Genomic DNA, 144,179 nt, shown 5'->3' with positions numbered 1-144,179 from the left:
AATCTAAGGAATTAAATTAGACCTCATTGATTACTTACAAAGCATGCCTGTTAGGCTTCAGGATTGAGCAAGCTTGTGCTGTTTGAAGTGGGAGTGTGGAAACATACACCCAGGAAATTTCCCTTTGGTTGTCAGCACAAGTTATTACCTGGGAAGCTGGTTGAGAAAAGGTGCAGTGAGGCGTGCCTGGTGATGATTCCTTTCTTTTCATTCATAAGAACCCGACTCTGCTCTCCCCACCTCAGGGCAGGAGGTGACTGAGGAGTCTGTACAGGGCCAGCACACCCAGGCAGGAAGTCCGTGACGTAGCTCCACAGACTGCAGCTGAGAGGGGAACCACTAGTTCAGTAGAATCAAGCCCGAAAGAGAAGTGGGCAGAATGAGAGGAGCAGGGCAGGGCGCTGAATCAGTGTCATAGGATGTTTAGGGCCAACTCTTCAGACTGGAGTCCCACTCAACCTACAGGAACACCAAAGGTTAAGGAGAACATGCTGGGTTCTGGGTTCCTTTCTTCATTAAAAAAAAAAAAAAAAAAAAAAAAAAAAAAAGTCCTTCTCAGGCTTTACATGACAAAGAACTCAAAAAAGGGAAGGGGTAGACTCAGTATCTGGAAAGCCTCCTTTAATTAGGCACAAGTCAGTGTTCCACTGGCCTATTTTGCACAATTTCAAGAATCATTATTCCAAGTCCTCAAAGTGCTGGAACCACCCTGACGTCAAACCCCTGGGGTCTACTGCCAGCCCCTCAGTCTCTCTAGGAACAAGCCTCAATCTCCTTATTCAGGTATTAAGGAGGCAGGACCTCATGGGACATCTGAAGAACCTGGCAGTTGAGGGGATAGAGGTAGGTAATCGAAAGTTTGAGATAGGATGGAGCTCTGAAGCATGAATGGAGGAGTCTGGCCATGCTCTGAGCCCGAGGCTCCCACCTCACCCTGGTTCTTCCAGCAAGTAGCTGCAGCTCCTCTAGAATGTGCTTAGTGAAGGAAGCAGATATTTGGTTTCACTTTTTGAAATAATAACAACTTAGAGAAACTGGTGGAGATAAGATCCCTCCGGGGCTTCTGCTTAGATGATGCAATTGGGGCTGAGACAGAGCAGCTATGATGCAAATAGCTTGGGCCAGCCCATGAGGAATCTCTGGTGGGTGGAACCCTCTTTCGTTTAGGAAAGAAAAAAGTGGCATTCTTGTCCAGGGGAGGAGTAAGCACTCAGACTTTTGCTTTCCTGAATCCACCCACTGAATGGAGATACAGCTGCAGGGGATGAACCCACGCTTGCCATCACTCTGCTCCTCTGACTTTAAGGAGTAGATTTTTTTCCCCCACTCTATGGAAGATTTTTTTTTTTTTCTCCACCACCTTAAGCAAAGGATAGAATCACTTGTTCTCAGGGAAGAAAATGGATCCTCCGGATCTGTGCCATCACCTTTATTTCACATGCCTGATTTGTGACCCACCTGGAAAGTAGGGATACTGCATCTCACAAGGGGCTCACAGTTACAGAAAGTTGACAGCCCAGACTAACCAAATGCCAACCCTTGAACTGCTTGTGCAGGAACTGAAGAACAGACTTCCTCAGGGGTTTACTCTGTCCTTCTGTGTCAAAACAGAACTGCTGACTTTGGCGAAAAGGACACGCACTTCACAAGATCATTTCCAGTAGTGATGACAGAGTTATGATGGACCATGGGGCCTCATACTTTCATTTACTTACTTTATAATCACATCCTGCCTTCTCTTCCCTCTTAGAAAAAAAAATCTGTGGTCACCTATTAATTACAAAAGCTAATAAAATGAACCATCCATGTTTACCTCCAAATGATCACAGTAGAAACAAGATAAGACAGGTACAGAGACATGTCTGATTGGTAAAAATGCCAAAAGGAAAGTCAATATTATTTCCGTGAATTGCACATTCAGGCTGCCAAAAGAAAGCAGTCAAAGAAAATAGCCAAATAGCCAAAGAAAGAAGGAAGGAAGGTGTATGTTCAAGCCACTCAAGATGGTTGCTTTCTTGCTCTCTGTACATCCCCCACAACTAGTCCTGCTTCACTTACATCCTACTCACGTGACTGACCTTCCTGTTGATACATGCTTACCTCAGACCCCAGCTGATAATTGTTCTTATCAAAGGGGCGAGTGAGGGGCCTGGTCCTCTGCTAGTTTCCCTGGTAACTGATGAGCCAACCTGACTTCAATTCCACTATAACTGGCACTCTGCCCTTCTTCTCAGGAGAGAAGCCTGCCGCCATGTCCTGTTGGTCACTGTGGGAGGTAGCTCCAAGACTTTGCTTCAAACACATAAGTTCCCCCATCCATGAAACCGTTGGTGTCTCTGTTGCTGACTCTAGATTTTCTATAGTCTTCAAGCTTGGCAGGTACTGGCTTTGTAGGCCTGAGGAGTGTAGCCCAACAGAAGGAAAGAGAGAAGAGAGGAACCAGCACTTACTGGATACCTAGTAATGCTGTCATTGTGCTGGGGACTTTTCCTATTTTATTTCCTCCAGTTCTTAGAACACCCCTAGGAGTGGTACTCTTTCCTCTCTTTTATAAATGAGGACAAAGGTTAAATACATCAGCCCAGAACTGCAGGGCTAGAAGGTAGGCTTAGGACACCACCTTTTCTTCCCATGCTCAATGAGGGTCCAGGAAGACAGAGTGGCCCAGTGCTTAAGACTGTGTCCTAAAGAACCAGGCAGCTGGGTTCAAGTCCTGGTACAATCAAGTACACCTGTGTGCCTTCTGGCACATTCTTTAACCACTTCCTGCCCTATCTCTGAAATGGGGATCAAGAAGATTGCATGAGCAAGTACGCTAGTATCTGGAATATAGGGAACACTCAAAAACTATTAACAGTTATTATACAGAAACTGGTAGGAGTAGGTGTTTTGTTTTTATTTTTTATTCCTAAGAAATCTTACTAAGATTTATGCCTTAGTCTGTTCAGACTCCTATAACAGAAAACCATAAACTGGGTGGCTTATAAATGACAGACATTTATATCTCACAGTTCTGGAGGCTGGGGAGTTCAGTCTGTTCAGACTCCTATAACAGAAAACCATAAACTGGGTGGCTTATAAATGACAGACATTTATATCTCACAGTTCTGGAGGCTGGGGAGTTCAAGATTGAGATGCTGGCAGATTCTGTGTTTGGTATGGATTTCCGGTTCACAGACAGCTGTCTACTCTGTGTCCTCACATAGTAGAAGGGGCGAGGGAAATCTTGTGTTTGCTAAATCGCTTCAGTCACGTCAGACTCTTTGTGATCCCATGGACTATAGCCCGCCAGGCTCCTCTGTCCTTGGGATTTTCCAGGCAAGAATGCTGGAGTGGGTTGGCCTACCCTTCTCCAAGGGATCCTCCTGACCCAGGAATCGAACCCATGTCTCTTATGTCTTCTGCACTGGCAGGCAGGTTCTTTATCACTAGCATCACCTGGGAAGCCCAAGGGAACTCTTGGGGAGTGGGGGGGGCTCTCTTTTATTAGTGCACCAATTCCATTCATGTGGGCTCCACCCTCATGACCTAATCACCTCCCAAAGGCCCCACCTCCTAATACCATCACATCCAAACTTAGAATTTCAGCACATGAATTTTGAGGGGACACAAATCAGTATATAGCAATATCTCTTTAAACATGAGATTGAAACAGTGTCTGTCTTACATTCCTCCATTAGTATCTCTACATGAGATGCATACTCTATCATTTCTTACTGCTAAGTATTATTGATAATACTCTCTATAGAGAGAATAGAAGGGCAATTCAATCTTTTTCTAGCATGGCAGATCAAAAAAATTTTTTGGCTTCTCTTTTGTCTAGATACTTTTTAATTATAGACTTTACTTTTTAGAGCAGTCTTAGGTTCACAGCACACTTGGAAGGAGATTTCTATATATTCCTATATTCTCTCTATCCCCACATATGCATCATGTTGACCATTATTAACAACCCTCACCAGAGTGATACATTTGTTATAATTGATGAACTTACACTGAAATATCATAATCACCTCAAAATCATAGTATACATAAGAGCTTGCTCTTGGTTTTGTATATTTTATGACTCCTTTGTTGTAATAACTGAAGTATACAGAGTAGTTTCAGGACTTCCCTGGAGATCCAGTGATTAAGACTTTATGCTTCTACTACATGGGGCATAGTTCAATCCCTGGCTGGGGAGCCAAGATTCTGCATGCCATGTGACATGGCCAAAAAAAAAAAAGAAATACAGACACAAAGTAGCTTCATTGTCCTAAAATCCTTTGTTCCCCACTAACCCCTGGAAACCACTGACCTGTTTGTTATGTCTATGAAGTGAAGTGAAATGAAGTGAAAGTCTCTTAGTCGTGTCCGACTCTTTGTAATCCCGTGGACTATATGGTCCATGGAATTCTCTAGGCCAGAATACTGGAGTGGGTAGCCTTTCCCTTCTCCAGGGGATCTTCTCAACCCAGGGATCAAACCCAGGTCTCCCACATTGCAGGTAGATTCTTTACCAGATGAGCTACAAGGGAAGCCCAACCTTTTGTATACTATGATTTCGGGGTGATTATCTCTTTAGTTTTGATTTTTCCAAAATGTTGAGATCATACATTATATAACTTTTTAAGATTGTGTATCTCACTCAGTAATGTGCACTTAAGTTTCTTCCATATCTTTTCATGGCTTGATACCTCATTTCTTTTAGTACTGAATAATATTCCATTGTCTGAATGTACTACAGTTTATTTATTCATCATCTTCCTGAAAGATATCTTGGTTACTTCCACATTTTGGCAATCATGAACAAAGCTGTTATAGGCATGCATGTGTAGGTTTTTGTATGGATATAACTTTTCAGTTTCAGCAAGAAAATACCAAGAAGCACAATTGCCTTGCACAGCAAGGAGATCCAACCAGTCCATTCTAAAGGAAATCAGTCCTGAATATTCATTGGAATGACTGATGCTGAAGCTGAAACTCCAATACTTTGACCACTTGATGTAAAGAACTGACTCATTTGAAAAGATCCTGATGCTGGGAAAGATTGAAGGTGGGAGGAGAAGGGGACGGCAAAGGATGAGATGGCTGGATGGCATCACCGACTCAATGGACATGAGTCTGAGTAAACTCTGGGAGTTGGTGATGGACGGGGAGGCCTGGCAAGCTGCAGTCACAGAGTTGGACATGACTGAGTGACTGAACTAAACTGAACTGACGGCAAGAGTATGTTTAATTTTGTAAGAAACTGCCAAATTGTATGTTAGAGTGGCTGTACCATTTTGTATTTCCAGCCACAGTAAATGAGAGTTCCTGTTTCTTCACATCCTCACCAACATTTGATGTCAGTTTTTCTGAATTTTGGTCATTTCTCATAGGTGTGTCATACTCATTTAAAAAAATTTGTGTTTTCCTGATGTAATTTGAAACATTTTTCCATGTACCTATTTGCCATTTGTATATATTATTTGGTGAGGTATCTGTTAAATGGCTTATTTTTTAATTGGGTTTGTTTTCTTATTATTAAATTTTGAGTTCTTCATATATTTCAGATAATAGTCCTTTGTCAGACATAACCTTTTGCAAATATTTTTTTTCCCAGTCTGTGATCTGTCTTTTCATTATCTTGACAGTATTTTTCACAAAGCAGAAAATTCTGGTTTTAATGAAGTCCAGTTTTTCAGTTCTTTCCTGGATCATGCCTTTGGTGTGGTACCTAAAAAGTCATCACCAAATCTGAGGTCATCTCTCCTGTGTTTTCTGTTATCTTCTAGGAGTTTAACAGTTGTTCCTTTAACATTTAGATCCGTGGTCCATTTTTAGTTAATTTTTGTGAAGAGTGTAATGTCTGTGTTTAGATTATTTTATTTTTGGGGGGTTGGAGGCATGTGGACGTCCAGTTGTTTTAGTACCATTTGTTGAAGGCACCATCTTTGTTCCATTGTACTACCTTTGCCTTTGTCAGAGGTCAGATGACTATATTATGTGGGTCTATTTCTGGGCTCTCTATTATGTACCATTGATCTATTCTTATCCCAATACAAAATTTGCTTTTTATTAATAGAAGCCAGAAAAATTTCTTTCATCTTCACTGTTTGCTATTAAATGCCACAGCTATAACCTCTTGTCCCAAGATAAAGAACTACCTGAGATTTAGATGGACATGTCTTCTCAATAGCTGATGGCTGTTGCCTCAGCAGATAGTCTGAATTGGTCAAGCTTTTCGGCTTCCAGTTTCCTGTCCCACTAGATGAATTTTCAGGGTATGAGAAGGTCATGAAGCCTGAATAATAGTGGCTCACCAAGCAACATTTCATTCAGATGCTGCTCCTTGGGGTCAATGATATAGTCCAGAAGCCTGACACAGGCCGCAGAGGGCAGGTTGTTCCGGGAGCCAGGTGCATGTGTAATAGTACTGGCAGGTCAGGGGTCACATGCTAGCCTTTCCTTGGCTGCACCCTTTCCTGGTGAGGAGCTGGCAGGGCCAAGTGGATATGTCTACCTAGAGCCTGTGGACTATACCTGCTTCCAGGCTTACTTGCCTGGACTTTTCCCTGGACTAGTCCTCCAGTGAGTGAACCATGCTGGTGGTGTGCCCTTTTTAGGCCTCTGAGTGATGAGGGCAACAGGTTTCATCAAGGATGAGAACAGGTAGGGAGTGTTGGGGGGTGTGGACATATCTCAGATGTGTAATTCAAGGTGTCAATACACATGTGTGTGAGATCCCTCAACGTGTAGGAAGGAGCCTAGGGGTGGAAGAGCAAGGGTAATGGTGCAGGACAGGGGGAGGCGCTGGGCACCATCATTTTCCATACCAAATTTGAAGAGGCCAAGAATTCTGAATTTGTACCTGGCCTTCCAGATAATTATGAAGGCATATTTGTCAGAGTGATAGGATAGGACATATTTAACAGTTAAATTGTTCATTGATTTTAAGTTTCACATAACTAGATGTGTAGTGTGAGGATCGCCATTTTTACTCTTTCCCATGACCCCACAAATCTGGGAGATGGACCTGTGATGAGTGATAGATATGGGGCCACAATTCAGAGTTCTGAGTTTCTGTGTTAAAGTTCTTTTCAACTCTCACAGAGTTTGACTCATCCTTACTAAAAACAACCGTTTCTCCTAGATGTGCTCTTGTTTTATCCTGCTCTGGTCATGTGTAAAATCCGAGGCTGAATCAGAGAAAGTATTCTCACCCTAAATTTAATTAAAACATAGTTTGCCTTGGGCACTCATTCTCCCCTGACACTTCTCTTCCCAGGCACATTAAGTATCTTGTGCTGTGGCTCATCCTCTTCCTCCCTCTTTCTCTCTATAAAATTCACCCAAGGGATAACTGAAGCCTAGGCCCAAGGGCTAGGCACAGAATCATATTTGTAGTGGGTACAGAGAGAGCTGGGTAGGCAGGTTGAAATCCTCACACGTGTTCATGGCTCTTCACATCGTGGAACAGAACCAGAGGTGGAATGGGGAAGCTGACTGTGGGCTGAGGGTCCAGGGATCAGCTTTGTCATACTGCCACATTCAAGAGTGAAAATGAGCAGAGTCTGAAAATCTGAATTTTGAACTGGTTTTCCAAACTATTCTAATCCTCATAAGATGATAAAACATATTTAATGTAAAAGCCTCTACTTTGACTGAACTTTCAAGTATGTAGAATGTGGTTCGTGAGTCTCAACTTATTTTTTCACATCTGGACTTGAGACTATTAGGAGTAGACATCTGCTTAGAAAGATTTTCTCCTCATAGGCTATCCTTCTATTTTTTCTGAATAAAGGCCTAGTGATTTCCATCACTGTCTGAGGTGAATAGAGGCTTTTAAACCTGACCACTGGCTGACCTTTACTTTCTTGTTGGTTTAAGGCCAGGGGGTCTTATATAGATTTTTGTATTGGGCCTCAGCTTGTATCTGACCTCCCATGTTTTCTTATGTTCTTCCTGAAGTTTTCCCCTCTCCTGGGTGTGCTGAGAATTAAAAGAGAAGGATAAAGCCCTCTGCACTCCACCCTCTCTTTTTTCTATTCCATCATCAAAACACACATGCATACACATGCACAGAGCCACACAAGATTCCTGTAAAAACTGGAACTCGTATTCTTATCACTGAGAGTGTCTGGAGCTTCCTTCCTCCTCTTACTGCTCTAGGGTGTTTTCCACTCAAAACCATTGACTTGGGAAAAAAAAAGAGAGAGAGAGAAAAGGGAAGGGTTTTTGTCAGAACATGAGAAACAAAATTCTAAAAATAGCTCATATGCTTATATTCTCCTGCAGACATGATGCAAGTGTTATTAAGCTGAGGAACTGTTGACACCAGTGGTATGATTGTGGGTCCTTTGACCTTATTCTTTCCCCATCACTATTTCCTGAAATCTTGGTTTTGGGCAGTAACTCTTAAATGCAAGCTTGTAAACAATCACCCACAGATGCTTACAAGAAAATCTTAGCGCCATGGGCTCCTTTAAACTTATGTTTAAATATATTTGTAAGTAAAAATATATTTTAAGTGTATTAAATATGTGTATATTTAAATAGATTAATACATATGATATAAATTTTTATAGAGATATATACCAAGTAGAGGGCTTCCCTGGTGGTTCAGATGGTAAAGAATCTGCCTGCCATGCAGGAGACTTGGGTTGATTTCCTGGGTCAGGATGATCCCCCGGAGAAGAGAATGTCTACCCACTCCAGTATTCTTGCTTTGGAATTCCACAGACAGAGGAGCAAAGAGTCAGAAACATATCAGTTGGGGGCTTATTTGCTATAAGTTATTTTATTTATTTTTTTTTGCTATAAATTTTCCTGGTGTGGTGAAGGGGATTTAAGGAGATAGAGATGGAATAAGTGCAATCAGGAGAAAATTTAAAATTTAGGGGTCGGCTGGATGATGTTGATAAAATTGGATACAACTCAATTTGGGCTTCCCTGGTGGCTCAGATGATAAAGAATCTGCCTGCAATGTGGGAGACCTGGGTTCAATCTCTGGTCAAGAAGATCCTCTGGAGAAGGGAATGGCTATCTACTTCAGTATTCTTGCCTGGAGAATTCCATGGACAGAGGAGCGTGGACGACTACAGTCCACGGGGTCACAAAGAGTCAGAGACGACTGAGCAGCTAACACTTTTACACTTTCAGTAGGTTTTAGGAGGCTCAAGACATCAAGATAATTCATTGGTCCATTCATTTATTCAACTAATACTTCTATCTTTCTCCTCTAACAAAAAGGATTAAAGCAGCTGAATTGTATTTATTGTGTTTACTGGCAAGTGTTGTATATACTATTCTGGGAAACATAAGATTGTGTCACAACTGTTCAGATGTTCAAAGCTCTTAGGGAAGGAGAACTTGTGCCTGAGAAAGCTAAAACAATATAAGGCTTTATCAGAGATACCAGCCCTGAGTTTTACCTCATTTCCCCAACCCATATGTTATGATATGACCAGAATTTGCTTTCTAAAATGAAAATCTCATCACATAAATCTGCTTTAAACTATTTGTTGGTTCTTTGTTACTTATTGGAGAAAGTTGAAGTGCCTTAGCATTGTACAAAGTGTCCATGAATTTGTTCCAAACTAACTTTCTGGACTCATCTCCAGTCACATTGTTCCTTCCTGGGATGGTGTGGGAGCTTCCTGGGAGTCATGACTAGGTCTTAACTCATCTTTGACCTCCCAGTGTCATGGTGGAGGCTTTGGGAGTACTTTATTTTTAATTCATAGAGCCTTCCCATACATCAGTCTCTTCTCTAAACTATATTATTGTGGTACTTAACACATACAGAAAAGTTCATAAAACAAATGAAAACCCATGTAATTTACCACTTAATTAAAAAACTAGAACTTGCTGGCTCAACAGAAGTCCTTTTCATGCCCTTTCCTAATCATGATCCATTTTTTCTCCCCAAAGATAACCACTCACCCCACCTATTCACCTGTTCTCAGCTCAAGCCATAATCTCCACATCCCACCTCACTTCTGGGATATTCCCCTGACCTCATACAGACCTCTGAGAACTTCCTTTGTCTCTGATCTTCAAAGCACCTATTTTCTTAGCATTCATTTGGCATTTAGTCATCTCAGCTCATTTCAGTCACTTAGTCGTGTACAAATCTTTGCGACCCCAAGGACTAAAGCACTCCAGGCTTCCCTGTTCATCACCAACTCCCGGAGCCTACTCAAACTCATGTCCATCAAGTAGGTGATGCCACCCAACCACCTCATCCTCTATTGTCCCCTTCTCCTCCTGCCTTCAATCTTTCCCAGCATCACGGCCTTTTCCAATGAGTCAGTTCTTCCCATCAGGTGGGCATAGTATCTGAGCCACAGGGAAGCCCTCTAGTCACCTAAAGCATCTCAAATAAACTATTATGTATTTTGTAAAGTTACATTTATGGTGTTCTTCTTTTATTGTTTATACCATTTTGCTTTTACTGTAGATATCATTATCTGTTCAGGTACTTTTTGATGTCTATACTCTCTATTGCTATTGTCTATGTTCTAAATTTATAGTTAAGATCACATTATAGATGCTTAATGAATATTTATTGACAGATATCAAAGCCTGTAAGAGAGATTTACTCAACCTGATAAACAGCCAAAGAGAGGAAGAAAGCATGATATTGTTTTGATGTAGTGTACATAAGTCTTCAAGAGTTTCACACTGAAAATCATAATTTCTCTATGCCTTATTATTAATTTCCTCAAACCAGAGCAAGTGTTAGGAAATCCAGTATGCTTCTGATATAATTTTCATACAGATTAAGGTTTTGAGTAAAGAAGACATTTAGGATCAAGCAGTACCTGTCCTCTTTAGCATTTTACTTGAGAGGAAACATCACTAGAATAAGAGCCAGGCTATCGGTTGAACTCCTGACATGGATATTCCAGGAAGATTCCACATTGTCAGGAAAACTAGAAGAGATGACACTGAAAATTCTTTCCTACTTTATGATAAATGAAACCATTGGACAAAACATTACCAACTGGTAATGAAAACCATTACCAGTCTGAGTGCAGTGATTAATAGTCTGTGGTTTTACTTAGAAATTAAGTTGGTGCTAAAAGCTCAGGTCTAGTGTTTCCAAAACAAACCATTCAATATCACGGTAATCCAAGCCTATGCCCCAACCAGTAACGCTGAAGAAGCTGAAGTTGAATGGTTCTGTGAAGACCTACAAGACCTTTTAGAACTAACACCCAAAAAAGATGTCCTTTTCATTATAGGGGACTGGAATGCAAAAGTAGGAAGTCAAGCAACACCTGGAGTAACAGGCAAATTTGGCCTTGGAGTACGGAATGAAGCAGGGCAAAGGCTAATAGAGTTTTGCCAAGAGAACGCACTGGTCATAGCGAACACCCTCTTCCAACAACACAGGAGAAGACTCTACACATGTATATCACCAGATGGTCAACACCGAAATCAGATTGATTATATTCTTTGCAGCCAAAGATGGAGAAGCTCTATACAGTCAGCAAAAACAAGACAAGGAGCTGACTGTGGCTCAGATCATGAACTCCTTATTGCCAAATTCAGACTTAAACGGAAGAAAGTAGGGAAAACCACCAGACCATACAGGTATGACCTAAATCAAATCCCTTATGACTATACAGTGGAAGTGAGAAATAGATTTAAGAGACTAGATCTGATAGGCAGAGTGCCTGATGAACTATGGACAGAGATTCATGACATTGTACAGGAGACAGGGATCAAGACCATCCCCATGGAAAAGAAATGGAAAAAAGGCAAAGTGGTTGTCTGAGGAGGCCTTACAAATAGCTGTGAAAAGAAGAGAAGTGAAAAGCAAAGGAGAAAAGGAAACATATTCCCATTTGAATGCAGAGTTCCAAAGAATAGCAAGGAGAGATAAGAAAGCTTTCCTCAGTGATCAGTGCAAAGGAATAGAGGAAAACAATAGAATGGGGAAGGCTAGAGATCTCTTCAAGAAAATTAGAGATACCAAGGGAACATTTCATGCAAAGGTGGGTTCGATAAAGGACAGAAATGGTATGGACCTAACAGAAGCAGAAGATATTAAGAAAAGGTGGCAAGAATACACAGAAGAACTGTACAAAAAAGATCTTCATGACCCAGATAATCACGATGGTGTGATCACTCACCTAGAGTCAGACATCCTGGAATGTGAAGTCCAGTGGGCCTTAGAAAGCATCACTATAAACACAGCTAGTGGAGGTGATGGAATTCCAGTTGAGCTATTTCAAATCCTGAAAGATGATGCTATGAAAGTGCTGCACTCAAAATGCCAGCAAATTTGGGAAGCTCAGCAGTGGCCACAGGACTGGAAAAGGTCAGTTTTCATTCTAATCCCCAAAAAAGGCAATGCCAAAGAATGCTCAAACTACTGCACAATTGCAATTATCTCACACACTAGTAAAGTAATGCTCAAAATTCTCCAAGTCGGGCTTCAGCAATACATGAACCTTGAACTTCCAGATGTTCAAGCTGGTTTTAGAAAAGGCAGAGGAACCAGAGATCAAATTGCCAACATCCACTGGATCATCAAAAAAGCAAGGGAGTTCCATAAAAATTTTTGGACTATTTCTGCTTTACTGACTATGCCAAAGCCTTTGATTGTATGGATCACTATAAGTTGTGGAAAATTCCTCAAGAGATGGGAATACCAGACCACCTGACCTGCCTCTTGAGAAACCTGTATGCAGGTCAGGAAGCAACAGTTAGAACTGGACATGCAACAACAGACTGGTTCCAAATAGGAAACGGAATACATCAAGGCTGTATATTGTCACCCTGCTTATTTAACATATGCAGAGTACATCATGAGAAACGCTGGGCTAGATGAAACACAAGCTGGTATCCAGATTGCCGGGAGAAATATCAATAACCTCAGATATGCAGATGACACCACCCTTATGGCAGAAAGTGAAGAGGGACTAAAAAGCCTCTTGATGAAAGTAAAAGAGGATAGTGAAAAAGTTGGCTTAAAGCTCAACATTCAGAAAACTAAGATCATGGCATCTGGTCCCATCACTCCATGGAAAATAGATGGGGAAACAGTGGAAACAGTGAGAGACTTTATTTTTCTGGGCTCCAAAATCACTGCAGATGGTGATTGCAGCATGAAATTAAAAGACGCTTACTCCTTGGAAGGAAAGTTATGACCAACCTAGATAGCATATTAAAAGGTAGAGACATTGCTTTGCCAACAAAGGTCTGTCTAGTCAAGGCTATGGTTTTTCCAGTGGTCAAGTGGAAGTTGGACTGTGAAGAAAGCTGAGCGCTGAAGAATTGATGCTTTTGACGTGTGGTGTTGGAGAAGACTCTTGAGAGTCCCTTGGACTGCAAGGAGATCCAACCAGTCCATCCTAAAGGAGATCAGTCCGGGGTGTTCATTGGAAGGACTGATGCTGCAGCTGAAGCTCCAATACTTTGGCCACCTCATGCGAAGAATTGACTCATTTGAAAAGACCCTGATGCTGGGAGGGATTGGGTGCAGGAGCTGAAGGGGACAAAAAGAGAATGAGATGGCTGGATGGCATCACTGACTCGATGGACATGAGTTTGAGTAATGTCCAGGAGTTGGTGATGGACCAGGAGGCCTGGTGTGCTGCGATTCATGGAGTTGCAAAGAGTTGGACATGACTGAGTGACTGAACTGACTGAACTGAGAACATGGGGTTGTAATTCAGGTATCTCCCACATTCCACTCAGTAAATATAGTTAACACACTTAGTCAACCTATGTCCATCTTTTCTACTTTTAGATGGAATAATAAATGTTAAACATATGAACTTGCATTATCTTTCGTTGCTTTGCACATACTGTCAGTGACCATCCACCTCCTACCCCTGCCATGTCACCCATAATTATCTTACAGGATTTGACTCATTCTTTGAAATGCAAATAAAACATATTTTTATATAGGAAATCTACCTTGCTTTCTCATGAAAATTAGAGAGATCAAGGTAGACTTCATATAGAAATCTAAGGGCTTTGTTTATTCTGCTCAACAACAGTTTTTTTCCCTTAAAATACTCAACACATTGTATTTCACTGTATTTATCTGCCACACAGAATTATAAGCACCTCAACTTTAAGGGTTGGGTTTTATTTAGTCCTAGACCTATCGTAGGTGTTCAATAATTTGAATAAAATATACAGAGTAGCAAAATTTGAGACAGAAAATCAAAAGTAATAAACACTCAGTGCCAGAGTTAATACCTTCTGTTTTCCAGTGACTAGATTAGATTCTGAGAAAAGGCAAATAAAAACACAGAACAGGCTTTCAGGAGTTCATATTCCAGTAGGGAAAGGAGAAACTTAAGTGAACACATGCAGTATAGTTGGTAGGAAGGAGATGGAGATGGGTAGGATGCTGTGGGAGCCCAGAAAACTGCTGTGTGACTTGGGAGGGAGAGTAGGAGACAGATGTTCAAGCTGATTTATTCAGGACAGGTGGTCAGTCATATGGAGAAGGGGAAGAGGTAGAAGGCATTCAAGGTAGAGGAACCTAAGCATTGGAGTTCTCCATCTTAATGATCATATGACCATACATGGAGTTTCCTAGTGGTGAGAACAAACACAGAAATTTGCTTCTGTTAAGTTGACCACAGCCCTAGCACTTCTATTGGGTGTACCAGAGAGGAAAAGAGAAAGAAGAAGAGAACAGGAGGAAATAGCTGAGTTGTGTTCAACTATAAGGGAGAGTCTCATACTTCTGTGTGACTGAGAAAAAGTAAAAAGATGCAGTTGGATCACAAGTGAACTTGTACTAGTACTTAGATGTATAAAGAAACTTAGCTTCTTTATTTTCTAATACATGACTGATCTTTACAGTCTCCTCACATCCCATCAGAAGGGGAAGGCAAACACTTTCAGCTTCCTATTTCTTGCATCATAGGCTATACTAGTTTGAACAGTGTATTTATCTTTTGGATAAATACTTTTCAAATTTCCTCTCCTCATCTCTACTCCTGCCTCCCTTCCTTCCCCACTGCCCCCCTGCCAAGGGCAACCTCAGGCTCTACACAGAGGACAAATTACTAGAAATCATATAGAATTCTGTAGAATCTTACTGGTCTCTTCTGGGTCCTGTCATGGGGCAGTCACTCAATCTTTCTGGTATAACTTGTTATGTTTGACCTTTTGGAGGATATGCAAGCATCTGTGACTAGAATCCGCAGTATAGGGCATTTATATGATATTTTGGGTGTGGCAATCACTTCATTCAAACCCTGGGTCTTAGCCAATATGCTGCTTCAATTAGTACCTCAAAATCAGGTCACGTGTTTGAGTACCATGTACAGGTAAAGGAAAGATTCTTTAAGACAATCTTTCTGGCCACTCTTCACCAGAATCTTCAGACATTTGCATCTGGATCTTTCCACTGGGCCCTTTCCTTGGGGTTTATCTAAAGTGGGAGAAATGAAGAAATGAAAGATCTCTCCATAGTACTTAGTCAGCTCACTTTTCTTTCCCATCATTTACCAGGACAGAAGGGGCAATTGATCTACTTCTCCTTCCTGGCACAGATTTCCCTTATATAATATTCTCCTTCTTTCTTAATAGAAGAAGAGGAGTATTTCCATATATGGGAGAAACTATAATTTGAAAAGAAACTCTAAACTCTGAATTGGCCAGGTCTGTCTCTTGATAAAGCACAAGGAGACACTATTTTAACACTCTCACATTTAATTCTAAATACAAAGACCTTGAATAGCCAAAGCAATCTTGAGAAAGAAGAATGGAACTGGAGGAATCAATCTGCCTGACTTCAGGCTCTATTACAAAGCCCCAGTCATCAAGACAGTATAGTCCTGGCACAAAGACAGAAATATAGATCAATGGAACAGAATTGAAGGCCCAGAGATAAATCCACATACTTATGGACACCTTATCGTTGACAAAGGAGGCAAGGATATACAATGGAAAAAAGACAACCTCTTTAACAAGTGGTGCTGGGAAAACTGGTCAACCACTTGTAAAAGAATGAAATTAGAACACCTTCTAACACCATACACAAAAATAAACTCAAAATGGATTAAAGATCTAAATGTAAGACCAGAAACTATAAAACTCCTAGAGGAGAACATAGGCAAAACACTCTTCGACATAAATCACAGCAGGATCCTCTATGACCCACCTCCCAGAATATTGGAAATAAAAGCAAAAATAAACAAATGGGACCTAATTAAACTTAAAAGCTTTTGCACAACAAAGGAAACTATAAGCAAGGTGAAAAGACAGCCCTCAGATTGGGAGAAAATAATAGCAAATGAGGAAACAGACAAAGGATTAATCTCAAAAATATACAAGCAGCTCCTGCAGCTCAATTCCAGAAAAATAAATGACCCAATCAAAAAATGGGCCAAAGAACTAAACAGACATTTCTCCAAAGAAGACATACAGATGGCTAACAAACACATGAAAAGATGCTCAACATCACTCATTATCAGAGAAATGCAAATCAAAACCACAATGAGGTACCATTACACACCAGTCAGGATGGCTGCTATCCAAAAGTTTACAAGCAATAAATGCTGGAGAGGGTGTGGAAAAAAGGGAACCCTCTTACACTGTTGGTGGGAATGCAAACTAGTATAGCCATTATGGAAAACAGTGTGGAGATTCCTTAAAAAACTGGAAATAGAACTGCCATATGACCCAGAAATCCCACTGCTGGGCATACACACCGAGGAAACTAGATCTGAAAGAGACACGTGCACCCCAATGTTCATCGCAGCACTGTTTATAATTGCCAGGAAGGACATGGAAACAACCTAGATGCCCATCAGCAGACAAATGGATAAGGAAGTTATGGTACATATACACAATGGAATATTACTCAGCCATTAAAAAGAATTCATTTGAGTCAGTTCTAATGAGATGGATGAAACTGGAACCCATCATACAGAGTGAAGTAAGCCAGAAAGATAAAGACCAATATAGTATACTAACACATATATATGGAATTTAAAAAGATGGTAACAATAACCCAATATGCAAAACAGAAGAAGAGACATAGATGTACAGAACAGACTTTGGGACTCTGTGAGAGAAGGCGAGGGTGGGATGTTCTAAGAGAATAGCATTGAAACAAGTATACTATCAAGGGTGAAACAGATCACCAGCCCAGGTTGGATGCATGAGACAAGTGCTCAGGGCTAGTGCACTGGGAAGACCCAGAGGGATGGGATGGGGAGGGAGGTGGGAGCGGGGATCGGGATGGGGAACACATGTAAATCCATGGCTGATTCATGTCGATGTATGGCAAAAAGCACTACAATATTGTAAAGTAATTAGCCTCCAACTAATAAAAATAAATGAAAAAAAAAATACAAAGGCACAACCAGGATAAAAAAATAACAAAATAGAAAAACGTTCTGGAATGGCCGAATGAGATAGTTGGTAAAACTCTCTACTCACTAAAACAGAAAATACTGGCAAAACAAGTAAAATCATTTCATAACTTTAGAAATTAACCAAAACCACAAAACAAACTGAAAATTGTCCATATGAGAGAAACTAAACTTCTGTAAGGAAGCAGTAGTTATGTTATTTTAACATGAGCTATTCCTATTCCCCTTTCCTCTCCAATCAGGTAGAGGGATAGTCATGAAAAGCCAGCAGTCTTGCAACCAATGGAGAGGAATGACCATTTCTGGAACTTGATTAAAAGACCCATTTATATAGTACCATCAATATTTTGTCTGTATTCAAAGCTACCTGGAAAATTTTCATTCCCAGGGTGTTGGGCTGTTTTATGTCAGAGCCGGCTCAGCAACAAATAAAAGCTCTATCCCTAGGATGTTACCTGAAGTAATAGTAATTTGCTGGCAACATCATAGCTGTTGGTCTAAGGCTATGATTTCAGTTGAGACAAGAAAATAGTATGACTAAAAATATATTTTTTTTTGACCAAAATTCTTACAGGAAGTCCTGGAGCTAGGTAACCAGAACTAAAGAATTCAAAAAGCTCCATACTTCTGAGAATCTAGAAGACAATGTGTGTGTAGGACTTGGCCTGGGAAAGGAGAAGGATCCAGCTATTCCAGTCCACATTTGTCTTACATTCTGCACAAGCAGGAAGTGAAATCTAAGACTGCTTCATAAACTGTCTGAATTTTGAAGGTGTTCCTTCACACATAGATCCCTTTGGCCAAGGGTGAAAGACATTTGACAAAGTATTTAAGAAAATATCTGATAGATCATAGGTTGGCCACTGCTGCTGCTACTAAATCGCTTCAGTCATGTCTGACTCTGTGCGATCCCATGGACGGCAGCCCACCACGCTCTGCCGCCCCTGGGATTCTCCAGACAAGAACACTGGAGTGGGTTGCCATTTCCTTCTCCAATGCATGGAAGTGAAAAGTGAAAGTGAAGTCGCTCAGTCATGTTCTCTCTTCGCAACCCCATGGCCTGCAGCCTACCAGGCTCCTCCATTCATGGGATTTTCCAGGCAAGAGTACTGGAGTGAGTTGCCATTGCCTTCTCCGAGGTTGGCCACTAAACAACGCTAACTCAAGGGTGATTCCTAGGAATCCAGATTTAAAATAAAAACAAAAATTTACAAGCCTAGGAGAGAATTCATTGGCCACATATTTCAGAATACTAGCAACAATAAGAAACATTGGGGAGGGTGATCTGATACCATAGTTGTTATATTATTCAATATACTATCTAAACTTTCCAGTTTCAAATTTTATGAGACATGCAAAGAACAATAAAATATGGCACATATACAGGAAAAGAAAGGAAGCCAAGGAAAATGTCCCTGAAGGGGAAGTGTTGGTGGACTTAGCCAACGACTTTAAATCAACCATTATAAATATGTTAAAATAACAAAGTAATTAAAAGAAAGCATGACAATGATATCTTACCAATTAGAGAATATCAATAAAGAGAGAGCTAAAAAAAAAAAAAAAAAATCCAACAACTCAGGAGACATTCTGGAGTTAAGATGTATAATCCCCAAAATAAGAAATGTTTACTAGAGGTGCTAAAAAAAATAAATTTGAGCTTAGTGAAGAAAGAATAAGTCAACTTGAAGATAGGTGAGGTGAAATTATCCAGTCCTAGGAACAACAACAAAAAGAATGAAGAAGAAATAAACAGCACGTCAGAGAGACTGTATTCACAGGGATACAATCAAGTACATGAACATATGCAAAATGACTATCTCAGAAGGTGAGATGAGATAAAGGGACCAAAAGAATATTTGAAGAAGTAATGACCCCAAACTTTCCAAATTTGATGAAAATCATCAGTCTACACATCTTAGAAGCTCAATGAACTGTAAGATAAACTTTAAATAATCTATCCAGAGACACATCATAATGAAACTTTAGAAAGACAAAGACAAAGAGAATCTTGAAAGAAGCAAGAGAAGTGATTCATAACATACAAGGAATCCTCATTAGAAACCAAGGAGACCAGAAGATGAGGTGAGATGATATATCCAAAACTGAAGAAATAGAATTGAATTTTCAAAGAAGAATTCATTGTCAATATCACTGTCAATGAAGAATTCTATATCTAGCAAAACTATTCTTCAAAAATGAAGGAGAAATAAAGATAATCCCATGTAAACAAACTCTGAGACAATTTGTAACTAGCAGAGTTATTTAATAAAAAATGCTAAAGGAAGCCCTTCAGGCTGAAATAAAAGAAAACTAGATTGTAACTCAAACCCACACAAAGAAATTAAGAGCACTGGAAAAGGTAAGTACATAGCTAAATATAAAAGATGATATAAACATATTTTTTGTTTTTATACTTTTTTCTTTTATATTATTTAAAAGACAACCACATAAGGAAATAAGTATAAAACTACTTTATTTGGAATGTGTAAATATATCACTTCTTGGTCTTTTGGCTAAGATCAAGTGTGGAATGTGTAAATATATAATTTGCATAAAAGAAAGAATAAAGAAAGGGAAATAAATAAGCATAAAGAAAGGGAAAAGGAGCAGAGGTATTTTGGAGCAAAATACCATTGAAATAAAGTTAGTATTAGCTTGAACTAGGTTGTCTTAAATTAGTTTATGTGCTGCCAAAGCAAGCACAGATTGTTTTAAATTAGAATGCTAATTTTAATCCCTATGACACCCACTATTAAAATAACTTAAAAATACAATCACAGAAAGAATAGGAGACTCAAACTGATATAGTAGAAGGTATGTATTTAACACAAAAGAAGGCACTTACAGAGGAAAAGAGGAACAGAAAGACATAAGACATATAAAAAATAGGTAGCAAAATGGCAGACATAAATACTACCTTATCAGTAATTACAATAAGTAGATTAAACACTTCAATCAAAAGGCATAGGTTGACAGAATATTTAAGAAAATGTAATTCATTTATGTATGGTCTACCAGAAATATATTTTAGATTCAAATCAAATAGGTTTGAAAGTTAAAAAATGGAAAACAATATACAAAGCAAAGAAAAACTAGAAGAGCTGGGATGGCTATGTAATATCAGACAAATAAGATTTTAAGACAAAACTTGTTGCTGAAAAAAAGGACATTTTAAAGTAAAATCATCAATCCATCAAGAAGACATCACAAAGAGTAAAACACTTAGGAGTAGATGTAACAAAAGGAGTACAGGAATAAATGTAACAAGAAGTAGAAGACTTGTACATCAAAAACTACAAAACATTGTTGAAAAAACTGTAAAAATTTAGGTAAATGGAAAGACATCTTATGTTTATATATTGGAAGAATTAATAGTGTTACAATGGCAATATAACAATGGGGGCCATCAATATTTGTATTGATCCACAGATTCATTAAAATCCCCATCAAAATCCCATATTCCTCATTGCAGAAATTGGCAAGGTGATGTGAACATTTTATGGAAATAAAAGGGATAGGATATTGCCTAAAAAATCTTGGAAAAAAAGAACAAAACTGGCAAACTCATACTTCCCTACTTCAAAACTTACTTCAAAGTTACAGTAATCGAGATAATATGGTACTGGCATAAGAATAGAAATATTGATTTATTATAATTGAGAGTCCAGATATTAATTCTTATGTTCAGTGATTTTTTTCTTTAAGAAGGGTGCCAAAATAATTCAATGGGAAAATATAATCTTTTCAACAAATGGTTCTGGGACACCTGAATATTCACATGGAACAGTGTAAAGCTTGATCTCTGCCTCACATTGTTATCAAAAATGAACTCAGAGTGTATCATAGACTTAAATATGAGCTAAAACTATAAAGCTTGTGGAAGAAAACTTAGGAGTAATTCTGTGACCTTGTGTTAGACAGCGTTTTCTTAGATATGACAACAATAACCATAAATAACAGAAGAAAAAGAATAAATGAGATTTCATTAAAATTAAAAACATTTACTTCAAAAGACATGATTGAGAGAATGAGGACAACCCACAGACTGAAAGAAAATATAAATTATATCTCTGCTAAAGGATTTGTATCCAGAATATATTTTTAATAAAGCTTACAACTCAATAATAAAAAGATAAATAAACTCCCTAATGAAAAGAGAAGCCAATTATAAAAGAGCACAGGATTTGGATAGACATTTCTTCACTAAAAAGATACTAATAGCCAACAAAAATATGAAAAGATGCTTGACATCAGTAGTCATTAGGTAAATGTCAATCAAAACTATAATCACTTCATACCCACTGCTGCTGCTGCTAAGTCGCTTCAGTCGTGTCCAACTCTGTGCGACCCCATAGACGGCAGCCCACCAGGCTCCCCCGTCCCTGGGATTCTCCAGGCAAGAGCACTGGAGTGGGTTGCCATTTCCTTCTCTAGTGCATGAAAGTGAAAAGTGCAAGTGAAGTCGCTCAGTCGTGTCTGACTCTTAGCGACCCCATGTCCTGCAGCCCACCAGGCTCCTCTGTCCATGGGATTTTCCAGGCAAGAGTACTGGAGTGGGGTGCCATTGCCTTCTCCGTCATACCCACTAAGATAGTGAAATTAAAAAAGACAAGTAATAGAAAATGCTTTGCCAACAGGAATGTAAAATGGTATACCTACTTATGAAAACAATTTTTCTCACATTATTAATCAGTTACAATACAGCCCAGCCATTTTATCCTTAGATATATACCCAAGAGAAATGAAAAAGGAAGACATGTGTCCTCACAAAAATGCATTCACAATGCTTATAATAGCCAAAAAGTGGAAACAACTCAAATGTTCTTCAACTGATGAATGGATAAACAAATGTGGTATATCCATAGTGTAATATATTTAGCCAGAAAAAGAAATGAAGTATTGATATATACTATAAGGTGGAAGAATCTTGAATAAGCATTAAGTAAAAGAGCTAATCACAAAAGACCATATACCGTATGATACCATTTATGTGAAGTCTTCCTATAAAAAACTAGAATCCAGTTCAAGAGGTAAAGTATTTATTTGGGATCAAAGAATTGCAATTTGAGGTACATAGATTTAGATGAAAACCCAAATGGTATTCTGATTACAAGATAGGGGATCAGAGTTTTTATGGGGAAAAGAGAGGAAGGTAAGGTTTTTTAAGGTTGCAAATTTTATTTTTTATTTTATTTAGTTAAAAAAAAATTATGGTGTTTTTAAAAAGTGAACTGGTGCAAGATGAGGTAATTAATCAAGTGAAGTCTTAATTGGTAAAAGATGCTGCTGCTGCTGCTGCTAAGTCGCTTCAGTTGTGTCCGACTCTGTGCGACCCCATAGATGATTTGTACTTTATTGATTGTTCAGGTGAAAGGCACTAGGTAAAAGTTCATTTTTATTAGTCCTTTCAAGGATATTCTTGTTCTTGCTGATTCTTGGAATATTGGAGCTCTGGCCTAGTTCAGAATTTCAGAAAACAGGATATACAATGCAGGTCTTCTGGAATGGCTCCTCCAGCTTTATTTTAAATAGTTCTGATTATATTGTGTGGTTTAGTCACCAAGTCATGTCCGACTCTTGTGACCCTGTGAACTACAGCCCAACAGGCTCCTTTGTGCATGGGATTTTTCAGGCAAGAATAGTGGAATGCTTTACCCTTTCCATCTCCAAAAGTGAAAGTTGCTCTGTCATGTCTGACTCTTTGTGACCTGAATTCTCCAGGCCAGGCTATTAGAGTGAGTAGACTTTCCTTTCTCCAGGGGATCTTCCCAACCCAGGGGACGAACACAGGTCTCCCATATTGCAGGCAGATTCTTCACCAGCTGAGCCACAAGGGAAGCCCATTGTATATATTGTGTATATTGTGTAGTAAGATGAAGATGGTGTGAAATGAGATTTTGGTGGTGGTTGCACAATTCTGTACTATACAAAAGACCACAGAGCTGCGTACTTTAAATGAGTGGATTTTATGGTATGTGAATTACATATCAATAAAGTTATTAAAAAAGAGAAAGACAGGTGTGTCGCAAAAATGTGACTGGTTGTAGGGGGGGAAGTCATGAAATCCCAAACTCATCATCTCAGACAGCATTGCTCTGTTAACCAGGTGTTTCTGAAAAATCACTAATAGAATAGGTAAGTTCCTTTGCTAATATCTACTTAGAAGCCCAATTTTTTTCTATTTCAGTGTAAAATTTTAATTTTAAACTATTAAACTAAATCATAAGGCCTTCAGGTGACATTTTGAATGTCAAAATATCCTTACACTTGTCATTTTATTTGACCAGAAAGACATATATTATTAATGGTTCAAGAAATTTTTAATTTCTTCTGCATCAAGATATTTTATAAGAATTATAACAAAGAGGCACAAATAACTGATTTAGAATGACTTTCAATAGTGTTTTCCTAATGTGGCATCTGGTCCTATCACTTCATGGCAAATAGATGGGGAAACAGTGAAAACAGTGTCAGACTTTATTTTTTGGGCTCCAAAATCACTGCAGATGGTGACTGCAGCCATGAAATTAAAAGATGCTTACTCCTTGGAAGGAAAGTTATGACCAACCTAGATAGCATATTAAAAAGCAGAGACACTACTTTGCCAACAAAGGTCCACCTACTTAAGGCTATGGTTTTTCCAGGGGTTATGAATAGATGTGAGAGTTGGATTATAAAGAAAGCTGAGCGTAGAAGAATTGATGCTTTTGAACTGTGATGTTGGAGAAGACTCTTGAGAGTCCCTTGGACTGCAAGGAGATCCAACCAGTCCATCCTAAAGGAGATTAGTCCTGGGTGTTCATTGGAAGGACTGGTGCTGAAGCTGAAACTCCAATACTTTGGCCACCTGATACGAAGAGTTGACTCATGTGAAGAGACCCTGATGCTGGTAAAGATTGAAGGCAGGAGGAGAAGGGGACGGCAGAGGATGAGATGGTTGGATGGCATCACTGACTCAATGGACATGGGTTTCGGTGGACTCCGGGAGTTGGTGATGGACAGGAAGGCCTGGCGTGCTGCGGTTCATGGGGTCACAAAGAGTTGGACACGACTGAGCAACTGAACTGAACTGAATGTGTGTCAAGAACATCAGCTTTGCTAAGTGTTTGGCAAGAGGAGGGGAAGGGTAGGGGGCCATGGGAAAGGCAGAGATCAACAACCAAAAATGTTTGGGCATCTATGTACAACATTCTTTTCTTGGAAATTGAATGGGCATGGAGCATTACAGCCTCTGGAAAGTTATTCACACTCAAAAAATATTTCTTCAGTGTCTCCTAAGTATCAGCCACTGTTCAGGCACTGGGGACACAACAAAGAACAAAGACACAATTCTTCATCTGATGGGGTTTCATTTGATTGTTGTACAGAAAATTCTATTTTAATTTAGTATTTTAAGGATTTCTCAACTGATTTTACCACAGAATAGACTTTTCAAGGAATATCCACCAACATTTTGCAGAATAAATTTTGCTAAATACAGGTCTACATTTATATATATATTTTATAATATATATAATATATATATTATATATATTATATATTATATATATAATATATAATATATATATTTTACCTTTTAAAAGAAATGCTATAACATAGTCAAGGGGAAAAGCAGCATATGCAGACATCCAGAATTATACATGAACTCTGGTTTTAGTCCTTGGTGTTATCAAAAGGCAATGGGAATTGAAACCTTATACCCTTAAGGAGTATGATGGGATGGCTTCATTAAAAATGAGGCTTGGAAAGAAAGCAAAGGAGATGAGCAATTACAATATTCGTAAACATATTTTAGGTGACTCAATTTCCAGATCTTTTCAATTAGGAACAAGTTGAGACAATCAAATGCAATTAATTAGGGTTCTAGCAGCAGCAGCAGAGAGGAGCCAGGGACATGTGTATGAAATTAAGATCTCATCTGAGAAATCTGAGTGTAAGGAATTGTAAATTTCCCCTTTTAACTACTGGGAAATTAGAAAAGAATTATAAATCCCTTCTTAAGAAATGTACAAGTGACAGTAAACTACTAGAAATTTAAGTACAGCAGTAGGTTGGGCTGGATAAAGTTAAGGCTGGAACAAATTTGAAGATAAAAGGTATTATCCTCAAAGACAATACTAAAGGTAATGTCTTTCCTATTGTGTGTGCGTGTTAGTTGCTTCATCACATCCAACCCTCTGCAACCCTGTGGACTGTGTGGAGTGGGTTGCCCTGCCCTCCTCCAGGGGATCTTCCTGACTCAGAGATCAAACCCAGATCTCCTACATTGCAGGCAGTTTCTTTACCATCTCAGTGACCAGGGAAGCCCAACTTTTCTATTGGTTCTTATTAAAAAAATCTTCTTTACGCTTAACATTCTTTTCTATAAAAATTTCAGTTTCATGTAAATGGAATCAAACAATATGTATATAGTGTTTTGTGTCTTTATTTCACTTAGCATAATATTTTCAAGGTTCATCTGTATTTTAGCATATATTGGAATTTCATCCCCTTGGAAGCCTGGATAATATTCCATTGTGCATATATACACCATATTTTGTTTATCCATGCGTCTGCTGATGGACATTTGAACCGTTTCCATTTTCTGGTCATCGTGCATAAAGCTGCCATGAAAATTGGCATACAAGTATCTGTTTGAATACCTGCTTTCAATTCTTTGGGGTATATATTTAGAAGTAGAATTGTTGGATAATATGGTCATACTATGGTTAACTTTTTGAGGAACTGTCAAATTGTGTTCCCACACCACCTGCACCGTTTTACTTTCTCACCAGGAAGGCACAAGGCTTACAATTCTTCCACGTCCTTGCTGTATGATCAGGCTGCTCAAGATGGCTGTACCCCTGCCTGACCAGTGCCTGCTTCATTTACAGGCTATTCCCCTGACTGACCTTCCTACATACTTGCCCCAGACCCTAGCTAATGATTGGTTTAACTTTAGCTGCCATGGTAGTTTATTAAAGGGGCGGTGAGAGGCATGCCCCTTTGCTGGTTTCCCTGGTAACCAATGACCCAACCAGATGTCAATTCCCCTTATAAACAGCACACCGCCCCCACCCCCTCCTTTCAGTAGAAGCCTGTTTCTGTGTCCCGCCTGTCTGCTGCAGGATCTTGCTCCAGGCATGTGAGTTTCTCCATTCATGAAACTGCTAATGTCTCTGTCACTGACTCTGGGTTCTTTCTTCGGTCGCAGGATAGGCAAGTACAGGGTTTGGAGGCTTGTGGGGTGCAACCCAACAATTGGCAGAGCCGGCAAGGAGATGGAGAAAACTCCTGTGAGTGCTGAGATGTTGGTTGGGTAATGGAAAGTTTTGGGGGCTATTCACTAACATTTGGGGCCGAAACTTGTGTGGGAAATCTGTCTACCGGCGTGTGGGGTCCTGTGGTGCCTGTCCTTGATGAATGGGGGCCTCCAAGGGAGTACGGAGGACTCATAGATAACCCTTAAGGCCGTTGCAGAAACATTGGCTGGCTTTTTGGTTGAGGGGGAAAAAGTGGCCCCAGCTGTGGTCTGGCTATTACTTTTTATATTAAGAAAGGTCACAGAGGCCGAGCTAACAGCTGAGGTAAAGATTAACTAAATGCTGGTTCTTGGTCTTTTGAAAGTGAGGTAAGTGAATGTGAGTGAGTGATATGTTCTATTGTCTATTGCTGTTTTTTGTTTAAACTGTAAAAAATCTCTGAAAATGTCCAAGATGGGACTCTTTTTCGACATTCTAAAACTGGTTTTTGTATGTGTCTTTAGAGGAAATTAGCTGTCTAGATGGAATTGGTATTTCTCTTCTTGAGACTTTGAGATGTAAATAATCTACTTTGGGCTCTCAGAAATTTAATCCCTGAGAGTGAAGAAAAGAAGAAAAAAGTCCTTTTAAAACTCTGTAAGAATAATTGTATTTTTGGGTGTGTATGTCTAAAATAGTCTCTCCAGATTTTGGCAACTTGAAACCAAACTAAGTTAAATAAAGAGAATTGACTATTTGGGTCATTTCGAATAGGATAAAACATTGGAACATTAATTTGTAGTGTAGGTTTATCTACCTTTACTTTCTTGGGAAACTAAAGCATAAGTTTTCCAAATAGTAAATGCTGGTATGACAAACAGTGTACACTTACTTGCTTCTTGGTTTTTGCCAGATTAAGATTTTTAAGGGTTAAGATTATAATCAGTCATAATTATAATTATTATAACCACATTTCTTTATTGATTACATTGTAATCAGATGTGTAACTATGTCTTTTAAAGTCTTTTGTCATATATAGACAGTTATGGTTGTACTCTTGATGCTGTTGCAAACATGCTTCACTTTTTTTGTTCTCTTTTTTAATGTACATAATTACAGAATTCAGCATGAAATTTATGCATGGAGTTTTCCATTTTTAATATTTGGTTAAACAAAATACATCATTTTTAAAAAAAAACAAAAAACAAAAAAACAAAACCCAGCACAAGGCCAACAAAATGGAATAAAAGCAGGAAAAACAAAAAGCCTAAGGTTGCCCCTTACTGGGCCTCAGGGTCAGGCCTGCCCCCTTGACTGAAGGAAGTGGGGCTTTTTGCCCTGGGACATCAGCCTTGGTCCCTGATCCTAAGCATCAGAATTGGATGTGAGCAAAGAAATCAGTCCTGACATGTTTAAGCGTAAAAGTGCCTCACCTTTAAGAAGATTCACAGGAAGGACCTTTTTTTGTTTTTTAATTTGGTTGCACCAGATCTTAATTGTGGTCTGTGGGATCTAGTTCTCTGACTAGGGATTGAGCCCAGGTTTCCTGCATTGGGAGCTGGAATTTTAGCCACTAGACCACCAGGGAAGCTCCAGGAAGGACCTGTTGACAAGGACAAGTCTCTGATAAATTTCAGATCATACTGCTGAACTGAATAAGAAATTAAAGAATTTAAGTGAGAGTTCTTGACTTTACACAACAAAGAATTCAAAAGCAAGCTAGAGAAAGGTGTAGGTGAGTTTATTTAGAGAGTTACACACTGCATAGGCAGAATGTGGACTATCTCAGAAAGTGAGAGCCTCCTCAGGGCCTGGAGTCCTAGGTTTCTATGGATTAAGTAATTTCATAGGCTAACAGGTGGAAGAAAGATTCCTGCTGTTTTGGGCAAAGGTGGGGATTTCTCAGGAATTGAATCACTGTCCACATTTGGGCTTTTGATAGTCCACCTCAGAACTGTTATGTGTAAGCAGGAGTGATTTTTACTATTACAGTGAAGGTACAGTGAGCTAATGATCAATGACCAGACTATTCACCAAGCCACTTTGGTTTCAGGAAGTCTTTACTGCATTCCAGCTGCTACGCCCCTTCTCCATTATCTAGTGTTTGTGTCCTAACCCTTTCTCTCTTGCCTCATTCCCCCCTGGATATTTCTCTCCTATCCCTTTGGGAAGCAGAAGGACAGTGTTTGTCTTCTGTGGCTGCCTCGGGGCTGGGAGTGGTGTTGACCCTGCGTATCAGGAAGTAAAAATCTTTGGATGCCTGCTGTAGGGGCCCGAGAGGCAGGGTGCTCTGGGCTGGAATCCTTACATAGCCACTGTTTTGATGTGAAACTGTTGTAGCCTAGGAGACATGAACTTTACCGAGAGGTTAAAGAGGCAGGGTAAAAGAGGAGGAGTTGAAGTATGGCCATTACTGGGCCTAGGAAGAGCGGTAACTGGGTAAGGCTAGGGAGGATGCTTTTAATGGTGGACCAGACAGCACCAGCATTTGACCCTGGTGGCAACGCTGTACCCATGATGCTTGTTCATAAATCTTTATGAGGTCCATCTCTAGCTGACCTGAATTATTGATGTTGGTACAGCAGATTTTATTTACGCCCACACAGGCAGCACCCTGCTCAGCCAGCAAGTAGCCCAAGGCCAATCTATTGTCCATAACCACATTGGCTTAACCATTCACTTAAAGGGAGTTTAAAGAAGCTGAAAGTCTGTTTAGGGCATTTCCACTGATCAGGACTAGGTCCTCTAAAGTGTTGGCTAGATTTTCTAGGATTACCTCATGGTAGGCAAAGTCTCCCGATGGAGTGGCCAATCCCTTTGCCAGTACTATTCCTGCCCTCATATTAATCTGATGGCCCACCTCGGATGGGATTGAGTTTATCCTGTATGGCTATTTCAATTTAGCTCAAGCTGACAATATGGGGGACCAATTTGTGGGTCTGTTTTTTGTTTTTGTTAGTTTAAATGTTTTATTATCAAAGTAACGCATTTTAATTGTTAAAAAATTGGCAAGTAATTTGTAGGCTTCTTCATCAAACAAGACCCAAAGTCAAAAAGGGCTTCCCGTAGGTCATTTCAAATGGGCTTAGTTTTAAAATTCCCTTTGGCACCATCCTGTTCCACAGAAGGGCTACAGGGAGGAGGGAGACGACACAGATTTCTTAAGTCTCTTGGCACAGCTTAACAGTTTGCATTGGTTTTTTTTTTTTTTTTTAACCTTGCCTGAGGCCTCCAGGAAGAGTAGAGGTGGTAATTAATACCTAGAGCTGGGGAAACCTGTTGGGTCACCTTGGCAGTGAAAGAAGTTCCGTTATCACTCTGTAAGCTTTTGGGAAACCAGAATCTCAGAATTATCTCTTTAAGCAGAAATTTGGATACTGCTATTGCCTTTGCAGTTCTAGAAGGGAAAGCTTCTATCCACCTTGTAAAGGGGTCTATGAGTACCAATAAGTATTCCATCCTCTATGTGGAGGCATTTAGGTCTATTTGCTAATCTTCCCCTGGATAGGTTCTGCAATATTGTATGGGCTGAGTTAGGGGTGGAGGTATGTGGTGGCTTCCTGGGTACAAAGATCACAAGCCTCCGTAACATTTTTAACAGTTTGGGAGAGTCCCTTACCCAGGAACACCTGAGTGACAAAAATGATTAGGGAGGCCTGCCTTAAATGGGAGGAATCTTGGAAGTGCTTAGTTATTTTCCACTGCTTGGCCTCAGGAATGAGAAACTTGTTTTCTTTTGTCAGCTACCCTAAATAGTCTCTTTTCACTCTCCAGCATTTAGCCCATTTGATTTTTGTAGGTGTATAAGATGGCACAATAAAGGACAGAAATGGTATGGACCTAACAGAAGCAGAAGATATTAAGAAGAGGTGGCAAGAATACACAGAAGAACTGTACAAAAAAGATCTTCACAACCCAGATAATCACAGTGACATGATCATTCACCTAGAGCCAGACATCCTGGAATGCAAAGTCAAGTGGGCCTTAGGAAGCATCACTACAAACAAAGCTAGTAGAGGTGATGGAATTCCAGTTGAGCTATTTCAAATCCTAAAAGATGATGCTGTGAAAGTGCTGCACTCAATATGCCAGCAAATTTGGAAAACTCAGCTGTGGCCACAGGACTGGAAAAGGTCAGTTTTTATCCCAATCCCAAAAAAAGGCAATGCCAAAGAATGCTCAAACTACTGCACAATTGCCCTCGTCTCACATGCTTAAAGTAATGCTCAAAATTCTCCAAGCCAGGCTTCAACAATTTGTGAACTTTGAACTTCCAGATGTTCAAGCTGGATTTAGAAAAGACAGAGGAACCAGAGATCAAATTGCCAACATCCATTGGATCATCAAAAAAGCAAGAGAGTTCCAGAAAAACATCTATTTCTGCTTTATTGACTATGCCAAAGCCTTTGACTATGTGGATCACAATAAACTGTGGAAAATTCTTCAAGAGATGGGAATACAAGACCACCTGACCAGCCTCCTGAGAAATCTGTATGCAGATCAGGAAGCAATAATTAGAACTGGACATGGAACAACAGACTGATTCCAAATCAGGAAAGGAGTACATCAAGGCTGTGTGTTGTCACCCTGCTTATTTAACTTATATGCAGAGTACATCATAAGAAATGCTGGACTGGGAAAAGTACAAGCTGGAGTCAAGATTGCCAGGAGAAATATCAATAACCACAGATATGCAGATGACAACACACTTATGGCAGAAAGCAAAGAAGAACTAAAGAGTCTCTTGATGAAAGTGAATGAGGAGAGTGGAAAAATTGGCTTAAAGCTCAACATTCAGAAAACTAAGATCATGGCATCCGATCCCATCACTTCATGGCAAATAGATGGGGAAACAATGGAAACAGTGAGAGATTTTATTTTTCTGGGCTCCAAAATCACTGCAGATGGTGACTGCAGCCATGAAATTCAAAGGCACTTGCTCCTTGGAAGAAAAGCTATGACCAACCTAGACAGCATATTAAAAAGCAGAGACATTACCTTGCCAACAAAGGTCCGTCTAGTCAAGGCTATGATTTTTCCAGTAGTCTGTATGAATGTGAGAGTTGGGCTATAAAGAAAGCTGAGCACAGAAGAATTGATGCTTTTGAAGTGTGGTGTTGGAAGAAGACTCTTGAGAGTCCCTTGGACTGCAAGGAGATCCAACCAGTCCATCCTAAAGGAGATCAGTCCTGAATATTCATTGGAAATTATTGATCCTGAAGCTGAAACTCCAATATTTGGCCACCTGATGCAAAGAACTGACTCATTTGAACAGACCCTGATGCTAGGAAAGATTGAAGGCAGGAGGAGAAAGGGGATGATAGAGGGTGAGATGGTTGAATGGTATCACCTACTCAATGGACATGAGTTTCAGTAAACTTTGGGAGTTGGTGATGGACAGGGAGGCCTGGCATGCTGTAGTCTATGGGGTCGCAAAGAGTTGGACATGACTGAGTGACTGAACTGACTGACTGAAGATGGCACCATTGGGCAGGGTGGGGTGTCGGGTAGGAGAGCTCTGGCTGGGATAGGGTTGGCTATTCTTGGACTGAAATCTAAGTACCCCTGCAGCCAGGACATTTCCCCTTATAAGGGATGTACTGAGCCTTTGGCCTCTGTAAGGAATGACTTCAACCTCCTTTGGAAGCTGGACTGTTTCTAGAAGTTCTAGAACTTCTGTCTAGTGTTTCATAAGGGCACCTTTGGCTGTTAATAGTCCCTTTTCTTTCTTAACTGGAGTGCTGTGGTCAAGGCAACTGACTTGGCCTCTTGGGTGGAAGTGTGAGAGGGCAGAACTCCAGGCTCAGCTGACTTGGCATAACCAGCCTTTTTTGCCCCTTCATGTATAAATCTGCTTCCATGGGTAAACCATTCTGCATCAGGATTGGTCAGTGGCTCATCCTTGAGGTCAGGCCTACTGGAATAATCTTGTTCAATAGTCTCCATATAGGAGTAAAGAAGGGACCCTTGGGATGGGTGGTCCGGCATTAGAGTAGCTGGGTTCAGACTATGCAAACCTTGAGTTACACCTGGGGTGTCATATAAGAGAGACTGGTACTTAAGCAATCATCCAGCCATCAGCCATTTCTGTCCGTTTGCTTCTAGGATTCCTTATTCCTGGTGAGGAGTTAGGACTTCCAGTGATTGTCCTACCTCTTCTACTAGCAGAGCAGTGGCAGCCACTACCCTAAGACACCCTGGTTATCCAATGACTAACTGATGAAGTTGTTCTGAGAAATAAGCTATCAGTCTAGAGAGATAACTGAATTTTTGGGTGAGGACACCCAAGGCTACCTCTTGTCTCTCAGCTATTTACAGGGTAAAAGGTTTTTTCTAAGTTTGGGAGATCTAATGCAAGGGCAGTCCCTAATTTTTGTTTTACAGGCTAGGAATGCCCATTGGCAATTTTCATCCCAGTTGAGGGGTTTGCGGTCCATCGTTTTAGGGCCTCATGGGCTTTGCTGTGAGCCAGAATCTAGGTATCCAGATCCTACAAGATCTTGCCACCCCCAGAAATGTCCTCAGTTGCCTTTTATTTGGGGGTGGGGTTGAAGGCTATGATGACTTCCTTTTGGTTCTAGGCTAGAGACCTCATTCCAGGGGTGAACCCACATCCCAGATATATAACCTATTGGGTGGAAATCTGGGCCTTGTGAGGAAAGACTCAAATACTCATTCCCCTAGGAAGTCAAGGACCTGAATGGTGTGTTTGTTTATTTTGTTGAAGTACAGTTGATTTACAATGTTGTATTAGTTTCATGTGTACAAAACAAAGTGATTCAGATACATCTCCCTATGCATATATATTCTTTCCCAGATTCTTTTCCCTTATAGGTTATTATAAACTAGTGTGCTATCCAGTAGGCCCTTGTTTATTTTATGTATGGTGGTATGTATATGTTGATCCCATCCTCTAGTTTATCCCTCCTCCACCTTCCCCTTTGTCAAACATAAGTTTGTTTTGTGTGGCTGTGGATATATTTCTGTTTTGTAAATAAGTACACTTGTATCATTTTTTTTTTAAGATTCCACTTATAGGGGATATCATATGATATTTGTCTTTCTCTGACTTCATTTAGTATGAGATCTCTAGGTGCATCCATGTTGCTACAAATGGCATTATTTCATTATTTAAAAAAAATTAATTGGGTGTGCTGGGTCTTCCTTGCTTTGTGTGGGCTTTTTCTAGTTTCAGAGAGCTTGGACTATTCTTCGTTATGGTATATGGGCTTCTTATTGCTGTGACCTCTCTTGTTGCCGAGCACAGGTTCTAGGCATGTGAGCTTCGGTAGTTGTGGTGCTCAGGCTTTGTGGCTCCAAGGCACGTGGAATCTTTCCAGTCCAGGGACTGAACCCATGTCCCCTGCGCTGTCAGGTGGATTCTTATCTACTGCCCCACCAGGGAGGTCCATTTCATTCTTTTTCAAAGCTAATATTCAGTTGTGTATCGATTCCACGTCTTCTTTATCCATCCATCTGTCATTGGACATTTAGGTTGTTTCCATGTCTTGGATCTTACAAATAGTACTGCTACGAACATTGGGGTGCACATATCTTTTTTAGTTAAAGTATTCTGTGGACATAGACTTAGGAATGGGATTGCAGGATCATATAGTAACTCTTTTAGTTTCTTTTAAGGAACCTCCATACTGTTCTTCATAGTGGATGTACCAATTTACAATCCCACTATCAGTGTAGGAGGGTTTCTTTTTTTCCACACCCTCTCTAGCACTTATTTGTTGACTTTTTGATGATTGCCGTTCTGACTGGTGTAAGGTGGTACCTCATTGTAGTTTTGGTTTGCATTTCTGTCTTAATTAGTGATTCTGAGCACCTTTTCATGGTTTTTTTTGGGCCATCGGTTATGTCTTCTTTGGAGAAATATCTACTTAGATCTCTTTGGAGAAATGTCTACTTAGATCTATTTTTTAAATTGAATTTTTTTTTTTTTTTAATATTGAGCTATATGCCTATTTGTATATTTTGGATATTAATCGCTTGTGGGTCACATTGTTTGAAAATATTTTCTTCCACTCTGTAGGTTGTCTTTTCATTTTGTTTATGGTTTCCTTTGCTATGCAAAAGCTTTTAAGTTTAATTAGGTCTCATTTTAAAATTTATCTTATCTCTATTACTCTAGGAGATGGATCCAAAAAGATACTGCTGTGATTTTGTCAAACTGTGTTCTGCCTATTTTATCTTCTAGGAGTTTTATAGTATCTGATCTTACATTTAGGTCTTTAACTTATTTTGAGTTTGTTTTTGTGTATGGTGTTAGAGGAGATTCTAATTTCATTCTTTATTATCCAGTTTTCCCAGTACCATTTAATGTAGACTGTCTATTCCCTACTGTATATTCTTGCTTTCTTTGTCATAGATTAATTGAATGTAGGTATGTGGATTTATTTCTGGACTTTCTATCCTGTTTCATGCCATATTTTCTGATTACTGTAGCTTTGTAGTGTGGTCTGAAGTCAGGGAGCCTGATTCCTACAGCTTTGTTTTTCTTAAGATTGATTTGGCTATTTGAAGTTTTTGTAGTTCCATACAAATTAAATTTTTTTTCTAGTTCTGTGAAAAATGCCATTAGTAATTTGATAGATATTGTGTTGAATGTGTAGGTTGCACTGGGTAGTATAATCATTTTGACAATATTTATTCTTCCAATCCACAAATAGAGTATATCTTACCATCTGTTTGTGTAATCTTTGATTTCTTTCATCAGTGTCTTCTAGTTTTCTGAGTACAGGTCTTTTGGCTCCTCAGGAAGGTTTATTCTTAGGTATTTGTTCTTTTTGATGCAATGGTAATGGGATTGTTTCCTTTATTTCTCTTTCTGATTTTTCATGGTGAGTGTATAGAAATGCAAGAGATTTCTATACATTAATTTTGTATCCTGAAACTTTACCAAGTTCATCAATGAGCTCCATTAACTTTCTGGTAGCATATTTAGGATTCTATATGTATAGTGTCATGTCATCTGGAAACATGATACTTCTTTTTCAGTTTGGATTCCTTTTATTTCTTCTATGGTTGCTGGGGCTAGGACTTCCAAAACTGTTGAATAAATGTGGTGAGAGTGGACATTCTTGTCTTGTTTTCTGATCTTAGGAAAAATGCTTCCAGCTTTTCACTGTTGAGTATGATATTAGCTGTGGGTTTGTCATATATATTGCCTTTATTGTGTTGAGGTATATTCTGTCGATCCTCACTTTTTGTAGAGTTTTTATCATAAATAAATGCTGAATTTTTCAAAAGCTTTTTCTGCCTCTATTGAGTTGATCATATGGTTTTTAGTCAATTTGTTAATGTGGTGTATCACACTGATTGATTTGCAGATACTGAAAAATCCTTGCACCCCTAGAGTAAATCCCACTTGATCCTTTCAATGAATTGTTGGATTCGGTTTGCTAGTATTTTGTTGAGGATTTTTGTGTCTATCAGTTCAGTTCAGTCACTCAGTCGTGTCCGACTCTTTGTGACCCCATGAACTGCAGCACGCCAGGCCTCCCTGTCTATCACCAACTCCCAGAGTCCACCCAAACCCATGTTCATTGAGTCGGTGATACTGTCCAACTATCTCATCCTCTGTTGTCCCCTTCTCCTCCCACCTTCAATCTTTCCCAGCATCAGAGTCTTTTCAAATGAGTCAACTCTTCACATCAGGTGGCCAAAGTATTGGAGTTTCAGCTTCAGCATCAGTCCTTCCAATGAACACCCAGGACTGATCTCCTTTAGGATGGACTGGTTTGGATCTCCTTGCAGTCCAAGGGACTCTCAAGAGTCTTCTCCAACACCACAGTTCAAAAGCATCAATTCTTTGGCACTCAGCTGTCTTTATAGTTCAACTCTCACATCCATACATGGAAAACCCATGGCCTTGACTAGATGAACCTTTGTTGACAAAGTAATGTATCTGCTTTTTAATATGCTATCTAGGTTGGTCATAACTTTCCTTCCAAGGAGTAAGTGTCTTTTAATTTCATGGCTGCAATCACCATCTGCAGTGATTTTGGAGCCCAAAAATATAAAGTCAGTCACGTTTCCACTGTTTCCCCATCTATTTGCCATGAAGTGATGGAACCAGATGCCATGATCTTAGTTTTCTGAATGTTGAACTTTTCCACTTTTCCAGCTTTTCCACTTTTCCAGCTTTTCCACTCTCCTCTTTCACTTTTCATCAAGAGGGTCTTTAGTTCTTCACTTTCTGCCATAAGGGTGGTGTCATCTGCATATCTGAAGTTATTGATGTTTATCCTGGCAATCTTGATTCCAGCTTGTGCTTCCTCCAGCCCAGCATTTCTCATGATGTACTCTGCATATAAGTTAAATAAGCAAGGTGACAATGTACACTCTTGATGTACTCCTTTTCCGATTTGGAACCAGTCTGTTGTTCCATGTCCAGTTCTAACTGTTGCTTCCTGACCTATGTACAGGTTTCTCAAGAGTTCATCAGTAATATTGCCTGTGATTTTCTTTTTTTGTGGTATCTTTGGTTGTGGTATCAGGGGATGGTGGTTTGGAAGTGTTCCCTTCTCTGCAATTTTTTGGGAAGAATTTCAGAGGATAGGTGTTAACTCTTCTCTAAAGGTTTGATAGACTTTGTGTATGAAGTCATCTAGTCCTGGACTTTTTGTTTGGAGTTTTTAAATCACAGATTCTATTTCATTTCAGCACTTGTAATTGGCTTGGTCACATTTTCTTTTTCTTCCTGGTTCAGTCTTGGGAGTTTGTACCTTTCTAAGAATTTATCCATTTTATCTGGATGGTCCATTTTATTAGCACATAGTTGCTTGTAGCAGTCTCTTATGGTGGTTCTTGTGGTGTTGGTTGTAATGTCTTCTTTTTATTTCTAAACTTATAGATCTGGGCCCTCTCTTTTTATTTTTCCTTGATGAGTCTATGGAAAGGTTTATCAATATTGTTTATCTCTTCAAAAATTTAGCTCTAAGTTTCATTGATCTTTTCTATTTTCTTCTTAGTCTGTATTTCAATTATTTCTGCTCTAATTTTTATAATTTCTTTCCTTCTACTAACTTTGGGTTTTGTTTTTTTTTCTAGAATTGCTGTAGGTATAAAGTTTAGGTTTTTCATTTAAGATTTTTCTTGTTTCTTGAGGTAAGACTGTATTTCTATAAAATTCCTTCTTAGAACTGCTTTTGCTGTGTCTGATAGATTTTGGATCCTCATGCTTTTGTTTTCATTTGTTTATAGATATTTTTTGACTTCTTTAATTTCTTCAGTGATCCATTCATTTAATAGCATATTGGTTAGCCTCCATGTGTTTGTATTTCTTTTTGAAGTTTTTTTTTTCTTTCTTCTTGTAGTTGATTTCTAATCTCATGGCATTATGTTCAGAAAAGTTGCTTGAGAGGTTGTCAGTTTTCTTATGTCTACTGAGACTTATCTTATGGCCCAGTATGTGATCTATCCTGGAGAATGTTTCATGTGTTCTTGAAAAGAATGCATATTCTGTTGCTTTCATGTGGAATGTTCTATAAATATTTACTCCTTTAGATCTAAAGCATCATTTAAGGCCTGTGTTTCCTTATTGATTTTCTATCTGGATGATCTCTTCAACACTTCAATAGTGTTAAAGTCCACCACTATTATTCTGTTACTGTCGATTTCTCCTTTTATGTCTATTTACATTTGCCTTATATATTGAGGTGCTCCTATGTTGAGTGCATATGTATTTACAATTTTTATATCTTCTTCTTGGATTGATCCCTCTGGATGGTGTTTTGAGTTATCTGAGTTATCCTTAGTGGGACTAAAAAGTAGGATGTGGCCCACATACTGTAGGAGAGATCTATTAATCAACTATAATCCTCTTAATTCCTTTGCTAATTTGTTTCCATACAGGAGGGTGTACCCCTGTATCCTTAGGGTAGCACAGTCAAGTTAGCTGGGAATGTTATGACTATCTGGATCTGTCCACTCAAAGGTATATTGAGAGTCTGGGTGCAGGGAAATGCAAAAGAAGGCATCCCTTATGTCTGTCACAGTAAACCAGTTTGCATTTTCTGGAACTTGGCTCAGTGTGGCGTATGGGTTAGGGACTATCGAGTGGACAGGAACTACTGTTTCATTAACTGCCCTCAGGTCTTGAGCAAGTCTGTATTCTCTACTTTGCTTTCTTATGGGGAGAATGGGGATATTGCCCAGAGATTGACAGGGATATAATAGCCCATATTTTAAGAAGTTGGTTATTAAAGCCTTGATAACTTCTTGGACCTTGGGCCTCAGGCCTTAAGGGATACTGTTTATCCCATCAGTCGTCAGCACTGGGTTTTAATGAAATCTGAACTGACGGCACATTAGTAGCTCTGTCAGAAGCTTCAGTGTCCTAGTCAGTGGGGTCTACTTGAGAAACGCTATGGGGTGGAAAGGAGATAGCCTCTGATTTGTGACTGGGGCAGGCTCTATGACTAAGAGCAATTGTTTCTCTGAGGGGATCTCTGATCGAACTATTGTCTAGAATTTAGTGAGCAAATCCCTTCCCAACAAGGGGAAAGGGCACTTAGGCGTAAACAAGAACTGGTGTGCAAAGGTCAAATTCCCTATTATGCAGCTAAGGGGTTGTGATGAATCATTTGGCTTTGTGCCATCCATCAATCTCTGTTACTATACAGGATTGGGAGAATAAGAGTCCAGGGAAATCAGTCAGCACAGAATAGGCAGCCTCTGTATCTAATTAAAAAGGCAAAAACTTTCCATTGTATGAATGTTAATTATGTTGAATTGGTTTGTAGTGCTTTTCAGGTCTGTTTTATCCTTCTAGTTTTCTATTCAGTCTGTTAATTTTTGAGAGTTTGATATTGAAAACCCAACTAAAAATCTTAATTTATCTACCTAAAAGAATAATCGTAACATACAGTGGAACTATATGTAACTTTGTTCTGTATTTTCCAAGTCTCCTATAAATGTTATAATACTTTCATAACTTAAAAAATTAAAAAGAAAGAAAACAACTTTCCTACCTGCCATGTCCAGGATTACCTGAGTGAGGCTCCTCCAGTGAAATATCTAGGTGTCCTTTGGAAGCCAGGGAGGGTCCAGGGCCCTGTCAGTCTTCAGTCTTCTTGGCCACTCTCACGTTGAGAGCCTCAAGCCCCCTCTGGGATTGGGGGCAGTCGCACTGTCAGTGGTCCTCTCGTTTGTAGGGTCTTGGTGGACTTTTTCCATACACGGGGGCTTCGTCCTTTCAGTGGTCCTCCTGGCTGCATTTAAAACATGTTCCTTCTTGGCAGAGCAGTGGCTCTAATCTAGATTTTCTAGATCCTGCCCCTCATGTTGGCTTTTGCAAGGGGGGAGATTAACTGTGAGGTGGTGCAGGGGCCAGGGTTGCTAACAATAAGTGTGCCTTTTGCTGTTGTAACTGACAACAGTGTTGCTTCCTGCTGTGTCCTCAACCCTGTCTCTGTTGTTAAATACTCCAAGTCAATGAACTGATTCATGGGGCTTTGGGTTCCCATAGCTGTCTTCTGTAATTCTTTTTCCTAATGTCTGGGGTAGATTGAGTGATAAAGTGATTATTTACAAGTACTTGCGCTTCAAGGGTGTTGGGATTATTACTGGTATACTTTCTAAAGGGTTCCACCAGGCAGTCCTAAAAAAGGGTCAAATTTTCTCCTTTCCCCCATGTTACTTCTTTGGCTGTCCTAATTAACAGGCTTAACAACACTTTTCCACCCCTTCTATGAGGCAAGTTATGATGTGGTTCTTGTATTCATACCCTCTATCTCCCTGTTGGTAGTCCCCAGTGAACTGTATCCCCTCCAGTAAGGTAGATTATATGTCCTTGATTTGGGGCTACCAGTTCATTGGCAGGCACATAGGTATAGTTCCTAGGCTATACTAATGATCTGGCTTTTTTCTTTAAAAGTGCAGTGGGTAGAAAGGAGGACCTGTGGACTCCTCCAAGTAAGTTCATAGGTCATTGTCAGCTTGGTGAATTCCTGTGTGAACTGATTGGGGTCCTCAGAAAAATGTCCAAACTAGCAAGTTCAGCCATAAGAAAAGGGATGTGGACTCTGTGGATGTGGAAGGGATGTGGAAGCCAGCACTTCCTTTAAGGGTCAGAGTTTGGTATTGGGAGGCTGGTAGGTAGACCTGCTTCATGTTGTACTGGCAGGACTCACCTCCAGTAAAAGAGAATACAGGACAGGGCTGGAGAAATCAGGTGGTGGGATTCCCAGTAACCCAGGTGGGGCCCTAGGGCTAGACAGCCAGGGAGACTATCCTCTCCCCACCCCCACCTCTGCCTTAGAATTGGGATGGGTAGAAGTTCCCAGTTGGGAACTTTGAGGAGGTGGGCTCATAAGGGATCATCTAAAATGTCAGGCTCCTTGGGGTGGAGTGGGGATTGGGAAAAAGGCACTTTGAAGGGGGTGTAAGCCAGGCACAACTCAGCAGGAGCTTTTTTAGATCTGGATCTTACAAGTAGGGTTATGAACATTTGTGCGTTTGAGACTTCTTCCGTTCATCTTCCCTTTTATGAAGTAGGTCCAGTTGCAAGATAATATTGTAATTTAATGACCCATTTTCTGACCAGATCTCTTTGCTTCCCTCATTTATACTGGGGCTATGCAGTGTTGCAAAATAAAGTTAATTTCTTTTTTAAGCTATCTTTTCTAAGTTTACTCCAATTAGTTACTGTGAATCCTAAGCCCCACTGTGTTTGTAGTGGTCCCTATTATTGGCTAGGATGCTGTGATGAGAGAGGGATTTTGTTAAATGGTAGTTGTCTGTCCTGGCACTCTCCCAGTGTCCCTAGTATTCCAAAAATGTAGGCAGCGGAGTGCGCAGCTAGGGACTTCAGTGGATAGATCCCCAAAAGGGAGTGTTACAGAATCAAGTTCTGATGGCAATGAAAATGATAGTATGTTACTGGAGAGTAGGGTCTTGTCCCAAAACAGAATTCAGAGACAAGACGCAGAGTTCAAGAAGGCAAAGCGAGGATATATTAAGCTATAATACGCTCTCAATAGGAGACTCAGGTGAGTAGGTGCCTTGAGTTTTCTTTAGGAAGCTGGTTATATTGGGTGTAAAAATAAGCAGAATATTCTTGGGGAAGGAGGGTTTTTGGGTCATATTTCCATATTATCATCCTGGTTTCACCTTTCCTAAGGGAGGAAAGATTTTTGTTCTTATTTAGGCTTTAAAAAAAATTTATTGAACTGTAGTTGATTTACTATATTGTGTTAGTTTCAGTATACAGCAGTGATTCAGTTATACATATACTCATCCTTTTTCAGATTCTTTCCTAATGTAGCTTATCACAGAATAGAGTAGAGTTCCCTGAGTTATATAGCTGGTCCTCGTCGGTTATCTATCTTATGTATAGTAGTGTGTGTATGTTAACCCTAAGTTCCTGATTTACACCTCCCCCTCCATGTTTCCCCTTTGGTAGAGATGTTTGTTTTCCATATCTGTAAGTCTGCATTTGTAAATAACTTCATTTGTATCACTTTTAAAAATTAGATTGCACATATATTTGTCTTTCTTTTATTTCACTTGGTATGCTAATCTCCACCCATGTTGCTACCAATGGCATACTTCATTCTTTTCTGTGTCTGAGCAATATTCCCCTGTGTATATATAATATAGCCTTTTTATTCATTTGTTGGTGGACACTTAGGTTGCTGGCATATCTTGGCTATTACACATAATGCTGCAATGAACATTGGGGTGCATTTATCTTTTCTAATTATATTCCTAGGAGTGGGATTACTGGATAATATGGTAGTTCTATTTTTTGTTTTTTAACTAACCTCCACACTGTTCTCCCTAGTGGTTGTACTAACTTACATTACCACCAACAGTGTAGGAGGGTTCCCATTTCTCCACATCCTCTCCAGCATTTATTGTTCATAGATTTTTTTTTTTTTTTTTGATGATGGCCATTCTGACTATGTGAAGTGATACCTCACTGTAGTTTTGATCTGCATTTCCCTGATAATTAGTGATGTTTAGCATCTTTTCATGTGCCTCTTGGCCATTGTATGTCTTCTTTGGAGAAATGTCTATTTAATCATCTGCCCAGTTTTTGATATAGTTATTTGTTTTTTTTTGACCTAGAACTGCATGAGTGGTATGTTTTGGAGATTAATCTCTTCTAGGTTGCTTCATTTGCAAGTATTTGCTCCCATTCTGTGGATTGTCTTCATTTTGCTTATAGTTTGCTTTGCTGTGAAGAAGCTTCATTGCATTCTTGAATGCTGAGTACTTCCTAACTGCAAGGTTAATTTTACTGTAATGAGAACATAATGAATGAAAGGTTACATCCAGATACCAAAGATCCTGTCTTTCCCCACATTTCTGTCTGCATCTAGGACCTTTGTCATCCCAAGATGTGTGGTTTTCAGTCATTCAGAGGTTCCTGCTTTTCTTTGTCTGCCCACAGGACCCCCAATGTTCATAATATGTATGGTTTCCTGCCATTTGGCCTGTGTCCCCCTAGCTCATATCTAGCTATCTACCTGTTCTAACAGTATGGTTGGCTTATTATACCTGATCTGTGATGGTCCCTGACTCCAGGCCAGGGAATTCAGCAGAAGAGGCATTTAATTAAGCAGGGAAAACTGGGCTTGTGGCCGTCCAGCCTTAAGAAAGGGTTTGTTTGTCAAAGGCAGCAGTGAGATCCCTGTGAGCACTTGAATGTCTGCCTATTCAGTTAGGCTGATGAGCTCTCCTGTGTTAGTTAAGGAATGAGAGCCCGCAGGAGAAAAAGTACCCCAAGTGCATGGCCTAAACCCTTCAGAGAGGGAGGGATGGAGGAGACATAGGCCCTGAATTGGCTGAGTGAACAATCTTTATCATCACATGAAAGAAAGTGTAGAAACTAACACAGCATTTTAAATCAGCTGTGCGTCTGTGCATGCAGTTGGCTTCAATAGTGTCAGACTCTTTTCGACCCCATGGACTGTATCCTACCAGGTTCCTCTGTCCATGAGATTTTCCAGGCAAGAATACTATAGTGGGTTGCCATGCCCTCCTCCAAGGGATCTTCCTGACCCCAGGGATGGAACCTGCATCTTTTAAGTTTCCTGTGTTGGCAGGCGGGTTCTTTACTGCTATACCCCAACAAAAATTAAAAAAAAGAGAAATATTAGACATAACATGAGGCTCTGTATGATTTGTTTTTTAACTAATAAAAGAAAGTATATTTCAAGAAAAAAAAAAGTGTATAGAGCTTGGGGCTGGAGTATATAGATCCACAAGGCAAAGTGATGATCATAATACAAGGAAAATGTTCCCTTCAGGATGTGACATTTAAGATGTTTAGCATAACTGGTGGATCAAGCAACCAGTGGAGGGACCATCAGCTGGGGACTCAGAGTAATAGTAGGTCTTGACCTGAGGGGATGCTAGAGAGGGATACCTCTGTATGGCCATGAAGCAGATGTGACAGCCAACCTGTTGGCACAGTCAGCCAGGGTGCTCAGGTTCTGTAGACAGTCTAGGAAGTTAGGAGGGGTGTGAGAGAAGGAAGAGGAGGGGGACATTCAAAGTGCGATGGATTTTGTGGCTCCTAACTAAACTAGGAAATATAAGTCAGCAAGCCCTGATAGGGAGGTGCCTGCCTGTGACTTCCACTTAGAAGTGCAATGAGGCTGTGAGCCCCAAGAAGCACTCAGGAAGGACCAGGCCACAGATCTAATGGAGGACTACCACAGTCCTCCTGTCTGAGCACCCTAATACAGTTCTCGGTCCCAGAATTGGACTGAGACTGGGAAAAAGTATGGAGGGGGAATAATTGGGCTCAAGGAGCCATGGAGGGGAAAGTCACCCAATCAAGTTGCCAATTATTTGCTGTGGTCTTAATTTGAAAGTCTGGATGGTTGTCTCGTGGATCTTCTTTGCTCAAAAGAAATAGAGTGGTATAACCCGAAGATGGGAAAGGAGGAGAGAGAACCAGTGAAGAGCCGGAGGTTCAGTGGGTTCCTTCAAGGCCAGGCAGCTGGTTTCTGCTAGATCCTGTGGGCAGTATCAGCTGTCAGCTAAGGGGCTACTAGGTCTTCACAGTGTCAACTACAAATTGGCACTTGCCATGGGTGCTTGCCACCTACCTCTACAATGATTAAATCATGTACTGCATAACTTTCAACACTCCCCCAAGGAGTTAGGGATTAAATCATGTACTGCTTAACTTTCAACACTCCCCCAAGGAGTTAAGGATTAAATCATGTACTGCCTAACTTTCAACACTCCCCCAAGGAGTTAAGGATTAAATCATGTACTGCTTAACTTTCAACACTCTCTGAAGGAGTTAAGGGAGGTGCTCTGGGAAAAACTGTCAGGACAGGTCTTCAGATAGTTGGAAATTCTCAGGGGCCAATTTTATGAGCCCAATTCTTATATCTCTTCATATCTATTCTAGAAAAGCACTGAAGTCTTTCATGGTGATGACTGTTTCTTGTGACAAATAGAAGCTTCATACTAGCAGAAACTTTCTACAAAAAATATGTGCTTGATGGCATGCACTCCCCCTTTATCAAAATCACATATATACCATCCTTTCTTCCTATCTGATTGGAGCAGTTTCTCAGAGGTATCTAACCACCAGGCTGCAGTCCTCATTTTCCCCCATATAAAATTTAACTCACAACTATCATATTGTGCATTTTTAAAAAAAGTTGGCAACATCTTGGGACCCTTTGTCCCAGTAACTCTCCATGGAGGTGGGGAGCTATAGCCTGATAGGTAGATAGAGATTATGCCCTTTGGGGTCCCTGCTGTGGTTGCCACAAAAGATGTTGCTGAAGAGGGAAATGTCACATCCTGGGACCTGCAGGAATTCTTAGAATATATTGCTAAATGGGGGTTCTCAGGTACAAAATAATTCAAGAGCAAGCCAAAGAAAAAGCAAATGTGAGATTATTTAGAAAGATGCAGACTCAATAGGCACAATGTGAAGACTCTCAGTGAGAGCTGCCCCAGGTCTTGGAGTCATGGGTTTTTTATGTGTTAGGTAATTTCATATTCTAGTGTTGTTGCTTGTTGTTCAGTCACCAAGTCATGTCTGACTCTTTGCGACCCCATGGACTGCAATATGCCAGGCCTCTGTTCCTCACCATCTCCTAGAGTTTGCCCAAGTTCATGTCCATTGAATCAGTGATACCATCCAACTATCTCATCGTCTGTCACCCTCTTCTCCTTCTGCCTTCAGTCTTTCCCAGCATCAGGGTCTTTTCCAATGAGTTGGCTTTTCACACCAGGTGGCCAAATATTGGAGCTTCAGCTTCAGTCCTTCCAATGAGTATTCAGGGTTGATTTCTTTTAGAATTGATTGGTTTGATCTTCTTTGCTGTACAAGGGACTCTCAAAGGTCTTCTCCAGCACCACAGTTTGAAAGCATCTGCCTTCTTTATGGTTCAACTCTCACATCTGTACATGACTACTGGAAAGACCATAGCTTTGACTACACAGACCTTTGTTGCAAACTGATGTCTTTGCTTTTTAATACACTGGCTAGATTTGTCATAGGTTTCTTTTCAAGAAGCAATCGTCTTCTAATTTCATGACTGCAGTTACCATCTGCAATGATTTTAGAGCCCAAGAAGAGAAAATCTGTCACTTCTTCCACCTTTTCCCCTTCTATTTGCCACAAAGTGATGAAACTGGCTGCCATGATCTTAGTTTTTTTTTTTTAATATTGAGTTTTAGGCTTTTTCACTCTCCTCTTTCACTCTCATTAAAAGGCTCTTTAGTTTGTCTTCACTTTCTGCCTTTAGAGTGGTATTATCTGCATATCTGAGGTTGTTGATATTTCTCCCAGCAATCTTGATTCCAGCTTGTAACTCATTCAACCTAGCATTTCACATAATGTGCTCTGCATATAACAGCCTTGTCATACTCCTTTCTCATTTTTGAATCACTCCATTGTTCCATATAAGGTTCTAAGTTGCTTCTTGACCAACATACAGGTTTCTCAGGAGACAGGTAAGATGGTCTGGCATTCCCGTCTCTTTAAGAGTTTTCCACAGTTTGTTATGATCCACACAGTCAAAGGCTTTAGTATAGTCAATGAAGCAGAAATAGATGTTTTTCTGGAATTTTCTTGCTTTTTCTATGATCCAGCGGATGTTGGCATTTGATCTCTGGTTCCTCTGCCTTTTCTAAACTTTCCAACTGTACATCTGGAAGTTCTCAGTTCATGTACTGCTGAAGCCTAACTTGAAGGATTTTGAGCATAACATTACTAATATGGGAAGTGAGTGCAATTGTCTGGTAGTTTGAATATTCATTAGTACTGCCCTTCTTGGGAATTGGGATGAAGATTGACCTTTTCCAGTCCTGTGTCCACTGCTCGGTTTTCCAAATTTGCTGACATATTGAGTGCAGAACTTTAATAGTATCGTCTTTTAGGATTTTAAATAGCTCTGCTGGAATTCCTTCACTCCACTAGCATTACTGGCAGCAGTAGTTCCTAAGGCCCACTTAACTTCACACTCCAGGATATCTAGCTCTAGGTGAGTGAACACAACCTTGTGGTTATCCGGGTCATTAAGATCTGTTTTTCTGTGTATTCTTGAGATTTCGTTTTGATGTCTTCTGACTCTCTTAGGTCTTTACTGTTGCTGTCCTTTATTTTGCCCATCATTGCATGAAATGTTCCTTTGATATATCCAATTTTCTTGAAGAGATCTCTAGTCTTTCCCCTTCTGTTGTTTTCCTCTATTTCTTTTCATTATTCATTGAAGAAGGCCTTCTTGTCTCTCTTTGCTATTCCCTGGAACTCTGCATTCAGTTGCGTATATCTTTCCCTTTCTCCCTCGCTTTCCATTTTTCTTCTTTCCTCAGCAATTTGTAAAGCCTCCTCAGACAACCATTTTGCCTTCTTGAATCTTTCTTTGGGATGATTTTGGTCACTGCCTCATATACAATGTTACAAACCTCTGTCCATAGTTCTTCAGGCACTCTGTTTACTAGACCTAATCCCTTGAATCTATTTATCACCTCCACTGTATAGGGGATTTGATTTGGGTTGCACTGTCCCAGTGTTCTTGCCTTGAAAATCCCAGGGATGAGGGAGCTTGGTGAGCTGCCGTCTATGGGGTTGCACAGAGTCAGATATGACTGAAGTGACTTAGCAGCAGCAGCAGCAGTCCTAGTAGTTTCCCCCACTTTCTTTAGTTTAAGCCTGAATTTTGTAATAAGAAGCTGATGATCTCAGTCACAGTCAATGCTAGGTCTTGTTTTTGTAGACTGTATAGAGCTTCTCCATTTTCTGCTGCAAAGAGTGTAATCAATCTGATTTTTATATTGACCATTTGATGATGTCTATGTGTAAAGTCATCTCTTGTGTTGTTGAAAAAGGTGTTTGTTATGATCCGTACATTCTCTTGGCAGAATTCTGTTAGCCTTTGCCCTGCTTCATTTTGTACTCCAAGGCCAATGTTGTCTGTTACTCTAGATATTTCCTGACTTCCTACTTTGGCATTCCAATCTTCTATGATGAACAGGACATCACTTTTTTTTGGTGTTAGTTTTAGGATGTCCAGAACCATTCAACTTCAGCTTTTTCAGCAACAGTGGTGGGGCATAGACTTGGATTACTATGATGTTGAGTGGTTTGCCTTGGAAACAAACTGAGATCATTCTGTCATTTTTGATGTTGCACTCAAGTACTTCATTTGGACTCTTTTGTTGATTAGGAGGGCTACCCCATTTCTTCTAAGGGATTCTTGCCCACAGAAGTAGATATATTGGTCATCTGAATTAAATTCACCTATTCCTGTCGATTTTAGTTCACTGATTCCTAAGATGTCAGTATTTACTCTTGCCATCTCCGACTTGACTACATCCAATTTACCTTGATTCATGGACCTAACATTCCAGGTTCACATGCAAATTGTTCTTTATAGCATCAGATTTTACTTTCATCACCAGACACATCCACAGCTGAACATAATTTCTGCTTTGGCCCAGCTGCTTCATTCTTTCTGAAGTTATTAGTAATTGTCCTCTGCTCTCCCCCAGCAGCATACTGGACACCTTCCAACCTGGGGAGCTCATCTTTTGGTGTCATATCTTTTTGCCTTTTTATACAGTTCATGGGGTTCTCATGCAAGAATACCAGAGTGGTTTGCCATTCCCTCCTCCAGTGGTCCCCATTTTGTCAGAACTCTTCATTATGACTGGTCCATCTTGGGTGGCCCTGCATGGCGTGGCTCATAGCTTCACTGAGTTGTGCAAGCCCTGTCACAACAACAAGGCTGTGATCCATGAAGGGGAAGGTTAATGTGTGGGAGGAATATTTCTGCTGCTTTAGAATAGTGTGGGAATTTTCCAGGAATTGGGCCATTGCCCACTTACGGGCATTTTATGATCTACCTCCAAACTGGCACTGTGTAAGAGGGTGTGATTTTTAGTATCATAATGAAGATACACTAAGCTAAAGTCAATGATCAGACTATTCTCAAAGCCACTTTGGTTTTAGCTGGTGCTAACCAGTCTTTACTGCATTCCAATAGCAGTGTTGTTCCTTCTTCATTATCTAGCTTTTGTGTCCTGCCCCTTTCCCCACTGTTTCAACTTCATAAAAGGTTAACATAGGCAGAACACTCTTTGATGTAAATTGCAGCCATATTTTTTTTTGTCCATCTGCTAGAGTAATAGAAATAAAAGCAGAAATAAACAAATGGGACCTATTTAAATTTACAACTTTTTGCACAGCAAAAGAAACCATAAACAAAATGAAAACATAATCTATGGAATAGGAGAATATTTGCAAATGATGCTACTGACAAGGGATTAATTTGTAAAATATACAAATATCTCTTATAGCTTAATATCAAAAAACAAAGATTGAAGCTGAAGGTCCAATACTTTGGCCACCTGATATGAAGAATCAACTCATTGGAAAATATCCTAAGGCTGGGAAAATTTGAAATCAAAAGGCGAAGAGGGCAGCAGAGAATGAGATGGTTAGACAGCATCACTGACTCAATGGATATAAATTTGAGCAGACTCTGGCAGATAGTAAAGACAGGGAAGCCTGGCATGATGCAGTCCATGGGGTCACAAAGAGTAGGACATGACTTAGTGACTGAACAGCAATGGAAAAATTGACAGAAGACTTCAACAGACATTTCTCCAAAGAAGACAATACAGATGACCGAGAGACACATGAAAAGATGTTGAAGATCATTAATTATTTGAGAAACGCAAACCAAAACTACAATGAGGTATCACCTTATCGGTCAGAATAGCCATCAACAAAATGTCTCCAAATATAAATTCTGGAGAGGGTGTGGAGAACAAGGAACCTTCCTACCCTGTTGGTGGGAATGTATTTTAGTACACCTACTATGGAGAACAGTTTGGAGGGTCCTTAAAACACTAAAAATAGTTACCTTATGATCCTATAATCCCATTCCTAGGCATATATCTGCAGAATACTCTTACTCAAAAATATACATGCACCCCAGTGTTCACAGTAGCACTATTTACAATAGCAAAGATATGGAAGCAACCTCTCTCTGCCTAGTACCTTCAGAAATTGGAGGCCTTTGAGTTCCAAGTGGTCTGATCGGGTGAATGAGAAAGACTGTGCAGACATGTGCAGGAAGTTCAACATTTTGGGGGTCTCTAGAAGGGAGAAATCCACCAATGTGGACATGGTTTTCCTGGTCTTTATTTTTTTGGCTGCACTGGGCCTTCTTTGCTGCACATATGCTTTCTCAAGTTGTGGCAAGTGGGGGCAACGAGCTTGTGGCAAGCTCGTTGTGTGTCCGAGCTTCTCATTGGTGGCTTCTCTTGTTGCAGAGCTTAGGCTCTAGGGACTGTGGGCTTAATTGGCTTAGTTGCCCTGTGGCATGTGGGATCTTCCTGGATCAAGGATTGAACCAGTATATCCTGCATTGGCAGGCAAATTCTTAACCACTGGACCAGCAGGAAGCCTGGCTTTCCTGGTCTTAAGAGTCCTTTGGGGAATTCAGTCTGACTCCTCCTGAGTTGCCCCACAGCCAGTTCGGAGGAGGCTGTGTGGTCAATTGACCAGACTTATTTTGCAAACAAAAATTAGCCTTGATTTGCCTGTGTTTGGCAGAGATGAGGATAATTTTAGAAAAATATGCTTAATGGGTATTAAATTCTAGTTATGCTAATTGAGGTCTGTATTTATGAAAGTTACTGTGTTAGTCATACTTTTGCTCTGATGTTCAGGATGGAAAGAGAATTCTCTAGTGAATTTGTCACAGTATACCTACTCAAGCTATGTAACACCACTTGCCTGAAGTCTGCTACTAGAAGCACAGAAACAGTTTTTTTCCCTAATAATTTGGTATAATGTATAGTCTCTAAAATGTTTCTTCATTAACATACCTCTAAATGTGTTCACAATATCTGATCAGTTCTCCGCTCTCCCCCAGTATGGATAACTAGCAAGTGTAAAGGAGAACTAGTACTGGAGGACATGATTTAGACACAGGGCAGGCAACATTCACCCTGGTTTCGAGAGACACATACTTCGATGTATTGAACGATTTGTAATCAAAGGGAAAATAATGGAAAAACGTGCACATATTAAAGTATGGAGAAGTCATTCTGGCATGTGCAGAATGACTTAAACTTTCTTGACCAGAGTGGCCTGTTTTGTGGCCCATCAGGCATGCATTGTATGTCTGCTTTGGCCATTGAAGAGGGGAGTGCATTTGAATCTCAGATGAAATAGCTGTGGTTTAGACATTCAAGTGGCCATTGTAGATGTAATTTTTAGACATGCTCTTGTATTACTGAAAACTTGATTTCTTTTTTTCATTTATTTTTATTAGTTGGAGGCTAATTACTTTACAATATTGTAGTGGTTTTTGCCGTACATTGACATGAATCAGCCATGGATTTACATGTGTTCCCCATCCCGATCCCCCTTCCGCCTCCCTCCCCATCCAATCCTTCTGGGTCTTCCCAGTGCACCAGCCCTGAGCACTTGTCTCATGCATCCAACCTGGGCGGGTGATCTGTTTCACACTTGATAGTATACTGTTTCAATGCTATTCTCTCGGAACATCCCACCCTCGCCTTCTCCCACAGAGTCCCAAAGTCTGCTCTGTACGTCTGTTTCTCTTTTTCTATTTTGCATATAGGGTTATCATTACCATCTTTCTAAATTCCATATATATGCGTTAGTATACTGTATTGGTCTTTATCTTTCTAGCTTACTTCACTCTGTATGATGGGCTCCAGTTTCATCCATCTCATTAGAACTGATTCAAATGAATTCTTTTTAATGGCTGAGTAATATTCCATTGTGTATATATACCACAGCTTCCTTATCCATTCGTCTGCTGATGGACATCTAGGTTGCTTCCATGTCCTGGCTATTATAAACAGTGCTGCGATGAACATTGGGGTGCACGTGTCTCTTTCAGATCTGGTTTCCTCAGTGTGTATGCCCAGAAGTGGGATTTCTGGGTCATATGGCAGTTCTATTTCCAGTTTTTAAGGAATCTCCACACTGTCTTCCATAGTGGCTGTACTAGTTTGCATTCCCACCAACAGTGTAAGAGGGTTCCCTTTTCTCCACACCCTCTCCAGCATTTATTGCTTGTAGGCTGCTATCCAAAAGTCTACAAGCAAAAAACTTGATTTCTGAACCGTATTGCACGCCAGGGTATAAAAACACTGGCAGATGTGATACTATCTCTGAATGTGGTTACTGCTTGTATTTTGCCTAACTATCTCATCTCCCGTGTATTGTGCCTATCAGATATCTTACATTTCATCCCCAGCCTGAGTGGAGGAAGTCTATTTTAGGACTGAGCAGCAACAATGGCCTTGCTATGAAATGAATCTATTTTCTGGGTCTACAGCAAGATGCTGCTGTTGTCTTTCTCTGGGCTTCTGTCTTCCTTCTGGCTAATGGGACCAGGTGGGGAGGATTAAGAATGGGAGGGAAGACTCTTATCCTCTCCCTGTCTGCATGCCAATATGTCAGTAGCACCCCAACCATAAATATTTTCATACACTTTGTCAGGGTGGATGCCCGTCAGCCCCCCTGAGCAATGCTATGTGGAGTGGAATAGGCTGGCTGCTGGACACACAAGTGGGATTTTGTTTGGAAATGCATCATACCCCTAATGGCTCCCAAATTACAGGGATGACAGACTTGTACTGTGACTGTTGACTCCTTGCTAGGTCACTAGAATGTTCCTCTTAGAGCTGAGGCCTTCCCCTCCTTGTAGGGGTGGCTCTGAGTATGTGAAAACCGGGGATGGCCTGACCTTCCTTATAACTAGTCAGAGTGCCACTGACTTCCTCTCCATTCACCTGCAAAGTTCTTGGCTCCAGAATTAGCCCAGATATTGGTGAATGACTGTTTTTATTGCACTAGGTACCTTATTTTGACACTCTTTGGCTGCTGTTGTCTGTATTGTATGTGTGACACCTGGTTGCAGTGCCCCCCTACATACCTTACCCCAGGGATATCAAAGAAAAGGGGCAGACCAAGATTATAAGGGTCGGGCTGTGTATGTAGAGGTGGAGTATATGATCAGGTCACCTAAGATGGCTGTTCTCACGTTCTCTGTACAGCCCTGGTTGGACCAGTGCCTTCTTCACCTACACCCTACTCACGTGACTGACCTTCCTATGTTCTTGCCGCAGGTCCCAGCTAACGATTGGTGTAACTTTAGTCACCAGCATAGCTCATCAAAAGGGTGGTAAGAGTACCCGTCTGCTGGTTTTCCTAGTAACCAGTGAGCTAACTTGATGTCATTTCCTACTGGTAACTACCCCCTGCCCCGGAAGCAAAGCCTGCTGCCTTGTCTTGTCCCTTCTGCCTGCCATACGTGGTGGGGTTTTGCTCCAGGACCTTGCTTCACACACATAAGCTCCTCCTATATGTTAAACCATTGATGGCTCTGTTGCTGACCCCAAGCTCTTTCTCTGGTCTTGAGGATGGGCAAGTATAGGACTTGTAGGGCTGTGGGGTGTAGCCCAGCATTTGCCAATCCTTTTTATTCTCCTCCCCCTCTGTTGGGTAATTGGTATCCTAATGGATATGTGGTGGTACCTCATTGTTGTTTTGATTTACATTTTCTAATGGCTAGTGATGCTGAATATCTTTTCATGTGCTTATTGGCCATTCATATATCCTCTTTGAAGAAATGTCTATTTAAGCCCTTTACCCATTTTTCGATTTTTTTTTTTTTGTCTGTTAGATCGTGGGAATTCTTTATATATTCTGGATATTGATCCTTTATTAGATATATGCTTTGTAAATATTTTCTCCTATTCCATGAGTTACCTTTTCACTCTACTGACAGCATCCTTTGATACAGAACAGTTTATAATTTTGATGAAGATCAATTTGTCTATTTTCTTTCTTGTCTGGACTTTTGGTGTCATATCCAAGAAATCATTGCTAAAGCGAGTGTCAGGAAGATTTTTCCCCTTTACTTTCATCTAAGAGTTTTATTTCTTATGTTTAGGTGTTTGATCCATTTGAGTTAATTTTTGTACATAGTAAAGTAAGCATCCAACTTTCTTGTTATTCAAGTGGATATCCAACTTTCTTAGCACTGTTCATTGGGAAGGCTGTTCTTTTTCCATTGAATGGTCTTAATATCCTTGTTAAAAATCAAGAGACTGTGAAAAGGTTTAATTTTGGATTGTCTTCTGTTCTTTTGTCTACATTTTTGTCCTAATACCAGTACCATAAAATTTTGATGACTATACTTTTGCAGTAAGTTTTGAAACCAGGAAATACGAGTTCCTCAGCTTTGTTCTTCATTTTCAAGATTGTTTTTTGGTTATTCTGAGTCTCTTGAGATTTCATAGAGATTTTAAGATGGATTTTTCTATTTATGCAAAAATCCCACCATTGGGATTTTGATAGGGATTGCAATGAATCTGTAGGTCGTTTTGGGTAGTATTGCCGTCTTAACAAAATTAAATCTTCTAATTCATAAACATGGGACGTCTTTCCATTTATTTGTATATGCTTTAACTTTTTTGAGTAATGTTTTACAGTATTTAATGTGCAAATCTTTTGCCTCCTTAGTTAAATTCATTTGTAGATTTAAAACAAATTTTGATGCTATTGTAAATAGAACTGTTAATTTCCTTTTTGGATTATTCATTGTTAGTGTATAAAATTATAACTGATTTTTGTGTGTCAAATTTGTATTCTGGAGCTTTCCTGTATGCGTTTATTAGCTCTTAACAGATAGGGGTGTGTGTGTGTCTTTAGATTTTTCTATATATAAGATAGCCTCATCTTTGAACAGATAACATTTAACTTCTTTTTTTCCAATTTGGATGCCTTTTATTTCTTTTTCCTTGCCTAATTGTCTCATTGCCTTTGAGTGCATGCTAAGTTGCTTCAGTTGTGTCCAACTCTTTGTGACCCTGTGGGCTAGAGCCCACCAGGCTCCTCTGTCCATGGGATTCTCCAGGCAGGAGTACTGGAGTGGGTTGCCATTTCCTTCTCCAAAGGATCTTCCCAACCCAGGGATCCAACCCACATCACATTATGTCTCTTACATTAGCAGATGGATTCTTTACCACTAGTGCCATCTCATTGCTTTTAATCAGTACCAAACAATTCCTGCATCCAAAGCCTTCTAAGGTCATTCCAGATTCTATTTCTATATGTCCCTTTTCATCTCCACAGGCCTTTTCTTTGTTGCCTTAGATATAGCTGCTCAAAAATCTTTAAATTCAAAATTATAAAATGCTTTAGCCGAACAAAAAGGAGCTTCCTTATCTTCCTGGGAAGTGTTAAGACCATGTTGTGTGGGTCCAGATTGAAATCAGTTATTTCTATTCTGGAATGAGTCTGAGTAAAGTTCTCTTGTTCAAATTGTCCCTCCTATTGCAGAGTGCTAAGTGTGATGGCATGAGTCCTATATTTGAAATAAAAAAAATCTGGATTTATGTCCCCTTTCCTTCTCTTACTAGGTTTGGGTAAAGTGGAGAAAGCTTTTCCTCAGACTGTTGGCAGCTGTGAAAATAGGGTTCTAATAATATCTGCCTTACCTAATAGTATTTTGAGAATCAAATCGAGTATGTATCTAAATACACTGTGGAGGAATAAAGTGCCATCCAAATGCATATTATTATTGTAAGCAAAATTGTAAAGTACTATATCTAAGTAAAACATTATTATTTGTTCATTGATTTATTTTACAAAACTTACCAAATTTCTGTTATGTTCTATGAGGGAGAAGAGGGAAATGTCTCAAAAGGAAATAAAATAAGTCTCTTTCTCTGGGGTCCTCGTACTTTAATAAGCTAGATATTGTGCATAAACAATTCCAATTCAGCATGACAAATGGTTCAGTAATGGTGTAAACAACTGGTACACTAGAATACCTGGTTCTTTCAGGAGATGTTTGGAAAAACTTAGGTTGTGCACTTGAGCTGAGTCAGAAAACATTGGTGTGCTCACCATGGACAAAGGAAGGGACCCTAGAGTGCTGGAGAGGACAGGACTGTCTTAAAAATAAAGCAGTCATTGCTCCTTTGCCTGAGATAGAACCCCTGACACTCCAAGAAAGAAAGCACTGAGAAACCAGCAGGGAAAGCAAACTTTGAAGACTTCCAACCCCAAAAGCATCTTTGGTGGTAATCCCTCAAGTTCCCTTTTTAGTCTCTACATGAGTTTAATTTTGCTCAGTTTGTCATTTAATAATATAAAGCTACACCTGTAGAGTGAAGCAACTCCTTTCCCGTCATGAAAAACAGTAACAGTGATGATAAAAAGCAGTGAGAAGGTCACAGGGTGGAGAAAAGGACATTTTCATGAGTTTAGGCCATAACCCTATCTGAGCTGGTTTTGGACTTGCTCCTCGTTCCCACGTCTTAAAACTAACAGCTAACAACATTGAACGGATCTGGAGTGCTCCCCATCCTAAAAAATCATTCTCAACTGACAGACCATCTGAGTCATTAACTACTTCCCTGGAGGTTGGAATGCAGTGATCCCTGCAGCTAGATCAGGGTATCTTGGGAAAAAATAAACTTCGCTGTTATTAGAGACTTATGATGTGGTGGAGCATTCCAAGAAAGATGACTCTTTTAAAAAATTTTTTATTTATTTATTAATTGAAGGATAATTGCTTTACAGAATTTTATTGTTTTCTCCCAAACATCATGAATCAGCCCTAGGTACACCCATGTCCCCTGACTCCCATCTCACTTCCCATCCCACCCCTCTAGATTGTTCCAGAGCCCCTGTTTGAGTTTGCTGAGTCATAGAGCAAATTCCCAGTGGCTATCTATTTTACATATGGTAATATAAGTTTCCAGAATTATTTGCAGGGTAGTAATGGAGACACAGACATAGAGAACAGACTTATGGACACGGGGTGGGGTGGTGGGGAAGGAAGGAGAAGTGAGATGTATGGAGAGGAGAGAGTAACATGGAAACTGAATTTTATTCATCGGTTTTCAAGCAGAGTCCCTGATGGACTGCTGACTTAAAGATGGCTCCCCTGATATTCTGTTTTATCTCCAACACCTAGCACAAAAAAGGGTGACAATAAATATGTGGTGTTGTCAACTGAATGGTCCAGAGGATGCTTTTTCACCAAAAAAGCATCAAACTGGAAGTTAAATTCTGGATATGAATTATTAATAGAAAGACTTCGGCTCTTGCGTCTTTCTCATGCCCTGGAAAGGAAAGATGGGAGCAAGTAGGGTTGACTTTCCTTGTGCTGTCTTCTTGTTCCACAACATTTTTGTTTTTTCTCCCAGGCTATGGTATACCAAGACCTCTCCCCACATACTCTCCTGATAAAGGGACTGAAATTGCTTAAGTCTTGACCATTCTCCTTTTATCCTCCCCTGCCTTTCCCCTCATATTCCAAGAAACATAGTCTCCACAAAATTTTGCACGAAGGATTCCATGGTCAAATTATACTCAAAGATGCTCAGTCACAAGCACAGTCATGCAAGACAGCTAGTTTGGCCCTGTGCTGAGAAATCTTGTTTTCTTTCATTCCCTGACTCTCCTCCTGGGCCCATTAGCAGCCTCTCCCCTGAGGCCCTCTACTCTCTAATAACAACACATTTCTTTTGTCATGCTTCCTCACAGAGTGTCTGTTAGTCATGCCCGACTCTTTGCAATCCCATAGACTGCAGCCCACCAGGCTCCTCTGTACATGGGGATTTTTCAGGCAAGAATACTGGAGCATTTTGCCATTTCCTTCTCCAGGGGGCTCTTCCCGATCGAGGGATGGAACCGGGTCTCCTGTACTGCAGATGGATTCTTTACTGACTGAGCTACCAGGGAAGCCCTTCTCACACCGTAGGAAACCTAATTCTGAAATGTCCTCTCGTTTAGGCACAGCGCTGCCCTGGAGTCATATTCTTGTCTGGTCTGTTAGTCATATTTTTTTTCCAAGGATTCTCAGTTGTACTAGCATGTTCAAAATATTCAAGACCCTACATTTCCATTTGAATGGGTAAACCTCTATCCCTTTGGTGGGATTTCCTTCTATACATTTCTTGGGGAGTTGGTTGTTTTCCCAAAAGGCCAGAGCCCTGTAACATTGCTAATTGGTTTGTATCCTCAAATGCTAAGTAATGAAGGAAATACTTTATGAATCCCAAATTAGTGGCTGATAGTTCTCTTAAGAGAAGTTAGTAAGGTTGGAGGTGATGATAATGTAGCCCAGGACAATGGGCTTCTGGAGTGGCCTAGAGGGCTTAGAGTCTGCCACTCTTTGCTTGTGCGGAAGCTATACCATTGACTTGAAACCTCAAAATTGATTGGGGAGGAAAAGCTTGGGCAGAAAGTTTGGTGTCCTTGTAGGAAAGGAAGGGAGGAAATAGGGCTATGTTCTTATTGGTATTTGTGGTCCAACTCTTGGGTTATAAGTGAATGTCAGCCCATGAAAGAAAACCCATAGTCACATCTTTATGAGCTAACGTGAACATTGTAAAGCAGTATTGTAGTTAACAAGGCTCTACTTCAAGTATAATGGTCCCTGAGCTGTGCAAATCTCTTCCTGAGAAATAAAAAACAAAGTACTGGAGTGGGACCTTCAAGTCTTTGTTCCAGAGGAAGAAGCCATTTGTCTGGTCTTGCTCTGCTCCAGGTGGATTCTGTGTAATTTAAGTAATTCTGGATTCTGAGCCCACAAAAGCCTAAGCAATAAAAATGAGGGGACACACTACTCACAATAGACTAGGGTAGGCTTGATGGGTCTCAGTGCAGGGCCAAGAGGCCTGACATCTGTTTTCTCAGCAATACTTGCACTTGTTATTATAATATTTAATTCCCCTTTGCAAGCACTGAACATCATGTCCAGCTCTTTGCGACCCCATGGACTGCAGCATGCCAGGCTTCCCTGTCTATCACCAGCTGCTGGAACTTACTCAAACTCGTGTCCATTGTGTTGGTGATACCATCTAACCATCTCATCCTCTGTCGTCCCCTTCTCCTCCTGCCTTCAATCTTTCCCAGCATCAGGGTCTTTTCTAATGAGTCCATTCTTCACATCAGGTGGCCAAAGTATTGGAGTATCAGCTTCAGCATCAATTGTCATTCCAATGAATATTCAGGACTGATTTCCTTTAGGATGGACTGGTTGGATCTCTTTGCAGTCCAAGGGACTCTGAGGAGTCTTATCCAACACCACAGATTAAAAGCATCAATTCTTCAGTGCACAGCTTTCCTTATAGTCCAACTCTCACATCCATACATGTCTACTGGTAAAACCATAGCTTTGACTAAACAGATTTTTGTTGGTAAACTAATGTCTCTACTTTTTAATATGCTGTCTAGGTTGGTCATTGCTTTTCTTCCAAGGAGCAAGCATCTTTAAAATTCATGGCTGCAGTCACCATCTGCAGTGATTTTGGAGTCCTCAAAAATAAAGTCTCTCACTGTTTCCATTGTTTCCCCATCTATTTGCCATGAGTGATGGGACCAGATGCCATGATATTAGTTTTCTGAGTGTTGAGTTTTAAGCCAACTTCTTCATTCTTCTCTTTCATTTTCATCAAAAGGCTCTTTAGTTCTTCTTCTCTTTCTGCCATAAGTGTGGTGTCATCTGCCTATCTGAGGTTATTGATATTTCTCCCGGCAATCTGGATTCCAGCTTGTGCATCTTCCAACCCAGCATTTCTCATGATGTATTCTGCATATAAGTTAAATAATCAGGGTGACAATATACAGCCTTGACGTACTCCTTTTCCTATTTGGAACCACTCTGTTGTTCCATGTCCAGTTCTAACTGTTGCTTCTTGACCTGCAATTAGATTTCTCAGGAGGCAGGTCAGGTGGTCTGGTATTCCCATCTCTTTCAGAATTTTCCACAGTTTGTTGTGATCCACACAGTCAAATGCCTTGACAAAGTCAATAATGCAAAAGTAGATGTTTTCTGGAACTCTCTTGCTTTTTTGATGATCCAGTGGATGTTGGCAATTTGATCTCTGGTTTCTCTGCTTCTTCTAAATCCAACTTGAGCATCTGGAATTTCATGATTCATGTTCTATTGAAGCCTGACTTGGAGAATTTTGAGCATTGCTTTGCTATGTGTGAGATGAGTGCAATTGTGCAGTAGTTTGAACATTCTTTGAAATTTCCTTTCTTTGGGATTGGAATGAAAACTGACCTTTTCCAGTCCTGTGGCCACTGCTGAATTTTGCAGATTTGCTGGCATATTGAGTGCAGCACTGAAAAAAGATGTTCATGACCCAGATAGTCATGGCGGTGTGATCACTCACCTTGAGTCAGACATCCTGGAATGTGAAGTCAAGTGGGCCTTAGGAAACATCACTATGAACAAAGCTAGTGGAGGAGATGGAATTCCAGTTGAGCTATTTCAAATCCTAAAAGATGATGCTGTTAAAGTGCTGCATTCAATATGCCAGCAAATTTGGAAAACTCAGCAGTGGCCACAGGACTGGAAAAGGTCAGTTTTCTTTTTTTTTTCATTTATTTTTATTAGTTGGAGGCTAATTACTTCACAACATTGCAGTGGGTTTTGTCATACATTGACATGAATCAGTCATAGAGTTACATGTGTTCCGCATCCCGATCCCCCCTCCAACCTCCTTCTCCACCCAATTCCTCTGGGTCTTCCCAGTGCACCAGGCCCGGGCACTTGTCTCATGCATCCCACCTGGACTGGTGATCTGTTTCCCTATAGATAATATACATGCTGTTCTCCCCTCACCTTCTCCCACAGAGTCCAAAAGTCTGTTCTGTGTCTCTTTTACTGTTTTGCATATAGGGTTATCATTACCATCTTTCTAAATTCCACATATATGTGTTAGTATGCTGTAATGATCTTTATCTTTCTGGCTTACTTCACTCTGTATAATGGGCTCCAGTTTCATCCATCTCGTTAGAACTGATTCAAATGAATTCTTTTTAATGGCTGAGTAATATTCCATGGTGTATATGTACCACAGCTTCCTTATCCATTCATCTGCTGATGGGCATCTAGGTTGCTTCCATGTCCTGGCTATTATAAATAGTGCTGTAATGAACATTGGGGTGCATGTGTCTCTTTCAGATTTGGTTTCCTCAGTGTGTATGCCCAGAAGTGGGATTTCTGGGTCATATGGCAGTTCTATTTCCAGTTTTTTAAGAAATCTCCACACTGTTTTCCATAGTGGCTGTACTAGTTTGCATTCCCACCAACAGTGTAAGAGGGTTCCCTTTTCTCCACACCCTCTCCAGCATTTATTGCTTGTAGACTTTTGGATAGCAGCCATCCTGACTGGCGTGTAATGGTACCTCATTGTGGTTTTGATTTGCATTTCTCTGATAATGAGTGATGTTGAGCATCTTTTCATGTGTGTGTTAACCATCTGTATGTCTTCTTTGGAGAAATGTCTGTTTAGTTCTTTGGCCCATTTTTTGATTGGGTCATTTATTTTTCTGGAATTGAGCTTCAGGGGTTGCTTGTATATTTTTGAGATTAATCCTTTGTCTGTTTCTTCATTTGCTATTATTTTCTCCCAATCTGAGGGCTGTCTTTTAACCTTACTTATAGTTTCCTTTGTTGTGCAAAAGCTTTTAAGTTTCATTAGGTCCCATTTGTTTATTTTTGCTTTTATTTCCAATATTCTGGGAGGTGGGTCATAGAGGATCCTGCTGTGATTCATGTCAGAGAGTGTTTTGCCTATGTTCTCCTCTAGGAGTTTTATAGTTTCTGGTCTTACATTTAGGTCTTTAATCCATTTTGAGTTTATTTTTGTGTATGGTGTTAGAAAGTGTTCTAGTTTCATTCTTTTACAAGTGGTTGACCAGTTTTCCCAGCAAGACTTGTTAAAGAGGTTGTCTTTTTTCCATTGTATATCTGGAAAAGGTCAATTTTCATTGCAATCCTAAAGAAAGACAATGCTAAAGAATGCTCAAACTACTGCACAATTACACTCATCTCACATGCTAGTAAAGTAATGCTCAAATTTCCCTAAGCCAGACTTCAAGAATACATGCACTGTGAAATTCGAGATGTTCAAGCTGGATTTAAAAAAGGCAGAGGAACCAGAGATCAAATTGCCAACATTGGTTGGATCATTGAAAAAGCAAGAGAGTTCCAGAAAAACATCTATTTCTGCTTTATTGACTATGCCAAAGTCTTCGACTGTGTGAATCACAATAAACTATGGAGGATTCTGAAACAGATGAGAATACCAGACCACCTGACCTGCCTCTTGAGAAATCTGTACGCCGGTCATGAAGCAACAGTTAGAACCAGACATGGAACAACAGACTGGGACCAAATAGGAAAGGGAGTAGGTCAAGGCTGTATATTGTCACCCTGATTATTTAACTTATATGCAGAGTACATCATGAGAAACGCTGGGCTGGATGAAGCACGAGCTGGAATCAAGATTGCTGGGAGAAATATCAATAACCTCTGATATGCAGATGACACCATCCTTATGGCAGAAAGTGAAGAAGAACTGAAGAGCTTCTTGATGAAAGTGAAAGAGGAGAGTGAAAATGTTGGCTTAAAACTGAACACTCAGAACACTAAGATCATGGCATATGGTTCCATAAATTCATGGCAAATAGATGGAGAAACAATGGAAACAGTGGCAGACTTTATTTTGGGGGGCTCCAAGATCACTGCAGGTGGTGACTGCAACCATGAAATTAAAAGATGCATACTCCTTCACAGGAAAGTTATGACCAACCTAGACAGAATTTTTTATTTTATTTTAAATATCAGTATAAGAACACTTTTCTGTATTGAATTTTAATGAGATTTCCACCATGAATTGTCTTTAAATACTTTAGATCAATGTACAAAGTTTTCTGTTAAATCTTATCTGTATCAGTACTAAAATTCAAACACCATGAGCTCCAAGACGAATGGCAGTGCTGCCACTCTATTTGGTTTTGTCAAAGTCCTAGCCTTTAGGACCAAGGGCATTCACCTACATTTGTTCAGTATTTATTTATTTTTTAAATTAATTTACTTTTTTTATTTTTAAAAAGCAGAGACATTACTTTGCCAGCAAAGATTCATCTAGTCAAAGCTATGGTTTCTCCAGTAGACATGTATGGATGTGAGAGTTGTACTATAAAGAAAGCTGAGTGCTTAAGAATTAATGCTTTTGAACTGTGGTGTTGAAGACTCCTAAGAATCCCCTGGACTGCAAGGAGATCCAAGCGGTCCATCCTACAGGAAATCAGTCCTGAATATTCATTGGAAGGACTGATATGAAGCTGAAACTCCAATACTTTGGCCACCTGATGCGAAGAGCTGACTCATTAGAAAAGATCCTGATGCTGGGAAAGATTGAGGGCGGGAGGAGAAGGGGAGGACAGGATGAGATGGTTGGATGGCATCACTGACTGAATGGACATGAGTTTGAGTAAGCTCCAGGAGTTGGTGATGGACAGGGAGGCCTGGCAAGCTGTAGTCCATGGGGTCCCAAAGAGTCAGACATGACCGACCGCCTAAACTGGACTGACTGCAGTAATTTCACAGCATCATCTTTTAGGATTTGAAATAGCTTAACTGGCATTCTGTCACCTCCACTAGCTTTGTTTGTACTGATGCTTCCTAAGGCCCACTTGACTTCGTATTCCAGGATGTCTGGCTCTACGTGAGTGATGACACCATCGGGGCTTTCTGGGTCATGTAAATCTTTTTTTGTATAGTTCTTCTGTGTATTCTTGCCACCTCTTCTTTAATATTTTCTGTTTCTGTTAGGTCCTTACCATTTCTCTCCTTAATTGTGCACATCTTTGCATGAAATGTTTCCTTGGCATCTCTAATTTTCTTGCAGCGATCTCTAGTCTTTCCCATTCTATTATTTTCCTCTATTTCTTTGCATTGATCACTGAGGAAGTCTTTCTTATCTGTCCTTGCAATTCTTTGAAACTCTGCATTCAAATGGGTATATCTCTCCTTTTCTCCTTTGCCTTTAGCTTCTCTTCTTTTCTCAGTTGTTTTTAAGGCCTCCTCAGACAACCATTTTGCCTTTTTGCATTTCTTTTTCTTGGGGATGGTCTTGATCACTGCCTCCGTACAATGTTGCAAACCTCTGTCCATAGTTCTTCAAGCAACTCTATCAGATCTAATCCTTTGAATCTATTTGTCACTTCCACTGTATAATTATAAGGGATTTGATTTAGGTCATACCTGAATAGTCTAGTGGTTTCCCCTACTTTTTTCAATTTAAGTCTGAATTTGAGAATACAAAGTTCATGATCTGAGCCATAGTCAGCTCCTGGTCTTGTTTTTGTTGATTATATTGAGCTTCTCCATCTTTGGCTGCAAAAAGTGGCCATAAGGGAAGAGAAAAGGACCGTAGACCAAATATCAATGAATGCCAATATTTTAGGCATGGACTAGGAAAGAGGAACCTACCATAAATACTAAAGCGGATGAAAAAAGATGTGAAGTAGGATAGAAGTTAAGAGAAGAGTTTTTAAAGAAGGAGTAGAGTAGTAGTCAGTCATGTGAAAGCTCAGAGACATGTCTGGAAATGGTGCTCTTGTGAAGTACATTTCCCCAATTTTATTACAAATTTCTTGTGTCATTGTTGAAGAAAACATGGGTGGAACACTCTTGAATGTAAATCATGGCAGTTTTTTTTGGACCTGTTCTCCTAAGGCAAAGAAAACAAAAGCAAACATGAAGAAATGGGATCTAATCAAACCTAAAAGCTTTTGTACAGTGAAGGAAACTGTCAACAAAACAAAAAGACAACCTATTGAATGGGAGAAAATATTTTTAAATGCCTTGTTTGATAAGAGATAATAGTCACAATATATAAGGAACTCATATAACTCAACATAAAAAAACTCAAATAATCTGATTAAAATATGGGCTGAGGACCTGAATATACATTTTCCAAAGAAGACATACAGATCACCAACAATCATGCACTTCTGGTAGGAATGTAAATTGGTGCAGCCACAATGGAAAACAGTGTGGGAGTACCTCAAAAAATGAAAAATGGTGCTACCATATGATCCAGTATTTTCACTCTTGAATAGTTATCTGAAGACAATAAAAACCCTAACTTGAACCAAACAGTTCATATTTTTCTGATAGCACACTGTTTACCATTGTGGGGGGGCAGGAAACAGTAACTCTCAGTGAAAACTTTAGAAAATCTGGAGTTGAGTCCTTTCTATAGATAAATATGCAGTAATTTCTTGGCATGCCGTCTCATCACATGGGAATTACTACATGCTTTATTTACAAGAGTGACTTCTCTCGCTTTCTCTTTTATTGCCTTCTAGGTTACTGCCTGAGCCTCTTATTCTCTAGGGCAATTAAACATGTAAATAATTTATTCTTTGTTAATAAATATAGGAAATAGGGTATTGCTATGTGATGTAAGGGGAAGATCCTTTAGATTGTGTACTGTAAGGAGTGTCTGGTGTCACCTGATTTTCTAGAGCTTTTCCAAGAATTCATGACTGTTTGATTTCTGTGGTCCACAGAGCGGTTTCCACTTGCACTCAGTAGACTGTGAGCCAGATGACTTTAACAAGTCTTATCACAGTTCTGGAAATTGGGTATCCCATCAACCACTCAAAAAGGAAAAATATTTCTTATAGTTAAAAACAGGAATAAAAAAAGCTTTCACTTCATTCAATTAGTGTGAAATTTATTTACTCAGGCTTGTGAGTGCTTGGAAACTGTCTGCTTCTTTTTTTTTTTTTTTTTCCCATTTAAGCTAGTTATGATTCAGAAAAACATTTAAAAGTCCACTAGAAAGTCTGTGGCTTTGGAAGCCATACTTACGCTTCCCCACAAGAGGAAACAGATCCCTATTAGTTAAAAGTCTAGCTTAGAAATGATCACTAGACTACAGTATATTTATTTGCTTACCTCATTGTCTTTCAGATGCGAGAAGTTGAACAAAATACAGTTTTCCCCTTTTTATATTTCTCACTCACCACTGAGTCATATCTATGTACAAAATGACCTAATGCAATTTGTCGGCACAAGAGTAGGCCTTCAAATTTTATGACTTTTTATCAAAGTGTAGATTCTTTCATTTTCTCCTGGGAACTGATTCACTTGGATCCCACTATCAACTTCAACCAAATGGCTTTCATCTGACATTTTATACATTACAATTTTGCCTTTGTAAAGAGTCATTTTGTACATTTGGACAGCATTTTATTATTTTTCCTTAAAAATTTTATTTTTTGGTAAAATAAACTTATAGTACCATGGAAACCTTTTAACATGTACAATAACATATTTTTTCTATGTACAACTTCCAACACAAATGCTTTTAGCTCCAAGTAAAGTGATGCTAAAACACCCTGACTATACTTAAGCTGTAGGAAATTTCCTAGATGGCCAATATTTTCCTTAGCTTAGAAAAAAAGTTATACTATTGAAAAATATAAATAAGACCTTCAGTCAGTTGAGAATCATAAAAATGTTTTCTGAAGTTCAGTCATCTGGATCTTAGGGAATATGGAGTAGTTGTGAGAGTTCATCGAGCAAAATGAAAGCCTGTGGATATTCAAACTTGAGTATTTCAGATGAGGTCCTATAGGTTTATGATCAGTCAGCCAAAAATAAAAGGTGTTCTTATTATGGGAGAACTTGGTATCTGGCTCATACACCATTCTTCATGGACTCCATTCTCATCAGTGATTAAAAGTGCGTGGAATTCTCTCTCTGTCATATAACTTTTTAGTCCTTCTCCAGGATAGGAAATAAGAGGAGAGATTTCCCATTGGATTGGTGCATCACTGGCACCCTTCAAGTGGGGAATTGCTGGGAGGCGAGAGCCACCTTCATCTATGACATGGCCTCTTGCATTGAAGACCCAACAATGATGGAGGGAGATCAAAACGTGACTTGCAGTAGTTGAGTTGTCCATTCTGACTGTCTTTGTCCTTCAGTGGGGAAAAATCATCTTCCCCTAATACTTCATACACCGTAAACTTTGTGGATTCCATTGTTCTGTCACTGGTTATTATATACCTCAAAAAGATGCATTTGTTGCCATGATATTATTCAGCTAACTATTGAAGTCTCAGGATGCACTCTGATTGAATCTGAAAAAGTGTCCTACAGAATGGCAAACCAACATCATACATCCCGTAGTGACATGCAACACTAGGTCTTGTCCCCTGCCCACCAGCTAGAAGAACTGCCACTTTGTTCTGAGAAATCTGGAAAAGTCCTTGTTCTTCAGTTTCCCAGGCCTTCAGCTGATCTGAATCCCTAGTATCCCTGCCCAACACCTCTTGAAGGACAGGTTCCGTTCGAGCATCCACTTTCTCTGGCTGGGAAGAATGATTAAATCGATCAGTCACCTTTTGGTAAAAGAAGTTCAGCTTCTCAAAGTTCATGGCCTGGAGTTCTGCATAAAGTTCTACCTGTTGGGCATTTTCCAGCTCATTCCAGAAGTGTAGCAGGTGTTCTTGTCCAGGTTTGGACATCCTGAGTTTGAGGTCATTAACATTCATCATGTTCTGGGTGCCAGGTTTTGTAATAGCTGGGGTATAGTTTCTACACCTGTAAACCTCCCCCAGCCTGAGGCTCTGGCTCCTTTGGCTTGGCCACTCATTGGTGTCCAGTGCCAGCTCCCACTCCAAGCGTATACCCTCATCTGGGGCCTGGGGCAGCAGGGCAGACTGGAAGCTGGGGGTGAGGGGTGGATTGATAGCCCCAGTCACTTCATCCACCCTTTGCTGCAGTGAGTGGTTGCCATGGACAGCATTTTAAAGTCATATGTAAAAACAGTAGAAGTTATTGTCAGATGTTATCTACATGTCACTCATAGAGATGGGCCCAGGAAATGTTTTCCTTTTTATTTTTTTTCTTTCAGATGATTTGGTGTCTTAAATACAAGAAAATGAAAACTTCATCACTTAACACATTTGCTTCCCTTTTGCAATGGCTGTCAGAGTTTAGAGCCAAACACATTGCTCAAGTATCACCCTCTATCTGATAACACCCATCCTTTCTGTTTGGTGTCCTAATGACTCTTGGACTGAAAATAGGATGGCCTTTGTCCACAGTCATACTAGGGTTTCAATTTCAGCTCTTCCTCTTGCTACTTACATGAAGCTACATGTCCGCTTGTCAATCCATTTGACTTCTATGTGCCTCACTGTGCTTATGTACAAAATAGATAAGCATAATCCTTCTTTCATCAAATTGTGAAAATTAAATGAAAATCTGTTTTTATCCTTCAAGATTAGTTTATTTCTTTAAGATAGACCACTTTGAGTTTTTAATCCTTAAACAATTTTGCTGAGTTTAAATCTGTTTGTGGTGAGTTGCTGACTGGAAAAAGTGCATCTTTGCAGCTAGAGCTTAGAGGTCCTTCATACAGAGGAGGAAGAAAGCCACTGGGAAGTCAGAAAGTTGTTTATGGTTTTCTGAATAATTTGAAAATTAAACTTTCTTTTGGAGAAGAAAATGGCAGCCCACTCCAGTATTCTTGCCTGGGAAATCCCATGGACAGATGAGCCAGGGTTGCAAAAGTCAGACATGATTTAGCAACTAAGCCACTACCACCATACATATTTGTAGCAGAACATGGTTTTAGAACTGTTCAGCATACAGCTCCAAGAAACCAGTACCAAATGACTGGAGTTAGAATGAGAACTAAATTCACTTGGCATCTCTGTGTTTGTCACTTAAAAACATGGGCATATCTTTATGAATTGTTTTCTAGAGTAAGAAAGTAATCCATGTAGCTTCTTCCATACTTTCTCATCTGATTCACACTATAATTTAGAAGTAGTATAGAAATAATATTCAAAATGGCAAAATCAAGGTTGTCTCTGACCATAGAACAGATTTTTAAAAAGCAAATGTAATACACCAAAGGCAAGCAGGACAATTAATCCTAGGTTATAATCTCAGTGTTATTATCTTGACTAACAAGTAGGAAGTACAATTCAGTTTACCAATGGGTTATTTTTTGAAACAAAATTAGAGATGGTTTAAAGACTCGATGCATAGACTTTTAAATACATACTGCTGACATTGGGTCCTGTTTTACCACTAACAGTCTGACTCTGGGAAAACTAATTTCTTTGTTCAGTTTTCTTACCTATATAAAGTGAGATCTTGAATTCTCTGTCTCAGTTTCTTCATCTGTAAAATGTCACCAGTAATGATACCTCACTATCATAAGGTTCAGTGATTTAATGCTTTCAGAGCACTTAGAGAAGTGCCTAGGATACAGTAAGTTCCTTTTAAGTATTAGTTGCTCAGTCGTGTCTGACTCTTTGCAACCCCATGGACTGGATGGAGCCTACCAGGTTCCTCTGTCTATGGAAATCTCCAGGCAAGAATACTGAAGTGGGTAGCCATTCTCTGCTCCAGGGGATCTTCCTGACCCAGGGACTGAACCTGGGTCTCCTGCATTGCGGGCGTATTCTTTACTGGCTGAGCCACCAAGCACGTGTTAACTAAATATAAGCCAGTGAATGATGAAGAAACCATGGGTAGGTATGTAGTCAGGTTGTTATGAAAAAGGAGCACAGCACAGTCTTTGGAGATAGTCGAGTTGAATTTTGACTCTACTGCTTTCTGATTGTGGAGGTTTGGACCAGTCAGTTTTTCTATCTGAAGAATATACTTAATAGGCTCTTGGGCTCCCCGCTTAAGTGAAAGCCCAATTCCATGATGATTAGGCATCTGGAATCCTTTGATTTTGTAGGTTATAGACTCTAGAGACATATTTCTGAAATTTCTTCCTTTCCTCCCCTTCTTCCTCCTTTTCTTCTTTCCTCGTGCCCTCATTCACTTCTTCTTTTCACACTGACTGTCTACCATGTGCCAAACATTATCCCAGGTCATGGTGGCACCATAATCCACTTCCCCTCTTTCAGAGGGTCACTATCTAGTACTTGTGTTTTATAAAGCGAGTAACTTTGCGGGTGCTAAACAGGAGCTGCAGATATTAAGTCAACTACGTCTGTAATAGTAACATGGCTCTTTATTTCTACAAATCACTTTTCTTCTCTCACATCTCCCAATCAATGAATTAAGATCTCGGAGCACTTATTGTGTGTTAGGTAATATAATGAGCTCTGGGAATATATAGCTCGTTAACACAGAATGGTGTTCACACTCTGCGTTACCAGGTGCTCACAGGGTCATGGGAGAGATTGATTCTCAGGCATACAGAGAACTACCAGCCCTCACTGGTTGTTGGGACAGAGACAAGAGAAGACATCTGGAGTAGAAAGCATCAGTGTACCCCTAGGAACATCAGGGAAGACTTCAAGGGTGAGAAATTTTTATTTAATTTGGGCTTAAAGGAGGAATGGATGTTTCTTAGAGAAGGTTTCCAGCAGAGATAAGAATGTGAAGGACTGAGTGTGCATAACTTTTGAGGGAAATAGAGATACTCAGTGACCAGTAGGCCCACGGAGACTCGTAGGCCGGCAGTATAGGGTAAGGATCCAACTTCCTTATTTCCAATGTGAATGTCCAGTTTTCCCAACACCATTTGTTGAAGAGACTCATTTCCCAATTGTGCAGACTTAGCACCCGTATTAAAAATCATTTGATTACACATGCTAGGGTTTATTTCTGGGCTCACTAGTTTATTCCATTACTCTATGTATATACAGTGCCGATACAACACTGTTTTGATGTCCATAGCTGTGTAATAAATTTTGAAATAGGAAGTGTCTGACCTCCAACTTTGTTCCTTTTCGAGAGTGTTCTATCCATTCTGGGTCCCTTGAAGTTCTGAATGGATTTAAGATACATTGTTCTATTTCTGCAAAAATAAAATAAAAACCAAAACCCATCATTTGGATTTTTGTATCATTTTGATACAAATTATATTGAATCTGTAGATCTCTTTCAGTAGTTTTCACATCTGAACAATATTAAATTTCCAGTTCATGAATATTGAATGTCTTTCCATTTGTTAGCATCTTCTTAGAGATTTAAGTAACATTTGTAGCTTTCAGTGTACAAGTCTTTTATCTCCTTGGTTATGTTTATTCCAAGTATTTTATTCTTTTAGATGTTATTACATGGAATTATTTTCCTTATTTCCTTTTAGAATTGTTCTCTGTTAGTGTATGGAAATGCAAATGAGTTTTGTGTATTGATTTTGTGTCCTGCAATTGTGTTTACTTCTATCAGAACTATTTGTTAAAATTTATTTATTCTACAAGTTAGGATGTGTGTGCATAATCTTTAAAGATTTCTGTAAGATAAGATCATGTTGTCTGAGAGCAGATAATTTTACTACTTTCTTTCCAATTTGAATGCCTTTTATATTTTTCTTCCTTAATTGCTCTGGCTTGAACTTCCAGTATTTTGTTGAATAATAGTAGTGAAAATGGACAACCTTGTTTTGTTCTTGATCTTAGATAAAATGCTTTCATTCTTTCACTGTTGAGTTCGATATTAGCTAGGACATTTCGTATATGAATTTTATGATGTTGAGGCAGTTTTCTTCTGCTCCTAGTTCGAGTGTTTTTATCATGAAAGGGTTGAATTTTGTCAAATGCTTTTTCTGTATCAGTTGTAATGATCATGTGCTTTTCCCCCTTCATCCTGTATTACATTGATTAGTTTTCATATTGGAATCATCCTTACATTCCAGGAAGAAATACCATTTGATTGTGGCATATAATTATTTTAATAACTGGTGAATTCTGTTTGCTAGTGTTTTGTTGAGGACTTTTACATTGCTACTCATTCAGGAATATGAGTCTGTAGTCTTGTAGTGAATCTGTCTTGCTTTGATAGCAAGGCAATGCTTCCCTCTTTAAATGAGTTGGATATGTTTCCTCTTCTTCAGTTTTCTGGAAGAGTTTGAGGGGGATGATGTTCATCATTTAAATGTTTGATAGAATTCACCAGTGAGGTAACTTGGTCCTTAGCTTTTCTTTTGGAGAGGGTTTTGACTATTGATTCAATCTCTTTACTAGTTACCAGTTTGCTTATATTTTTCTATTTCCTCATTAGGCTGTGTGTTTCTAGATTTTTGTCCATTTCACCTAGGTTATTCAATTTATTTATGTACAGTTGTTCTTAGTACACTCTCACAATCCTTTATATTTTTTATAAAATTGGTAGAAATGCCTGATCCTTCATTTCTAATTTTAGTTATTTGAGTCTTTCTTTTTCTTACTCAACCAAGTTAACAATTTATCAGTCTTGTTAATTTTTAAAAATGAACCAACTCTTGGTTTCATCTTTTTCTATTGCTTTTTTATTCTTTATTTTGCTTCTCTCTGCTCTAGTCCTTATTATTTTCTTCCTTCTGCTAACCTTGGGTTTAGTTTGTTTTCCTTGTAGTTCCTTAAGGTATAATTTTAGGTGGTTGATTTGGAAATTTTTGTTTCTTTTTTAATTTGCTTACAGCTATAAATATTTCCTTTAAGACCGTCTTTTTCCTGATCACGTAAGTTTTGGCATGTTGTGTTTTCATTGTGTTGAGAATTAAGCATTTGAAATGATAGTCACCACTCCCTGTCTTTAGGAACTAACTCAATGCCAAGACCTTTGCCAATCAGCCTGGTATGAAGACTTGAGATATTCTCAGACTGTGCATTCATCTTTCCTGATTCTGTGCATAGGCTTTTTCTCCTGTATATATGGGTGTTTTTAAAAAATATGATTTTTTAGTGCCATTTTAGATTTACAACAAAATTGAATGGGAGGCACACAGATTTCCCATATGTCACCTGTCCTCACCCATGCATATCTTTCCCCATTATCAAAATCACTCATTAGAATTACATATTTTATTTGTTTTTAAAAAATATTTATTTATTTTTAATTGATTTACAATATTGGTTTGATTTCTGTCACATATCAACTTGAATTAACCTTAGGTGTACATATCTCCCCTCCCTCTCGAATCCCCTCCCACCTCTTGCTCATTCCCACCCCTCTAGGTTATTACAGAGCCCCAGGTTAAGTCCCTGAGTCATGCAGCAAATTCCCATCGGCTGTCTATTTACATGTGTTAGTGTATATGCATCCATGCCACTCTTCTCCATTTATCTCACCCTCTCCCTATACTCTCTCACCCTTGTCCATCTATATCTGCATCTCAGTTGCTGCTCTGCAAACAGATTTGCAGAATTACAAATTTTAAAATGAAGGGTGAAAAAAAATAAAATGAAGGATGATCTTACATTAACACAATGTAATTACTCAGAGTCTACCTTAGGTTTTATTCTTGATGTTGGACAGTCTATGGATCTGGATAAATGTATAATGACATTTATCCATAATGGTAATATATTTTATTTTTGCTGCCCTGAGAATCCTCTGTGCTCTGCCTATTTTTGCCTCCATTCCACAGCCTCCCTGTCAACCACTGATGTTTTTAGGGCCTCTGTAGTTTTACCTTTTTCACCATGTTATTTACTTGAAATCATATAGTACATAGCTTTTTACAACTAGGCTTCTTTCTAGTAATATGCATTTGCAGTTTCTCCATGTGTTTGCATGGTTTGATAGTTTCTTTTTAGTGCTGGATGAAATTCCATTGTCTGGATGTACAACAGTTTATTTACCTATTCTCCTCTTGAAGGACATCTTGGTTGCTTCCAAGTATTGGAACATCCACATGCAGATTTTGGGGTGGATACGTTTTCAATTCCTTTGGATAAATATCAAGGGGTGAAATTTCTGGGTAATATGGTAAGAGTATGTTTAATTTTTATAAGAAACTGTCAAACTGCCTATACATGACTTTTTAAAATGTTTGAATTTTGCTAAGACACCTTTGCTTCTTGGAGTCTTAGACCTTCTGCGATATTACTTTGCTCATAATCTCTTGTCCTCTGCCATCTGTGAGTTTGCAGTCCTCTCCATCTCTTTGCACTAAGGTGCCTGCTACAGCTTTCAGTAGCCTTCAACTTGATATCCAAACTATGCTTCTGTTTCTCTCTGAGATTTATATTATGTAAGATAGAAACCTATCTTTCAGGAACTCTCAGAACATTGCAAACAAGTTCTACTTTTAAAATTCTGTCTCAAGAGAGGAGAGAGGGATTGAGGTGATGGCCTTCTGAATGCACTGCACTGTGAAGGGGAGAGGATGGGACAAAGAGTTAGCAAAATACCACAAAATTTTCTATGTTAAGTGTATAACTTTTGAGTCTTTCCTTGATTGCTGTAGATATTTGACTCATTTCTAGAGATCCAACAAAACTATTTCTAATCAGTCTATATTTGTCTACTTGGTTCTGCAGGGGAGTGATAGCTTGGAGCTTTCTAGTCTGCCATCTTGCTTGACATCACTTTCTTTAGAGACATCAGGTAATCTGAAAAGAAACTTTAGGACTGAATCCCAATGAAGCCTCGTTTTAAAGAGAAATCAAGAAAGAATCCATGAAGATGAGACAAAAGGCAAACAGGGAACCAGAAGTGAATGGTAGCCTAGAAACCAAGAGGGTTTTGAATTTGGTTAATAATGTTAAAGTCTATGAAGATGTCAAATAAGATAGTAACTAAGACAAGATAATTGAACTTTGAATGATAGAATGATGGTGTAGAAGCAGTATTGCATGTGGCAACAGAGTTCACCTGAACAGAGAAACTGTATGGAATAATAACTCTGGGTTTCAAAACAGTGAAAATTGAATGATAGTTCACCAAAGAACTTAGCAAAGGGCTGAAACATGCAGGCTTTATGAAATCATATTTGAAGAGTTGAACAGAAGGAAAATATTCCTGCAAAATGTTATCTTCTAGCTGGTTTTCCTCATTTCTTAAAATATGTATCTTCTAGCCATGTTTCTGTCACCTTTTATTTACTGTTGCAGTTTCAAGTGATGCTTTTATGGCTAAGAAATTGAAGGCCAGAATCTCCCCCTTTATCATCATATGAATTCTATTTAACTAGCTTTGTTTTTTAAGTTTCCTTTTATATTCAATCTTCCATCTTAAGGATATTAGAGATTTCTGCCTTGAAAATACATTTTCATGTTTTTATCTAAGTCCAAATTTGTAAACTCATGTTTACGTACTTTATCAGTCAGATTTAAAAGAATCAAGCACAGAAATGGTTCTAAGAAGATCAAGACGTTGGGTCTGACTATAGAAGGAGCCAGTTAATGTCCTGATCCAAAACCAGAGAGTGCACTTACCTTATAACCCAGGCCTATCACCCCCTCAATATGGTTTTGGCCGTTAAAGAATAAAGGACAGAATGTGTAAAAGCTAGTGGGCATGCTCATTCCTAGTTGGAAAGATAATTCAGATATGTGCAATATTTAACTCAAAGAGGATCAATATATTCTTTCACTTACTTATTCACTCGCTCTTCCCATGCACATTTACTGAACATCCACACCATGCAAGACACTGTAGATAATCTAAACACTGTCCAAGCCCCTCAGAGGCTTGCAGTTTAATATAGATACATAAATCCTGTTACTGAAAAAGGTACAACACCCCAGGTAGGTAAAAGAAGAAGTGAGCAACACTACAATTACAAGCTGACAACAGACTCAAGAGTTTCTTGGAAGTCATGCCAGATGCTCATTCCATTATAGGAGAGTTGATCATGGTCATCCCTCTTGGAGAGAATCTACTCTGTGTTTACTTCTTTAACAAGGATGTGGTTTTGTGGCAGCATTCACATTACAACATGGTTTGATATACATCAGGAAACAGATGTACAGTGTAATCAGTCAATGTCTACAGGGTGTCTGGTAAGATCCTTTTTAATTATAAATCATAGAAAGAGTGTACAGTTTAGACAAGACCAATGTGAGTCATGCTGTTTATACAATAAACTTTAGGCAACATGATGAACACAGACACTGCTCTGCTTCCTTTTCTTGGCAATCAGTATCTCAAAGGCTAGACAGGCTAGCCATGGGCATTACTGCCAGTCATGAGACCACCAGATCTTAGCTTGTAAAACAAAAATGTTATTGGTGTCACCGGGCTGAGAGGAAAAATGATTAAGCAAAATGCAAAGTGAACATTTCAGCATAGATTTAGCCCTAGTGATAGCTGATTCTGATTCGTGGAGGTAGAATGGGATGAACATGGTACTTACAAAATCAAGCCTTAGGATCAGAGTCTGGTCTGGGTGTTACTCTGTGATGGTCTAATGTTAGTAGAACTATTCATCTACCCATCCACTAATCCATTCAATGTTTGTTAAGCATTGTCTGTGACCCTGACCTTGCGTAGCTTTTGGATGTTAAGAGATTTTAAAAATCACCTCTAGAGTCCTACATTCCAATGGAGAAGATGTATAAGTAAGCAGATGGTTATACTGTGGGGTGGTAAGAGCTAAAATGTGATAAATATGACGAGGTTTGGGAACAAATGGAAGAGGCACTTAACTAAGGAGAAAAGGTCAAGGGATGATTTCTCTAGGAAGTTGTGGTTGGTTAAATTTTAGAGGATGCAAAGAATTGGCTAACTCAAGATTAAGAAAGGGAAACACTGAAGGGTGGCTTTTTGTCTAATACTGACCTCTCTGATATTGGTACTGCTGGTAACCAGATTCCTGTCATAAGCTAAGACCTGTAATGGCCTATTTTGGGTTAAAAGCTTCCCCTGAGCAGGAAACCAGAACATACTGAGATGCTTTCTCAAGTACAAAAAGAACTCTAACTTGTAATAATTAGACCTTGACAGCAGAACAGCACTCCTCATATAACCCTTAGGCAGTTTCTCTCTCAGCTGTAGAAACTTGCAGTGTATCAAAAGGAAGTCTAGTTAGAGCTTACACATCTGTTCTAAACAAGCCCTCTTCTCACACTCGAATAACTATTATGTCCAGTTTGGATCACAGGTAATAATATTGTATATTATTAGTATAAATAGCAGTCATTTATAATGGCAGCAATAGGAAACTAATACATATTCCAACCATTAACAGGTAACTCAAAGGGATTATAGCCCAATAAAATAATACCAGATTTCCACTAATGACCTGGTCAGTTTCCCCTCCTCCCAACTCCACATGTGTCCTCTCTGTCTTCATGCTGAACTGGTGGGCCAAGGCCCAGGGAATGTGAGATGGAGAGAAAGCAGGCAACATTTGTACCACCACTCTTCCAATTGACACCGCTTGCATGTATAGGTGTGTGGGGGTAAGGAGTGGTGGGTAAGTGGGTGAGATTGCAAAAAAGGGCAAATTTCAGCAATATCTATTGGAAATATAAATCTTTCTTTGTGAGTAAATTGTTGGGTTTGGACTGTCAATCTTATTTGTTTCACAGATACAGAAAAAAAGAGTAGGAATAAAATCTACATGTTAACTGGTTATGTTTAGGTTATGTGTAATTTTAACTATTGTATTTTTCTGGATTTCCAAATATTTCTATTGTTATATCCTGTTATTTTAAAAAAAGTATATTTATTAAGGGATTTCAATTATTGTTCCTTCTAAGAGTTTGTACATTTTGTAAAGTCTACATTTTTTGCCATTTAAAAAAAATTCCAAAGTATCTACTGAAAAACTTTCATATTTGAAAATCTGAGGAAAATTAGCATTCATGTTTTTTATAACACTAAACTTTGTACATATAAATTACTATAGTGATGTTATTGTGATATTTATTTGTGATCCTTAAAAAAATTTTTTTTTTATTAATTTTTTGGGCCGAGCTGTTCTTCATTCTTGCACGGGTTTTTCTAAGTTGCAGCGAGTATGGTCTACTTTTTAGTTCCAGTTCGTGGGCTTCTCATTATGGTGGCATCTCTTGTTGTGGATCACAGGCTGTAGGGCATTCAGGCTTCAGTATTTGTGGCATTTGGGCTCAGAAGTTGAAGTTCCAAGTCCTAGAGCAAGGTTCCACATCAGTGGCGAATGCACTTACTTTGCTCCACAGAATGTGGGATCTTCCCAGATCAGGCATGGAACTGGTGTCTGCTGGATTGGCAGACAGATTTTTTAAATACTGAGCCACCAGGGAAGTCCTATTTTGACTCTTGATTTTAATTTGTCCTCGATTGCCAAAAAAAGTGTAACTGTCAGTGAAATTAGTGTTTTTCTAAGTATGACAAGATATAAGAATCAGGGCTCCTAAAGTCTTCTCCAGAAATTATCTATCTCTTGGCCTGCTCTGTCAGAATTCCAGATCACAAAAGGCCTCAATCCTGATGTCCACCCAGGCTCCTTTCAGGAGGCGTTGAAGGTGAGCAGCTGCAGTGGCCATAATTTAATCTTTATAGAGGTACATGGCAAGTGCCTATTTTCAGGTAGCATAGATCCTTCAGATTCATATATTTGACTATGGTTTAGAGGCTTTTCATAACCATTTAGTTGTTTGGTGCTAGGAATGCTCATTCTTGGGTTTGGGGAAGATTTTCATTGACAGGCTAATTAAATGGACTGTTCCTGAACCTTTCCATGAAGGAATATCCAAAATTCTCTGGACCCCCTGTCTTTATTAAACTCTTATGGTCCAGAAAGTATTCCATCTTGTTGCTTCTTCCCATATCTACAGTTACACCAGTATCATCATTGATCTCATATGGAATTACATATCATGTAAAGACCAGTAAGAGAATTATTGAAATTAGGGGTCAAAGCAGGAATAAGAAGCAAGTTCTGTTGCATAACCATTTTGTTTGTGGACAATAGAGGGTCAGTGAGTGGGTGTTCTTGTCCAATGGAATGAGGCCATCTGCATTCAGTTCTTAATAGAAGTTGTTGAGGAGTGACAACTTTAATGTTATTAGACTAAGAAAATCCTCCTTGTTAGAATAATAAGCATGCATCCTAATGTAGACTTGACACTGTCAGGCGACTTGTACCCCGGAACTCAGGTACCTATGCTTATTGAAGTAGGTTTTAACCATTAATGGGGTATTGGTCATTACACAAGTGTTTTCTCTCTTTATTAATATATGGTTATAACAATTTCATTGTCTAAAATAGGAGTTACAAGAGGAGATCTTTAGAGATAAGGTTGTTGTCACTAGCTGCTAAGACCCATTGTTTGAGAATGGCTGTTAGCATGTCAAATCCAACAGAAGTCAGAAAACTAAATTTCTTTTCTGACAAGAAGGACATGTCAGATCATACCCCTATTGTCACTGAAGTTATTCCCTTGGATGTCTGAACCACAGCTACTCTTTTGTGACTCTTTCCTAAGAAAATTTTATTAATGTTTTTGGCTGAGCTGTTCTTCATTCCTGCACTGGTTTTTCTCTAGTTGCAGTGAGTGGGGGCTACTTTCCAGTTCCAGTGTGAGATTCTCATTGTGGTGACTTCTTTTGGTGTATAGCACAGATTGTAGGACATTCAGGCCTCAGTATTTGTGGCATTTTGGCTCAGAAATTGAAGCTCTGAGCCCTCGAACACAGGTTCCACACAACAGTTGTGGTGAACGGTTTACCGTACTCCAGGGAATGTGGGATCTTCAAAGACAGGCAAAGAACTCATATCTCCTGCATTGATAGGCTGATTCTTTTACAACTGAGCCACCAGGGAAGGCCTATTTTGATTTTTTAAAAAAAATTTTCCCCTTCATAACCAAAGGAAGTGTCACTGTCAAAGAAATTAGTGTTTCTCTAGGTGTGAGAAGGTGCAAGAATCAGGGCTCCTAAAGTCTTTTCCAGAAATCATCTATCTCTTGGCCTGTTCAGTCAGAATTCAAGATCACAGAATGCCTCACTTGTGATGTCCAGCCACTACTCCTTTCAGGGGTTGTTGAAGGTAAAAGCTGCAGTGGCCATGACTTAATCTTTGTAGAGGTACATGGCAAGTACCAATTTTCCGTCGGCACAACCACTTCAGGATCATATATGGACTATGGTTTGAAGATTTTCATGATTATTTTTTACCTTGGTGCTGGGAATGCTCATTTCAGGACTTGGGGAAGATTTTCAATGACAGATAACTCAATGGGCTGTTCCTGGACATTTCCATAAAACAGTATTGAAAATTCTCTGGACTCCCTGTCTTTATTAAACTCTTGTGTTCCAGAGAAGTATTCCATCTTGTTGCATCTTCCCCTATATAGAGTTACAGTGTTCTCATCGTTGATCACATGCAGAACTACATAACTTGTACTGATCAGTAAGAGAATTATTGTAGTTAGGGGTCAAAGCAGTAATAAAAGGCAAGTAACGTTGCAATACAATTTTGACTGTAGACAATAAAAGGTCAGTGCATGGGTGTTCCTATCATATGGAATGAGGCCATCTGGACTCAATTATTAATAGAAGTTGTTGAGTGACGTCTTGAATATTAATAGACCAGGGAGATCATACTTGTTAGCAAAATAAGCATGTATCTTAATGTAGAGTGGACAGTGTCAGACATTTGTACCCCAATACTCAAAGTCTAGTGTTATTCAAGTAGGTTTAACCATTAATGGGGCTATTGCCCAAGGGATTTTTCGGTTCCTTAATATATGGTTATAGAAATTTCACAGTCTAAACATACAAAAGTTTCAAGAGGAGACCTTTAAAAATAAGGTTGTTATCACCAGGTGCTAGCAACCATTGTGTTGAGAATGGCTGTTATCATCTCAAATCTTCCAGAGCTCAGAAAGCTGAAATTCTTCACAATACAAGAGTTTGTCAGAATAACACCCCTATTCTCACGTAGTTATTTCCTTGGTTGTCTGATCCACAGTGACTCTATTATGGCTCTTTTCTAAGAAAATATTATTAATTTTTGGGGGGTGGGCTGATCTGTTCTTCATTCCTGCACTGTTTTTTCTCTAGTTATAGTCAGTGGGGGCTACTTTCTAGTTCCAGTGTGTGGGTTTCATTGTAGTGGCTTCTCTTGTTGTGGAGCACAGGCTGTAGTGTGTTGAGGCCTTAGTATTTGTGGCATTTGGGGTCAGACATTGAAGCTCCGAGCCTTAGGGCACGGGCTCAACATTTGTGGTGAATGGGCTTATTTTGCTCCAGGGAATGTGAGATCTTCCCAGATCAGGCAATGATTCCTATCTCCTAAATTGACAGACAGATTCTTTTACAACTGAATCACCAGGGAAGTTCTCTTTTGTCTTTTGATTGTAATTTCTCCCTTCATAGCCAAATAAATGTCACTGTCAATGAAATTAGTGTTTCTCTAGCTATGAGAAGATGCAAGAATCAGGACTCAAAGTCTTCTCCAGAAATTATCTATCTCTTGGCCTGCTCTGTCAGAATTCCACATCACAGAGTGGCTCACTCCTGATGTCCACCCAGAACTCCTTTCAGGGGGTGTTGAAAGTGAGCAGTTCCAGTGGCCATGATTTAATCTTTATGTAGAGGTATGTGGCAAGTGCCAATTTTCAACTGGCGCAGCCCCTTCAGGGTCATATATTTGACTATGGTTTGGAGAATTTTAATGACCATTTTAGTCATTTCATGCTGGGAATGCTCACTCCAGGGTTTGGGGGATAGTTTCATTGACAGGTCACTCCATGGTCTGTTCCAGAACCTTTCCATAAACAGTATCCAAAATCCTCCAGACTGCCTGTTTATATTGAACTCTTGTGGTTCAGGGAAATATTCTTTCTTGTTGCTTGTTACCCTATCTAGAGTCACACCATTATCATCATTTATCACATACAGAATGACATATCTTGTAACCATCAAGAGATTTATTGTAACTAGGGGTCAGAGCAGGAATGAGAAGCAAGTTATGTTGTGTGACAGTTTTGATTGTGGTCAGTGTGTGGGTTTTCTGTCCAATGGAATGAGGCCATCTGGACTCAATTATCAACAGAAGTAGTTGAGGATTGACAAGTTGAATATTATGAGACTAGGGAGATAATGCTTGTTAGTAAAATAAGCATGTATTTTAAATACACATGCTTGAAACTATCCAGTGACTTGTACCCTGGTACTCAGAAGTCTAACTTTATCCAAGTAGATTTTGACAATTTTGTGTTATTGGCAGACAAGAATTTTTGTTTTTATTAACATATGGTTATAGCAATTTTATTGTCCCAACAGATCCCAACAGATCCAAACAGAGACCTTTAAAAATAAAACTGTTGTCACTAGTTGCCTACAGCCATTGTGTTGAGAATGCCTGTTAGCATATCAAATATGACAGAGCTCAGAAATCTGAAATTCTTAACAACACAAGGACTTGTAGAGCTCACACCCCTATTGTCATCTAGATAATTCCTTGGATGTCTGAACCTGAGCTACTCTACTATGACTCTTAGAAAACTTTATTTATTTTTTGTGCTATACTGTTCTTTATTCTTGCATGGGTTTTTCCACTAGTTGCAGCAGGTGGGGGCTAATTTCTTAGTTCCAGTGCATGGACTTCTCCTTGTGGTGGCTTCTCTTGATGTGGAGTACAGGCCATAGGGCATTCAGGCTTCAGTATTTGTGGCATTTGGCCTCAGAAGTTGAAGCTTTGAGCCCTAGATCATAGGCTCCACAGTTGTGGTGAACATGCTTAGTTTGCTCCGTGGAATGTGGGATCATCCCTGACCAAGCATGGAACTGGTGTCTCTTGGATTGGCAGACAGATACTTTAAATACTGAGCTGCCAGTTAAGGCATATTTTGGCTCTTAATATGAATTAACCCTTCATTGCCAAAAAAGTGTTACTGTCAATGAAAACATTCATAGTGTTTCTCCAGGAATGAGAAGATGGAAGATTCAGGACTCATAAAGACTTCTCTAGGAATTGTCTATGTCTTGACCTGCTCTGTCAGGATTCTAGATCACAGAGTGCCTCAATCTGATGCCCAATCAGAACTCCTTTCAGGGGGTGTTGAAGGTGAGTAGTTGCAGCGACCAGAATTTAATCTTTGTAGAGGCACATGACAAGTGCCAACTTTCAGTCATCACAGCCCCTTTTGGGGCATATGTTTGACTACAATTTGGAGGCTTTTCATGACCGTTCAGTTGTTCGGTGCTGGGAATGCTCATTCTTGGGTTTGGGGAAGATTTTCAATGACAGATCACTCAATGGGCTGTTCCTGGACCTTTCCATAAAAGAGTATCCAAAATACTCTGGATGACCTGTCTTTATTAAACTCTTCTTGTCCAGGGAAATATGCCATCTTATTGCTCCTTCCCATATCTAGAGTTACACTGTTATCGCCATCTATCACATACAGAACTACATAAGTTGCAATGATCAGCAAGAGAATTATTGTGACCAGGAGTCAAAGAAGGAATAAGAAGCAAGTTACATTGCATAACAGTTTTGATTGTGGACAGTAGAGGGTCAGTGCTCGTTGTTCCTGTCCAATGGAATTAGGCCGTCTGGAGTCCATTCTTAATAGAGTTTGTTGAGGACTGACAACTTGAATATTAATAGACCAGGGAAATCCTCCTTGTTAGAAAACTAAGCGTGCATCCTAATGTAGACTTGATACTGTCAGGTGACTTGCACCTTGGTACTCAGGTGTCTAGGCTTACCAAAGGAGATTTTCACCATGAAAGGGGTACTTGACATTACACAAGTATTTTCTGCCTTTATTAATAGTTCAATAGTTCAGGTCAGCCGCTCAGTCATGTTTGACTCTTTGCAACCCCATGAACTGCAGCATACCAGGCCTCCCTGTCCATCACCAACTGCCGGAGTCTACCCAAACCTATGTCCATTGAGTCAGTGATGCCATCCAACCATCTCATCCTCTGTCGTCCCCTTCTCCTCCTGCCTTCAATCTTTCCCAGCCTCAGGGTCTTTTCAAATGAGTCAGATCTTCGACTCAGGTGGCCAAAGTATTGGAGTTTCAGCTTCAACATCAGTCCTTCCAAATCTGATGTGCTCTGGGTGTTCCAGAACACCCAGGACTGATTTCCTTTAGGATGGACTGGTTGGATCTCCTTGCAGTCCAAGGGACTCTCAAGAGTCCTCTCCAAAACCACAGTTCAAAAGCATCAATTCTTTCGTGCTCAGCTTTCTTCACAGTCTAACTCTCACATCCATACATGACTACTTGGAAAACCATAGCCTTGACGAGATGGACTTTTGTTGGCAAAGTAATGTCTCTGCTTTTTAATATGCTGTCTAGGTTGGTCATAACTTTCCTTCCAAGGAGTAAGTGTCTTTTAATTTCATGGCTGCAATCACCATCTACAGTGATTTGGTTATAGCTATTTCAGGTTTCCCTGGTGACTCAGCGGGAAAGAATCCACCTGCAATGCCGGAGATGTAGGAGACTCAGGTTAGATCCCTAGGTGGGGAAGATTCCTGGAAGGAGGGAATGACATACCACTCCAGCATTCTTGCCTGGAGAATTCCATGCACGGAGGAATCTGTTGGGCTACAGTCCATGGGGTCACAAATAGTCAGACACAACTGAATCGACTGAGCTTGCACGTATAGCAATTTCACTGTCTAAACATATAAGAGTTCCAAGAGGAGACCTTTAAAAATAAGGTTGTTGTCACCAGCCATTGTATTGATATCATTCTCAAATCTGTTATCATCTCAAGTTTGACAGAGCTCAGAAAGCTGAAATTCTTTACAATATAAGGACTTGTCAGAGATCACACCCCTGTTGTCACCTAGTTATATCCTTGAATGCCTGATCCACAGTGACTCTATTATGACTCTTTTCTAAGAAAATTTTATTAATTTTTCTGGGATGAGTGCTCTTCACTCCTGCACTGTTTTTTTTTTTTTCCTCCAGTTACAGCCAGTTACTTCCTAGTTCCTATGCACCAGCTTAATTATGGTGGTTCCTCTTGTTGCTGAGCACAGGCTGTAGAGTGTTGAGGCCTCAGTATTTGTGGCATTTGGTGTCAGACGTTGACGCTCCAAGCTCTAGAGCACAGATTTCACAATTGTGGTGAATGGGCTTATTTTGCTCCAGGGAATGTGGGATCTTCCCAGATCAAGCAAGAACTCTTATCACACTGGCAAGTAGAATATTTTGCTACTGAGCCAGCAGGGAAGACGTATTTGACTTTTGATTATAGTTTTCCCCTTCATAGCCAAAAGAAGTGTCACTGTCAAGGAAATCAGTGTTTCTCTAGCTATGAGAAAATGTAAGAATCAGGGCTCATAAAGTCTTCTCCAAAAATTATGTATCTCTTGCCTGCTGTATCAGAATTCCAGATCACAGTGACTCATCCAGAGGTCCACCCAGAACTCCTTTCAGGGGTGTTGAAGCAGTTGCAGTGGCTATGACCTAATCTTTACAGAGGTACATGGAAAGTGCCAATGTTTAGGTGGCACAGACACTTCAGGGTCATATATTTGACTATGATTTGGAAGATTTTCATTACCATTTAGTCATTCGGTGCAGGGCATGCTCATTCCAGGGTTTGGGGAACATTTTCATTGACAGTTCACTCAATGGGCTGTTCCAGGACCTTTCCGTAAACAGTAACCAGAAATCTCTGTACTACCTATCTTGATTGAACTCTCATGGTTTAGGGAAGTATTCATTCTTATCTCTTCTTCCTCTATCTAGAGTGACACCATTATCATCATTGATCACATACAGAATGACATAACCTGCAATGATCACTAAGAGAATGATTGTAGCCTGGGTAAAATGAGGAATGAGAAGCAAAAATGTTGCAAAATGATTTTGATTGTGGACCATATATGGTCAGGGCATGGGTGTTCCTATTCAATGTAATGAAGCCATCTGGACTCAGTTATTAATAGAAGTAGTTGAGGATTGACAAGTTGAAAATTAATAGACCAGGAAGATCATACATTCAGTAAAATAAAATAAGCATGTATACTAATGTAGACTTGACGATCTCAAGTGACTTGTATACTGGTATTCAGAGTCTAGCTTAATCCAAGTAAGTTTCAATAATTTTGTGCTATTGATACTTACAGAAGCGTTTTCTCACTTTATTAACATATGGTTATGGCCATTTCATTGTCCAAACATGTAACAGTTCCCAGAGGAGACCTTTAAAATCAGGTTGATGCCACTCGGTACCTGAAGGCATTGTGTTGAGAGTGCCTTCTAGGATCTCAAATCTGACATAGCTCAGAAAACTGCAATTCTTCACAATAAAAGGACTTGTCAGAGATCACATCCCTATTGTCACCTAGATATTTCCTTTGATATCTGCCCCTGAGCTACTCTACTATGAGGTTTTTCTTCATTCCTACACAGGTTTGTCACTAGCTGCAGCAAGTGGGGGCTAATTTCTAGTTCCAGTTCACGGACTTCTCATTGTGGTCATTTCTCTTGTTGGAGAGCACAGGCTGTAGGAAGTTCAGGCTTCAGGCTTTGTGGCATTTGGGCTCAGAAGGTGAAGCTTTGAGCCCTAGATCATAGGCTCTACAGTTATGGTGAACACACTTAGTTTGCTCTGCGGAACGTAGACAGGTATGGAACTGGTATCTCCTGGATTGGCAGACAGATTTTTAAAATATTGAGCGACCAGTGAAAACATACTTTGACTCTTAATTTGGGGGAATATTTTCACAGACAGGTCACTCAATAGGCTGTCTCTCGACCTTTCCTTAAACAATTTCCTAAATTCTCTGTACTACCTGTGTTTGTTGAACTCTTGTGGTTCGGGGAGGTATTCTTTCTTGTTGATTTTTGCCCTATCTAGACTTGTACCATTATCATCATTGATCACATACAGAACTACATAACATACTATGATCAGTCAGAGAATTATTGTGTTCGGGGTCAAAGCAGGAATAAGAAGCATGCTACGTTGCATAATAGTTTTGCTTGTGGACGATACTGGATCAGTGCCTAGGTGTTCCTGTCAGTGGAATTGCCATCTGGACTCAGTTATTAATAGAAATAGTTGAGAAGTGACATCTTGAGTATTAATGGATGGGTGGGGGTGGGGCAGTCATACTTGTTATACAAAGAAGCATGTATCCTAATCTATACTTGAGAGTTTCAGGCAAGTTGTACTGCGGTACTCAGAAGTCTAGGTTTATGCAAGTAGGTTTTAACAATTTGGTGCCATTGATAATTACAGAAGCATTTTCTCACTTTATTAACATAAGGTTATGGGCATTTCATTGTCCAAACATAACAGTTCCAAAAGGAGACCTTTGAAAATGAGGTTGATGCCACGGTGCCTTCAGTCATTGTGTTGAGAGTGCCTTTTAGGATCTCAAATATGACACAGCTCAGAAAACTGCAATTCTTCTCAATGTAAGGACTTGTCAGAGATCACATCCTTATTGTCACCTAGATATTTCCTTTGATCTGCCCCTGAGCTACTCTACTATGAGTCTTTTCTTCATTCCTACACAGGTTTGCCACTAATTGCAGCAAGTTGGAGCTAATTTCTAGATCCTGTTAACAGACTTCTCACCTTCTTGGTAGTCAGTTCTCTTGTTGCAGAACACAGGCTATAGGAATTTAGGCTTCAGGATTTGTGGCATTTGGGCTCAGAAGCTGAAACTTTGAGCCCTAGATCATAGGCTCCACAGTTATGGTGAACACACTTAGTTTGCTCCGCGGAATGTGGGATCATTCCTGACCAGGTATGGAACTGGTGTCTCCTGGACTGGCAGACAGATTTTTAAAATATTGAGCGACCAGTGAAGACAAATTTTGACTCTTAATATGAATTTTCCTTCATTGCCAAAAAATGTGTCACTGTGAATGAAATAAATGTTTCTCTAGGTATGAGAAGATGGAAGATTCAGGGCTCATAAAGAGTTCTCTGGGAATTGTCTATGTCTTGGCCTGCTCTGTCAAAATTCCAGATCACAGAGTGCCTCCATCCTGACATCCATCCAGAGCCTCTTTTAGGGGGTTGTTGAAGGTGGGAAGTGCCCTGGTCATGATTTAATCTTTGGGGAATATTTTCACAGAGAGGTCACTCAATAGGCTGTCCCTGGACCTTTCCATAAACAATTTCCTAAATTCTCTGTACTACCTGTCTTTCTTGAACTCTTGTGGTTCGGGGAAGTATTCTTTCCTGTTGATTCTTGCCCTATCTGGACTTGTACCATTATCGTCATTGATCACATACAGAACCACATAACGTACTATGATCGGTCTTATTTTGAGTCGGGGTCCAAGCAGGAATAAGAAGCACGCTATGTTGCATAACATTTTTGCTTGTGGATGATACTGGGTCAGTGCCTAGGTGCACCTGTCCAGTGGAATAGGGCACCAGGACTCAGTTATTAATAGAAATAGCCGAGAAGTGACATCTTGAATATTAATGGACTGGGTTGGAGTGGGGCGGTCATACTTGTTAGACAAAGAAGAATGTATCCTAATCTATACTTGGCAGTTTCAGGCAAGTTGTACTGCGGTACTCAGAAGTCTAGGTTTATGCAAGTAGGTTTTAACAATTTGGTGCTCTTGATAATTACAGAAGTGTTTTCTCAGTTTATTAACATATGGTTATGGGCATTTCATTGTCCAAACATATAACAGTTCCAAAAGGAGACCTTTTAAAATGAGGTTGATGCCACTTGGTGCCCGCAGTCATTGTGTTGAGAGTGCCTTTTAGGATCTCACATGTGACACAGCTCAGAAAACTGCAATTCTTCTCAATACAAGGACTTGTCAGAGATCACATCCCTATTGTCACCTAGATATTTCCTTTGATATCTGCCCCTGAGCTACTCTACTATGAGTCTTTTCTTCATTCCTACACAGGTTTGTCACTAGCTTCAGTAAGTGGGGGCTAATTTCTAGTTCCAGTTCACGGACTTCTCATTGTGGTCATTTCTCTTGTTGGAGAGCACAGGGTGTAGGAAGTTCAGGCTTCAGGCTTTGTGGCATTTGGGCTCAGAAGGTGAAGCTTTGAGCCCTAGATCATAGACTCCACTGTTATGGTGAATGCACTTAGTTTGCTCTGCGGAACGTGGGATCATTCCTGACCAGGTATGGAACTGGTGTTTCCTGGACTGGCAGACAGATTTTTAAAATATTGAAGCCACCAGTGAAGACATATTTTGGCCCTTAATATGAATTTTCCCTCCATTGCCAAAAAAAGTGTCACTGTGAATGAAATTAATGTTCCTCTAGATATGAGAAGATGGAAGATTCAGGGCTCATAAAGAGTTCTCTGGGAATTGTCTATGTCTTGGCCTGCTCTGTCAAAATTCAGATCACAGAGTGCCTCCATCCTGACATCCATCCAGAGCCTCCTTTAGGGGGTTGTTGCAGGTGGGAAATGCCCTGCCATGATTTAATCTTTGGGGAATATTTTCACAGACAGGTCACTTATTAGGCTGTCCCTGGACCTTTCCATAAACAATTTCCTAAATTCTTTGTGCTACCTGTCTTTGTTGAACTCTTGTGGTTCAACAGGGAGATATGCTTTCTTGTTGATTCTTGCCCTATCTAGACTTGTACCATTATTGTAATTGATCACATAGAGAACTACATAACTTAGTATGATCAGTCAGAGAATTATTGTGACTCAGGCTTAAAGTAGGAATAAGAGACAAGTTACGTTGTATAACATTTTTGATATTGGATAATAAATGTTCAGTGCCTAGGTGTTCCTGTCCAGTGGAATAGGCCATCTGGACTCAGTTATTAATAGACAAAGTAAGATGTGACATTTTGAATATTAATAGACCAAGTGGGTCGTACTTGTTATAAAAATAAGAATGTATTCTAATCTACACTTGAGAGTTTTAGGAAACTTGTATTCCAGAACTCAGAAATCTAGGTTTATCCAAGTAGGTTTGAACAATTTGGTGATATTGATAATTATAGAAGTGTTTCATGTCTTTATTGACATATGGTTATAACAATTTTATGGTCTAAACATATAAGATTTTCAAGAGAAGACCTTTAAAATAAGATTGTTGTCACCAGGTGCTAGCAGCCATTGTGTTGAGAATGAATATTATCATCTCAAATCTGACAGAGCTCAGAAAACTAATTCTTCACAATACAAGAGCTTGTCAGAGATGACACCTCTCTTATGACCTAGATATTTCCTTGGATATCTGATCCACAGCTACTCTATTAAGACTCTTTTAAGGAAGTTTTTATTAATGTTTTTGGGTTGAGCTGTTCTTCATTCCCGCACAGGTTTTTATCTAGTTGCATGAGGAGGGGGCTGCTTTCTATTTCCAATGTGTGGACTTCCTTGTGATGGCTTCTCTTGTTGCTGAGCAGAGGCTGTAAGGTGTTGAGGCCTCGGTATTTATGGCATTTGGGGTTAGACTCTCAAGTTCCGAGCATTAAAGCACATGCTTCATATATATGGCAAACAGGCTTATTTTGCTCCAGGGGATAGGGATCTTTGGAGATCAGGCAAAAAATTCATATTTCCTACATTGGCAGGTGGAAACTTTTACTACTGAGCCACCACGGAAGGCCTGTTTTGATTTTTGATTATAACTTTCCCCTTCATAGCCCAAAGAAGTGTCACTGTCAAGTAAATCAGTGTTTCTCTAACTATCAGAAAATGCAAGAATCAGAGCTCAGAAAGTCATCTGCAGAAATTATCTGTGTCTTGGTCTGCTCTGTTAGAATTCCAGATAACAGCTTGAGTCACTCCTGATGTCCACCCAGAACTCCTTTCAGGAGTTGTTGAAGGTAAGCTGCTGAAGGTAAGCTGCTGAAGTGACCATGATTTAATCTTTGTAGAGGTACAAGACAAGTTCAATTTTCAGTCAGCACAGCCACTTCAGGGTCATGTATTTGACTATGGTTTGGAGGATTTTCATGACCATTTGGTCATTCTGTTCTGGGAATGCTCATTCCAGGGTCTGGGGAATGTTTTCATTGACAGATCACTCAATGGACTGTTCCTGGACCTTTCCATAAAACAGTATCCAAAATTATCTGGACTGCTTGTCTTAAGCTCTTGCTGTCCAGTGAAGTATTTCATGTTGTTTCTTTTCCCCATATATAGAGTTACACTGTTACCTTCATTGATCTCATACAGAACTACACAAAATGCAAAGATCAATAAGAGAATTACTGTTATTAAGGAGTCAAAACAGGAATAAGAAGCAAGTGACATTGAATAACATTTTGATTGTGGATAATAGAGGGTCAGTGCATGGGTGTTCCTATCCAATGCAGTAAGGCCATCTGGATTCAGTTACTAATAGAATTTGTTGCTGCAGTATCAACCTGAATACTAAAAGCCAAGGGTAATCATCCTTATTAGAAAAATAAGCTTGTATCTTAATGTCAACATGTCACTGCCAGGCAACTTGTACCCCAAAACACAGCTGTCTAGGCTTATCTAAGTTTGTGTTCCCCATATTGTGGCTATAGGTCATTACACAAATGTTTTCTCTGTTTATTAACATAAATTTTAATTTTATTGTCTAGTCTATAAGAGTTAGGAGAGCTTTAAAAATAAGGTTGTAGTCACCAGATGCTAGCAGCCATTATTTTTCTTTAATTAATTTATTTTTTATTGAAGGATAATTTCTTTACAGAATTTTGCTGTTTTCTGTCAAACCTCAGCATAAATCAGCCATAAGTATACATATATCCCCTCTTGAAACTCCCTCCCATCTCCCTCCCCATGCCACCCCTCTAGGTTGATATAGAGCCTCTGTTTGAGTTTTCTGAGCCATACAGCAAATACCCATTGGCTATCTATTTTACATATGCTAATGTAAGTTTCCATGTTACTCTTTCCATACATCTCACCCTCTCCTCCCCTCTTCCCATGTCCGTAAGTCTTTTCTCTATGTCTGCTTCTCCATTGTTGCCCTATAAGTAAATTCTTCAGTACCATTTTTCTAGATTCTGTATATATATGTTATGTGTTAGAATACAGTATTTATCTTTCTCCTTCTGACTCACTTCACTCTGTATAATAGGTTCTAGGTTCATTCACCTCATTAGAACTGACTCAAATGCATTCATTTTTATGGCTGAGTAATATTCCATTATGTATATATATCACAACTTCTTTATCCATTCATCTGTCTATGGACATCTAGGTTGCTTCCATGTTCTAGCTACTGTAAATAGTGCTGCAGTGAGCAATGGTATACATGTGTCTCTTTCAATTTTGGTTTCCTCAGGGTATATGCCTAGGAGTGGGATTGCTGGGTCATATGGTGGTTTTATTCCTAGTTTTTTAAGGAATCTCCATAGCATCTTCCATAGTGACTGTATCAATTTACATTCCCACTAACAGTGCAAGAGGGTTCCCTTTTCTCCACACCCTCTGCACAATTTATTGTTTGTAGAATTTTTGATGATGGCCATTCTGACCAGTGTGAAGTGATATCTCATTGTAGTTTTGATTTGCATTTCTCTAATAATGAGTGATGTTGAGCTACTTTTCATGTGTTTGTTAGTCATCTGTAGGTCTTCTGTGGAGAAATGTCTACATAGGTCTTTTTCCCAATTTTTGATTGGGTTGTTTGTTTTTCTGGTATTGACTTGTATGAGCTGCTTGTATATTTTGTCAGTTGTTTCATTTGCTATTATTTTCTCCCATTGTGAGGGCTGTCTTTTCACCTTGCTTATAGTTTCCTTTGCTGTGCAAAAGCTTTTAAGTTTAACCAGGTCCCACTTGTTTACTTTTGTATTTATTTCCATTACTCTAGGAGGTGGGTCATGGAGGATCTTGCTTTCATATATGTCATGGAGTGTTCTGCCTATGTTTTCCTCTAAGAGTTTTATAGTTTCTGGTCTTACATTAGGTCTTTAATCCATTTTGAGTTTATCTTTGTGTATGGTGTTAGGAAGTGTTCTAATTTCATACTTTTACATGTCGCTGTCCAGTTTTCCCAGTTCCATTTATTGAAGAGGTTGTCTTTGCCCCATTGTATATTCTTGCCCCCTTTGTCAAAAATAAGGTACCTATAGGTGCAAGGGTTTATTTCTGGGCTTTCTATTTTGTTCCATTGGTCTATATTTCTGTTGTTGTGCCAGTACCATACTGTCTTGATGACTGTAGCTTTGTAGTATAATCTGAAGTCAGGAAGGTTGACTCCCCCAACTCCATTCTTCTCTCTCAAGGCTGATTTGGCTATTCAAGGTCTTTTGTATTTCCATATAAATTGTAAAACTTTTTGTTCTAGTTCTGTGGAAAATGCCATTGGTAATTTGATAGGGATTACATTAAATCTGTAGATTGTATTTGGTAGTATAGTCATTTTCACAATATTGATTCCTCTTACCCTGGAACGTGGACTATCTCTCCATCTGCTTATGTCATCTTTGATTTCTTTCATTAGTGTCTTGTAATTTTCTGTGTATAGTTCTTCTGTCTCCTTAGGTAAGTTTATTACTAGATATTTATTTCTTTTTGTTGCAATGGTGAATGGGATTGATTCCTTAATTGCTCTTCCTGATTTTTCATTGTTAGTATATAGAAATACAAGTGATTTCTTTGTATTGACTTTGTATCCTGCAACTTTGCTAAATTCACTGATTAGCTCTAGTAACTTTCTGATACTCTCTTTAGAGTTTTCTACATACAGTATCATGTCATCTGCAGAGAGTGAGAGCTTTAATTCTTCTTTTCCCATCTGGATTCCTTTTATTTCTTTTTCTTCTCTGATTTCTGTAGCTAGGACTTGCAGAACTATGTTGACTAACGGTGGTGAAAATGGACACCTTTGTCATGTTCCTGATTTTAGGGGGAATGCTTTCAGTTTTTCACCATTGAGAATAACGTTTGCTGTAGGCTTATCATATATGGTCATTACTATGTTGAGGTAGGTTCCTTATGTGCCCATTTTTGAAGAGCTTTAATCATAAATGGGTGCTGAATTTTGTAAAGTCTTTTTCTGCATCTATTGGGATGATCATATGGTTTTTATCTTTCAATTTGTTAATATGGTATATCACATTGTTTGTTTTCCATATATTGAAGAATCCTTGCATCCCTGGAATAAGCCCAACTTGATCAAGGTGTTTGAGCTTTTTGATATGTTGCTGAATTCTGTTTGCTGAAATTTTGTTGAGGATTTTTGCATCTATGTTCATCAGTGATATTGGCCTACAGTTTTCTTTTTGTGTGTTGTCTTTGTCTGGTTTTGGTATCAGGGTGATGGTGGCCTTGTAGAATGTGTTTGGAAGTGTTCCTTCCTCTGCAATTTTTTGAAAGAGTTTAAGAAGGATAGGCATTAGCTCTTCACTACATGTTTGATAGAATTCTCCTGTGAAGCCATCTGGTCCTGGGCTTTTGTTTTCTGGGAGATTTTTGATCATAGTTTCAATTTCAGTGCTTGTAATTGGGTTGTTCATAATTTCTGTTTTTCTTCCTGTTCAGTCTTGGAAGATTCCACTTTTCTAAGAATTTGTCCATTTCTTCCAGGTTATCCATTTTGTAACTATATGGTTGTTCATAATAGTCTCTTATAATCTTTTGTATTTCTGCATTGTCTGTTGTAACCTCTCCTTTTTCATTTCTAATTTTGTTGATTTGATTCTTCTCTCTTTTTTTCTTGAGTCTGGCTAAGGGTTTGTCAATTTTGTTTATCTTCTCAAAGAATCAGCTTTTAGCTTTGTTAATATTTACTATTGTTTCTTTTTCATTTATTTCTGCTCTGATCTTTATAATTTCTTTCCTTCTACTAATTTTGGGGTTTGTTGTTGTTGTTGTTGTTCTTCTTCTTCTTTTTGTGGCTGTTTTAGGTGTAAAGTAAGGTTGTCTATTCGAGTTTTCTTGTTTCTTGATATACACATATATACAACCCTGTATTGTAATGCTTTTATTACAGTTATAGGATTATATTGCTATAAACTTCCCTCTTAGAACTGCTTTTGCTGCTTCCCATTGCTTTTGAGTTGTCATGTTTTCGTTGTCATTTGTTTCTAGAAATTTTTTATTTCCCTTTTGATTTCTTCAGTAACCTGTTGATTATTTAGAAATCTGTTGTTTAATCTCCACATGTTTGTGTTTCCTACAATGTTTTTCCTGTAATTGATATCTAGTCTCATAGCGTTGTGGTCAGAGAAGGTGCTTGATATGGTTTCAATTTTCTTAAATGTACTGAGGTTTGATTTGTGACCCAAGATGTGGTCTATCCCAGAGAATGTTCCCTGTGCACTTGAGAAGAAGGTGTATTCTTCTGCATTTGGATGGAATGTCCTAAAGATATCAATGAGATCCATCTCATCTAATGTATCATTTAAGAGTTGTGTTTCCTTATTAATTTTCTGTTTTGATGATCTGTCCAACAGTGTGAGTGGGGTGTTAAAGTTTCCTCCTATTATTGCGTTATTGTCAATTTCTCCTTTTATGTCTGTTAGTGTCTATCTTATGTATTGAGGTGCTCCTATGTTGGGTGCATAGATATTTACAATTGTTATGTCTTCTCTTGGATTGATCCCTTGATCATTATGCAGTGTCCTTCCTTATCTCTTGTAGTCTTTATTTTAAGGTCTATTTTGTCTGATATAAGGATTGCTACTCCAGCTTTCGTTTCCCATTTGCATGGAATATATTTTCCCATCCTCTCACTTTCAGTCTATATGTGTCTTGAGATCTAAAGTGGGTTCCTTGTAGACAGTATATATATAGGTCTCATTTTTGTATCCATTCAGTCAGTCTGTGTCTTTTGGTTTGGTTACATTTAAAGTAATTATTGAGACATCAGTTCCTATTGCCATTTTCTAATTGTTTGGGATTGATTTTGTAGATCCTTTTTCTTTTGTTGTATTTCTTGACTATGTGAGTCCGTTTAACATTTGTTGTAAAGCTGGTTTGGTGGTACTGAATTCTCTCAACTTTTGCTTGTCTGAAAAGATTTTTATTTCTCCATCAATTTTGTATGAGATCTTTGCCAGGTACAGTAATCTTGGTTGTAGATTTTTTTCCTTTCAGTACTTTAAATATATCCTGCCATTCTCTTCTGGTCTGCAGAGTTTCTGCTGAAAGATCAGCTGTTAAGCTTATGGGGTTTCCCTTGTATGTTACTTGTTGCTTCTCCCTTGCTTTTAATATTCTTTCTTTGTGTTTAGTCTTTGTTAGTTTGATTAGTATGTGTCTTGGTGTGTTCCTCCTTGGATTTATCCTATATGGGACTCTTTGTGCCTCTTGGATTTGATTGGCTATTTCCCTTTCCATGTTGGGGAAATTTTTAACTATAATCTCTTCAAAGTTTTCTCATACCTTTTCTTTTTCTCTTCTTCTTCTGGGACCCCTGTAATTCGAATGTTTGTGCATTTGAAATGGTCCCAGAAGTCTCTGACACTGTTCTCAGCTCTTTTCATTCTTTTTACTTTATTCTGCTCTTCAGAAATTATTTCCACCATTTTATCTTCCAGCTCACTGATTGATTCTTCTGCTTCAGATATTCTGCTGTTGATTCCTTCTAGAGTATTTTTAATTTCAGTAATTGTGTTGTTTGTCTCTGAATGTTTATTCTTTACTTCTTCTGGGTCTTTGTTAATTGATTCTTGCATCTTCTCCATTTTACTTTCAAGGTTTCTGATCATCTTTACTATCATTATTCTGATTTCTTTTTCGGGTAGTTTTCCTATTTCTTCTTCATTTATTTGGACTTCTGTGTTTCTAGTTTGTTCCTTCATTTGTGTAGTATTTTTCTGCCTTTGATTTTTTTTAAGTTATTGTGTTTGAGGTCTTGTTTTCCCAGGCTTCAAGGAAACTTGAATTGTTTTCTTGAGGAAGGTTGAATTCTTTATTCCTTTTGGTTTCTGCCCTCCTCAGGTTGGTCCAGTGGTTGGTGAACTTCATATAGGGTGAGATTTGTGCTGGGTTATGTTTATTTGTTTTTCCTCTGATGGGCAAGACTAAGTGAGGTCTTACTCTTATCTGCTGATGATTGGGTTTGCAGTTTTGTTTGGTTTTGTTGTTTAGATGAGATGTCCTGCACAGGGTACTACTGGTGGTTGGGTGATGCTGGGTCTTGTATTTCAGTGGTTTCCTTTGTGTGAGTTCTCACTACTTGATACTCCCTAGGGTTAGTTCTCTGGTAGTCTAGGGTCTTGGAGTCAGTGCTCTCACTCCAAATGCTCAGTTTTTGATCTCTGGTCAGGAATGAAGATCCCACAAGTGTTTTGTTCTGGCATTAAGGGAGAGTAAAACAAATATCCAAAAACAAGAAACCAAAGATGAACCCCAAACAAGTGGCAGTTACAAAGTCAGGCAAGTAATAATTAAAATAATGGAATGTACACACATTCATATACATCCATGAGCAAAGTGAAAACAGTCCAACAAAAATAAAGTGGAGTAGATTGATCCAGCGAACAAAGGAATTCAAAAATTATTTTTACCAGTTAAGAACAAAACTAACGTAAGCACAAACTGGAAACTAAAGCTAAAGCAAGGTGCCAAGTGGAGAATAAAGCAAAGAAAATGAAACTAACAAATATGTTGAGAGGAAAGGAAAGAAAAAAATGAAAGAATGATATGCAAAGTTAAGTAGAGGTAGATGGAGAAGATTTATATACATTAAAGATTAATTTCAAGGGGAAAAGAGCAGTAGGAAAGGCAAATGAAGTAATAAATGTAGAAAAAATATAACAGGTTTTAAAAAATTAAAATTGTAAAAAAAAGAGAAGAAAAAAAAAGAAGAAAGAAAAAAGGGAAAAAGAAGGAAAACTCCACAGAACTGCAAAAGCCCAATGTAGAGGCAGTGGTTTATAACAACAATAGAAAGTGTGACTGAATATACACATATACATATACACCCATAAGCAAAATCAAAACAGTCCAACAAAAATTAAGTACAGTAGATTGACCCAGCAAAGAAAGGAAACTACAAAGTATATCTACCAGAACAAAACTAATTATAGCTCAAACTGGAAAACAAAACTAAAGCAAGTTTCTAATTGGGGAATAAAGCAATGAAAAGAAAACTAACAAATATGTTGAGAGGAAAGAAAAGAAAGAATAGATATGCGAAGTTAAATAGAGGTAGATAAAGAAGATTTATATACATTAAAGATTAACTGCAAGGGGAAAAGAACAATAGGAAAAGTAAACAAAGGAATAAATGTAGAAAAATAATGATATGTTTAAAAAATTAAAAACTAAAATTAAAAAAATAGAAAAGAAAAAAAAGTGGAAAGCTCAACAGAACTGCAAAAGCCCAACATAGAGCCAGAGGTTTATGACAACAATAAAAATTGTGACTGAAGAAAAAGAACCAAAAAAAAAAAAAAAAGCTGAAAATGTTAATTGGATTTCTTAGTGCCCATAACATCAGCAACTACTACAGAGGGGGGAAAAAGGGGGGGAAAAGAGAAAAAAATCCAAAAGAATCTACAGAACAAGTCAAAAAATAAGAATAATAAATGTTTTTCTTGAGTCTCTGCCGTCAGAGTCCTTTCCTGCACTGGGAATCACAGTCCACCTTACCTCCCTAGGATGCTCTCCAAAACTGTACTGATCTCTGGACCTGCTGTGGGGGCTGCTCAGATTCTAATCTGGTCCTACTCCTCTGTGTTCTTGCCTCCAGTGTCCACAGCTATCAGAGCTTTTATGGGAGCTCTCAAAGTCCTCTTATATATTCCATAGACACAGAGTCTGCCTAGTTGATCATGTGGATTTAATTCTCAGCTTGTACAGCTTGTGGGAAGGTTTTGGGTCTTCTTCCTTAGCCACAGTGCCCCTGGGTTTCAATTGTGGTTTTATTTCCACCTCTACACATAGGTTGTCCACTGGGGTTTAGCTCCTAAGGCTGCCCTAGAGGGCTTGGGTTTGCCCCTGTGAGGGTCAGGTGTGGCAGTGGTGCAACTGCTTGGATCACAGGGGTTCTCACAGCACCAGGTACTCATGGGGGTTGGTGGCTAGGGTAGCAGGAAATAGACTGTTCTAGAAGGGTATGAAAGTTATGACCAACCTAGATAGCATATTTAAAACCAGAGACATTACTTTGCCAACAAAGGTCCATCTAGTCAAGGCTATGATTTTTCCAGTGGTCAAGTATGGATGTGAGATTTGGATGGTGAAGAAAGTTGAGCGCCAAAGAATTGATGCTTTTGAACTGTGGTGTTGGCGAAGACTCTTGAGAGTCCCTTGGACTGCAAGGAGATCCAACCAGTCCATCCTAAAGGAGATCAGTCCCGGGTGTTCATTGAAAGGACTGATGTTGAAGCTGAAACTTTGGCCACCTCATGTGAAGAGCTGACTCATTGGAGAAGACCCTGATGCTGGGAGGGACTGGGGGCAGGAGGATAAGGGGACGACAGAGGATGAGATGGCTGGATGGCATCACCAATTCGATGCACATAGGTTTGGGTAGACTCCAGGAGTTGGTGATGGACAGAGAGGCCTGGCGTGCTGCGATTCACGGGGTCGCAAAGTTGGACACGACTGAGCGACTGAACTGAACTGAACTGAGAAGGGTATGGCAACCAGTGTTGGTCAATACAGTCCAGTATTCTTGCCTGGAGAACTCCCTCTCTGACAGAGAAGCCTTGCAGGCCACAGTCTACTGGGTGGCAAAGACTCAGATAGAGCGACCCTGTGCACATAAACACAAGCTTTTTTTTTTTTTTTTTTTTTTTTGCCTGTGGCAGCTCTGCCCCAGTGAAAGTTGAGCGTGAAGTTGATGCAGCTGCTTGACTTGTGGGGACCCTGGTAGCATCAAGTGTGCAGGGACACAGACTGCCTCCTCGGCAGGACTTATGACCCTGTCACAGTCTTTTTCTGAGCCTCTCATAGCTGGCAATTAGAAGGCCTCTTTGGCTAGTCTTTCTCGGTAGCCCTGCTCATTCAGACACTTAGAGGGATCCCTTGCCTGGGGTCCTCCTCTGTTGTTCAGTGCGACAGGCACATAGGAGGGCCCCCGACTGGGGTCCTACTCTGTATATCAGCGCACCAGGCACTTAAAGGAGCACCCTGGGTGGGATCCTACTCTGTAGTTCAACGTGTCAGGGGTTTAATGGGCCAGCCTGTCTATTGTTCAGCTGCCCATGCTGGCGTGTGGAGAGAGGCTATGGTGATGGCTCCACCCCCTATGCATGACTCAGCAGTGTTGACTTGCTTCCATAGCTGCCTGGCTTTCTTCCTCAGGCATTTCCCACCACGATCTCCTCCCTCATATCCCCTCGATTAGTCTCTCTTCAGTCAACAGCGGCCCTCGCACTGGGATTGTTCCGCAATCCCTAAACTCCAGCTCCCAGTCACTGCCCCTTCCAGGAGACCCAGTTCTTGCCTGCGTATGTATGACTGTGACAAGGACCATCTGATTCTCATTCCTTTAGGCTGCCACCTACCAGCTGTTTCTCTATCAGCCTTAAATGTTTCTCCTCTGACTCAGACAATTGCCCAACTGTGGGGATCGAATCCCTGCTTTAGTTCCCTCACCCTCTGAGGGTCGGTCCAGTCCTACTAATAGTCCTGTTTAACCCCCTAGATCCTTCATCCTACCGAGTTTTGCGTGGTTCTATATGCTCTTTTCCACTGGTCAGGTCCTCGTGTCCACTCTCAGCTGGTGTTCTGCATGCACTTCTGTGTCTGAAGGTGTATTGCTGATGTATCAGTGGAGAGAGATGTACTCCACGTCCACCTACTCCTCCGCCATCTTGTTCTCTTCCATGACCATTGTTTTGAGAATGGATTTTGCCATCCCAAATCTATAGAACTCAGAAAACTGAAGTTCTTTTTTTAAAAATTAATTTATTTTAATTGGGGGATAATTACTTTACAATATTGTGATCGTTTTTGCCATACATTGACATGAATCAGCCACTGGTGCAATGTGTCCCCCCATTGTGAATCCCCCTTCCACTGCCCTTCCCACCCCATCTCTCTGGGTTCTCCCAGAGCACTGGCTTTGAGTGCCCTGCTTCATGCATCGAACTTGCACTGATCATCTATTTTACATATGGTAATATACATGTTTAAATGCTATTCTGTCGAATAATCCCACCCTTGCCTTCTCCCACAGAGTCCAAAAGTCTTCTTTTCATCCGTGTGTCTTTTGCAGCTTTGTGTATAACGTCATCATTACCTTCTTTCTAAATTCCATATATATGTGTTAATATACAGTATTTGTGTTTTTCTTTCTGACTTATTTCACTTTGTATAATAGGCTCCAGTTTCATCCACCTCATTACAACTGACTCAAATGTATTCGTTTTTATAGCTGAGTAATATTCTATTGTGTGTATGTAACACAACTTATCCATCTGTCTGCCAATGGACATCTAGGTTGCTTCCAGATCCTAGCTATTGTAAACAGTGCTGCAATGAACACTGGGGTACATGTATCTATTTCAATTCTGGTGTATTAAAAGATCTTCTGGGGTGTATGCCCAGTAGTGGGGTTGCTGGGTCATATGGCAGTTCTATTCTCAGTTTTTTAAGGAATCTTCACACTGTTCTCCATAGTGGCTGTACCAGTTACATTCCCACCAGCAGTGTAAGAGAGTTTCCTTTTCTCCACACCCTCTCCAGCATTTATTGCTTGTAGACTTTTTGATGATGGCCATTCTGATGGTGTGAGGTGATACCTCATTGTGGTTCTGATTTGCATTTCTGTAATAATGAGTGATGTTGAGCATCTTTTCATGTGTTTATTAGCCATCTGTATGTCTTCTTTGGACAAATATCTGTTTAATTCTTTTGCCCACTTTGTGATTGGGTTGTTCAGTTTTCTAGTATTGAGCTGCATGAGTTGTTTGTATATTTTTGAGGTTAATTCTTTGTCAGTTGTTTCATTTACTATTATTTTCTCCCATTCTGAAGGCTGCCTTTTCACTTTGTTTATAGTTTCCCTCATTGTGCAAAAGCTTTTCAGTTTAATTAGGTCCCATTTGTTTATTTTGTTTTTATTTCCATTTCTCTGGGAGGTGAGTCATGAGTATCTTGCTGTGATTTATGTCAGAGAGTGTTCTGCCCATAGTTACCTCTAAGAGTTTTATAGCTTCTGGTCTTACATTTGGATCTTTAATCCATTTAGAGTTTATTTTGTGTATGGTGTTAGAAAGTGTTCTAGTTTCATTCTTTAGAAGTGGTTAACCAGCTTCCCCAACACCACTTGTTAAAAAACTGAAGTTCTTAACAATATGAGGACTTGTCAGAGATCAGTTCAGTTCAGTCGCTCAGTCATGTCCACCTCTTTGCGACCCCATGAACCGCAGTACGCCAGGCCTCCTACTCCAGGTAGACTCCTGGAGTCTACCCAAACCCATGTCCATCGAGTTGGTGATGCCATCCAGCCATCTCATCCTCTATCGTCCCCTTCTCCTCCTGCCCCCAATCCCTCCCAGCATCAGGGTCTTTTCCAGTGAGTCAACTCTTCACATGAGGTGGCCAAAGTATTGGAGTTTCAGCTTCAACATCAGTCCTTTCAATGAACACCCAGGGCTGATCTCCTTTAAGATGGACTTGTTGTATCTCCTTGCAGTCCAAGGGACTCTCAAGAGTCTTCTCCAACACCACAGTTCAAAAGCATCAATTCTTTGGTGCTCAGCTTTCTTTATGGTCCAACTCTCACATCTGTACATGACCACTGGAAAAACCATAGCCTTGACTAGATGGACGTTTGTTGGCAAAATAATGTCTTTGCTTTTTAATATGCTGTCTAGGTTGGTCATAACTTTCCTTCCAGGTAGTAAGCATCTTTTAATTTCATGGCTGCAATCACCATCTGCAGTGGTTATGGAGCCCAGAAATATAAAGTCAGCCACTGTTTCCCCATCTATTTGCATGAGTGATGGGACCGGATGCCATGATCTTAGTTTTCTGAATGTTGAGCTTTAAGCCAACATTTTCACTCTCCTCTTTCACTTTCATCAAGAGGTTCTCTAGTTCTTATTCACTTTCTGCCATAAGTATGGTGTCATCTGCATATCTGAAGTTATTGTTATTTCTCCCGGCAATCTTGATTCCAGCCTGTGCTTCCTCCAGCCCAGCTTTCTCATGATGTACTCTGCATATAAGTTAAATAATCAGGGTGACAATATACAGCCTTGGTGTACTCCTTTTCATATTTGGAACCAGTCTGTTGTCCCATGTCCAGTTCTAACTGTTGCTTCCTGACCTGCATACCGGTTTCTCAAGAGGCAGATCAGGTGGTCTGCCATCTCTTTCAGTCCCCCCCACCCCTGCCCCACAGTTTATTGTGATCCACACAGTCAAAGGCTTTGGTGTAGTCAATAAAGCAGAAATAGATGTTTTTCTGGAATTCTCTTGCTTTTTTGATGACCCAGCGGATCTCAGGTTGGCAAGATCTCAGGTTCCTCTGCCTTTTCTAAATCCAGCCTGAACATCTGGAAGTTCATGGTTCATGTATTGCTGAAGCCTGGCTTGGAGAATTTTAAGCATCACTTTACTAGCGTTTGAGATGAGTGCAATTGTGCGGTAGTTTGAGCGTTCTTTGGCATTGCCTTTCTTGGGATTGGAATGAAAACTGATATTTTCCAGTCCTGTGGCCACTGCTGCATTTTCCAAGTTTGTGGGCATATTGAGTGCAGCACTTTCACAGCATCATCCTTCAGGATTTGAAATAGCTCAACTGCAATTCCATCACCTCCACTAGCTTTGTTCATAGTGATGATTCCTAGGGCCCACTTGACTTCACATTCCAGGATGTCTGATTCTAGGTGAGTGATCAAACCATCGTGATTATCTGGGTCGTGAAAATCTTTTTTATATAGTTCCTCTGTGTTTTCTTGCCACCTCTTCTTATATCTTCTGCTTCTGTTAGGTCCATACCATTTCTGTCCTTTATTGAGCCCATCTTTGCATGAAATGTTCCCTTGGTATCTCTAATTTTCTTGCAGAGATTTCTAGTCTTTCCCATTCTATTGTTTTCCTCTATTTCTTTGCATTGATCGCTGAGGAAGGCTTTCTTATCTTTCCTTGCTATTCTTTGGGATTCTGTATTCAAATGGGTATATCTTTCCTTTTCTCCTTTGCTTTTCACTTCCCTTCTTTTCACAGCTATTTGTAAGGCATCCTCAGACAGCCATTTTGCTTTTTTGCATTTCTTTTTCTTGGGGATGGTCTTGATTCCTGTCTCCTATACAGTGTCATGAACCTCCATCCATAGTTCATCAGGCACTCTGTCTATCAGATCTAGTCCCTTAAACCTATTTCTCACTTCCACCGTATAGTCATGAACCTCCGTCCATAGTTCATCAGGCACTCTATCAGATCTAGTCCCGTAAATCTATTTCTTACTTCCACTGTATAATCATAAGGGATTTGATTAGGTCATACCTGAATGGTCTAGTGGTTTTCCCTACTTTCTTCAGTTTAAGTCTGAATTTGGCAATAAGGAGTTCATGATCTGAGCCACAGTCAGCTCCCGGTCTTGTTCTTGCTGACTGTATAGAACTTCTCCATCTTTGGCTGCAAAGAATATAATCAATCTGATTTTGGTGTCGACCATCTGGTGATGTCCATGTGTAGAGTCTTCTCTTGTGTTGTTGGAGGAGGGTGTTTGCTATGACCAGTGCGTTCTCTTGACAGAACTCTATTAGCTTTGCCCTGCTTCATTTTGTACTCCAAGGCCAAATTTGCCTGTTACTCCAGGTATTTCTTGACTTCCTACTTTTACATTCCAGTCCCCTACAATGAGAAGGACATCTTTTTTGGGTGTTAGTTCTAGAAGGTCTTGTAGGTCTTCATAGAACCATTCAACTTCAGCCTCTTCAGCATTACTGGTTGGGGCATAGACTTGGATTATCGTGATATTGAATTGCTTGCCTTGGAAATGAACAGAGATCATTCTGTCGTTTTTGAGATTGCACACACAATAGGGGTGTCTCAGAGATCACACCCCTATTATCACCTAGTTATTTCTGTAGATGTCCGAACCACAGCTACTGTATTTTGACTCTTCTTTGAAAAAATTTTTATTAATTTATTTTGGTTGAGCTGCTCTTCATTCCTGCATATTTTTTTCTCTATTTGCAGCCAGTGTGAGCTGTTTTCTAGCTCCAGTATGTGGGATTCTCATTGTGGTGGTTCCTCTTGTTGTGGAACAGATGCTGTAGGGCACTCAAGCTTCAGTATTTAAGGGACTTGGGTTCAGCAGTGCAAGCTCCAAGCCCTAGTACCCAGGCTCAACAGTTGTGGCGACCCTGCTTAGTTTGCTCCACAGAATGTGAGATCTTCCCAGATCAGGCACGGATCCTATGTCTCCTGCATTGGCAGGCAGATTCTTTAACCACTGGGCCATCTGGGAAGGCCTATTTTGACTCTTGAGTGTAATTTTCCCTTCATAGCCAAAAGAAGTGTTGCTTCAACAAAATTAGTGTTTCTCTATGTATGAGAAGAGGCAAGAATCAGGGCTCAGAAAGTCTTCACCTGAGATTGTCTATCTCTTGGCCTGCTCTGTCAGAATTCTAGATCACAGAGTTCTTCACTCCTTGGTATCCACCCTGAACCCCTCTCAGTGGGTGCTGAAGGTGAGCAACTGCAGTGGACATGATTTCATCTTTGTAGAGGTAGATGGCAGTTGCCATTTTTCAGTTCACAGAGCCCCTGCAGGGTCACTTATTTGGCTATGGTTTGAAGGCTTTTCATGACCATTTTGTCCTTCAGTTCTGGGAATACTCATTCCCAGGTTGGGGCAAGAATTCCATTGACAGGTAACTCATGGGATGTTCTTGGACCTTACCATGAAACTGTATTCAAAATCCTCTGGACCATCCATCTTTATTAAACTCAAGTCCAGAGAAGTAGTCCATCTTGCTGCCTCTTCTCTACAGTCACACTGGTACCATGATTGATCTCACACAGAACTACATATCATACTACAAAGATCAGTAAGAGAGTTACTGTAACTAGGGCTCAAAGCAGAATAAGAACAAAGTTACATTGGATAATAATTTTGATTATAGAGGGTTAGTGTGTGAGTGTTCCTGTCCAATGGAATGAGGCCATCTGAACTCAGTTATTGATTGAAGCAGTTGCCAAGTGACTACTTGAATGTTAATAGACAAGGGAGATCAGATTTGTTAGAAAAATAAGCATGTATCCTAATGTAGACTTGACACTCTCAGGAATCTCATACCCTGTACTAAATTGTCTTGGCTTATCCAAGTAGGTCTTAACTAGTAATGTGCCTATTTGTCATTATACAAGTGTTTTTTCTTTATTTACATATGGTTTTAGCAATTTCATCATCTAAATATATAATCCTTGGAAGAGGAGACCCTTAAAAATAAAGTTGTTTTCACCAGGCACTAGCATTCATTGTTTTGTGAGTCGCTTCAGCATGTCATATCTGACAGAGCTCAGAAAGCTGAAATTGTTAACAATACAAGGAGTAGTCAGAGCTCACATTACTATTGTCAACCTAGTTATTTCCTTGGATGTCAGAACCGCAGCTACTCTATTATGACTCTTTTCTTAAATTTTATTAATTTTTTTCTTGGCTGAACTGTTCATTCCTCCTCCATGAGCTTTTCTCTAGTTGCAGCGAGTGGGGGCTACTTTCTAGTTCCAGTGCCCAGGCTTGTCATTGAGGTGGCTTCTTTCATTGTGGAGCACAGACTCTAGGGCATTCAGGCTTCAGTATTTGTGGCATTTGGCCTCAGAAGTTGAAGTTCCGAGCCATTGAGCACAGGCTCAACAGTTGTGGTGAATGGGCTTATTTTGTTCCAGGGAATGCGGGATCTTCCCGGATCAGACAAAGAACGAGTGTCTCCTACATTGGCAAGTGGATTATTTTACTACTGAGCCACCAGGGAAGGCCTATTTTGACTCTTGATTATAATTTTCCTATAGTAAAATCAAGTGTCAGTGTCAATGAAATTAGTGTTTTTCAAGGTGTGAGAAGATGCAAGAATTAGGGGTCATAATGTCTTCTTGTCTACCTATCTGAAGGCATGCTCTGTCTGATTTTCAGGGCACAGAGAGCTTCATTCCTGACGTCCAATCTGAACTCATTTCAGGCAATGTTGAAAGTGAGCAGCTGCACTGGTCATGATTAAATGTTTATAGAGGTAAATAGCAAGTGCCAATTTTCAGCTGGCAGAGGCCCTTCAGGGTCATCAACTTGCCATAGTTTTGGAGCTTCTCATGTCCATTTTTCCATCAGTGTGGGGAACGTTCATTGCCATAGATGTGATGAAGATTTTTGTTGACAGGCTACATAATGTGCTGTTACTAGATCTGGCCATAAAACAATAGCCAAAATTCTCTGGACTACATGCCTTTATTAATATCTTGTGGTCCAGGGAAGTATTACATCTTGTTTCTTCTTCCCATATCTAGAGTTACACTGTGACTCTCATTGATCTCATATGGAACTATATATCACCCAAAGAGCAGTAAAAGATTTATTATAACTGGGGTCAAAGCAGGAGTAAGAACATATCAAACATAATATTATGTTTGATATCTAGTTTTATTGTGGTCCAAATAGGGTCAGTACTTGTGTTATTCTGGATAAAGGAAGGGAGCCTTTTGGCCTCAGTCAGAAGTAGTTGGCAAAGAGACAACCTGAATATTAATAGACAGGGTAGGTCTTAGTCCTTCTTACAAAACTACGCATGTATACTAATATAGACTTAACACTTTCTGAAGATTTGTACCCAGAAACTCAATTCTCTAGGCTTATCCAAGTAGTTTATAACCTTTAATTTGGCTATTGGTCATTACACAAGTGTTTTCTCTCTTTATTATCATATGATTTAAAGCAATTTCATTGTCTAAACTTACAACAGTTACAAGAGACCTTTAAATGTAAGGTTGTAGTCACCAGGTGCTTGGAGCCTTTGTTTTGAGAATGGCTGTTGGCATCTCAAACTGACACATATTAGAGATTTCAATTTCTTTACAAGGAATTTTCTGAAATCACACCCTACTGTCACCTAGTTATTTCCTTGGGTGTCTGAACCACAGCTACTCTATTTTCACTCTTGATTATAATTTTCCCCTTCATAGCCAAAACAAGTGTCACTGTTAATGATGTTAGGGTTTCTCTAGGTATGAGAAAATGCAAGAATCAGGGCTCATAAAGTCTTATTCTGAAAGTGTCTACGTACCTGAAGCCCTGCTCTATCAGATTTCCAGAGTACAGAGTGCTTCATTCTTGATGTCTAACCTGAACGCCTATCAGAATGTGTGGATAGTGTGCAGTTGCAGTAGCCACGATTTAATCTTTGTAAAGGTACATGGCAAGTGCTAATTTTCAGTTGGTGGGAGCCCTTCAGGGTCAGAACTTTGGCCACGGTTTCAGGGTTTTTCATGACCCTATTTTCCTTGGTGCTTGGAATACTCATTCTCAGGTGTGGTGAAGCTTTTTGTTGACAGGTCACTCAATGTGCTGTTACTGGACCTGGTCATAAAACAGTATCCAGAATTCTCTGGACTACCTGTCTTTATTAAATTCTTGTACTTCAGGGAAGTATTTCATTTTTGCTTCTTTCCATATCTAGAGTTGCACCATTATCATCACTGATCTCATACAGAAGTATATATCATGCAAAGATCAGTATGAGAATTACTGTAACTAGATGCTGAAGCAGGAATAAGAACCAAGTTTGTTGGATGACAATTTTGATGTGACAATATAGGGTCAGTTGCTGAGTTATCCTGTTCAGTGGAATGAGTCCATCTTGACTCAGTTATTAATAGAAGTAGTTACTGTAGTGACAACCTGAATACAAATAGACAAGGGAGATCACCCTTGTTAGAAAAATAAGCATGTATCCTAATGTAGACTTGATACCCTCGGGTGACCTGTACCCCAGTACTCAATTGTCTTGGCTCATCATGTAGGTTTTACTCATTAACGTGGCTATTGGTTGTTATACAAGGGTTTTATCTCTTTATTAACTTACGGTTTTAGCAATTTCGTTGTCTAAACATATAAGAGTTATAAGAAAAGTGAAAGTGAAAGTCACTCAGACGTGTCAGACTCTTTGTGACTCCATGGATATATAGTCCATGGAATTCTCCAGGCCAGAATACTGGAGTGGGTAGCCCTTCCCTTCTCCAGGGGATCTTTCCAACCCACGGATCAAACCCAGGTCTCCCACATTGCAGGTGAATTCTTTACCAGTTGAGCCACAGGAAAGTCCAAGAATACTGGAGTGGGTAGTCTATCCTTGTTCCAGCAGATCTTCCCGACCCAGGAATCGAACTGGTGTCTCCTGTGTTGCAGGTGGATTCTTTACCAACTGAGCGGAGTTATAAGAGACCTTTAAAAATAGATTCTTGTCACCAGGTGCTATGAGCCATTGTTTTGAGAATGGCCTTTGGTATCCCAAATCTGACAGAGGTCAGAAAACTGAAGTTCTTAACAATACAAGGACTTGGCAGAGATCACACCTCTATTGGATGTCTGAACCACAGCTACTCTATTTTGATTTAAAAAAAAAAATTATTTTGTCTTTGGTGTTCTTCATTCCTGCACGGGTTTTTCTCTAGTTGCACTGAGTGGGGGCCACTTTCTAGCTCTGGGACACAGGCTCTTCATTGTCGTGGCTTCTCTTGTTGCAGAGCACAGGCTGTAGGGTGTTCAGGCCTCAGTATTTTTGGTTTTTAGGTTCAGTAGTTGAAGCTCCAAGCCCTAGAGCACAAGTTCAACAGTTGTGCTGAATGGGCTTATTTGACTTATTTTGCTGTACGCTTCTTTATGAGATCTTCCTGACCCAGGGATCAAACCTGTGTCTCCAGCATCTCTGTCATGGCGGAGGGATTCTTTACCACTGAGCCACTAGGGAAGCCATAGGGGGTTAATCTTTGTGGAAGTAGAATGAGCTTTATCTACATATGTGATAAACTTCATTGATCATTTTGAAATAATACCTATTTACCTTACCAAAATAGAGAATTTTAACAACAAATATAAATCACTTAAAGGCAAAGAAATTTGCATAGTCTGTTATTAAAAGCAGCCTTCCAAAAAAAACTGTGTTCTCTTAACAAAGAGAACTAAATTTCCTTCTGGTTTCAATAAACTTGGCCTGAAGGTTTATATAACTGTAATTGATCTTGTGGCTTCCCAAGTAGCACAGTGGTAAATAATCTGCATGGCAGTGCAAGAGATGCAGCAGACTTAGATTAGATCCCTGTGTTAGGAAGATCCCCTGGAGGAGGAAATGTCAACCCACTCCAGTATTCTTGCCTGGAAATTCAATGGACAGAGAAGCCTGGCAGTCTAAGGTTCATGGGGTTGCAGAGAGTCGGACATAACCAAGTATACACACACAGAGTTGGTTATATAGGCTCTTTGCTTGAGGAAACTTTTATAAGGAGTCTCAAATTGAACTTTTAAAAGACCTCTTAGGTCTGGAAAAACCACACCAAGGGCTTTTAATAGATTTTGCTTTTCAGATCTAGGTTAATTCCTCTCTTTTTAAGGTCCCCAAATTACCTTGAAATTTTATGTACTTGTAAGTGAGATAGCCTTCCTAATTTACCTGATAAGCTGTTGGGAACCTAAGCATTCCCCGTCTCTAGAAAGAGCAGAGAGGAAAAGAGAAATGTTTCAATTTTGCTTACAAATACATAATTTGCCAAATTACTATATAGTTACTTTGAGGGGAAGGTTTCCGTTACACTCAGAAAACACAAATTTAAATCAGTAATTTTTCAGATGTTGGTGTTTTTCAGTCATAGTCACTCTTTGTGATCCCATGGACTGCAGCACACCAGGCTTCCCTCTCCCTCACCATTTCCCAGAGTTTGCCCAAGTTCAAGTCCATTGAATTGGTGATGCCAATCAACCATCTCCTCCTCTGTCGTCCGCTTCTCCTCCTGCCTTCAATCTTTCCCAGCATCAGGGTCTTTTCAAATGAGTCAGTTCTTCGCATCAGGTGGCCAAAGTATTGGAGTTTCAGCTTCAACATCAGTCCTTTCCAATGAATATTCAGGACTGATTTCCTTTAGGATGAACTGGTTGGATCTCCTTGCTGTCCAAGGGACTCTCAACAGTCTTCTCCAACATCACAGTTGAAAAGCATCAATTCTTCAGTGCTCAGCTTTCTTTATAGTCCAACTCTCACATCCATACATGACCACTGGAAAGATCATATGTCCTTAACTATATGGACCTTTGTCAGCAAAGTGATGTCTTTGGTTTTTTTTAACACACTGTCTAGTTTTGTTATAGCTTTCCTGCCAAAAAGTTATCATCTTCTAATTTCATGACTGCAGTCACCATCTGCTGTGATCTTAGAGCCCAAGAAGAGGAAATATGTCATTGCTTCCACCTTTTCCCCTGCTATTTGCCATGAAGTGATGGGACTGGATGCTGTGATTTTAGTTTTCTTAATATTGAGTTTTAAGTCAGCTTTTTCACTCTCCTCCTTTACCCTCATTAAGAGGTTCTTCAGTTTCTCTTTGCTTTCTGCCATTAGAGTGGTATCATCTGCATATCTGAGGTTGTTGATATTTTTCCCAGAAATCTTGTTCTTCCAGTCTAGCATTTTGCATTATGAGCTCTACATTTAAAACAAACAGGGTGACAATAAAGAGCCTTGTACTCCTTTCTCAATCCTGAACCAGTCAGTTGTTCCATACTGTGTTCTAACTGTTGCTTTTTGACCTGCCCATGGGTTTCTCAGGAGACAGGTAAGATGGTCTGTTATTCTCATTTCTCTAAGAGTTTTCTACAGTTTGTTATGATCCACACAGTCAAAGGCTTTAGTGTAGTCAATGAAACAGAGGTAGATGTTTTTCTGGAGTTCCCTTGCTTTCTCTGTGATGCAGCAAATGTTGGCAATTCTGGTTCCTCTGGCCTTCTCTAAACCCAGCTTGAGCATCTGGAAGTTCTTGGTTCAAGTAATGTTGAAGCCTATCATGAAGGATTTTGTATATAACCTTACTAGTGTGGGAGATGAGTGCAATTGTCTGGTGGTTTGAATGTTCTTTAGTACTGCCCTTCTTGGGAATTGGAATGAAGATTGACCTTTTCTAGTCTTGTGGCCACTGGTTGATTTTCCAAATTTGCTGACATACTGAGTATAGCACTTCAGTAGTATCATTTTTTAGGATTTTAAATAGTTCTGCTGGAATTCCATCACTCTACTAACTTTATTGGCAGCCGTGCTTCCTAAGGCCCACTTGACTTCATACTCCAGAATGTCTGGTTCTAGGTGAGTGACCACACAATCATGGTTGTCTGGGTCATTAAGATCTTTTTTGTACAGTTCTTCTGTATTCTTGCAGAAACCATAAAATGATAACCTTATTTATCAGTTCATTTGATCCTTTTGTTTATATCTTATGAAATCATCAGGTTTTCTACTAGAATTCTCTGATATCTTACCCAGTTCAGCATTACAGTCTGAAGGCCAGATACTTGTATTTATCTAAAAGTCCTTCTTTAAATCTTCTTGAAGAGGAAGCATTTTTCAAAGGCATTAAAGTGAAACCATGAGTGTTCTATAATGACAAAAAGTTTCAGGCATGTTCAAAATCTGATTACAATGCAATTGACAAAGTAACTTGGTTATTTCTGTGACATAAAATAATACACTTGCAGATAATAACTAGAATTATGATCAAGATTTTAGCAGGACATACCAGAATGCTAGGAGTCCACATAATTTTTAGAGAATTTATTTTAGTAATAATATTTACCATGTGATATAACCCAAGAAGATTTATTGCTCATTTGATACTTCCCATGTAATTTACATGGTTTATTGTGATTCACACAAAGGCTTTAGTGTAGTCAATGAAGCAGAAGTAGATGTGTTTTTTGGACTTGCCTTGCTTTTTCTATGAACCAACAAATGTTGGCAATTTTGTCTTTGGTTCCTCTGCTGTTTCTAAATCCAGCTTGTACATCTGGAAGTTCTTGGTTCATGTACTGCTGAAGCCTAACTTAAAGAATTTTGAGCATAATCTTGCTAGCATGTGAGTTGAATGCAATTGTATGGTAGTCTCTAATATTCTTTGGCATTTAATTTCTTTGTGGTTAGATTGAAAACCGACCTTTTCCAGTCCTGTTGTCATTGATGAGTTTTCCAAATTTCCTGGCATATTGAATGCAGCACTTTCACCACATCACCTTTTGGGATTTGAAATAGCTCAACTGGAATTCCATCACCTTCCCTAGTTTTGTTTGTGTTAATGCTCCCTGAGGCCCACTTAACTTCATATTGCAGGATACCTAACTCTAGGCGAGTGGTCATACCATTGTGGTTATCTGGGTCATTAAGATCATTTTATAGTTCTTCTGTGCATTCTTTCCATCTCTTCTGCTTCTGTTAGGCCTTTGCCATTTCTGTCGTTTATTGTGGCCATCTTTGCATGAAATATTCCCTTGGCATCTCCAATTTTCTGGAATAGATCTCTAGTCTTTCCCATTCTATCATTTTCTCTGTTTCTTTGCTTTGTTTTCCTTGCTGTTCTCTGGAACTCTGCATTCAGTTGGGTATATCTTTCCCTTTCTCTTTTGCCTTTCTCTTCTCTTCTTTTCTCAGCTATTTGTAAGGCTGCCTCAGACAACAACTTTGCCTTCTTGTATTTCTTTTTCTTGGGGATGCTTTTGGTCACCACCCCCTGTAAAATGTTATAAAACTCTGTCCATAGTTCTTCAGACACTCTGTCTCCCAGATCTAATCCCTTGAATCTATTTGTCACCTCCATGTGTAAACATAAGGGTTTTGATTTAGGTTATACCTGAAAGACCTATTGGTTTTCCCTACTGTCTTCAATTTAAATCTGAATTTTACAATAAGGAGTTGATGATTTGAGCTATAGTCAGCTCCAGGTCTTGTTTTTGCTGACTGTATAGAGTATCTCCATCTTTGGCTGCAAAGAATATAATCAATCTGATTTTAATATTGATCATCTGGTGATGTACATGTGTCAAGTTGCCTCTTGCGTTGTTGGAAGAGAGTGTTTGCTATGACCAGTGATTGCGAAGGTAGGGAAGCCTGGTGTGCTGCAGTTGACGGGATCTCAAAGAGTCAGACATGACTTAGTGACTGAAGAACAATAGCAACATGTAATTTAACCTGCCAATCTATTGAATTTAATATTTCCCTTTGTGATATTTCAGGGACCCTCTGAAGCATCCCAAAGTTAGCTAAATGTCAAAGAAGCTTCATTATGATTTGACTTGAGAAGTTTTATCATAAAAATAACTAAAAGGGTTTAGAACACTCAGTCAGATAGGATCACAGGTCACTATGAGACAGTTATCCACTGAGGTAAAGGTAACAATATAAGATTTAAAAGGCAAATACAGAACAGATCTCTTAAAAGGTAAAGAACTTAAAATCTGTTATCAAAGGCAGTTCAATATTTTAAAAAATCTTGTCCTCTTAATGGAGATAAAAGCCCAAATTCAAGTTTTGTACCACTTTATTTTTCAAAATTTATTTTCTCAATTAAACTTATTCTAAACTTTGCCTATCCTGGCCATGCACAAAACTCTTACAGTCCTTTTCTACAAACATTTTTATCACTTTCTGTACTTTATTTTACCATCTGAAAAATCACCCCATAAAAAACAGCCAACTGGAAGTCATTTACTACCTTTTCCCTTAATAGATCCCATTTCTCATGCTTTCTTCACTGAAAACACACATCCTACTTTCCTTAAGCAATCATGAGCTGCCCTTTATTAGCACTCTATATAATAAATTAGTAAACATAAATCCAAATAAAAATTTTTTTAAAAAATGTACTTCTTACAGAAAATAGTGTAGCACCAACCACATTTATTAATACGTTTTTGTTTCTTTGTAAAAGGAAGCCAGTGTCCAGTAATTAATGTTTCAGTATCTTATTTTATTTAGCAATGGTCTCATTTTTCAATAAACTTCCTTCATGTAACTTTATTTAGCACAGCTCTAAATTTTAAGTTGTCAAATACTTGAAGAGATTATTCTTAAGTAGATGTTCCTAGACATTCCTAAAACTTATTCCCGAAAAGTTCACATAAAGCTCTTATTCGTATTTTTTTTCCTTAAAATTTCTTCATATCAAGAACACTGATCAAAACCAGAGACAGGGAAAAATAATCTTGAACAAGAGAAGAAAGGGAGGTAAATTGAGAACAGATGAAACTGCAGAGGTGTTTGTTGGTGGGACCTAGGCAAGAAACTGCTTCTTTTTTCTGACTGAAGTAGGAGGTGGAATCCTCGGCCAAAAAAGCAAAAGGATTGCAGAGCGAAGAAGAACTTCAAGAAATTCAGATATGTGAAGTTGATTTCCATGGAAACCCCGTCATCCTCTGATGACAGTTGTGACAGCTTGCTTCTGATAATTTTGCAAACACAAGGCTGCAGGCGGACCGTGAGGGCTGTTGGACCCGCAGTCAGGGCACACGGTCTGGACCCCTCCGTGTGGCCATGAAGTTTCCCACACGACGCACCAGGGGAACAGCCAGCAAAAGAACCGTGCCCCCTGAGCCCCCGGAGAATTCTGTGACCGATTCCAATTCTGACTCGGAAGATGAAAGTGGCATGAATTTCTTGGAGAAAAGGGCTTTAAATATAAAGCAAAACAAAGCAATGCTTGCAAAACTAATGTCAGAATTAGAAAGCTTCCCTGGCTCCTTCCCCGGGAGGCGTTCCCTGCCGGGCCCCAGTTCACGTCCAAAGACAGCCAGGAGGCGCACGTTTCCAGGTGTCGCCTGCAGGAGAAACCCTGAGCGGAGAGCTCGTCCGCTCACCAGGTCCAGGTCCCGGGTCCTTGGGTCACTCAGGGCCCTGCCCACAGAGGAGGAGGAGGAGGAAGAGGACAGGTACATGTTGGTGAGGAAGAGGAAGCCCATGGTCGGCTACATGAATGAAGATGACATGCCCCGAAGTCGTCGCCCCGGACCCATGACCCTTCCTCATGTGGTTCGCCCGGTGGATGAAATCACAGAAGAAGAGTTGGAGAACATCTGCAACAACTCCCGAGAGATCTATAACCGTTCACTGGGGTCAACTTGTCATCAGTGCCACCAGAAAACTCTCGATACCAAGACAAACTGCAGAAACCCAGAGTGCTGGGGCGTTCGAGGCCAATTCTGTGGTCCCTGCCTTCGAAACCGTTATGGAGAAGAAGTCAGGGATGCTCTGCTAGACCCAAACTGGCACTGCCCACCATGTCGCGGGATCTGCAACTGCAGCTTCTGTCGGCAGCGAGATGGGCGGTGTGCGACTGGGGTGCTCGTGTACTTAGCCAAGTACCACGGCTTTGGGAACGTGCATGCTTACTTGAAAAGTCTAAAACAGGAGTTTGAAATGCAAGGATAATAATTGGAAGATCCGCTACCTGCTTTCCACTTCGCAACTCTTCCTTGTTAAAGTTTTCAGTTTTGTCATGTGATTGAAACCCGGGTTAAGAATTCTGAGGCTCAGTCTGCCTTATAGGCAAATCAAGTTGTTGTCATTAAATGCGCACGTGTGTCTGGGCATCCCAGAAGTGTAGTGCCAGCTGTCCTCTGCCCTCCTGCAGTGCCTCCTTTGCTTTTCTGCCCACCCTCGCCCCGTGCTGTCCTCTTACTTCCAGTGATTCTCCATCATTTAGATTCGGAATCCTTTTTAAACAACAGTTTCATGAAAGCATGTTGGATTTAATTGGCGTTGAAATAGCCCTGGAATCCACACATAAAACCAAGCACTTAGAAAAACAGTGGTAGTATTAACTACCTCTACCCAGTTTCAGAGACTATCCCTGTAACTTGCTTACTTGTAAACATTGGGTCTGATATAGTGTTTGTTAACATTTTTAGCAGAATCAAGGCACAAAAGTCGTAAGACCATGTGGAAAAATTAGGTGATTGTTGGCAAGTGGAGTATATGACTTTGGAGGCTTCTGAGGAGAATATTTCGTGTATTTTGCTTGTGATTCAAGCTGTCACAGTCGAGACTTAGTTGCTGCTGATTTCCTCTGCCACGTACATCTGGCCCACTGGTCACAATATGAAGGTTCGAGGATAGTACTAAGCTTGAAATCATTGTAGAAAAGCCATCCTAGGAAATTGAGATGGGGAGGCTTCAGGAGTAGGCCAATCTTTGAATTCATGGAATCAAACCTCAGGATAATTGAATTTGCCAAGTTTACTTCAGCTCATAACATAAGGTGTTTCAAATAAATTCTTGGTTATTTTGCATGGAAAATTGATAGTTAAACTCAGCTACAATCCTTTGCGGTTTTTGCTTTCTTGAAGAAATTACAAGCCAGGCATAGAGGGTTCATGTTCAGGCTTGAAGCACTTTTATAACTGAGAAGTGCCTTTTTTGGAGGAGGGTGACTTTTAACACTTTGCGAACTTGCCTTCTCTGCCAGTTTAGTTTCTGGGCAGAGTCGTGTGTTGTCTCTCCCTTGCCCTGTTTTGGCATGAATCAAATCTCTCTCTAGAGGTAGAGTCAAAGTGTGTGTGTGTTCATCTTGCTTTGCATCTGCAGTCTGTAGCTGTGCCAGTTCAGTTCAGTATTTGGTGCATAATTGGACCTTGAATCAATAAATGTAAATAGAGCTTTTGATCTGTTATGCTTTTATACAAAGTTTTTTTTTATTTTAATAATAAAACATTTAGTTTAAAAAAAATTTCTTCATATCAAGTTACTTTCCCTTGCTGACAAATTTGTAACAGATGAAACAAGATTTTATTTAGCATATATTAAACCTTGGCATAATAAGATGTGTTATAATTAAGGTTGGTGATTCTAAGGTATGTCTATACTAATTAGATTAACAAACTTACACAGTCATATCAGGCATTAATTTAATATTCAGTATTTCTCAGATCACATGAACCTGAAATTTATTTAGGTTAGTTTCTCTTGTATTTAGAATTTGTTGATTTGTAAGCACTTATATTTCTTTAAGCCAGTTAAACAGAGCTCCTTTACAAATTAACTGCTTAAACCTGCTCCTTTGTGTCTCAAGGAAGCCTGGGAGATTTCAACTTTTCTACAAAGAGGAGGCAGGGGACACAAATAGGCCTTTACATTATACTAGGTGGTGTCAGCGCCGAGCGCAGGAGGAACAGGGTTATGCTTGGTTTCAACTTCAGATTCAAAAGTGTCCAAATTTTCTGCCATTTTCATTGCGTGTGAACAAGCAACTAAATAAGTACTTAAGAATTTTGGCTATTTTATTATGTGGTGGGAAATGAATAGAACTATAGTGTGTGTGTGTGTCTGTGTGTGTCTATGTGTGTGTGTCTGTGTGTGATGGTGGGTGGATTGTGTACAGAAACACACATGAAACTGTGTAACAGAAAAAATAAGTCATAAAGTATGGAGTGGCAAAGGCATGAAAGCTTACCAAGTATGTCACATTTTTATATACGGTTTTAGAGTTTGGAATGCACTTTACAAATTTTTTTAACAGATGAACTAATGCCCAAAGAGGTCCCGCCCCCCACCCCCCCCCACATGTTCTATGTCACATATGGTAGTTAAGTGAAAAGAATCAAACCCAGAATCTGGAAGCCTTGATGGCTTGGCTGAGCTTTTTGTCTCACCAAGGTGCTCCCCAGAAGCTTTTTCCTACCTCAAAATGTTGCAGAGCAGCGTTGCAAAATGTTGCATAAGCTGCCAAGTTCTTGCCTCCCCCTGTCCACTAGCTTTAAGTCATTGTATGAGACTGAGGTAAACAAAGGCAGGCTGGACTTGGAAAGACAGGAACCATTTCTCCTTTCCTTAGCTCATTCATTTCAGAAGTCCATTCCATGTTAGTTTTCTTGTCCCTTCATTCACTTGCAAACCACAAGCTTCATGTGTTCAAATAAATACAATTTTGATGATGAATTTACATATTTCCCACTCTGAACCTAAAAAGTGTCATTCACCTTGGTTGACTTTGAATCAGTATGGTCAAGTCATTATTATAGGCTGATCAAACTCCTACTTAAAAGACAGAAGGTGCTCAATCAAAGGCAGCTGTTCTTGATGCTGTGCTTGCTGTTAACATTGTTACTACCAGGAGAATATGCACACAAATCTTTGTGTTTTCAGCATATTCATGAATGATTCTAATAATTGTTGAAATTATCTGCCACCTTTACCACAATTACTGTCCTATCTATCTTCTCTTTAAGCCTTCTGGTACTTCTATTTTCTACATCGAAACTCAACTATCCCATCCTTGGGTTCCCACAACTTGACTTGGCTCTAAATTTCTCTTTTAATTAATACTCTATCTGACTCTATTATTACTCTCATCCTTCAGTTAATACAAGGGATAAAATTAAAAATAAATGTATGCTATATATATATGTGTGTGTGTGTGTGTGTGTATTTGTATTGAAGTATAAAGGGCTTCTTTTTCTCTTTTTGCTAAGAAAAATTGCTTAAGGAAATTTTTGGCTGGAAATAGTGTGGAAATAGCAAGTGCTATTTTTATCCTAATTTAAAATTTGATTTCAACTCCAGCTCCATCTGGAAACCTGAGTCATTTTGAGACTAAGAAGGAATAAAATAAAGAATTTGAAACTGAAGACAAAGCAAAAAATTGTGCCTGTTTGAAAAAGATAAAACGATTCAGTAAGAGCTTTTTCTTCAAAAGATATATTAGTAGATATCATATTCAGAAATGAAGAATCCTTAATGTTGTAAATTGTTTCTCACTGTAAAATCCTTCCACTACTAAAGCCAAGTTCAGGTACTTATTGATGCATCAAGACAGAATGAAAAAAATAGGTTTTAGAATTAGATTTGGATTTGAATTTTAGTAGTTTTGTGACTGTTTTGGTTTTGATTGGTCTTGTTCTTTATAATTTTCTTTTTTTATGGTTTATATTAGAAAACGACACTTGAGCAGCTGGTTCATGACATAATTTAGGAATTCATGAGATTAGGGACCAGGAGAGGATGTAAGAGGCTGTGTACGTGTTGGGTGGAGAACATCCCTACTTTCAGCCAAAGAGATTTCCCTGAGGCTTGCTGGGTGATGAAAGACCTGAAATAACTTAAGCCTTATCTTTCCAAATGCTTATAGCTAACTCTTTGGGGATGTTTACTCTTTATTTAGCAAATGGAAACTGCTTGCTACCTCAGCTGGCACAATTTCATCAAACAGCATTCCACAGCATTGTCTGTGATTCAGGTTTTTTTCCATTGGTTTATCAGCCTGAGCTTTCCTCTTTATAGTGGGACATCCCACTGTATTCAGTCAGGGCTGGAGTCATCAAACCAGATAGACGAGTTTGTTGGCCTGAGCAACTCCAGATGCCTTGGAAATTCTCACTTAGGAGATTGGGGAAGTTACATAAAGTCATTCCCTGAAAAAGCAGTAAGTGAAACTTGTTTTGAAATTGAAACATGTTTTCCACAGAGACTCAAATGTTAAAAAACCAGCAATTACCAGACAATGAATTTTTTAAGATCAGAGGTCTTATCATATTCTTTCTGATTTCTCCATTGCCAAGTAAAGTGCCTGAAACGCTGTCAAACTACACAGACACACATGCACACAAAATATATATTTATACATTGTACTATATAGCATACATAATATATATGTATACATCATGCTATATATAAATATAGCAAATTATCAGTATATAACAGTAAATTAACACAAATTTACTTAGCTTAGGGGAATGGGATATTATGAGGTCTTTTCATCTGGTAATGTGTCTTTAGATGTACCAGCCTAGTCATTGCCTCCTTTATAAACTTGCCCTTAACCTGAGTGAGGTCAGGTGTTTGGTTCTTATCCTCCTACATACTTCTCCCCATGTTGCTTTGTATATTGTCTCTTTCTCTAGCTACCTGTGAAAAGCAAACCAAACCAAAAAGCAGCAAGAAATTTGAAGATAAGGACTGGCCCTTTTCTATCAGTACTTAAGTTCTTAACATACTTGGTACATAGAAGGCAGTCAATAATGTTTTCTAAATGAATGAGGAGGATAACATCCTTTTGCTGTATTTTGGATTCATTTCATATATAAAAGTCAAACCCTGCCTTTACTCATGTAGGTTCTCAGTGCCAAAACCAACAAACCAAGCCTTGAGCCAGAGAATCTAAATTGGATGGTGTAAGACCAGTATTAAGAATGGGAAACCGGAAGAGGAAGTGTCCCATTAATTTCTGTATGAATATGTTACAGTTGGGTGCTGAGTGCAGTGAATGTGCTGACTGTTTTTCACTGGTGGAGTGTGTATGTGGTAGCTTGTCAAATGAAGAAAATAAGTTGAATTGTAAAGGGGAAAATACCTCCCCACTCCCTCCTCTGCCAGGGCTGCCCAAGAAATCCAGGAGATTTGGTGATGCTTAGTCTCAGGAATATTAAGACCCTCTTATTTCAATTAGTTTGATAGGTGAAATATAGTTCTCTGGTGATTCATTTGATACTGGGAAAGGTAGGCTTTAATACCAAATCCCTTTCATTATGGCTTCTGGGGTGGTGTTTAATGGTTTTAAATAGGAAGTATCATGCCATACTGCATAATGGAAAATTTATTTTGGTCTAGTTTCCAAGCAGGAAATAATCCTTTCCATCAAAATGTGTTTAAGATGCTTCACTTATGGCCAGAACACTAACACAATACTGGTTAGGCTAGAGAGAACTGCCCCCCGCCCCTCACACACACGCACACGAGACAACAAACCACTCACCTAAAGGACTCAGGCTAGACAGGGACCTACTACCTGACACATCCTTTCTCAAAGAATAGCGCTTAGGGAGAAAACTAGCACAGGAAGGCTTCCATGGAAATTGGTCAGTAGACTTGTTGCTTAAAGGCTGTACTTGAGTCAGTAAAACATAGACAAACAATGAAGAATTTGGTAAGGACTCCAAAAAAATGGACATGCAAAAACAGCACAGAACAAGACAATATGGGGTATAGAAGAGGGTCCCCAAGTCATGGAAGAAAAACATAGTTTTAATTCAAATTGTTTCCTAGGCCACCCTGGTTAGAGTTGTTATTAGTTCCTTAGAGAGTATGATCTGGAGATTGATATGTATCTTGTAGAATTTATTGTACATATAATATGTAAATATGTTTGTATATGTAAACATGTATTTCTATATATACATATGTATTTATTTATGTGTAGTGTTGTTGTTATTGAGTTGCTCAGTTGTGTCCTACTCTTTGTGACCTCATGGATTGCAGCATGCCCAGCTCCCATGTCTTTCACCATCTCCCAAAGTTTGCTCAGATTCATGTCCATTGAGTCGGTGATACCATCCAATCATCTCAACCTCTGCCACCCCTTTCTTCTTTTGCCTTCAATCTTTCCCAGCATCAAGGTCTTCTGTACAGAATTCTTTACAGAGTAGACATTTACCAGTCTTAACAGAGACTTGTTGCCTTCATAAAATTCCAAGTTTAAAACCATATTTATGTATCATGTCTGTTTATTTTCTATCATATATCATCTATGTGGAGAAGGAAATGGCAACTCACTCCAGTATTCTTGCCTGGGACATCCCATGGACAGAAGAGCCTAGTGGACAACAGTTCATGGGATTGCAAAAGAATAGGACACAATTTAGCAACTAAATAACGAGTCAGTCATCTATTTATGTAGTATCTTCAAGTCAACTGGGCCTTATTTGTCACAACAGTGAATACTCTGAAATCCACAGTAGACAAAATCAGTTGTGCAGTTGTGAATTCTGGCACATGGAATATTTCTGACTAAATATGCTACACCATACATTACCAGAAGCATAAAGCCATGGTAAATAGAGTACTGGCTTCCCTAGTGGCTCAAATGGTAAAGAATTCACCTGCAATGTGGCAGACCTGGGTTCAATCCCTGGGTGGGGAAGATCCCCTGGAGGAGGACATGGCAACCCACCCCAGTATTCTTGCCTGGAGAATCCCCATAGACAGAGGAGCCTGGGCTCCAGTCCAGGGGGTAGGTGGGCTACAGTCCATGGGGTTGCAAAGAATCAGACATGAATGAGCTGCTAAGCATGGCTTGGTGTATAGAGGGCATGTGGTAGGGAGTGCAGAACTCAGCAATATAGGATTTTGGAGAAATCTGATGTCTATATAATACTCTCTCACAGATTTCAATATGCATCCCACTCAGTTTACACAGCAACTGCTGGACAAATTTCAGCATCAGGAGAGGAATAAAGTGTTTTGGAGTCCAACACCTGGGGATTCAATCCTTGTTCTACCAGTGTGGGCAAATGATTCATGCTCTCGAATGTCAGTTTCATTATTTGTATATGTGGTGACGTTAACACAGGGTCGCTTGATATTCTAATGTAACTGTGCACAGAGAGGGCACATCCTAGGTGCCCAATTCATTTTAGTGTGATTCAGTCAATGACTGAACCATAGCCAAGTTTCTATGTATCTAATTCATTCTGAATTAAAAAGAACCATGAATATAAAGTTGCTTAATCAACTTTAATTTGTATGCTGTTTCTATTCTGAAAAATATAGAAAAATTTTTTTACTTGTTCTTCTGAAATTCCTCATTTTTCAGCTCTTGAATCAGACTACCAGATCCATTCAAAAGTTTGGTCTTTTGTCACTTGTTCACATTTTAAAATTTCTAACATTTATGTTATGCTTATACCTCAACTTTTACCACTCTCTCAAGAAAGAATTCCCTCCTTTCTCTGGTCAAACAATAATTTCCAACCTGTCTTCTCAACTATTTTAGCTCCTTTAGATCTTTGCTTGCTGACACTCTGTCTTTTAGCATTCATTTGGGTTTCTGCCCCCTATATGTACGGTTTAAATCCAGTTGGGCAGCAAATTACTTGACAGCTGTGCTTTTTTTTTAATACCTCTCAAAGCTCTTAGCACAGTAGTTGGCTGAGAGTAAATATTCAACATAGATCTGCTAATTGAACTTAATTAAAAAAATTCATTCCAAGTATCTGAGCTAGTGACAGGCCATAAATACAGAAGCTTCATGTGTTCAGTGTTCATTTTCTTCTTGTAGGATCCTGAGGTGTCGATTCTGAGAATTTGTAGCAAAAAGGTACCAATGCTGACTCATTAGAGTTTTGAAAGTCTTCCCTACTGCCACTTGTCCTAACCTGAAAGTTCTTCATTTTGGAAACTGTTTCGTGGAAAGAAGTCCTGGAATGTATTCTTTTATTTATTTATTTTTTTTGGAAGGAACAAACTGGATTATACTTTATTTCTGTCACTGTTTTGTTCTGTGACCTTGTGTACGTCTCTTTCTTTCTCGGGGCCTCATTTTCTCCTCTGTGGAATTAGTTGACTGAACTACCTATACTGGGTAGTTCTTTCTATCTCTCTTCTTTTAATAGGTCTCTTGCTCTTTTCTTGGTTCAAAGTTTAATTTCTTTATTTAAAAAATGCATTGAAATATAGTTGATTTACAGTGTTGTCTTTAATCACATTAAATCACAATTGAATCACAATTGAATCACAATAAAGTGATTCAATTACACACATATATACAAATATTTATATTCCATTGTTTTTACATTTTCTTCCATTATAGTTTATTACAAGGTATTGAGCATAGTTCCTAGTGCTTGGAATATATTCTTCTTGAGATAAGCATGTCATATTTTAAAAATTTGTTCAGAAGGTTGAAATAGGATATTTGAGAGTCTAATCTTGGTTAAGGGCAGAAGGAGCTGGATTATATTTGAAACAGTTCCTCATTTAAGGAAATATTTACTGAATTGAGTAAGCAGAGGCAATTCCAACTAAAATTTGGAGAGGAATCAGGAGAAGGAACAAATCAGAGAAGCAGAAAGGAAATAGTCTGCCTTTTCAGTAGTCAGTTTTAAATTCTGTGCTGATGTTTATGCCTTTCAGACATGATAAAGAGAAGAGTTGCATCAACTTCTTCTAGAGTCAGTTTATCATTCGTCTCTGAATCACAGCATCCAGGACAGAGCTACAAAACATTGCAGTATTGAAAAATTATTCCCATGTGACTCCGTGACTCTCTTCTTCAGAGATATCTGGGCCAACTTAAATTTGATAACTCCGTGAAAAATATTGCTGCAATTAGTGTGGTACTAAAAAAAAAAGGGTTACAAGACAGTATTTCTAGGCCCAGATCCCAACTCCACTGGCACCCAGTCATTAATGGTGTGATACATCTCTCAAAGTTTTTTTCTTTTTAAATTTATTTAGTTTTTGGTTGTGCTGGGTCTTTGTTGCTAAACGCGGGATTTCTTGAGTTGTGGTGACCAGGGGCTACTCTTTATGGTACAGTTTTCTCATTGCAGTGGTTTCTCTTGTTGTGGAGCTGGGCTCTGGGCAGGCAGGCTTCAGTAGTTGCTGCTCCCAGGCTCTACGGTGTGGAGCACAGTAGCCGCAGCACAGAGGCTTTAGCTGCTCTGCAGCATGTGGAATCTTCCCAGACCAGGGATTAAACCCATATACCCTGAATTGGCAGGTGGGTTCTTATCCACCATATGTGCTAGTCGCTCAGTTGTGTCCTTCTCTTTGCAACTCCGTGGGCTGTAGGCTGCTAGGCTCCTCCATTCATGTGATCTTCCAAGCAAGAATACTAGAGTGGGTTGTCATTTCCTTCTCCCTTATCCACTGTACCGCCAGGGAAGTCCTCAAGTTCTCTTATCCTTAGCATCCTCTTTCAGAAATGAGGATGTTCAATAGGCTTTTCCCCTAATTTAAAAACAAAACAAAACAAAACTTTGATTCTTAGAAATTCTTTCTTCAAAATATTTTTTACCTACTTTTATTTGAAAGAACATCAGATGAATTACACCTTATGGTAAATATTTTAAAAATCATTCTTTTCTAGGGTTTCATAATTGATTCAGTCTTGACAACATCTCTCAGAAGGGTGAAGAGAGAAGCACTTATGGAACACTTCTTAGCCAAAACTTTACATCTCTTTCATTCTCAGAAAAGCCTTATGAAGTGGACATTTTCTCCATTTTACCATGAAGGAAATGAAGAATATGCTGATGGCCACTGAGCAGATAAGAGCTTCCTCTCTCAGGTCTGTCTGGTTTAAAACCCCTTGTTCTTTCTAGCACATAATCCTGACGTTATGTGTGTGTGGGGGGGAGGTGAGGGGAGAAGGCAGGTATTCCATTTAACAGATGGAAAGACTGAGTACAGAGAACCAGGAGACTTCCTCAATTTTGCAATAAATCAGTATTTTTGATTCCAGGATGAAAGTTTCAGGTTTTTGGAATAGAGTGTAAGCTCAGATTGGAGGACAGTGTGCAAGAAAATATATTTTTATGATAATTTGATTTCTATTTCATGCCAGCATTGAATTTTGTTTCAAAATGGTGAGGTATAAAAGAATTAAGCTTGAGGTATTGACATTTAAAAAATTAAATTCTAGTAATACACTTGGTGTTTTCTAGAGATTATCTTTGAATGAACACATTTTATGCCCTAGAAATCCATGAAACTATTTTTTTCAAACCATGCATCCCAGCCTCCCTAATCTACTGCCTCACACATATACATTTGGAGTATAATAGGGCTTAATCTTGAACTTTATTTTTTCCTTTCAAAAAGTAATTATCTGGAAATAATTTGTAATACTGCCCAGTTCCGTAGTTGTTCTTGCTTTAGGAAATAATATTTTCCCCTTTTAACTTCCCTCGTTTTCTTCTTTTAATCCTCTGTGTTTGTATTGGCTTTTAGCCCTGTGCATTGGGCCTAGTGCCAAGTGAGAGTCAGCACTTAGCCTGGAAGAATCATTTTCCAACACACCGCATCAGGAGGAAAACCCCGCCTCTTACACCCACTACTAATTAGCATACTATTCTACAAAACTGACTCCCTGCACCATGGGCTCATCACTTGTGAATTTCTGCTTTCCACAGCTCTCATTCCTGCAGAGAATGAGTTTGAGCCACATGGAGAATATGCCTTTAGGCCACTCAAGTCCTCAAGGAGCACAGAGACCGTCCTGGAAGCAGTGGCTCCTCTACTCTACAGTCATTGTTTTGCTATTACTTTGCTCCTTCAGTGCACTAATCTTTACTTTTCTTCCACTCAAGGTAAGGAGACAGCAGAATCTAAGGTTACAATTTATTGTACTCCTCTTTTCTTTTGTTAAATCTAGTTGTTAGCATTGTCACTCAATATTGTTAGAGCTTTGAAGAAAGAGACATGTAAGGTAAGTAATAGATGGTGTAGTCTATCTTTCAGAAATGCACTGAACTGGGAGTAAGAAGATGCGAATTCTGGGTTTAGGTCTCTCAATAACTAGCTGTATGCATTTGAAAGACATCTAATCTTTCTGGTTCTCAGTTTCTTCATCTGAAAAATGGTGGTAGGGAAATGGATTTGTTCATCATCATGTCCCTTCTAGCTATAAAATACAGTGATTAATAATTTATCTAAGGGTGGTATAGAACATAAAGGGAGTCAAGAGGTGGGCAATGACTTAGGTCTACATTGATCAGGGAAGGCTTCATGGAGGGAGGAGGAAGTACTTTCTTTTTTGGGAAGCCCCTGATGCTTATCAGGAATTTCCCACTGAGCTCCACTCCAAATTTTGGGTCTAGTGAAGGGAATGGAGATTCATTAGATTCTTAGTAGAAGTTTTTTCTGACTATTGTTTACACAGTGCTGATCAGAAGAAAATAAATGCCTTATTTAATTTAGGATTTAGCCAATTCCTGGGTACATCTGAAACCAGTGACTGCAGAAAAATTTTTCTAAGGGACAGGTTGACCAGTTAAGATTTCAAAGACATGGTTCTACCACTAAAGATATTTGAAAGCAATTGAGAGAAAAAGAGACACAGATGTACAGAACAGACTTTTGGACTCTGGGAGAAGGCGAGTGTGGGATGTTCTGAGAGAACAGCATTGAAATAAGTATACTATCAAGGGTGAAACAGATCACCTGCCCAGGTTGGATGCATGAGACAAGTGCTCAGGGCTGGTGCACTGGGAAGACCCAGAGGGATGGGATGGAGAGGGAGGCGGGAGGGGGGATCAGGATGGGGAACACATGTAAATCCATGGCTGATTCATGTCAATGTATGGCAAAAACCACTACAATATTGTAAAGTAATTAGCCTCCAACTAATAAAAATAAATGGAAAAAAAAAAAAGAAAGAAAACAATTGAGAAAAGACACAGAAGGAAACAGTACAGAGAAGATGCTGATGTTAACCTAGGGCAAGCAGAGCTTTGGCCAAGGTTTTATACAGTAGCCCATTAGTTTGTATTTTATAACTGTACACAATGGTGTACGAGAGAGGAATTTGTGACCACATCCCCCACTGTTTCAAGGAATGTTCCAAGGAGACCTCTGAACTCTCTGGACAGTGAAACTTTGAGCAGGAAGAAAAAAAAGTTGTTAGGAATTCTTTGTTTCAATTTCTGAAGAAAGGGAAGGGTGAGAATAGCAACAACTTAAATTTGGAAGTGCCTTTTCCTTCTCAAAACCACTGCACATCCTATTAGCCTGATGACATTGAAAGACATAGGGTAGGTTTCCTTTGTCATCAGTTCCTGCATGTGACTGGGGACTCGGTGCCTGGGAGAGAAGAGAAGTGCCTTTCTCAGAGGCACACAGCTGCTCTTGCAAAGGGAAGGAGGAGGTCTCACACCCCCAGAGGCATTTAGGACACCTCTTGCCAACGTTGAACTTGATGAATCCCCTGTGTCTGAGCTCTTATTTCTGGGATTCCCTCTCCTAGACAACTTGCAGCTACCCAATGAAAGGTTCTGCCTCTAAAGAAACAGCCCAGAGTTTGTTCCAAATTTGGGGAATTTTGAAAAGTTTTCAGGATATTGTCCTGACAGGGTGCCATGGAGGCTTTGTTCCCATGGGAAAAGTCAATGACTGGCTGATGGTATAATATTAGCTCCCATGTTCCACTTTCCTGCACTTCTCTTTCCCTATTGGCCACAGATTAGTATTTTTGGAAAAGAAGACCGAATGACTGTGGGTGATGAGTCATTATGAGGTAGCCACTTCCACCTCCTTATAATGCTCCATGACCTTGGAGTTTACATTGTTTTAGTCTCCACTCTGGTTATTGTATACAAAATCCCACTTTCCAGCCTCTCTAGGCACTAATTCAAAAAGTGTTAGACAGGAAGACTCAGATCTTTTTAGACCAACAGAAATTTCCAAATTTCCATGGGAGGATTCTTTTTTTCTTTCTTCCCTTTCTTTCAGAAGACATCTCACTGAAAGAATCAGTTATGAGCCCAAGGAGATGGTTTCCCCCCCAACATGAAAATAACTTCACAGAAATTATCTCTTAAGAAACCAAACGTTCACCAGTCCAGGTTCGATTCATGAGACAGGGTGCTCAGGGCTGGTGCACTGGGATGACCCTTAGGGATGGCATGGGGAGGGAGGTGGGAGGTGGGGTTCAGGATGGGGAACACAAGTACACCCATGGCTGATTCATGTCAATGTATGGCAAAAACCACTACAATATTGTCAAGTAATTAGCCTCCAATTAAAATAAATAAATTAATTTAAAAAAATAAAAAATACCTTCACAGCAAAAAAAAAAAAAAAAGAAACCAAATATTCAGGAGAGTCCCCTGCTTCAGTGAAACAAAGGATACTTTCAAAAGGGGAAGTTTTGTGTGTACTCAAAAGCAGAGTAGATTCTATTTCCAAATGATGATTTGATTAGATTTGGTTTGGAGAAATAAAGTTTACTTATTAACCCAATTACATAAATCTGAGCTTAAATCAAAATGGGGTTACAAGAGCCAATGATCCTTCTAAGCAAAAATGAATTAACTAAACAGGACTCATATACTGCTTTATAGGTGGATATTTACTCCTTCCAAACATCACCAGGATTAGAAATACAAACTGCTCTGGAGCGGTAGGGGTGAGACTTTTGACTCAGATAGGCTGTTTGGATCTCAGCCTGGCCTTTTTTCAGCTGCGTGACCTTGGGCTAGTTACATAATCCTCCTACTTCTCATTTCCTCTTCTGCAAATGAACATGTTATCTCAGAGTTGTAGTAAGAATTAAGAGACAGTACAATCCTGACCCATAATAGGCATTTAGTAGATAGTAGTGATTCATATTTATATCATTAATGACTTTACAGTGAAGATAAAGACTTAACAAAATGGGTATTCCTTGCTTATCTATTCTACTGCCTCAACCAAAGAGTGTGTCTCACTGCCAAATAGAGGATTTTAGTGATCAGACAGATTTTCACTTGTGACAATAATGACATAATATCACGATGGTGGTTTCTGTAGTTCTAAATGGACATTACAGCAGCCCACAATGTAACTTGTGACAATAATGACATAATATCACAATGGTGGTTTCTGTAGTTCTAAATGGACATTACAGCAGCCCACAATGCAGTATCCAAGATTTGGCAATTAATTTGTGTGTGGCCTTAGGTTTCTTCGCACACTCTTTAGACATGAGAGTAGACAACACAGATGTTATCAATGGCACATTTTTGGGCATGATTTTATATTTAGATTGCTACTCAATTGCTTCATGTGTTGATATGTGTCTTTCTAGAAAGGCGATAAACTTTTTAAGAAGCAATGATGATAGGTGACATTAGTTTCTCTTGCTTACAATGCTAGTATAATGTATAGGTACATAAAGTTTTGTTTCATTCTTCATTATAATCAACATCATTATCAAAACACTAATACTTAATGAGCAGGACAAGACAGAATATCTGGGCAAAATCCTTTATGAGACTTAACTCATTTAAACCCATAAACAACCTAAGTGGACTAGGTACTGCTATTTTCCCCATTTTATAAATGAGAAAATTGAAATTAAGGGAGTTCCTATCACATGGGTTAAACAAAATGATATTTCAGCATGTCTTCTAAGAAACTCTATCAACAAAATATTATTGACTACAATTCCAATATGTATGCTAACTGCTAAGTCTTATACAGGTTCTAATATTTCGTATATTAAAAAGATACACAATATAAACATTTCTAAAACAATTGAAATAGTATTATAGTAATTTGATAAATGTTTATTTTCTTAATCTTAGTTTAACACTTTTTAATACAAGAAATTGAAAGTTATAGTCTAAGTTAATTTACCTTGATTTATGGTCTTGAATGTCATAACTGAAAAATCACCTCATGAAGAAATATAGATCAAAATGGAAGACTGCATCTTTGAGTATGCATACCGTTATGACACTAAATTTTAAGTCCATCATTCAATAGTGCAAAGTTCCTTTTTAAATAACGTAAAAGTCCTTCACTCCATTCATCATTCTTTTTCCTTCCTTAGACAACTTAAATTCCATAGTTCATAATTAAAATCCTTGCCAAGGTGGCCTTTCCTTCTGAGTCTCCTTTGTGGGTTCTTTATTATTCCCTGACCCCTACACACTGCAATATCCCAATACTCTTTCCTATCTATAATCACTGATTTGATGCTCTTATACAGACTCATATCTTAACTCACCATGCAGAAGCTGAAGACTCCTAAATTAATTTTTTTTTTTTTTTAAGAACTCCTTAAATTCCATCCTTATAGATCCAATTGCCTTCATGACACTCCTACCTGGGTATCTAATACTCATCACAAACCTGACATGTCCAAAAAATGAGCTCATGATTCTTTTCCCCCAATTTACTCCTCTTAAATCTTGCTCATTTCAGTCATTAACAGTGTTATCTTTCTAATTGCTCAGGCCCAGATTTTGGTGTCATCGTTGTCTCCTTTTCTCATCTATGTCCATGTCAGGAACTCCTGTTCACTCAATTTCCAATCACTTACCACCATCTGCACAGCTAGTACCTTGGTCAGAGGCACCATGCTTTCTTGCCTAGATGCTTACACTGATCTCTTACCTTGTCTCACTGCTTTTTCTCTTGCCACTCTTTAATGTATTCCTAGCATAGCAGCCAGAGAAATCCTATAAAAAAATTGGCATCCTGTTTAAGTTCAAAAGTCTCTTAAGCAGTTTGCTGCAAGGAAACCAATGAACCTTGGCCCCCCCGCCCCAAATGTTTGTGGATATACCTTATCTTACTACTAAGTATCTTAAAGCCTTTAGTATTAAAATATCTGTATTTATAAAATCAACCACACTGATAGCTTCCTGTGGCATGTAATTTGTGTTGCAAGATTTTGAAACAGATCTTCTCAGGGTTATCTCAGTTACTATTGTGATGCATGATTATCACTCTGAAACATTAATAAATATTTTTATAGCTTAATTTTTTATTTAAAATAAATATAAATGGGAATTGTTAGTTTCTTTTCACATGCCAGTGGATCATCTTATGCAGTCACTGGGGTGCAGAGACATATAGAAAATTTCTATAGCCCAAGAGGAGGAGCATCCAAGATCAAATAGTTGTCCTGTAGGTGGAGATTAGGTGGGTAGAAGGAGTTAACTTCTTCCTAGAAGACCCAAGCTGTGTAGTGAAGACCTAGCTGTGTAATGAAAGGTAGAGGAAGGAGCCATTCATCTGTAAAGGAAAGCAGAGAGATCCAAAACAGGGTGGAGGGAGGGATTTTTTATTTTTTTAATGTGGTTAGGGCAGAGAAGTCTGCTTCAGGAATCCGAGCCTCTAAATAATCAAGAAAACTGTGACACTGTCACCATCCTGACCAATTCCTCTTCTTCCCCTACAGACTGCCCAGGGACCCTGTGTAGCGAAGTTTGGTGAGTAACCTGTCTCACAGAGGATGAGATGGTTGGATGGCATCACCGACTCAATGGACATGAGTTTGAGGAAATTCTGGGAGTTGGTGATGGACATGGAGGCCTCGCATGCTGCAGTCCGTGGGGTTGCATAGGGTCAGATACGACTGAGCGACTGACTGAACTGAACTGTCTTATAGGCCTCCTTTTTACTTTTCTTACTATTTGCTGCAAAAGGCAAGCTCCAGTGCTAAGAAAGGATGCATTCTATTTTAGTTATCCTACAGCTACTGTTTTTAACTGCTAATCATGTATTGTAGTTGTCTAGGAGCTGAGGCTTCAGCTCTGTTTTTAATTGTTTTAATAAACACAAGTTTCAGATTTCTACAACTTTTCCCTGGGACAGACTCAGAGACCTTCTCACATTTCCCATATTGCTAGTGTCCACTAGAGTGAGTGTAGGGGCAATTTTTGTTTACAAGTGTAAAGATGAGAAATGAGAGGGGAGTGGTCCCTTCTCTGCTCCTTTTACCTCTCCTCTTAGCTCCTGAGTCACTTTCCTTTATAGTGACCTGGTACTTGCTTAGAAGACACAGTAAAGTTTACAGTTGAGCCTTTGGGTAGTTTTTTAGTATACACACAAAATTAAAAATGAATACATTTGGGGTTGTTTACTGGTTTAAGATCAAACACCCATTTTCCGCTGAGAGCAGACCACTTCTAGAGTCAACTTTAATTCCTGTTTTACTGCACAGCACAGCAAGGTTTCCTTGACTTGTGAGAATAGGGAATCTCATTTTACTTGTCTCTGCCTTTTTGATTTGTTGTTTTTCTAGTAAATGGAGTTAAATTCCTCATGTTATGTTTGAAATACCTTCTTGTTGTGGTAAAAGTTGAGAAATTCAACTTTAAAGTTGAGAACCCCCATCACAGATTTAAATATGAAAACCAGTGATACTTCTTCCTGGTGACTTGCCTATTACCTATTACGTGGTCAAGCAGGGAGAAATTTACTGGGCTCTGGATTTAGTGGAGAAACAGGGAGACTTTGCTTTCTGCTTTAATGATCTCTCCTTCATTCTCCTTCAAGCCTTCTATCAGTTATTTATACATAAAGAAGAATTTAAGCCAATGTGTTATCTCTTTTAGTATATTTTTTTTTATCAAGGTTTCTTTCTAATTATTTGACAAAGGCTTTGCCCCCATTACAAAAATTATATATAACGTTAGAGAACACGCCAGATAAGTATTGCACATTCTGGGATTCTGAAATTACATCTTTGTATAAAAACAATGAACATTAGGAAAATATGTAAATTCCATAAATACCAAAGTCTTGATCCTTTTCACCTCCCCTGTGATAGCAATAACCTAAGGATACTTCTATTTAAACAGTCAAATAATTTCCACACATTAACTCATTAGTTTACCAGTAGCTATTTGGTGAAGATTTGGATAATGGTATCTCAAGTGAATCTTGAATGACACGTACCCATAAGCTGAAGTGCCATTATTTAGACACAATACACCTAATTCAGCATATACTGGGTAGTAGGAACTCCTTTTGGTGCTGAAGATACAGCTATGGACAAAATAAAGGAGTATTTGATTTCCCTGGTGGCTCAGATGGTAAAGCATCTGCCTACAAGGCAGGAGACCTGGGTTCAATCCCTGGGTGGGGAAAATCCTCTGGAGAAGGAAATGGCAACCCACTTCAGTACTCTTGCCTGGAAAATCCCATGGATGGAGGAGCCTGCTAGGCTACAGTCCATGGGGTCGCAAAGAGTTGGACACAACTGAGCAACCTCACTTTTCCTTTTTCCTCAAATATGTTATACTCAAGTAGGTATAAGATTGATAATACATGAATAACTTAATTTATAATAGGCTAGATGGTGACAACTTCTATGAAGAAAACTAAAACAAGATAGAGTGACAAGAAAGCACTATTTTAAACAGATTGATGAGCAGGCCTCATTGATAAAGTGATACATAGTATATAGTATTGATACAGAAAAACATGAATATGCATTCCTGGACTGCCAACTCTGGTCATCACCATCCTAGTGTGTCATTCCTTTCTTCTTCTTTTTACTTCACAGATATCGATTGACAACTGATACAGTGCCACCTAAAACTTAACCCATTTCCCTATTCCAAACTTATTTTCTTAGAGCCCTCCAAGCAAGAGAGAAACTTAGGCAATTTCTTCAAAGATAGGGAGTGGGTTTGGAGAGAACTAGTATAAACCCTTCCTATAAATAGAAAAGAACTATAATCATGAATGATGAAATAATTAAATAACTATGCTTTGCTATTTTTTCTCCCGCCCACCCCATTCCCCACCTCCCCATTCCCCACCCCCGCCCCCACCCTTATAAATATCTTGTAGGACCATTACCTTCAAAATGGCAAATGCCCTCTCCTGAGCCTTCTTGTGTGAATAAGACAGCTGACTGGAGGCTGAAGATACTTCAGAATGGTTTATATTTAATTTATGGCCAAGTGGCTCCCAATACAGCCTACAAGGGACGAGCTCCTTTTGAGGTGCAGCTGCGTAAGAATGAAGACCCCATACAAGCTCTAACCAACAACTCTACGATCCAGAATGTAGGAGGGGCTTACGAATTCCACGCTGGAGATGTCATAGACTTGATATTCAATGCTGAGCATCAGATTCTGAAAAATAAGACATACTGGGGGATCTTTCTACTTGCAAATTCCCATTTCATCTCCTAGAGACTTGATTCAGTCTCCTCGTCTTCTTCAGCACTTGCAGAGACATCAGTGCATAGGCTGGACAAGGAAGATTTTCAGTCTCTACAGTTCATCTGAGTATATAAATCAACAGAAACAGAACTCCTTGCATGTGAATTTTCTTTTCTCATGCCTGTCTGAATGAGACTCAGAAGAAGGACAAAAGACATTTGGTAACCCTTGATGTTAGATTAGCAAAGACAGTTTTATTAGTTCATGAAATGAATATGGGTGGCTAGAGGACAGAATCTTCTCCAAGTGTCTTTGTCTAACCCTTGAATCTCTGGGTAGAAAAATGAAGTCTTGTCTTGTGTGCAGAAAAGATCCAGGGCAGTAGCCTTCCCTTGTTCTCATATTCTTGGACTGTGGATTGCTTGACTTCATTCTTCCCATATTCCTATCTTCTGAGACCCTTCTAATAAAAAGTAGTCAGACTTGGAGGGTGGCCACTGCTATGGCAGCAATACCCCACTTTACATCTGATGGTATGAGGGGACAGAGACACCTCTGGAGAACTATTGGGACAGAGACACAGGTGGCATTAGAATGGGATGCACTTTATTTGGGAATTTTTCTTAATTTAATCACACTCAGGATGCTTGGTGCTTTATAAAAACAGCTGGTCAAAAGGGTCATTCTGAACCTTTACATAGGGCTTCATGAGAACTTGTTTGTCTATGTGCCTAAACATGGCTGATGGTAAAGAAAGATTAATCATTACTAATCATAAGATTTAACCATAGAAATTGATATTACCAGTACTGTATTTTTTCATGTCATGATTCTGGCTGGCTAGGCAGTTTACAAAGTACTTTCATATATCACATGGCAACTCTAGAAAGTTAACAGGGCAGATATTTTGGCACAATTTTAACATTGAGAATATGGAGGCAGGTGGACCATAGGTAACTTGCTTCACCCCACAGAACGAGTGATTAACAAGGGGCCTTGGGTTTCCCACTGTATCACACTATTTTAGCTTTAGGGTTGGTGTTTCTGCTCTCATGTTGGATGTCTATGAAGTTTAGCAGATTAGATCTTCAAGGGGTATATATTCCCTTGGCAGATAGAGGGAAGCTACACCAGTGCCTTCCTTTCTCAACACTTCTTTTCCTTTCCTTACCTGGAATCGGGAGCGTGGGCTGTTGCTCAGGACTGACTTCAACCAAACTCCCTTCCTCACTTTGTAAAGCCTGTCTTGGTCAAATGTATTAAGTTCCAAAAATAATGAATAGCATTAACTCAATGATGGTCTGCTAAAGTTTTGGACTCTACAAAATTAACTAGCTGCTTACGGGTTCTTGTTGAAAGGTATGTAATATGATTACATGATAACCCAGTTTAATATATTTATGGATATTTGTAAAAAGCTACAGTATGTTAATAATATCACCATATAAAGCTAATTTAAAAATATTTGTATTGTCTGCTTAGGAACAAACTAAGCCTGAGGCCAAGGTGCTTCTTAGTATTTTTTTTTTTTAATGAAATCTGTTGAGTACTTGTTGGGCCAAAGACTTGGATGCCTGGTTCCTCTTGCATCTGTATATTTTCTCAGGAAATTAAAGTTATATGACATATATTTATGGAAACTTGCTGGTGTTAATCATTGTTGAGTTATAAGCAGTAGTGTGCTGGAGTGGGCCAGCACTAGCTCATAAGAAAGTGAAGTTGCTCAGTCGTGTCCAACTCTTTGTGACCCTATGGACTGTAGCCCACCAGGCTCCTCTGTCCATGGGATTTTCCAGGCAAGAATACTGGAGTGGGTTGTCATTTCCTTCTCCAGAGGATCTTCCTGATCCAGGGATCTGACTCAGGTGTCCCGCATTGCAGGCAGACTTTACCATCTGAGCCAGTAGGGAATCCCTGTTCTTAAGAACTGATTGGTATATTTTCAAAACTTGCACATTCTGGCTATGAAATATAGTCATCCTTGAAATTGGCTATGGTGGGACTATTTATACCATGGGAATTGGCAATCAGGGCTTTTCTTTTTGGAAAGTCTATTCACCAGCACACCATTGCTTATAAAACTCTCCTTCTCAATAAAGCCTCTCGGTTCCTGACTTATTCTTGGAACAATCAGGGTAGGCAAGGGAGAAAGTGAAATTCTCATACTGCTTAGCAAGAGCCCCACCCATTAGTTATTTCTCAGGGCAAGCAGAGGTCTCCACAGTTGCAACCAAAAGCTACCAACAGATGACCTTTAAATTTCCCTAGTGTTGTAATTTCAGGCTTGCTTTTCAATGTATACTCTGTTTCCTTGTTTCTTCAAATAGTTAAATTTTATACCAATAATAAAGTATATGTTGGTAAGTAGACTATAACTGATATATCTGTGGGTTCTCAGGCTAGTGTTTGTGGTCTAAAGAATGTAAGTATACATCAAAGATATTGTTGCCCATATGAAACACTAATTTTTTTTTAAGTTTTCTACTTGAGATAGTTTGATTTACTGTATTACTTTCAGGTGAACAACATAGTGATTCAAAATTTTTATATAGTCCACTGAAAGATATTATATTGGCTAAATCCCCTGTGCTGTACAATGTATCCTGGTAGCTTTGTACTGTTAATCCAGTACTTCTGTCTTGCCCTTCCTTCCCTTTTCTTACTGGTAACCACTAGTTTGTTTTTCATATTTGCGAGTCTATTCCTGTTTATTCATTTGCTTTTTTTTTAGATTTTATATATAAATGATAACATACAGTATTTGTCTTTCTGACTTATTTCACTAAGGATCATGGTCTATGTTATTTCAAATGGCGTTATTTAATTCTTTTTGACATCTGAGTAATATTTCACTATATATAATCCACAGCTTTATCCATTTATCCATTGGTGGACATTTGAGTCACTTCCATGGCTTGGCTGTTGTAAATAATGCTGCTATGAACATTGAAATGATACATGCACTCCAAATTAGTGTTTTTGATTCTTTGGATGTATACCTAGGAGAGGGATTGCTGGATCATACTATAGTTCTATGTTTAGGTTTTTGAGGAACCCCATACTGTTCACCATAGTGGCTTTACCAATTTACATTCCCACCAACAGTGTAGGAAGGTTCTTTTTCTCCACATCCTTGCCAATGTTTGTTATTTGTGGTCTTTCGATGATAGCTATTTTTATCACTTCCTGTTTATAAATTTTATCATAATCTCTCCTCCTGACTCTGACCTCATTTACATCCTTGATCTGCCTAAAGTGTCTAAGAGGAGTGGCGCAAGGAGCTTACCTTCATTCTTTTTATAAATTCTGCATATTTGCAGTGACAATTGTCTCACTTTGATATTCAAGTACCAACCATATTACCATCCAGTTATACTCTCGTGTGTCTAAAAGAGATCTAGGAGAACTTTAATAAAACACAGAAATACAAAAAAGTCCCAAACTTCATCACAAAGAGCAATAAAAACTGAATAAAAAGGCACATGATGAGGAAAATCACTGTTCAGAGAAATTAGACTTAAGAAAACTGTTAGAAATGAACATAAAACATTTTAAAATTTCTTGATAGTCAAGAAAAATTAGAGAAACATGATGGGAATAGTTCAACCTTTTTAGAAAAAACAAACAAACAAAAAAAAACAATGCTGGGCTCTAAGCAGACTCTATCTACAGATCTAAAACAAATGCTAAAGATAGTAAAATGCAGACTCCCTTCCAGTCATTTTACCTTAATCTGATTTCTGTTAGCAGTTAACAACTATAAGGAGTTCAACACGCTTTGGATGAGCTATTACTCTGAAATACAGTAGTATTAGTGAATCCCATTACATTGCTTGGAGAAGCAGGCTTGAGGGTTTATGGGACCTGCTTCAAGGAATTCAGGAAGTATTGGACAATAGAAAAATGAAAATTCAACAAATAGGGCCCGTTAGATTAAACCAGCCTTCTCATTGCTTCAGTTGCACGTGGAAATCTCAGATTTCAGCATCCAGGGTTATTGTTTCTACCCAGCTTTGGTATTGTCCAGGGATATCGGACATGGCTTAGCAACTGAACAACCACCACCATGCACAGGGGGTGGTGGGTGGTGGTGGAACAGAGATGTTGTTCACACAGGGCCTCAACACAGAGTCGGACTGTGGTGTACTGGTGAGTTTGTGTCTTAGAATGGAAATCTTCCCTACCTGCTTTTGGACTGTCCCTCTTAGCCAATGGGCTGGTCTCTGAGAGGAATCCAGTGACTAGAGTCCACGGTCTGCCATGGTGCCTGGGCCATAGTTCTTACTGTCTGCTGAATGAACAAATGAATCACAAATTTGAATGTTGGTGTGAATTTAGCATTATCGTGTGTACTTTGGATGACAGACTCCAGTGGGCAAAGCCTTTAGGTTCCCTTTATTTACTGTCTCCCATTTCATCACCTACTATTCTTAAATGCTGTCCTTCGCTATCAACCTGTTCTTAGGAACATTGTTAAAGTAATTAAGGAAAAGAACCTTGTTAATTAACTTACACTAAGGGTGAAGGGTCAATAAGGTACCTGTCTCACATCACCAGAACTGAAAAAACTCTTATTTGATTTAATGATTGCTGGGCAGATGCACCAAAAGCAGCTATCTTTATACTATTAAGACAAAACAATTTGTTCAGTGAGCAATAGCAGAATTTTTCAAAGTGAGGTCTATAAACTTTACATCAGATTTATCCAGTAAGCTTAAAAAAATCCCTCATCCCCATTCATATTCCACTGAATACGTGTTTCTAGGAATGAGACCTAGGAATCAAATTTTTAACTAGCTTTGATCCATAGGTTTTTCTTAGGTACATTATCATTTAAGAACCACTGCTTTATGACATACAACTTTGCATCTCAGCTGAATGTTTCTCCAAGTATTTAAAGACAGTCAAAGCTTCTAAACAAATACAATTTAAAAAGTAAAACCAAAAAACCCCCCAAGTTTTGTTGTCCATGAGGCTTACCATAATCCATGTCTCATCACAAAAATCACCTGAACTTCTATCCTCTGAATCTGAGAAAAGGTCAAGATCTTTACTTTTTATAACCTAGTGACAACTTTGCTAATTGAATGCCGGCAATCTATAGCATATGAGCTTTGCCACAATCAATATTACATTATCTACCTGTATGCTGTCAGCTTTCAAATATTTATCTCTAGCACAAGTTGTTCTCCTTTATTTCAGACTTGTAAATTCACTTGTCTACTTGACAGTTTCACATTGTGGGTATAATATTTCAAATTAAAGTTTACCAAAAAGAATCTTTACTTTCAAAGAGAATCTTTACTTTCAAAGAGAATCTGACTTCTTTACTGCTATGGCGCTTGTCTGTGGACCAAGATTATTTCACTAGCTTCACATACTTTTTTCAAAATCCCAGTTTTGCCATTTACCAATTACTTGGATCTTGGACAAATTACTGTCCTTTCTGAGACTCAGTTTCTTGTTTGCTTACTGTCATTTATCCAATGTGTCATATATAGTTGGAGTTTAATATTTGCTGAATCAAAAATAAATTTACGTTTACAATATTAGTTAATATATGAAATGTTCGTGATACATAGTGATACTAGAAGGGTGGCTGCCATTGATTTTAAGAGCTAGATTTATTCCTAAAATTTTAACCTGTTTATCTAACATCTATCTTATTCTCTTTCCTTTCCAAAAAGGTAAACCCTAAGATAAAAGCATTTTCTTCATTCAATGCTATATCTCTAGCACTTAGCACCTAAAACTGTTCTTGGAACATTAAAAGAACTCAAAAAATATTGAAATGAATGAACAAAAAAGATGGTACATAGTTCTTGGTTAGAATGATTAGCAAGATAAAAGATAGATATGTTGCAAACAACCTCTCAAAATAGACTAATATTCATTCTTAAAAACTTAAGTAAAATAAGCCATGCAAAATTCTAAGTACATATATAACAAGTGCTCCATGAATGTTGGCTACTATCACATACCACTATCATGAAAGTCATTTCATTATCCTATTTCCCTAAGAAACAATATCCTAGAGCACACTGGCTTCCTTTACCATAGTAATGCTTTCGCCACATTGTTTTTTTTTTTTTTTTTTTTTTTGTATTTGTTTCTCTTTTATTTTTTTCCATTTATTTTTATTAGTTGGAGGCTAATTACTTTACAATATTGTAGTGGTTTTTGCCATACATTGACATGAATCAGCCATTGATTTACATGTATTCCCCATCCCGATCCCCCCTCCCACCTCCCTCTCCACCTGATCCCTCTGGGTCTTCCCAGTGCACCAGCCCTGAGCACTTGTCTCATGCATCCAACCTGGGCTGGTGATCTGTTTCACCCTTGATAGTATACTTGTTTCAACGCTATTCTCTCAGAACATCCCACCCTCGCCTTCTCCCACAGAGTCCAAAAGTCTATTCTGTACATCTGTGTCTCTTTTTCTGTTTTGCATATAGGGTTATCATTACCATCTTTCTAAATTCCATATATATGCATTAGTATACTGTATTGGTCTTTATTTTCTGGTTTACTTCACTCTGTATAATGGGCTCCAGTTTCATCCATCTCATTAGAACTGATTCAAATGAATTCTTTTTAATGGCTGACTAATATTCCATTGTGTATATGTACCACAGCTTCCTTATCCATTCGTCTGCTGATGGACATCTAGGTTGTTTCCATGTCCTGGCAATTATAAACAGTGCTGCGATGAACATTGGGGTGCACGTGTCTCTTTCAGATCTGGTTTCCTCAGTGTGTATGCCCAGAAGTGGGATTGCTGGGTCATATGACAGTTCTATTTCCAGTTTTTTAAGAAATCTCTACACTGTTCTCCATAGCGGTTGTACTAGTTTGCATTCCCACCAGCAGTGTAAGAGGGTTCCCTTTTCTCCACACTCTCTCCAGCATTTATTGCTTGTAGACTTTTGGATAGCAGTCATCCTGGCTGGCGTGTAATGGTACCTCATTGTGTTCACCACATTCTTAAAGGTAAGCTTGTGCTTTGGCTTTTATTAAATATATGTATTAGAAAAAGTAATGTATATCTTCTCCAAAAACGACTCTTTAGTTCAGTCGTGTCCAACTCTTTGCGACCCCATGAACTGCAGCATGCCAGGCCTCCCTGTCCATCACAAGACCCAGGGTTTACTCAAACTCATGTCCATTGAGTTGGCATTGCAATCCAACCATCTCATCCTCTGTTGTCCCCTTCTCCTCCCACCTTAAATCTTTCTCAGTATCAGGGTCTTTTTAAATAGGTCAGTTTGCATCACATGGCAAAAGTATTGGAGTTCCAACTTCAACATCAGACCTTCCAATAAATCTTCAGGACTGATTTCCTTTAAGATATACTGGTTGGAATTCCTTGCAGTCCAAGGTACTTTCAAAAGTCTTCTCCAACACCACAGATTTCAAAAGCATCAATTCTTTGGCACTCAGCTTTCTTTATAGTCCAACTCTCACATCCATACATGACTACTGGAAAAACCATAGCTTTGATTAAATGTACCTTGTTGGCAAAGTAATGTCTCTGCTTTTTAATATGCTGTCTAGGTTGGTCATAACTTTTCTTCCAAGGAGTAAGTGTCTTTTAATTTCATGGCTGCAGTCACCATCTGCAGTGACTTTGGAGCTTTCCCCCCCGCCCCCAAAAAATAGTCTGCAACTGTTTCCCCATCTATTTGCCATGAAGTGATGGAACTGGATGCCATGATCTTAGTTTTCTGAATGTTGGGTTTTAAGCCGACTTTTTCACTCTCCTCTTTCACTTTTATCAAGAGGCTCTTTAGTTCTTCTTCACTTTCTGCCATAAATGTGGTGTCATCTGCCTATCTGAGGTTATTGATACTTCTCCCGGCAATCTTGATTCCAGCTTGTGCTTTCTCCAGCCCAGCATTTCTCATGATGTACTCTGCATATAAGTTAAATAAGCAGGGTGACAATATACAGCCTTGCCGTACTCCTTTTCCTATTTGGAACCAGTCTGTTGTCCCATGTCCAGTTCTAACTGTTGCTTCCTGACCTGCATACCGGTTTCTCAAGAGGCAGGTCAGGTGGTCTGGTATTCCCATCTCTTTCAGAATTTTCCACAGTTTGTTGTGATCCACACAGTCACAGGATTTTACATAGTCAATAAAGCAAAAATAGGTGTTTTTCTGAAACTCTCTTGCTTTTTTGATGATCCAACAGATGTTGGCAATTTGACTTCTGTTTCCTCTGTCTTTTCTAAATCCAGTTTTAACATCTGGAAGTTCATGGTTCATATACTGTTGAAGCCTGGCTTGGAGAATTTTGAGCATTACTTTCCTAGTGTGTGAAATGAGTACAGTTGTGTGGTAGTTTGAGCATTATTTGGCATTGCCATTCTTTGGGATTGGAATGAAAACTGACCTTTTCCAGTCCTGTGACCACTGCTGCGTTTCCCAGATTTGTTGGCATATCGAGTGCAGCACTTTCACAGCAGCATCTTTTAGGATTTGAAATAGTTCAACTGGAATTCACCATTTCACTAACTTTTTTCATAGTGATGCTTCCTAAGGCCCACTTGACTCTGCCTTTCAGGATATCTGGCTCTAGGTGAGTGATCACGCCATCGTGGTTACCTGGGCCATGAAGGTCTTTTCTGTGTGGTTCTTCGGTGTATTTTTGTCACCTCTTCTTAATATCTTCTGCTTCTGTTAGGTCCATACCATTTCTGTCCTTTATTGTGCTCATCTTTGCATGAAATGTTCCCTTGGTATATCTAATTTTCTTGAAGAAATCTCTAGTCTTTCCCATTCTATTGTTTTCCTCTATTTCTTTGCACTGATCACTGAGGAAGGCTTTCTTATCTCTCCTTGCTATTCTTTGGAACTTTGCATTCAAATGGGTATATCTTTCCTTTTCTCCTTTGCCTTTTGCTTCTCTTCTTTTCTCAGCTATTTGTAAGGTCTCCTCAGACAAACATTTGCTGCAAACATTTGCCTCTTTGCATTTCTTTTTTCTTGGAGATGGTCTTGATCACTGACTCCTGTATAATGTCACGAACCTCTGTCCATAGTTCATCAGGCACTCTGCCTATCAGATCTAACCCCTTGAATCTATTTGTCACTGCCACTGTATAATTGTAAGGGATTTGATTTTGTTCCTACCTGAATGGTCTAGTGGTTTTCCCTACTTCCATCAATTTAAGTCTGAATTTGGCAATAAGGAGTTCATGATCTGACCCACAGTCAGCTCCTGGTGTTGTTTTTGCTGCCTGTATAGAGCTTCTCCATCTTTGGCTACAAAGAATATAATCAATCTGATTTTGGTGTTGACCATATGGTAAAGTCCATGTGTAGAGCCTTTTCTTGTGTTGTTGGAAGAGGGTGTTTGCTATGACCAGCGCATTCTCTTGGCAAAACTCTATCAGCCTTTGTCCTGCTTCACTCTGTACTTCAAGACCAAACTTGCC

General features: G+C 39.3%; 2 protein-coding genes and 1 pseudogene across 6 annotated transcripts; 2 read left to right on the top strand and 1 right to left on the bottom strand.

The window, feature by feature from the left end:
- Nucleotides 1-26,378: 26,378 nt before the first annotated feature.
- TNFSF18 (TNF superfamily member 18) lies at nt 26,379-135,113 on the top strand. 5 transcript variants are annotated; one of them, XM_065935723.1, is made up of 5 exons: nt 26,379-26,448; nt 125,221-125,421; nt 126,266-126,442; nt 132,022-132,052; nt 134,424-135,113. In XM_065935723.1, the coding sequence occupies exons 3-5, from the start codon at nt 126,284-126,286 to the stop codon at nt 134,768-134,770; spliced, it is 537 nt and encodes a 178-aa protein (XP_065791795.1). In that variant the 5' UTR covers nt 26,379-26,448; nt 125,221-125,421; nt 126,266-126,283; the 3' UTR covers nt 134,771-135,113. The 5 variants fall into 5 exon arrangements, with proteins under 5 accessions (XP_065791795.1, XP_065791798.1, XP_065791797.1 ...); XM_065935726.1 differs by having other exon boundaries at nt 26,401-26,448; nt 125,326-125,421; XM_065935725.1 differs by lacking the exon at nt 26,379-26,448 and adding an exon at nt 26,565-26,599.
- On the bottom strand, nt 66,747-67,424 carry LOC136169363 (UDP-N-acetylhexosamine pyrophosphorylase pseudogene; annotated as a pseudogene).
- LOC136169362 (cell division cycle-associated protein 7-like) lies at nt 107,576-115,817 on the top strand. Its single transcript, XM_065937135.1, is given in 3 exon segments — nt 107,576-107,749; nt 114,700-114,796; nt 114,799-115,817. Coding segments are annotated over 3 exon segments (1,263 nt in total). The 3' UTR covers nt 115,791-115,817.
- Nucleotides 135,114-144,179: the final 9,066 nt, after the last annotated feature.

This window comes from Muntiacus reevesi, chromosome 5 (assembly GCF_963930625.1).
Source record: "Muntiacus reevesi chromosome 5, mMunRee1.1, whole genome shotgun sequence".
NCBI lineage: Eukaryota > Metazoa > Chordata > Mammalia > Artiodactyla > Cervidae > Muntiacus > Muntiacus reevesi.
This window is presented reverse-complemented; position numbering and strand designations above follow the sequence as displayed.

What these genes read in the sequence shown, in the direction of transcription:
- TNFSF18 (XM_065935723.1), top strand. Translation starts at nt 126,284, where the DNA reads ATGAGTTTGAGCCACATGGAGAATATGCCTTTAGGCCACTCAAGTCCT. An exon ending in TTACTTTTCTTCCACTCAAG is followed by an intron (nt 126,443 to 132,021) that starts GTAAGGAGACAG and finishes CTTCCCCTACAG; the next exon opens with ACTGCCCAGGGACCCTGTGT. An exon ending in ACCCTGTGTAGCGAAGTTTG is followed by an intron (nt 132,053 to 134,423) that starts GTGAGTAACCTG and finishes AATATCTTGTAG; the next exon opens with GACCATTACCTTCAAAATGG.